General features: G+C 42.2%; 2 protein-coding genes across 4 annotated transcripts; one reads left to right on the top strand and one right to left on the bottom strand.

The window, feature by feature from the left end:
* Positions 1-36,611: 36,611 nt before the first annotated feature.
* LOC134577317 (Friend leukemia integration 1 transcription factor-like) lies at positions 36,612-81,611 on the top strand. Of its 2 annotated transcripts, none has more exons than XM_063436012.1 (9): positions 36,612-36,824; positions 72,074-72,261; positions 72,525-72,691; positions 73,188-73,391; positions 74,958-75,035; positions 76,256-76,339; positions 77,343-77,402; positions 78,187-78,234; positions 80,344-81,611. In XM_063436012.1, exons 1-9 carry the CDS (start codon positions 36,807-36,809, stop codon positions 80,853-80,855), a joined length of 1,359 nt encoding a protein of 452 aa, XP_063292082.1. In that variant the 5' UTR covers positions 36,612-36,806; the 3' UTR covers positions 80,856-81,611. The 2 variants fall into 2 exon arrangements, with proteins under 2 accessions (XP_063292082.1, XP_063292083.1); XM_063436013.1 differs by having other exon boundaries at positions 36,613-36,824; positions 76,256-76,318; positions 80,344-81,229.
* A 6,031-nt stretch (positions 81,612-87,642) lies between these two features.
* Positions 87,643-95,238, bottom strand: RBM42 (RNA binding motif protein 42). Of its 2 annotated transcripts, none has more exons than XM_063436862.1 (10): positions 95,104-95,238; positions 93,061-93,241; positions 91,079-91,166; positions 90,599-90,727; positions 90,081-90,208; positions 89,797-89,919; positions 89,618-89,722; positions 89,399-89,522; positions 88,354-88,548; positions 87,643-87,972 (listed from the first exon to the last, which is right to left on the bottom strand). In XM_063436862.1, exons 1-10 carry the CDS (start codon positions 95,157-95,159, stop codon positions 87,860-87,862), a joined length of 1,242 nt encoding a protein of 413 aa, XP_063292932.1. In that variant the 5' UTR covers positions 95,160-95,238; the 3' UTR covers positions 87,643-87,859. The 2 variants fall into 2 exon arrangements, with proteins under 2 accessions (XP_063292932.1, XP_063292933.1); XM_063436863.1 differs by having other exon boundaries at positions 89,399-89,519.
* Positions 95,239-127,049: the final 31,811 nt, after the last annotated feature.

Raw genomic sequence — 127,049 nt, 5'->3', positions numbered from 1 at the left:
CCCCCAGTATCCCCACGTTAGTAAATACACAGTGCGTGCTGGTTCTGTGTTATAGGAGGATGATGGTCTGAGTGTGCGCTCCCTCTCAGCGATACAGATGATGGTCTGAGTGTGCGCTCCCTCTCAGCGATACAGATGATGGTCTGAGTGTGCACTCCCACTCAGCGATACAGATTATGGTCTGAGTGTGCGCTCCCACTCAGCGATACAGATGATGGTCTGAGTGTGCGCTCCCACTCAGTGATACAGATGATGGTCTGAGTGTGCACTCCCTCTCAGCGATACAGATGATGGTCTGAGTGTGCACTCCCTCTCAGCGATACAGATGATGGTCTGAGTGTGCACTCCCACTCAGCGACACAGATGATGGTCTGAGTGTGCGCTCCCTCTCAGTGATACAGATGATGGTCTGAGTGTGCACTCATTCTCAGCGACACAGATGATGGTCTGAGTGTGCACTCCCTCTCAGTGATACAGATGATGGTCTGAGTGTGCACTCCCTCTCAGCGATACAGATGATGGTCTGAGTGTGCACTCCCACTCAGTGATACAGATGATGGTCTGAGTGTGCACTCCCTCTCAGTGATACAGATGATGGTCTGAGTGTGCACTCCCTCTCAGCGATACAGATGATGGTCTGAGTGTGCACTCCCACTCAGCGATACAGATGATGGTCTGAGTGTGCACTCCCACTCAGTGATACAGATGATGGTCTGAGTGTGCACTCCCTCTCAGTGATACAGATTATGGTCTGAGTGTGCACTCCCTCTCAGTGATAAAGATGATGGTTTGAGTGTGCACTCCCACTCAGCGATACAGATGATGGTCTGAGTGTGCACTCCCACTCAGCGATACAGATGATGGTCTGAGTGTGCACTCCCACTCAGCGATACAGATTATGGTCTGAGTGTGCACTCCCACTCAGCGATACAGATGATGGTCTGAGTGTGCACTCCCACTCAGTGATACAGATGATGGTCTGAGTGTGCACTCCCTCTCAGTGATACAGATTATGGTCTGAGTGTGCACTCCCTCTCAGTGATAAAGATGATGGTTTGAGTGTGCACTCCCACTCAGCGATACAGATGATGGTCTGAGTGTGCACTCCCTCTCAGTGATACAGATGATGGTCTGAGTGTGCGCTTCCACTCGGCGATACAGATGATGGTCTGAGTGTGCACTCCCTCTCAGTGATACAGATGATGGTCTGAGTGTGCGCTTCCACTCAGCGATACAGATGATGGTCTAAGTGTGCACTCCCTCTCAGCGATACAGATGATGGTCTGAGTGTGCACTCCCTCTCAGTGATACAGATGATGGAGAGTTTGTTCATGGTTTGCAATCAGCACAACATCGTTATCATGTAGCATCATGAGGACCTAATTAGGGGAGATAAGAAAATGCTGATCAAGTCTTGGTACAAGTCTATAATCTACTAAGAGTAGACCACCTGCGAGGACAAGGGGGCTACTGGGCTACCAGGACTGTTAGTCTGCAACAGATTTATTCAATGAATAACTACTGTACACTCCGTGGTACTTTTTAAACTAGTTTTATATCAATAATTATACGGCCTATACAATGTATTTTCCATATCAAATGAAAATAATGTAAAATAATCGGCAGGTTGAAAAAATAATTGATCCTCTTTAATTTACATTGAAAATATTACTGTGGAAAAGCATCATTTTGAATGTCACCGTGCAGTGAGGGGACATTCTAATTCTGCGTTTACAGATTCGCATTATGGGGGATTAAGGTTACATAATGTTTAGGGATCGGAGACTTAATTTTAGGGATGTTTAGAGTTAAAGAGGAATAATGGATAGTGAGTTCATAACTTCAAGGTGATATGGACTCTAACTCTCATTACGCTCAGTCAGGTTGAGCCCCCCTATACGTTCATCCTATAGGATTGATTAAGGCAGTATACATAGCGCTGTGATCACCTCTCGCATTATAAACTCGCTATATTAACGCTGCCCCCTTTTCACATGGTGGCAATATAACAGGGAATTGTGATGGATTGGAAACCAACTACAAACCTTCGGCTAAATTAGATTGTAAGCTCATTTGGGAAGGTTCCTCTGCACCATCTATTCCGATTTGCTAGAATTAAATATTTGATGGAATTTAATGTTTGTCTCCTTCTTGATCCAAGGAGAAATCTGACTGCCATTCTGGGGCCCACAGGGATTTTATCCCCTTGTTTTTTGCAAAATTGGAAGTGCTTCAACCCTTCATTTGGATCAACAGCAAATCAGGTGTGGGAAAGGCTGAACTTGATGGCCACGTCTCTTTTCAGCTATGTAACTATGTAACTATGTAATTATGTTTTGTTTAGCTATTATTGTACAGCGCTACTGAATATAATGGCGCTAATCAAATCATTGTAATTGTAGTATAGCTAAGTTTAGCTACTTTTGACCTCAACTTTGCACATTTTTTTTTTTATCTGCGTTGTATTAAAGGGCCCGCACGTCCATCGGTTTCAGCAGTCTGTAGAATTCAGGAAAATAAGAGTTTTCTTGTCAACCCTCTGGTGGATTAGACACTGGGTTTGTGTCTCCTTCCTCTCTCAAGACAGAATCTCTAATCTGATCCTCAGCTTGGATTGGGGAAGGCAATGTGGAGCCAATCTCACTTTGCTATGAAGAAGTTTGATTAGTTTGGTAAGAAGACAATATCCCCCAGTCGTGTCTGTAATTCTAAGTGGTGGCGTCCATTAGTGCAGAATGTGGTTTATTGCGAAACATTGTGGCATTAAATGTATTTAAGTATTTCCTAATGTAACACTTCAGTTCCCCTCCTTCCTGATTCAGGTTCTGTCTTCGTGTTCCCCCTCCCCTCGTCCTATATCATTAGATATTAGTTTCTACCCTGTTCCCCCCACGGCCCCCTGCTCCAAGCTGGTTAGATTTGCGGATTGCTTCCTATCACTCTCATTGAATTATGCCGACAGTCTCGCATGACTTTCTTCAATTCTCAGCCGTTCTCCTGATAATAAGTTCTCTGGAACTGAACACGTTGGGATTTTTATGAAGAGCTGATATGGAATAAATTGCAGTAATGCGCAATCACCAAGGAAACCAGTGGAATGTTCATGTCAGAACTTTGCTACGAGTTGTGTTAATTACTAAATTACTAATTAATCAACATCCAATATTCAATGAAGTGATCTATAGAGTGTCCCCAGCATTCCACTCTGTCCCATTGTCTCTCCTTTAGACTGACCCAGTGTCTCTCCTTTAGACTGACCCAGTGTCTCTCCTTTAGACTGACCCAGTGTCTCTCCTTTAGACTGACCCAGTGTCTCTCCTTTAGACTGACCCAATGTCTCTCCTTTAGACTGGCCCAGTGTCTCTATTTTAGACTAACCCAATGTCTCTCCTTTAGACTGGCCCAGTGTCTCTATTTTAGACTGACCCAATGTCTCTCCTTTAGACTGGCCCAGTGTCTCTATTTTAGACTGACCCAGTGTCTCTCCTTTAGACGGACCCAATGTCTCTCCTTTAGACTGACCCAGTGTCTCTCCTTTAGACTGACCCAGTGTCTCTCCTTTAGACTGACCCAGTGTCTCTCCTTTAGACTGACCCAGTGTCTCTCCTTTAGACTGGCCCAGTGTCTCTATTTTAGACTAACCCAATGTCTCTCCTTTAGACTGGCCCAGTGTCTCTATTTTAGACTGACCCAATGTCTCTCCTTTAGACTGGCCCAGTGTCTCTATTTTAGACTGACCCAGTGTCTCTCCTTTAGACGGACCCAATGTCTCTCCTTTAGACTGACCCAGTGTCTCTCCTTTAGACTGACCCAGTGTCTCTCTTTTAGACTGACCCAGTGTCTCTCCTTTAGACTGACCCAGTGTCTCTCCTTTAGACTGACCCAATGTCTCTCCTTTAGACTGACCCAATGTCTCTCCTTTAGACTGGCCCAGTGTCTCTCCTTTAGACTGGCCCAGTGTCTCTCCTTTAGACTGGCCCAGTGTCTCTCCTTTAGACTGGCCCAGTGTCTCTCCTTTAGACTGGCCCAGTGTCTCTATTTTAGACTGACCCAATGTCTCTCCTTTAGACTGGCCCAGTGTCTCTATTTTAGACTGACCCAATGTCTCTCCTTTAGACCGGCCCAGTGTCTCTATTTTAGACTGACCCAATGTCTCTCCTTTAGACCGGCCCAGTGTCTCTCCTTTAGCCTGACACAATGTCTCTCCTTGAGACTGACCCAATGCCTCTCCTTTAGACTGACCCAATGTCTCTCCTTTAGACTGGCCCAGTGTCTCTATTTTAGACTGACCCAATGTCTCTCCTTTAGACTGTCCCAGTGTCTCTATTTTAGACTGACCCAATGTCTCTCCTTTAGACCGGCCCAGTGTCTCTTCTTTAGCCTAACACAATGTCTCTCCTTTAGACCGGCCCAGTGTCTCCTTTAGACTGACCCAATGTCTCTCCTTTAGAGTGGCCCAGGTGTCCAGCCAGCCGAAGCAAACACCATGGTTCATGTCTGTCATTAAATGGACACTATAGTTACTAGAACCACTGCAGCTGATATAGGTGTTCTGGTGTGTATAGCCTGTCCCTGGTAGAGTTTACATTGCTGGCTAGATAAACCTCTACATGCAGTCACACAGACGGCCACTAGAGGTGCTTCCCATCTCAGCGTCTTGCGTGGAGCTGCTAAACTCTCCATATAGAGATTCATTGATTCACTGCATTCCTATGAGGAGATGCTTATTGGTGCAATTTTGTGTTTTGCTGTGCATGATGCACAATAGCCTCCTAATGCTTTCCTTTGGGAAAGCACTGGATTGACTGAGATCAACAAGTTTAATGATCTCCGCATGGAGACGGGACCAGGCAGAGCCAGCACTGCATGATGGGAGAAATGGCGGGTAATGGTGGGGCCTAAACACTTCATTTAACACTAACGTGCCAGGAATATGTTTTCTGTTAAGGAAATATCACCAAAACAAATCGCCTTGGCACGATTTCATCAAGTGCTGGATAAAAAGTGATTTGAGATTTTGTAACAATTTGTCTTTTCAGACTTTATTTTTCCAACAATTTCAGGAAATTGCCATCTCTGTATAGACACCTGCATGGGTCTTTTTCAGGGAGTTACCTCGGAATTGGCTAACTCTTTAATCTAACTAAAGAGGACCGGTCACTTCCCTGGGATTCACACCATTTAATAAAAATAAAAAAAACTATAACTTCTGGTAACTTTTATGAAATGCTTAGTTTTCTTCTACATTTATATTAAAGGTTTAGCAAATAACATCATGATCCAGTTCAGACAAGGCACAGCCAGGGCACAAAATGCAAATGAGGAGAAATACTGCCAGGTGTAAAGGGCGGAGCTTACAACAATGATTGACAGGGAGCTAAGATGGAGGTGGCTCTCTCTATACTGACTGGCAGGTGTAATGGGCGGAGCTTATAACAATGATTGACAGGGAGCTAAGATGGAGGCGGCTCTCTCTATACTGACTGCCAGGTGTAAAGGGCGGAGCTTATAACAATGATTGACAGAGAGCTAAGATGGAGGTGGCTCTCTCTATAATGACTGCCAGGTGTAAAGGGCGGAGCTTATAACAATGATTGACAGGGAGCTAAGATGGAGGCAGCTCTTTCTATACTGACTGCCAGGTGTAAAGGGCGGAGCTTATAACAATGATTGACAGGGAGCTAAGATGGAGGTGGCTCTCTCTATACTGACTGCCAGGTGTAAAGGGAGGAGCTTATAACAATGATTGACAGGGAGCTAAGATGGAGGGGGCTCTCTCTATACTGACTGCCAGGTGTAAAGGGCGGAGCTTATAACAATGATTGACAGGGAGCGAAGATGGAGGTGGCTCTCTCTATACTGTCTGACAGGTGTAAAGGGAGGAGCTTATAACAATGATTGACAGGGAGCTACGATGGAGGTGGCTCTCTCTATACTGACTGCCAGGTGTAAAGGGCGGAGCTTATAACAATGATTGACAGGGAGCTAAGATGGAGGTGGGTCTCTCTATACTGACTGCCAGGTCTAAAGGGCGGAGCTTATAACAATGATTGACAGGGAGCGAAGATGGAGGTGGGTCTCTCTATACTGACTGCCAGGTGTAAAGGGTGGAGCTTATAACAATGATTGACAGGAGCTAAGATGGAGGGGGCTCTCTCTATACTGACTGACAGGTGTAAAGGGCGGAGCTTATAACAATGATTGACAAGGAGCTAAGATGGAGGTGGCTCTCTCTATACTGACTGCCAGGTGTAAAGGGCGGAGCTTATAACAATGATTGACAGGGAGCTAAGATGGAGGTGGCTCTCTCTATACTGACTGCCAGGTGTAAAGGGCGGAGCTTATAACAATGATTGACAGGGAGCGAAGATGGAGGTGGCTCTCTCTATACTGACTGCCAGGTGTAAAGGGAGGAGCTTATAACAATGATTGACAGGGAGCTAAGATGGAGGTGGCTCTCTATACTGACTGCCAGGTGTAAAGGGCGGAGCTTATAACAATGACTGACAGGGAGCTAAGATGGAGGTGGCTCTCTCTATACTGACTGCCAGGTGTAAAGGGCGGAGCTTATAACAATGATTGACAGGGAGCTAAGATGGAGGTGGCTCTCTCGATACTGACTGCCAGGTGTAATGGGCGGAGCTTATAACAATGATTGACAGGGAGCTTGTTTTCGATGTCCTCGCTGGCCTGTTAATCTCTGCACAACAAAAAATAAGAATGGGAAAAGTTTAAATAACAATAAAATCAATAAATAAAATACATATAGACAGCTGATCTGCATGGTCTGTTATAATTCACGCAATGTTTTACTAAAGACACAAAAAACTAATTTAAAATATTTTCTAAGCCAGGCCTGCTATGTTTTCAGTTTGTCTACTTTAACTTCAAATTAAACATTCACTTTGAAGTTGAGAAGATTTATACTTTATCGAATAACGTGCATGTGAAATCGTGTGTAGCGCCTCTTTGTTGTACAGCGCTGCAGACTAAGTTGGCGCTTTCTACATAATAATTAGAACACATTGCTTTGTAGTGTTGGAGTTGCTGGCGGTCACTGGGGGTCCCTTTCACTCTTCCTTGGGTCAGTGAATCTTTCAGCAGCCCCTGCCTCCCCTCACTCCAGGCACACGTACACCCCTCCCCAGCCCTCCTCATCTGACCCCTGGGCAGCAGGAACTTCTGTTAAAGCTTTTGTGTTTAGATAAGTTATTTTTCCGCAATTTAGTGCAGTAAAAGGCTGTTTGATGGAGATCTCCTGCAGGCTTTGGAGTGATGTTTTATTTTGGAACATTTCTCATTGACAAATGATCTGGAAGTGGTATCAAATGATCCTCGTAACATTAAGGAGAGGAGTGTCCTGGGATAATAATACAATGAGCAGATCAGAGAAAGTTACAGAGTTTAATTAGGATCAAACTCTAATCTGGATATTGAATATCCTCATTATCAAGAGCATATTGTGTATCCACATCATAAACGTTTGCCCTGATCTCAAGAGTTTACAATCTATAAGAGAGGTCCAGTCTGAGACACAGAATGTGTTTTGTTTTGTTTTGTTTTCTCTATAGAGCACACATTTTTTTTTAAATTCTGTCATCTAAATTTAAAAATAGGAGTATAATTGTTTTTTAAGACCCGGGTTTTTTGAGCAATTTTTCAAATATTGTGGCCATAGCGGCAAATTAAAAATCGCATTCACCGTTACAGCGGCTCTGCAACAACTGCTTCTATTTAAACGCCTCCATTAGATCTAGTTACAGCAAGGAGTTCAAATGTGGACACCGCTTGTGACCCTGCGTCCTAAGGGTATTGGGGGTACAGAAGAGTACCCCCAAATTATCAAGGAGTCCAATCAGGTTACACACTGTGTTTTGTTCACTAAGCAGTGAATTAAATTGAAAACCAAATTGCGAAATTCAGGTTAAAATATCAGGCTGTAAGAATTAACACTGTTTACCTACATTTTGCAATTCTTTTTTAATGTAATTACAATTTGCTGTTTAGCAAATAAACCCCATGTGTAGGTGGAGCTAAGGATATTAAATCGAGAGTCTCGCAAAGATTTAAACATTCTTGTTTCCTAAAGTAACTATAAAAATATGAATGATGGGGGGCGGAGCCTGACAGCCAAGATGGCCGGACGTACTCTCTGAGAGCTCCTACACCAGCGGGCACAGAAACAATGATTCTGTACAATCAAATACAGCCAGTAGCACACGGAGGCCAGAGAACGAGGCAGAACAACATGAGGAATGGATTAATGCCGGTCAAGCACCGACAAACAATGCAAGCGTTCGAACCGGCCACGCGGCCTAAACAGGTGCGGAACCTAAAGCATGGGGGAGGCGGCCGATCTCCCGGCACGGGTCCTGCTTGCAAACAAGAAGCGGACACTGCCCCGCCACCCCCCCCCCCCCTCTGGACCGTCGGGGGATATCCCGGTCCTCGCTGGGGACGATTAACCGCGCCACTCGGCTTAATCAAGCGACGAAACCAGCGGTCAACCAAGCCTGTCAGGGCCCAAACAAGATGGCGGCCCGAACGAGACCCGCGACACAAAGCACCCTTACAAAGCCATCGGCTCTGCACCAACCTATGGGCACAATATCGCATCAGGGGTCGGTCATTCCAACTAGTAGTGAAGGAGATGTGTAGACAATCACATCGCGCCCCTAGAGCAGCCTCCAGACGGAGACTGTGCCGGAGAGCCGGGTGGCGGGAAGAGAAGGCAAACTCCACAAGCACCATCACTCACCCTCGCACACAAATGAGCGGGACCGCCAGGCAAACCCGACCCACTTACCATTCAGCAGCACCAGCAACCTCCGAACACCGCAGCCTGCAAGCCACGGCAAGCTCAAAGCTGTCTACTGCTCGCAGCCACACCAACCGCCGGAACAGCAAGACCTCAGCCCTCACCCCAGCCTGGCGCAAACCGCATGGTGAGGAACGGAAGGGTCGGTGCCATCACGCTGGATTACCCCCTGAAGCACACCAGCGGCATCGGGTGAGGATTCACAGATACCCGTTGCCCAGCTACCAGCCTGGATACACAACAGGACTTGGGACGCTCTCTTATTGCCATTGCTAACAAGTATACTCAATAAATGTCAGATATATAGCTAAGACTTGATAGTCTACCGATCCTGTTTATATGCGCTATATACTTGTATGTTTAAATCATAAACGTTGTCAGTTCCACACAAATGTCCTGTTATGTCTTTCAAGACAATACTGTTTACACTAGCTTATCTGCCTACAATGTTGAACCTGCTATCCCTATTACTTAAACATGCCATTAGTGCAAGTACTTAAAGCATGCATCCAGTAAACGGTGAACAGAATATGGTACCTGCACGTAATCTTAACTATCAGCCTAATTTGTAAGGAAATATGCATTGCCTAGCAAATACTGTACCTGTTAACCATCTATGGTCTACGCTTGTTGATATAATATAAAATGAGGTTGATAATCCTAGGAGATCTCTGTAATCTGTTATAGTGACCCTAATATGTACAACTCTTGCAAGTCTCCCTTTATTTCTGTACCACCATAATCACATGCCTCAATAAAATAAAGAATTAAAAAAAAAAATATGAATGATATTTTAATTTAAAGGACGACTGTAACAAGTATTCCTAACGCTACTGTGTTCTAGTCCCTATTAAGTTTACCCCCTTTCCCCCCCCTCGCCTCCCCCCATCTGCAATAAACTGAACTCAGAATCATTCAAAAATGTTCCCAGTCAGCCCTGAGATTGGTAAATAAATCTGTCAGACTTGGATGATATGGGGTAAATCATTAATGTTTAAAATCTCATATTTTCTGTGAAATATATTTACTGATTTTCTTAAGGCAAAGAATTGCTCCAGAACGAATTTGCTCATTTCTGTCCTCAGAATATTTCCTAAGTAGGTAAGTCAGGGGTTAGTGCTCCCACTAAGTGTCTCAGAGTCACAACATCAATTATGGTCAACGCAGCCTGTCCTGCTTCTGAAGTCAATGAAATCGATACCATTAAGTTTGATAATAATACAATCCCACACATATGAACGTTCCTTCCTTTCTTATATTTAATTACATTTTATTATTATGATTATTATTATTAATAATAATATCATCAAACTGACATTTCTGGGTCATTTTGTAAATTTCCATGCTGGTTGCACATTTGATGTTTAGTTTATAAACCACCAGTCATAGGTGGGCGCAGTGCAAATAATTAATAAATAATTGTGACCCAAAGATTGTTTCACTCTAAATGGTGAACACGAGGACATTTAGTTCCAAATATCTATCTGTACAAATCATTCCAGGATGAATACAAACCTTTTAAAATTATTTTTATTAAACAATTTTTGAAAAACATAATAATCAATTATTATCTCTGCATATCTTGATTCTCAAACAAAAGAAAATGTTACTTGCGCTTTCTCCTTAATCCCTATGTATATTTAGACAAATGGAGGTCATTTAGTTGCTCCAATGGCCATTGGAGGAATGCCCGCCTGCCAACGTCAAGGCAGACCCCCCTAAGCGGGTCCTAACACTGACCCTTCAGCCTGCTTCCTTGAGCTTCTGGCAAAGATATCTCTAATGAGACAGAAAGGGGTATTTTTTATATACACTTATATCTTGATTCTCGACTCTTCCTGAATAACCTTGCAATGAAACACTTAGTATCTCCCACCGGGTTCCCAAGCCCCGAGGTGCCGAGCCCCGGTATTACAGCCAACTTCAATAAACTCGAAATTATAACCAATCAACAAACAGCTCAGTGGGCAGATCGGTGCAGGCTGGGGAAAGATTGGCAAACTGTTCTATTGTTTGAGAGGAATCGTCAGGAATTCAAAGTAAATTTTACATTTTAACACGTTGGCTTGGAAGATTTTTCAATTCTCTTTGAATTCCCACTATAGTAAATAACCCTGCTGATTTTGTCTGTAGGTTGTTTTTAACTCATTTTGATACCGGAGAAACTGACGGAAGCCAAGCACAGAGAGATGGACACAGGTTTCTTCAGGAAGGAAGAGATTCTTTATTGGATCACCGATCGGGACTCAGAGGGACTAGCGTCACCAAAATACAGCAAAGTCTGAGTACTGAATACATAGAGTACATTCCTTATATAGCACTGTAGCTCCTCCCACAATTAACTACACCCACACATACCCTTAACCTATTTAATAAATAGAGTCTAAACTCATCCATCCGGTCTAACCACGTGGCTCATCTGATACAAAGGAGAGGGACGCGTAATTCCAGTTCTTACATTCCTGCACCTGGTCAGTACAGTGATGACAGTATCTTAGCTACGTGTTATTAACTAACTGATACTACAAACACATATACATACATATGCCTTGTGGCAATCTTAGCCTGCTAAACTTGTATTTTACTGGAATTACATCACATTCCCCCCTTTGATGCCTCTGATATTTCACAATTACTTGAGGCATCACTTAACCTTGGTTTGCATATACCTCAGGTTACCATGAACCAGACCAGACTTATCTTATGATGTGAATCTTCAACATTCATCTTCTTGCATTGGTTCTCCCTGATCTAGAGCCTTATACTTATATATCGCCATTATCTGTGCAGCAGCCTTCCTCTCTGCTATACTTCCTATCAGGCTTTGCACAGACCTAACTACTAAGGGTATAAGACACGGTAGGAGTAGACACAACAGTAAAATCAGTAGGACTCCACCTACCACTGCCTTAAGCCCTCCAAACCACTCATACCAGCTACCAAACCAACTACTTGGATTGTACCCTTTCCATACCTGAGTAGGCACATGCGCTAGTTTAACCATATGGCTAGTAAGCTCAGCTATTGCTTGCCCTTCGTCATCTATTTGAAGACAGCAATTGCTCAGGTTAAACTTCCCACATACACCTCCCTCTACTGCCAAAAGGTAATCCAAGGCTAATCTATTTTGGTACACTGCTGTCCTCATCCTGGTATTATGCTTCGCTAGAAGATTGAGCGCTTGTGATGTTTCATTAGTGATAATCTCAACCACCGCCTGTAACCTTATAATACGGTTGAGCATATAAATAGGGGTTCTATAACCAAAGGTACCATCTTCTGCCCACGTGGCTGGCCCATAATAATCTATGATACGCTGGGGAGGCCATTCATTATCTTCCCAGGTGCCTATCTCTAAGGGTCCCCTTTTCTTCCTATGATTCACATCATACACTTTAACACCTAAAGTCTCACCTGTTTCAATCGGTAACAAGAAGAAGGATGGTTTGAGCATACCCAACACACATGCCCCTTCCCAGTCCTGTGGCAACTCCGAATAGGCTTTCTTACCACAGATCCAGTACAAATTTGCTGGGGCTCTCCAGGTAGATGTGATGGATAAATCAAACCACACATCCTTTAAACTGGCATATCTAGCAAACGGGTTAGATGGTTCTGAGACATTTGAAGCCGACCACCAAGTTGTATTCTTTGTATCATCATCATAAGCTTTTTGCCCTAGACAAGTTAATTCTCCTACAGAAGTATTATACATTATTCCTTTCCTTGCTATGCAAACATAACCTATGATGGAGGTCTTTAATCTCCACTCAGATTTACCTCTAACACTCAAATGATAATCGGCTTGTGTAGATATTAGTTGGTCAACTGCCTCAGAACCGGACATTACCTCCTTTGCTTCCCAAGGCCATTGGTCTCCCATGTTAGTACCTCCACACACATAGCAGTTGGTAACATTAAGACTACCGGCAATACTTTCAGCTAGGTCAATGAACAGGTTTTTAGCGTTATGGGGGATCTTATTATCTATACTCATCTCTTCATAAAAGGAATGGTATACTTGATGAGTCTGGGAGGATACCGTATCAGTCTCTATTCCTATAAACAATAATGTCCCAGGATCTAAACCCGTCCCGTATATCTGAAACCCAAATAAATTTCCATACTTATCTAGGAACTTGTCGGGGTTATTAATAAGTATATGGACTGGGTTGCATTCCATAGACTTACAATAAGGGCTAGTCGGCAACTTAGTCACTATCATGTCTTTGTCTACTGTCTGTCCCCAAGTTGCCCACCCCACACAAGACCAATATGGGCAAAAGTTATAATCTCTATTTGGGCATCTAGGACTTACATATTTATTTTTTGCTACTGGGACAAATATATTTATCGTTAGACCCATACGTCCTCTCCCATCTAAGATCCCCACATACATTCCACGGCTTTCTACCACTCGATATCGCTTTACACGCATCAAATAGCAGAACACCCGAAGAATGTACGGATTCTAACACCGTTTTATTAATTAGGGTCCCCTGAGGATCTCCATTCCTGAGAGTCAACCAAATTGTACGAGGTTGATACTCTGGACTGAAGCACTTAGGTTCTCCTACTCCTAAATGGCACACACTATAGTCTATATTTAGGTATCTACATCTTGATACCTCTCCTTTACATTCGTATTGTGAATGCCAAATTAGGGTTTGGGAAATATGGTTACCTGTTCTCGTAGTCTTAATGCATACCTCACAGCTAGGAGTGTCGGTACCTCTACCTTCCTGAATATAAAAACACATATAAATAAACACAATCAAAAGCACATCTTTCGCCGTCATCCTCAGTCTTCGTCCGTGCGATGGAACCTCAGCTTCCAGGATGTGAGGGCTGCAGGGAATGGAGTTCTGCTCGTCTTCACAGGTGTCCCTTCGAGACTTTCCTGGCTTATACACTATGTGATGGTAAGCGGACAGGCTTTATTATGGCCTTCTCACTCACACCTGTAACAATAAAATTTGTAATCCACAATAATTCCTCGTTACTCCGACTGAGTAGTACGTTTTAACCGGATCTTGCAGGGATTCTCTGGATCTGCTGTAATTTGCCAAGAATCGACTGCTGCTGGTTTAACCCTGGAGTGATGTATCCACGGAGTTACTTCGGCTACTTTTATCGCTGTAGGGGTAGACAAAAGAACAACATAAGGACCTCTCCACTTGGGCCCTAACGGTACATTATTCCACTCTTTAATCCACACTTGGTCTCCTGGATGATAACTATGAACAGGGGGATAAATATTCACAGGTAATCTATCTTGTACCCATTTCTGTACCTCCTCCATAGTCTTACCCAACTCTACAACCTGCTGCCGGGTAATTCCTTCTCCCAACTGACTCAAGTCCCCCCTTAAGTTACCAAGTACGGGAGGTGGTCGCCCATACATGATTTCAAAAGGAGAGAGGCCCATCCTTCTGGTAGGGGTACTGCGGATTCGCAATAAAGCTATGGGTAAGAGAACGTTCCACTTAAGTTGGGTTTCCTGACACATTTTAGCCAACTGGTTCTTTATAGTTCTATTCATTCTCTCTACCTTACCAGAACTCTGGGGTCTATATGCAGTATGAAGCCTCCACTTTATACCAAGCATATGAGTCAGTTGTTGTAGGCACTGGTGAACAAAAGCTGGACCATTGTCCGATCCTATAGAACAGGGTAGTCCATATCGGGGTATTATTTCTCGTAGCAGGAATCTCACAACTTCTCCTGCTTTCTCTGTACGAGTAGGACATGCTTCTACCCAGCCTGAATAGGTGCACACAATTACCAGCAGGTAACGATGTCCACCCGATTTAGGCATCACTGTAAAGTCTATTTGTAGATCGGACATGGGGAGTCCCCCCATAAACTGAACTCCTGGTGGCTTTACTGGTCCTTGTCTTGCATTATTCTTAGCACACGTTACACATCTGCGTACAATGGCCTGAGTCAAGTTGGACAATCTTGGTATGTAGAAATGTTTTCTAAGAGATTCTTCAGTACTGTCTCTCCCAGAATGTGTCCCGTTATGATAGTTTTGGACAATTTCTACCGCTAGCGATGCTGGTATAACTATTCTTCCATCTTCTAGCTGATACCACTTGTTCTCCAGATACTTTCCCGGTTCAGTCTTTAACCACTCCTCTTCTTGAGCTGTATAAACTGGAGTCCATTGGGACAGTGGAGTTGGTATAAGAGCAGCTATATGCCCTACATACTCCTGTCTTCCTGATTCAGCAGCACGCTTAGCTGCACTATCTGCCATCCGATTTCCCTTGGTTACATCACCATCACCTCTCAGATGTGCTCGACAATGAATAATACCGACTTCTTTCGGCTCCCACACTGCTTCCAATAGTTGTAGGATTTCAGCTGCGTACTTGATTTCTTTGCCCTCTGAATTCAGTAGTCCTCTTTCTTTATACAAAGCTCCGTGGGCATGAGTGGTTAAAAACGCATACTTAGAGTCCGTATAGATATTCACTCTTAAACCTTCAGCCAATTGTAACGCTCGTGTCAGTGCTATCAATTCTGCCTTTTGTGCTGATGTTCCTTTCGCCAGTGGCCGAGCTTCTATCACCTTGTCTATGGTTGTTACTGCATATCCTGCATAGCGGATCCCTTCTTTCACATAACTACTGCCGTCTGTATAATATTGAACATCGGGGTTCTGGATGGAAAAATCACGAAGATCTGGTCTACTTGAGAATACTTCATCCATTACTTCCAAACAATCATGTTGACTTTCAGTAGGTTGTGGCAAAAGGGTAGCTGGATTTAAGGTGTTTACAGTCTCTAAATGCACTCTTGGGTTTTCACACAACATTGCTTAATACTTGGTCATACGGCTGTTACTAAACCAATGATTTCCTTTGTAATCCAACAACGTCTGTACTGCATGTGGGACTCGTACATAAAGTTCTTGACCCAGAGTGAGTTTATCGGCTTCAGCTACTAGCAGGGCGGCTGCAGCTACGGCTCTTAGACAAGGTGGAAGTCCGCTGGCCACTGCATCCAATTGTTTAGACATGTAGGCAACAGGTCTTTGCCATGATCCCAAGTACTGTGTCAATACTCCCACAGCCATTTTTGCTCGTGTACATACAGGTAGAATGGTCGTGTGTGATCAGGTAGACCTAATGCTGGGGCACTCATCAAAGCCTTCTTCACATCTTCAAATGCCGTTTGCTGTTCTTGGGTCCATAGGAAGGGGTCGTGCTCTGTACCTTTGATAGCTGCGTACAGAGGTTTTGCCAGTATCGCATAGCTGGGAATCCATATCCTACAGAAGCCTGCTGCCCCCAAGAATTCTCGCACTTGTCTTCTATTCTTGGGTATTGGTATTTGGCAGACAGCCTCTTTTCTCTCTGGCCCCATAATTCTTTGACCTTCAGAGATATGGAACCCCAGATACTTGACAGTTGGCAAACACAACTGAGCCTTCTTTCTAGACACCTTGTATCCTGCCTTCCAGAGAATGTGTAGTAGATCGTGCGTTGCTTGCTGACAGATTTCTTTTGTAACTGCTGCTATCAACAAGTCATCTACATATTGTAACAATACACACTCTCCTGGGATGGACTCGAAATCCAATAGATCTTGACTTAGGGCTGAACCAAATAGGGTAGGTGAATTTTTAAACCCTTGGGGCAGTCTTGTCCAAGTCATTTGGCGTTTTGAGCCCGTTACAGCGTTCTCCCATTGGAAAGCGAAAATACATTGGCTTTCTGCGGCAATTCGGAGGCAAAAGAAGGCATCTTTGAGATCTAAGACTGTGAAGTAAGTAGCCCCGCCCGGAATTAAAGCAAGCAGGTTATATGGATTGGGTACAACTGGATGTATGCTAACAACCGCATCATTGACTGCTCTTAAGTCCTGCACAGGTCGATACTCATCTGTGCCGGGCTTTTGAACAGGCAGCAATGGGGTGTTCCAGGGGGAAGTACAGAATTTTAGGATACCATACCGTATGAACTTATCCAGATAGGATTGGATGTTCTTCTTAGCCTTCTGCGGAATGTGATATTGTCTTAGGCTCACTGGATAAACCCCATGTTTCAGTTCAATTTTTATTGGTGGAATATTGCGGGCCAGTCCTGGTGGGTTGTTCTCTGCCCAAACTCCTGGTATGTTAAACAATGTCTCATCACTCCTAGGGTTTTGGCTAGTCAACACTGTATAAAGTCGCCACTCTTCTTCCTTTGGTACGGATAAAGTCATAATACCTGAAGGTCCATTAAACTTTAAAGATGTTGTTCCATCTGGTAGGAACGTAATCTGCGCTTGTAATTTGGATAGCATATCACGTCCCAGCAATTGGACTGGACATTCAGGCATATAAAGGAATTGGTGTTTTACTACGTGGCCTCCCAATGTACAGAGTCGACTTTTAAGAACCGGTTTTTCAGCACTTCTTCCAGTTGCTCCTATCACAGTAATAGTCCTTCCAGATGGAGGAGCAACTAGATTAGTCACCACTGAATGTTCAGCACCAGTGTCGATCATGAACGCACTCCTTTTCCCCCCTATTGATACATCGACCATAGGCTCCGCTCGACCAAGGGGGATGGAGCCCGGTCGGTATCAATAGTCCTCCATGACAGTGTCAGCCAATCCTACAAAGTCCCTACCTTCTCTATCGCGGGACCTTTGCGCTGCTGGAATATACCTGTCTTCCCTAACACTTCCTCTGTTCCCATTACTCCCTCTATAACCATTACTCCCTCCGGGGCCTCCTCTACCTCTCGCTCTACCTCTAAAGTTTCCGTAGCCTGCCCTGGGTTGGTCTCTCTCGTACTGCTCTCTTTGCGGACATTCGTTCCTCCAATGCCCTTCTTCCTTGCAATACGCACACTGATCCCTACTCAAAGGCTCCCTACTCCATCTATTATTGCCTCTATCTGGGCCCCGTTTATCTACGCCTGCGATCGCTACCGCTTTCTGTTTCCCTATTCATATACACCTTATTAGCTACCTCCATTAGTTGGGTGATTGACATACCTGCAAACCCTTCTAACTTTTGTAGCTTGCGCTTAATATCTCCGTAAGCTTGGCTGACAAAGGCGGAGTTCACCATTCGGGAATTGTCTGCGTCTTCCGGATTAAAGGGGGTGTACAAGCGGTACGCCTCCAATAATCGGTCATAAAAGACACTGGGCGCTTCATCGCTTTTCTGGATCACCTCAACTGTCTTCGACATGTTAATGGCTTTCTTTCCTCCGGCTTTCATGCCAGCAATTATAGCGTCTCTATAGGCTCTGAGTTGAACCATATCAGCACCATTTACGTTCCAATCGGGATCAGTGTTGGGATAGTGTGTCGCGGCCCATGCTGCTGGATTGGCTTGGTTCAAAGCACGGGCTCTATCCTCTAATGCTTTAATGGCTGCTTGATTTATTCTTGTCCTTTCCTCATTGTTAAATAAAGTCATTAATAACTGCTGGCAATTAGCCCATGTCGGATTATGTGTCTGTACTATTGAGGTGAACAGATCAGTCATGGCTTGTGGTTTCTCAGTATACGAGGAATTGTGGGTCTTCCAGTTTAAAAGATCGGTTGTAGTGAAGGGAACATATACGAAGACAGGGTCAGCTTGTGCCATTTGACCTGCGGCATTAATATAGGCTGACCCGGGATTCAGACGAAGAGGCATCTGATAGTGCTTTAATTGTTGGGCACCAGTCAACTGTCGGGTTTGGATGGGGCTACGTAGAGAGGCGTCAGTCATGGGTTCCGGTCGGGGAGAGATAGGGTATGGGGATGTGGGAGGTCGGTTTTGGGAAAAGGTCGTAAATAAAACACTTCGAGCCGAGCTAGATGAAGCTTGACCGGAAGTCTGAAGTGGCGCCAAATCAGGATATTCATTTTTAATGGAGGTTGGTCTATCTGGTTCCGGAAGGGGGGATTTAGTACGAGGGGGGGTGGATCCTGTACTGGAGGAGGAAGCGGAAGTGGATGGGGGTAGTGAGGGAAGGGTTACAGGACTTCCTGTATTTGCGTCACTTCCTCTTACCGGAAAGTAAGGGGGCGGCAAAGGGATCTCGGACTCAGGGGGCGTGTCCAAAATGGGCCTAACACCAGCCCTAGTGGACGAACAAGTCCTAGCTACCATGAGGCGACACTGTTCCTCGTGGCATGTCCGGAGCCATTTTGGCGAGTCATTTACGGCCTGTCTCCAACAATCAATATAAGGAAACTGGCCGTAAAGTTCAGGCCTACCTGATACAGCCACGTGTAAGCGCTGTACCAGAGTTGGATCCAAACTGCCACGTGGCGGCCATGCCGCAACCAAAGTAGGCCACTCCCTAGTGCACAAAGTGACCAAACGTACAGGGGACATCTTAACCCCAAAATCACAAACTTTGAATCCCTTTTTAAAATTCTTAACCATACATCCTAAGGGATCCGGAATCGTTGACTGCGACGCACCCATATTTAACAGTGGAACGTCGTCGACAACGATTACTATACACGCGTACTATTCAACAGTCACACCCGTTTCCTCTGGCAACAGCACCACGTGGTACGGTTACCAAGTGAAACGTACACAATAACAATAAACACTCAGGGAATTCCCGTACACACACAGCTGCTACACCAGTCACTATATAATCAATATTATGCCCTTTGGCGTAACTACACAGTCACCCACGCTATAATTCTCTATATACGAATTACCCGTCTATAACACACCCCAGTAACATCGTCTTTTACAAATAGCGGTTACAGTACGGTTAGCATAGGTCAAAGCACAAGTTAAGGTCACAATACAATTATTAGTGGTTATGGTGTTAAACATGCAATGGACGACAATGATTAGTACTTATTATATAATGTCAGTAAATATACAGGGTTATGGTACCGTGCACTATAATACAGCAACACACTATTAACACTCTCGCTAGACGGCTGAGCTCGCGCTATCTAACAAGATATACACTTTACTAAAACAATCGTTAACACATTTACAATTCCCAACTAAACTATTGGCCAGTACCTTGAATGGACTACCTAAAACTATATACACCCGTTTTGGTTAGCCACACTGCCCAATCACCACATATATAGCGAGCTAGAGAACCGAATTTACACAGGCGCCTCTTAGTCGCACTATCAAAAGTCTAGTGGGTTCCAAATTTACACGCCTTCCCACTTAGCCCAGATAGGATGAGAACTAGCGAACCGAATTTACACAGGCGCCGCTTAGTCTCCCGGTCCCTCCGACCTAGCGAACGTAATATACACCCTAGAACGCTAGTCTAGACAAGACACCGGTGTCCGGCTAGGGCTATCTTACACCAGGACCCCGCCTGACTAACCAAATCAAACGGTCTGACTAAAGAGCGTTCGATCGAGCGGTGCGCCTTCGCTCCTTCCCTCCAACAGAGGGGGCAGATACACAGATTCAAAACCCCTTTGGGCCTACCGCACAATCGGTATACCCCTAGTGGGTCCTGCCGTCTAAAACAGCAGTTGTCTTACCTCCTCGTTCCTGAACCTGAGTTCACACTCATCGACGGGGACACCCCAGCACTTCTCACGTAGAGGCCGATGATCTCCTGGACAACAGACCAGTGGCGCCGAGACGAAGGGAGGTCCACGCAGAAGTTCAGGGGTGCAGCCGTAGAGAACGTGGGCAAAGATAGACCGTCTCACGCCTCTGCCTCTCAGCTACCGTTGAACGATGAGCTTCCCGGCCAATGCACCAAATGATACCGGAGAAACTGACGGAAGCCAAGCACAGAGAGATGGACACAGGTTTCTTCAGGAAGGAAGAGATTCTTTATTGGATCACCGATCGGGACTCAGAGGGACTAGCGTCACCAAAATACAGCAAAGTCTGAGTACTGAATACATAGAGTACATTCCTTATATAGCACTGTAGCTCCTCCCACAATTAACTACACCCACACATACCCTTAACCTATTTAATAAATAGAGTCTAAACTCATCCATCCGGTCTAACCACGTGGCTCATCTGATACAAAGGAGAGGGACGCGTAATTCCAGTTCTTACATTCCTGCACCTGGTCAGTACAGTGATGACAGTATCTTAGCTACGTGTTATTAACTAACTGATACTACAAACACATATACATACATATGCCTTGTGGCAATCTTAGCCTGCTAAACTTGTATTTTACTGGAATTACATCACAATTTTAAATCCTAAGAATTGCGTGCCGTTCACGCTTTCTCAGAGAAAGATGGCAAAAAATGATTACCTTCACTAATTATATTACTTTGAAAAATAGAATTGACAATTGTAACTAGTGAGAGTTTCTTTATCGGCCATTTACATGTCAGTATTCCCAATGTTTAACACAGGGGGTCTCCAATTAATGGCCCCCAAATAAAGTCCCTGTAAATCTCACCAGAAAACAAACATTTCTTTAGAAACATCTGCCCAGCAGCAGCCCTTAAATCCCATCTCCCTCTGCGCCCATGTTTATTTCTGTACATCTGATGTTACGAGAAAACACGCGCAGGATGAGGGTCTTGTTTATTGGGGGTGATGTGTACACACCCTCCACTAATAAAATCTTGTCTTGGGAAGTGGTGTGCTCACTCCCTGCTGGGTGTCACAGCTCCCCAAACACTTGTTTTGGTGCTGCAACAAATTAACGGCTTGTTATTTTTGTCGTATTTAATGATTCTTTCCCTTTTAGCGTCTCTTTAAACTCTTGTTTTTCAAACACTTTAAACTTTTTATTTCTTTAATTTTAAGGTTCTAAAAAAAAAAAAGTTAAATAAATAAAACACTGGTCACTTCAAATCTTTATAATACAAGACCCTAAAAATGTACCTTTTGCTCGATTTGATGATTTAGTTTCTTTGTATTTTGGAATTCTAAAACATACACTGTTTTGTTACCATATTTTCCTGGAGTTGGGGACATTATTTGTGTTGTTATTATAAATATAGCACCAACACATTCCATAGAGATGTACAATATGTTAGCAAAACATACAGTGAATAGTGGTACAGGGACTGGAACTGGTGAAGGCCCTGCTTAGACATGTTTACATTCATTTATTAGATACTCTGTATAAACCTTTATTAATTAATATATATCACTTGTTACTAATTAATGATGAGTTCAGGAACATCTGCAGTCCTGTGCTGCACCTCCGTTATCATCGAGTGTTGAGGAATGCACATTTAAACAATAATATCATTTCTCCTAATAAATGATTTCAAAAACTCAGAAAAGTCTGAAATGATGGGGGTATTTGTAGTGATTTTATAAATATAATGGTAATGACGATAAATGGGTTTTATGTTATAATCAATAATAAATATATCACTATTTAATTAATTATAAGAGAGACATGTTCAGACCATTGTTCTGCCTTAAGTCTGTTTGCTGCAATAGCAATTGTGGGTATTTTTTATTCATCTATAAACAAAATAACCGTGATGGAAAATTTGTCATTTTTCCCTTCTAAGTTCATGCTAAGTGAATAGACTCCAATTTTATTCTCATATTATTCTTATGATTACTAATATTATATTACATATTTATTACATTATATATTATATTATTAATATTAAATTTTTCGTCAATTTCTAATACGTTTTGGGGCACATCATCATGACAGTTAGCAAACCACTGTACAGCGCTGTGGAATATGTTGGAGCTTTCAGGTCCATAATAAAAATTCCCTGCACTGTTTGCTGGTAGATCGAGAAGCAGATCTATCAGAAATTTGGTCAATTTTGGATTAGTCACCTGGGCAGGAGATTCGTTTCTCCCTTATCTTTTTTATCTAGATTTTACTCGTCATATCTCGGCTCCCACCCCGTCCGCCCGTGAAAAGCCACAGATTTAATAACGTAAAGTATTCCAACTGAAACCAATGACGCCCCTCTCTTTCTAAATCTGCTGATGCAAGAAATGCTGGCTTCTGTTTATCAGTATATCTGCTGCCAAAACCAGACACAAACTGATTTCTCTCCAATGAGAAATTCGATTGATTTGGTTTTTGCAATGCTAAGGGGTTTCCAGGGTGTCTGGACCTATAGCTGGACACACACCCTACTACATCAAGCGAAGGTCACCGAGGGGGTGACAAGATATCGATGGCCACCCGGCGTAGAATACCAGCTGGGGCATCTTATCATATAAATGGAGCCACGTGATGGATAGTATAGCGGCAAGGATTGGAGAAAATGTATGGAACGTCGTCATCCATTTAACAATCTCTCAGACAGTGTAGGGAGGACTTGCCCATATTTTGGTAGAGCCAGAAATCCATCCTGGGTTTGGTGTTCTCAGTGAAGGCGTGCGACATCCCTGGGTTATTCGCTCATCAACATTGGTGGATTTACTCATTAAAATGCTAAATACAAAGAAATGATATGAAAATTGCATGTTTTAGGCAAAAATAACCAAAATACAAAAAAAAGCAGAAAGTTTCCTTTCAAAATATTTGTCCATAAAATGTTCCACTCGCTTCTTGATTTCCCACAACTCCCACGGTAGTAAATAGCCCTGATTGGGTTGCGTTGATCATTTGATTCAAACAATATTACACGGTAATAGTTGCATTTGTATCGTTTTTTCCCCTACATTTTGCCAGTCACTTGTCCTCTCACTGGCTAGTAACTGGCTAGTAACTACCCTCCCCCCCCCCCCCCCCCCCGCTATGCTCCAAGGGCCCTGGCACAGGAAGGGTTAATGGCTTCCTGCTGTGCTGGTAGCTGACATTACATGATGTTTAATAAGTATCAGATCAAGTTACCAGCAAAGCAAGGGACAGGTTTCTGTTTACATCAATCACCGTTACTTTATAACAGCAAAGTGAAGGGATTTAAACCTGCTTCCTCCCACCCCCCTGCCCCCCCCAGTCCCATCTCTGTCTGAGGCTATTTTAAGCTCTGTTGTTTGAACTTCCAGACCCCCAGAGAGTCTTGCAATGAGTACAGACCTGACTGGGGCCCACAGATAAGGCCTCTCTGATTTGGAAACTTTTGGCTGAAACAACAAAAAGTGAAGGAGGTGGAAAATCTTCAATAAAACACTGCCCCCCTCCATCACTTGTAAAGACATCTTATACCCCATCACTAATAGTGACCCTTCACCTCTCACCTTGCTGGTCCCCCACCCCTCCTGCCTGGCCTGGTGTCTGTGAGGGGAGAGCGTGAGGTTTGGAGCCTAAACAAAGCAGTGAAGGGGAAAATGAGACGGGGGAGGACAGGGAGAATTGAGGGTCCTGGGGAGGGAGGGGGGCTTGTGGAGATATTAATAGGAAATGGCTATTTTTAGAGGACCATATCTCGCCTCTAATTGCTTAATATTATATTGAATATACTGAGCAGGACGGATATGAAATGATTCCTTTCCTGCAGATTAGAAGCCGTGCTGATATAAATATTTACGCCACTAACAGAGTTACTCTGTGCAATGACACCTTCCGCCATGTTTTAGAGAGAGTGTGTCTAAAACAGACCCCCAGGGCGACGATAAATAAACCGGGGGACAGTGAGCAAGAGGGACAGGGTGCAGAGATTATTGTACAAAAACGTCCCTGCACTCACTGATAGGCAGGAATGGGTTAGAATTGCTGTGAATTTTTTGTTTAAATCTTCCTTGGAGAATATAATGTTACGGCATCCTATGCCTGCTCCATATAAAATTTTAGAAACATCCCATAATTTCTTTCCTAAGAGTAACACAGATTCCTGTTGTTTCACGAAATTAAAGCTGGCGTATTTGGAGAAATTTGTAAAAATCACACAGCTATAAACCAGCCCACCGCAGCTGTCAATCAGGCACTGGGAATGCTGAGTCCAAAAAAACTTTATTATATACTCAGCACATATATCGTACCCACAAGGCATTGCAAACAAATAACGTTCACAGAAAATGTACTGAACCTACTTTCCATCCCGGGGCAATATCTCGCTGTACGCGATTACAATCATCATACAACAAATAAATACGTCATCAAATACAGAACAAATATAGAACAAAACATAAATACAAAAATACGGGAAAACATAATCAAAATGATCAAACTAATAGATAAAATACCATATACTGAACACAATGCATTCCAAAGATATCGCAGAACCAAAAGAGATACAACAAATAAGAGAAGAAGGAGATATCAAAGGGACAAAAAAAGAAAAAAAATACCCAGAACATCTCCCTTGACAAAGGCTTCTTGCCGAAACATTGAGGGTAATTTATTTTTTCGTTTTTTGTCCCTTTGATATCTCATTCTTCTCTTATTTGTTGTATCTCTTTTGGTTCTGCGATATCTTTGGAATGCATTGTGTTCAGTATATGGTATTTTATCTATTAGTTTGATCCCTTTGTTTATGTTTTGCCGTATTTTTGTATTTATGTTTTGTTCTATATTTGTTCCGTATTTGATGACATATTTATTTGTTGTATGATGATTGTAATTGCGTACAGCGAGATTGCCCCGTGATGGGAAGTAAGTTTAGCACATTTTCTGTGGACATTATTTCTATGTAATGCCTTGTGGGTACGATATATGTGCTGAGTATATAATATAATATACAATAAAGATTTTTTTACTTTTCTGTTGGGTGTGCACGTTATTGATTTTCTATTCATTGTATTCGTGGACTCATTTGTGCTATATTCATTGTAGTCGTGAACTCATTCGTGGTATATTCATTGTATTTGTGGACTCATTTGTTGTATATTTTTTGTATTTGTGGACTCATTCATTGTATATTCATTGTATTCGTGGACTCATTCGTGGTATATTCATTGTATTCGTGGACTCATTCGTGGTATATTCATTGTATTTGTGGACTCATTTGTTGTATATTTTTGTATTTGTGGACTCATTCATTGTATATTCATTGTATTCATGGACTCATTCATTGTATATTCATTGTATTCGTGGACTCATTCATGGTATATTCATTGTATTCGTGGACTCATTCGTTGTATATTTTTTGCATTTGTTGACTCATTTGCTGTATATTCATTGTATTTGTGGACTCATTCGCTGTATATACATTGTATTCGTGGACTTATTCATGGTATAGTCATTGTATTCGTGAACTCATTCGTGGTATATTCATTGTATTTGTGGACTCATTTGTTGTATATGTTTTGTATTTGTGGACTCATTCATTGTATATTCATTGTATTCGTGGACTCATTCGTGGTATATTCATTGTATTCGTGGACTCATTCGTGGTATATTCATTGTATTTGTGGACTCATTTGTTGTATATTTTTGTATTTGTGGACTCATTCATTGTATATTCATTGTATTCGTGGACTCATTCATTGTATATTCATTGTATTCGTGGACTCATTCATGGTATATTCATTGTATTCGTGGACTCATTCGTTGTATATTTTTTGCATTTGGGGACTCATTCGCTGTATATTCATTGTATTCGTGGACTCATTCACTGTATATACATTGTATTCGTGGACTTATTCATGGTATAGTCATTGTATTCGTGGACTCCTTCGTGGTATGGTCATTGTATTTGTGAACTCTGTTGGGAAGAGTCATTGAGTAAGCACCCATTCTCTCTATTCAGTTCTGCTTTTAGTGTTTTGTTGTGTTTACTAGTTTTTCACCAGTGTCCCCTCCTGTCTAATTATTTCTCGCCACTGGGAATGTTCAGTTCAGGCTGATTGATGGCAGTTTTGTCCAAGTTGTTTGCACACTTACCCCATTACTTACCCACTAAACCTTTTGCTAGAAATGGAATTAATGGGATCAGTGCAGATTCTGTAGAATAGAGCGAGAAGCTCCTGATTGGTGAAGTCTCTTCCTGGTCTGGGAGGGGTGGTCTGATGAGTAGGGGTCAGTAACATTAAAAATAATAATTCCTGCTTTTATTTTTTTTCTTTATTTGTTGCATTGTTTAGTAGAATGCCTTAAAATTAGAGGGATGTCTCCATTTGAACAGAAACCAGATATTTGCTATATATGTGAAAGTAAACGTGGATCTCTCATCGCACAGAATGTTTGTGTATAAATAAAGGATTGGAAATAAATTGTATCCTTAACAACGAGCCCACGTTAGGGCAGCCATGACATCGCAGCCCCCAGGTAAATTACACCAACTCTGTGTATTCGGGGTCAGCAGTGTGGAGGTAAAGATGGAAATCAGAATTATATGTTGATGTCACATGTCCCCACTAAAGAACAAGGCACCATATGTATGTAGGTTAATGAGGCCTGTGACAAAATTTCTAACCACTAGGTGGCAGTGAAACTGTACATCGTTCTAATCCTCATTTTTGCTGCCTCAGGTCCGGATTATCACTATTAGACCATGATTATTATTTTATTATTTGTATAGCGCCATCAGATTCCGTAGCGCTGTACAATGGGTGCATTGATACTTTATTATTCTTTATTCTATATAAATATAGATTGTTTCTGCTCCTCCTTTTTTCTTCTATTGGTCATTTCTCTGATCTCTTAATTAAATCAGCATTTAGTGTCCGTCCACTAACCGTCAATCATCTTTTTCCCATCAATTATGTCTTTTTGTTTGTTGCCACAGACGAGACTCCGAATCACGACTCAAACGAACATGTTCAGCCATCGCGCCAGTTATTTGCTCGGCTATACGTCTACATGGCGCTCTGGAGATACGGAATTCAGCGGAACAGCTGATCAGCTGAAATTTGGCCGAGTCGCAAGTCTAGTATAGGTTCGGCGTGAGTTTGTGGTGTCCATTCAGCTTGTTGCACACTTTGCAAACTTTAAACGATTAATTAACTGTGTTTTATCCGATTAAATAACTGTGTTTTATCCGATTAAATAACTGTGTTTTATCAGATTAAATAACTGTGTTTTATCAGATTAAATAACTGTGTTTTATCAGATTAAATAACTGTGTTTTATCAGCTCCGTTTAGGTGTTACTTAGGTAAGTGTCCGTTAATTTGTCATTAACTTGTCTTTGGAATGATTGTATTGAGTATTAAACGTAAGGTATCTGGCCCTTTATCAATCCACAAATAACAGCAAAAATATAGGTTTTCATATAACCAGGATATACAAAACTGGAGAGAAAAAAACTCCCACCAAATTTGTGGTGGTTGTGGGGTAATACAGGACCTAAAATATTAGGCACTATATGCCAATTACCTTTACTTAGTAATTTCCATTAGGGTAATAGGACTGGAACCAGGTGTGCCTCCTTGCAGACCTGTTTTCAAGCCCTCTCTATTATTTCATATAACCAGCTCAACCTCTTATAAGATTAGAGATTGATCTTACCGTAAAATGAACACAGATTTTCTCTAAAACTCATTGGGAAATGTGGCTCAGAAAAATCTGCAGTGTCGAGGTTTGAAATCATTGTTCTATTCTCCAATCATATTTGGTGCTGTCTGAGTCAGAAGTGGGACTCTTCCAGTGGATCTAGGACAGTTGGGAGGTATTAGAAATGGAATTACAGTGTCACTTTGTTATTCGTTTTGTGTTAATAATTATATGGACTTCTGTAATAAACCCACTTTGCTAACCCTGTGTTCACCCTACACACAGAGCTAGGAATGATCAAGATATAACAATGTGGATGACAGGACGTGTAATTCTAATATTCGCTAACCATTGATCAGCCAATCACTGTGCTCGTAGAATATGTCTAGAAAAGAATGGCCGTCGTTTATTTATTTACAGTATTCTTTATTTTACAGTCGGTAATATAAGAATCAGTCAAGGTAGAAGTTCCATGTTGAGATTTCATTTTATTTTTTTAATATATAAATATTTTTATTAAAGATTTACAAGTGAATAAATGGCAGAAGCATTACACATTACCGATACGTGCAGGATGAAACGAAGAAACTCGAAATAAATTCCATCTTTAAAAACACGAGAATCAGATCTGGGCGGACAGTGGTTACATTAGTCATTAGTCGGTTATACATTTAACCCCTTGAGATTTCCTGGTGGCGTGGCTGGGTCAGGATATTATTTAGGGGGAGAGTGTCTGAGGGGGCCACATGTTGTTGGTATCATATAACATCACTGGTACTTCAGGGACAGACTAAAGTCAATTTCAAATTTAAGGTCAAAATAGCCGAAATAGAGAAATTCTCAGCGATGGTTTCAGTGCGACTATTCTGGCCTTAAATTTTAAATTCACTTTGGTAAATAACCCAGTAAGAGTAAGATGTTAAATGTCAGGAGAATAGCATCGAACTGTCAGTGAATGTAAAACGTGACGCCAGGAGTAGTGAGGATGTGGGTGGATTTTAAGCCTTTGTGGTTAAATAGCATTTTCTTCTATGTCTTCTTCATATAAACAAAGAATCAGAATCCTCAGCCCATCAGAAAGTCTGTACCAGGGCTGTCTTACTGCGGCTCCCAGAGACTGACGGAGAGAACTAAAAAAAATGATTTGATTGCAATAGCGGGGCAAAGCACTATGGGAGTTGAAGTCCATGCCATTTCTGGGATCTAGTACGCCATAATCTGACTTGGACTTGGAGATTATTTTCGTTACGAACTGTAATTCGTACAAATTTGGGCCAATCAGGTGATTTTCTGATTTCCTGATTTCTGAGCCGCTATATGTACTAATCATAGACCTAACGACGATTTGTAATTCTGAATTCCGCATGTGGCGCATAAAAAATAAAACTGATGGCTAGCGAAAAGAAAATAAATGGTGATTATTTTTTTATGCTATTCTTTATTTCGCTCTCTTAGTTACTTTTACTTGATGTGTAAACCAAATGGTGCGAAAATGCTCCTTTGCGTGTCCTGTAAAATATATACTTAATATTTATTGTACCGTACACTGATTGCCCATTTTCACACCATTTTGGTCCGTCTGCTTTGTTTTCCTAAATGTTTTTCAACGGACGAAATGCTGACGAACAGAACCGCCACATTCACAAAATTCAGCCATCCGGAATTCTTTTTAGTTTTGGACGAAGTGGTTTGTTCGCAGTGAATTTATCCATCACGCACACATCTATTAATGACAGCTTTTTACCCCAACTGCCCTCCTGTACAAACCCAAAGACGGAAGACGTTGAATATCATGCAATAAAATACGAAAGCATTGCATTTCCTGCCTTTCAAATGAATAGTATTTCAAAAAAGAAAGAAATTCTTACAAAGAAACAGATACGGCAAATTTGTACAAAGAAATCTCTGAATCCTAATAGCTATGGCTAATAATATTGATTGTTAATAAATGGGTCTCATTCTGTGTCCATGCTGCCCTTTGTGACATCTTGCTGTGCTAAGTGACATCTTGACACTTCTTTTAACTGAGAATAATAATTGTTTGAAAAGAGGAAATGGCCGTAACGTGTGGGGGCCTGTGATGGCTGAAGACCTGCTCTGACCGCTGAGAGCAGGGTTTTGGGGCAGGCGATGGGCAGAGAGCAGACAGGATGTGAAGTGTCACTGATGGTGTAATGACAGCAAGGAGGAAGTGTGAATGCCACAGCGCAGATCCAGAGATTACGCGCTGACGTTTTATTTTAAGATAAAGAACCCATAAACTTTGTTTATAAGGCGCCGGATCGCTAAACTGTGACCTGTGGCTGATAGCAAACAGCTTCTAAAACAGAGGTCAATAATTTCCCTAAATTCATGGATCCACCAATGCTCTACTTAGTGAATAAATATGGGACAGTGTTTGGGGAGGGGCCCGAGGGCCACGATTTGTATTCATGGTATTATATCATAAATATCACTGTTTTGCTGCTGCGGACATCTTGTAAACAAACTTGGGGTTCAGGCCACACGGAGCCAGTGGGATTTCCTCTAATTAGGGTTGAGGGCAGGGCCGGACTGGGAACTAAAAGCAGCCGTGGAAAAAAATATTTACCAGCCCCATGATGCGTCGCACCAGCATAGTGTGCAGATACAGAGTTAGAAAAGAGAACTTAAACTTAAAAAATATTACTCCAACGTGAAAAAACGCACTCATAGGCTTCAAAATAAACCAAAGAGTGGATTTGTTGTAGGCAGACGTGCCTTTGTATGTAATCAATGTTTCAGTCCAACTACCATGACATATTAAGGAAAGCTTGGTAATGGGACTTAAATGGTGAATGTCTGCGGTTGCACAACTGTAAAAAAAATGACGTTATTGTGTTTATTTTGAAGTCCTGTGGGTGCGCTCTTCACTTTAAATATGTTATTGTGCTGGAGTGTGCACCTAGCAACAAGACTGGGCCAATATCTGCTCATTACATATGGTACATATTAATGACATTTCTCTGTGTATTAGGCATGTATAAATGTACATTAATATATGTGTGCATATTAGAAGCATAATTATATATATAACTAATACACACATTAATATACATGTCATATATATATATATATATATATATATATACAGCCCCTATGTGTGTCTCTTTCTTCCTCCAGCCCTTCTGTGTGCCTCTTTGTCTCCCCCAGTCCCTCTGTATGCTTCTTTCTCCCCCTCACTGCTCCTCTGTGTCCATGTCTCCCCTCTCCTCCCCAGTCTCTCTCTTCTCCCTCTGTCTGTTTTTCCCCTCCCCTTGTGTCTCTATCTTCCCCTGCTTCTTTCTCCCACCTTCCCCTGTGTCTCTCTCTCCCCCTCTGCCTCTTTCTCACCCTCCCTCTGTGTGTCTCTCTCCTTTCTCCCCATCCCCCTGTGTGTCTCTCCCTCTGTATCTCTCTCTTCCGCTCTGTCTTTTTCTCCCCCCTCCCCCTGTGTGTCTCTCTCTCCCCCACATCTCTCTTCCACTCTGTCTTTTTCTCCCACCTTTCCCCATGTTTCTCTCTCCCCCACATCTCTCTTCCACTCTGTCTTTTTCTCCCACCTTTCCCCATGTTTCTCTCTCCCCCACATGTCTCTTCTCCTCTGTCTCTTCCCCCTCCTGTGTCTCACTTTTCCCCCTCTGTCTCTTTCATTCCCCTCCCCCTGTGTCTCTCTATTCTCCAACTGTCTCTTTCTTCCCTCTTCCCCTGTGTCTCTCTATTCCCTTTCTCTCTCTTTCTCCCCCCTCCCATTTACCAAAAGAAGTCAGAGGGGGCTGGCTGATTTCCACGCCACATCATACTGTGCTGGGAATTGTGGGAACCGCAAGGGAGCATGATAGAGAGACATGCTCACCCCTTCAGTCCCCCTATGCTGACAGCTCACTGCTGTCAGCATTAGTGAGTGTGCCGCCGAACCGGCTAGGCGGCCACCCGGCTACCCAGCCTGACGGCACCAGGGTGGAATCAGGTAAGACAGATTGGTAGGCGGAATGGTTCAAGTCAGTACGAATGCTTACCTGTTCAAATTGATTTTGGTAGGTTGGAGCTCGTTGGTGGCTTACAACCTGGGGGTGTAGGGGTATCCGGGTATACCCCTAAAATGTTATAAGTTGGTAATGGAGGCCTGTTGTGGACGTGTTATGTGTTATACAACAAGATAAGGATGCACACTAATATACTAAGAATTTATTAATAAATCCTTTATTAAATACACCAAAAAAGATACATAAACAAAGATACAATAAATAGAGCGACCAAAAAAAGGCACATGTACAAATATAATTACCACCAGTAAACAAGCCTAATGGGACAGAACATGAGTCACCAATCCCCCCAATGTTTCAGTAAACCTCCTGCTGCCTTTATGAGGGGTGCCTGTATCCTCCCCTTTCTTTGCCGGCCTATATACCCCACATTCAGCTGATGGCCATCAACATCAGGTCTTGGCGAAACTGGGAGTGACATCATCACTTCGGTGTCGAGACCCCTATTATAATAGCAAAATAGTACAGAGCCAGATATAGACTCCTAAAATTGCCCTATTAACCCATAACATAAATTCCCAATAGCCACCTCCATCCAACACACAATTGTCCTTCTTCCTATATCAGCGAACCCAACCTAATTTTCCGGATGTGTTATGTGTCATTATTGTATTTAGAATTCCTTATTGTTTAATGTTGGGGTCATTGTCAGTGTGTGTATCGTGTTGTTAAGGGATTGGTGGGATTAAGTGGGATGTTTTCCAATAACGCTGTGAAATTTATTTTCCAAGTCCCATTTTGTCCCTGTGTCTTTCTGGGTCTTGATAATCTGCGCATGTCAAGGCCTGGGGCTCATGTTGATTACCCCTTGCCCTGTTCACAACCGTACTGAGAATATTCTGGATCCGTTAACCCCTGGCTCATTACACCCTAGAACTATGTCCACATTTATCAGAGATGTTAAACTTCATTCCTTCGTTTGTTTTCAGGATTCTACATAAAAAAAGAAACAATGTAAGTGATGGATTCAGGACTCTGGCTGCTGATTGGCTGAATTTCACAGCAGTTTGTTTTTGTTGTTGTTATAGTCATGGAGCAATACATACCGACCAATCAGCATCAATAAAGGTTTAAAAGGTTATTCAATGGACATCCACATATTGCCCACCTTCCAACTTTCACATGGTTATTATTATTATTATAAAGTGCTGTATATTATCAAGTATGGGTCTACTCCAAACATGCCTTATATCAATTTCTTCTGGGTTTTTAATTGGTTTTATGTTTTTTATTCTTTGTTTTATTCTTTTTTTAATAAAAACTGTAAGAATTCTATACAAATTAACTTAAAGGAACACTATAGTCACCTAAATTACTTTAGCTAAATAAAGCAGTTTTAGTGTATAGATCATTCCCCCGCAATTTCACTGCTCAATTCACTGTCATTTAGGAGTTAAATCACTTTGTTTCTGTTTATGCAGCCCTAGCCACACCTCCCCTGGCTATGATTGGCAGAGCCTACATGAAAAAAAAAAACTGGTTTCACTTTCAAACAGATGTAATTTACCTTAAATAATTGTATCTCAATCTCTAAATTGAACTTTAATCACATACAGGAGGCTCTTGCAGGTTCTAGCAAGCTATTAACATAGCAGGGGATAAGAAAATCTTAATTAAACAGAACTTGCAATAAGGAAAGCCTAAATAGGGCTCTCTTTACAGGAAGTGTTTATGGAAGGCTGTGCAAGTCACATGCAGGGAGGTGTGACTAGGGTTCATAAACAAAGGGATTTAACTCCTAACTGGCAGAGGATTGAGCAGTGAGGCTGCAGGGGCACGTTCTATACACCAAAACTGCTTCATTAAGAAAGTTGTTCAGGTGACTATAATGTCTCTTTAAGATAAACCCAATTTGATCAGCCTGAGCTGACATGGTGTCTGAAGCCAGTCAGAGTTATTATGACTGTCAGTGACTGGATAAGGCACAGCTTGGCATAGAACAATGGCAGCCACCAGCCATACCTCATCATTATAAGGAGATACATGCTTTAGCTTGACTTGTTTGTAGCCATTTGTGTGAGAAGCCCCCTGTCCTAGGAATGCATCTTCTTCCAGGGATAGAGTTTAATGGTCCCCATGTTGTTATAAGGCCCCAGGATGACAGTATAGAGTGGGCCTGTTGTTACAGAGGTGGGGGTATGTGGAGGGTAACTCTTCCCACTCTCAGCCAGGCAGCTGTTTGGGGTCACACTGTGCACTCTAATAACTGCAGTGAGAGTTACCATAATCCCATGGACCGATTCTCATTTGCCATTTCGATAAAAGTGAAATTGATTGAAGATTTCCCTCCATGGACTTGTGTTCTTTCTAGTTATTATAAATATCAGCATTCAGCCACAGGGGGCGCCACTGATCCCCTGCAGACAGGTCTTTACATAGCATGTCTCACATTAGACTGCTTCATTGTTTGCCGAGAGAGGAAGATACTGAGATAGACAGAAAGTGGAAGAGAGAGAGAGGAAGAGAGAAAGAGGCAGAGACAGAAAGAGACGGAGAGAGAGTCATTGATAGAGGGAGCGAGAGGGGCTGAGAGAGGGGGAGACAGAGACAGAGACAGAGAGAGAGTGAGAGAAGGACACGGAGAGAGAGGGGGAGATATACAGGGAGACAGAGAGTGAGAGAGACAGTGAGAGATACAGGGAGACAGAGAGTGAGAGAGACAGTGAGAGATACAGGGAGACAGAGAGAGAGACAGAGAGAGTGAGAGATACAGGGAGACAGAGAGAGAGAGGGAGAGATATACAGGGAGACAGAGAGTGAGAGAGACAGTGAGAGATACAGGGAGACAGAGAGAGAGAGGGAGAGATATACAGGGAGACAGAGAGTGAGAGAGACAGTGAGAGATACAGGGAGACAGAGAGAGAGAGGGAGAGATATACAGGGAGACAGAGAGTGAGAGAGGCTGGGAGAGAGAGAGGGAGACAGAGAGTGGGAGAGAGAGGGAGACAGAGAGAGACAGAGAGAGAGAGAGACAGAGGGAGAGAGAGAGAGGGAGAGAGAGTGAGAGAAGGACACGGAGAGAGAGGGGGAGATATACAGGGAGACAGAGAGTGAGAGAGACAGGGAGAGATACAGGGAGACAGAGAGAGAGGGAGAGATATACAGGGAGACAGAGAGTGAGAGAGGCTGGGAGAGAGAGAGGGAGACAGAGAGTGGGAGAGAGAGGGAGACAGAGAGAGACAGAGAGAGAGAGAGAGAGACAGAGGGAGAGAGAGAGGGAGAGAGAGGGAGAGAGAGGGGGAGAAGGAGAGAGAGAGGGAGAGAGTTTCTGATTGACATTCCTACAAAATGTATCAAGTATTTTTTATTACATATTAATTGATTTAATATTGTTGTGCAAACTTTTTACATTAGATTTGTAAACTATGGTATGCATAAAAATATATCAATATATCAAAGTAGTACAAAATCGAAATATTTTGCATAATATTAAATAATTTGAAATGTTTATCGAACACTCTCCCACACTCCTTACCTTTCCATTATCCCTTTTACCCCCTGGATCAGACTGATTCAATTAGTGAATTGTTTCAATGTAACTAAAGCCAGACTGTGCCCTTAGGGGACCCAGACTAGGTGGGTCGGTGGGTCGGTGGGCAGGTGGGTGAGTTCATGGTTGCAGGGATAAAGCCATAGCTAACACTTTCTCAGATTTTGGGGTACCAGCCTCCTCCCCCAGTGTGGGTTGCAGCTGTTGCTGAGAGCTGGATGTTGCAAGCCTGCGGTTAGTTAGCTCACTGAGGCTGCAGATGGTGATAAGACACAGGGTGATATTTAAAGGAGCGATGTATCTCCCTGGGTGTCACTGTAACCATGGCTCTAACTGTGGGTGAAACCGAAAAATATCAGAAATCTCCCAAAATGTGTTTTTTTTTTTATTCCCCAAAACCTGCATTCTCTTCCACCACACATCCTGTAATGTAATATAATGTCTGTCTGTACTGATCTGGGAAGGGTTAATGTATGACATGTCTGTACTGATCTGGGAAAGGTTTATGGATGGCATATCTGTACTGATCTGGGAAGGGTTAATGGCATGTCTGTATGTACTGATCTGGGAAGGGTTAATGTATGACATGTCTGTACTGATCTGGGGAGGGTTAATGGATGCAGAGTTTTACAGAATCCCACCTGCTTGGCAGAGTGCCAGGGGGAAAGCCCTGTGCCAAAGATAGCCCATTACCCTGGGAGTAGAAATGATACAGACCTTATGGCAAACTCCATCTCTCCATACACCAGCACCTCTCCCATCTCACAGCACCTGCCTTCTGGACAGCTCCCAGCCTGCACCTGCCTTCTGGGATCATCTGGAGCAGGAAGTCACCCCAAAACTGTCTTGTCCCCCTCTGAGCCAGCCAGGCAGGCGAGCCTGTTCTCTTACCCCAGCAGTTTGTTCATAATAAAGTCTAGTTCCCCAGTATCTAGTACCTCCCCCTCCCCTACCTTTCCCCTCTTACCCCCCTGGCAGCCAGGAGCCCTCTCTCCATCACTGAGAAAGGGGGACCTTCTGTCTCTATAGTCAGTTTTCATTTATTCATCAATCAGCAGAAGGAAAGCAGTGTGTGACCTCACTTCCACAAACACACACACACACTCACTGACAATCACACACACACACACACACACACACATACCACAGCCTCTCATCCTGTCTCTGAGTGTGCTCTGTGCAGCACCTTGACTCAACATGGAATCCTAAGGAGCACACTGTCAGCCAGGAGCCATGGACTGCACCATCAAGGTAGGTCCTGGGGCTGGTGGCCCTGGGTGATCAGGATCCCTCCTCCCCCTCCTTTCTCACACTCAGGCTTTGGGGCGGTAATCCGAGGCCCCCACTCTTTCCTTCTGGTACCAAATTTCCTCTTCCTTCCCCTTGGTGGTTCTTGTCTGAGTTTAAATAACACCCCAAACCGCCAAGACAGGAGCAGAGAGAGGGGACCTTGTGAGCTCAGCCTGGACACAGGGCCCTCACAGCAGGAATGGGGGGCCACATCCCAAACACCAGCTCCCCAGGGCTGGGGGGACCCCAAGGACCACCTGTTCACAAGGGAGGAACAGGTGGGAGATGCACACCAATGGCCAAGCCAGCAGCAGCAGGTGGGTGAGAGAGTCTGGGTAGGGGGACCCTCACATTCAAAATCAGGGTCTTGTAGGAAATGCATTGACACCCCCCCCCCCACCCCACCCCCACCTGCACCCCAAAATATAGCCAAGCCAGCAGCAGCAGGTGGGTGAGAGAGTATGGGTAGGGGGACCTCACATCCAAAATCAGGGTCTTGTAGGAAATGCACAGACCCCCCTTCCCCCCCCCCCCCCAGCACCCCAAAATATAGCCCAGCCAATGGCCAAGCCCACAGCAGGTGGGTGAAAGAGAGCCTGGGTGGGGGGACTCTCACGTCCTAAATCAGGGTCTTATAGGAAATGCATTGACACCCTCTCTGAACCCCAAAATATAGCCTAGCCCTGTGAGAAGACAAGTGCATAGAACTTCTATCATTTGTTAAAAACTAAAAAGGGAGCCTGGAATGAATAGACTCCTGGCCCATCAGGTAATATCTACCCAGACATAATATCAGATCATTTTTATTCGATTTTTAAAGTTTTATCCAAATGTCTAACTCCTCCCCTTTGCCCACCACACATTTATATTTTAATTTTTCACTGTAAACATTAAGAAATGAAAACAATAATTCATAATATAAATCTGTCTAGAATGGTCTCTCCCTTATATTTTAGGGTAATTTCTCCCTTTTACAAACTCTTTATCTCTTTAACTAATTAAAAGTATAATCGAGAAAATCACAAAACATGCACTAAAAATTCTCCACTGCTAATAATATTACTAATAACTCACTGACAGCGTGCTAATAATTCACTAATTGACTGATAATGCACTAATAATGTTTAATAAACATCCATTGGCAATTATTAGTAAAAACCTAGCAAACTAATAAGGTCATTAAAGTGGTTATTAATTCAATGGATTTATTTATTCGCTGCCTGTTGCACTATTTGCAGTTTTGAATTAATCACTGTTATCTCACTTCAATCATTTTTGTTACAGTTTGTTTTAATTAATAAAACGATATATGTCAAATAAAGAATTAATTTGTTAAAATGTTTCTTTTTAAACCCGTTTATACCAAATTGATACTTAGTTTCCTATGTAGTCAGGTGTGAGCTTAAACTATAACATGTAAAATAGAATAATATAATAATATAACTATTTTGAATGAGAGAGCCACACCAATACTAAAACTTAATATTTATCATTTTAGCAAGATAATTAGAATTTTTATGGTCAATCTAGTGTGTCAGTTTAAACCCAAATATAGACTATTATCAATGCATTAGCATTATAATCTGATATTAACTATATAGAGATATTAAACCTGAGTGTGCTTAAATATTAAATGAAACTGAATACAGAATTATTATTTTATACATTTATTTACAACTGGTTAAAAACATAAAATAAAAGATTGTAGCTACTATTTAAATGGAACTCCGTGTGCTTGTCGCTCATCATTTTAAGGTTTATAAAACCTATATATATATATTTATTTAGATTTATAATTAAGTTCACACTTAAATATGAAAAATATACTCGAGTCAGAACGATTAAATAAACATCATAAATTAATAACACAATTCAATATTCTCAATGTTCAGACTAAATGCATTTTTTGGGACATTTTTTAGCCGATAATGTGAACTGAAAACATGTCAATAATGGGCTTACAAACAGTTTCTTACAAATTGCTCAATAAGTTGCACATTGTGTGTAATTGTTTTTTACGCAACTTGTTCTTTTACAGAAATCATGTTGTAACCATAAAATGTAACGTAATATTTACCAAATCAACAACAGTATCAATAAATAAAATAAATAAATAGTATCAATAACAGTATCAATAAATAAAATAAATAAATAGTATCAATAAATAAATAAATCAATAAATAGTATAAATAACAGTATCAATAAATAAATCAATAAATATAATGTTACAGCTATTTAACCCTCTACACCCCCGTGGGCTTTAACTAACACACGGTGACTTAGAAGAAAATGTATCATAGTTATTGTATTTTATTCATTCAATTCATGTATTAACCAGACATTTTGCACGTTTGAAATTAGCAAAAACAAAAAACCAAAAAAACAGAAAAATCAAACAAAATCTGCACTAAAAAATGGGGTTTTTAAATTAGGATCTGACTGAGCACCCCGAATTCCCATTAAAAATAGAAAATATCATATATTGTTGTTGTTTTTTATTCGTATTATTAGATTTTTTTTTAATTTTATGAACATCTTCCTGAAGAAATGTTTAAACTTAATTTATGGATTTTTGTTTTCGTCACATAAATCGTTCGCGTGTGATATCAATCTCCCCGAACTCTGAGTAATAAAATATAATCTAATATAATATATAAACAATAAAACATTCCACAATGCGTGATCAGACCATAGTTGTATCGAATAATAAAGAATTGCTATTAATTAACAGGTTAGGATCGCCTACTTTCCAGCAATAATCTTATTGTGTATTACCCAACATACCATTACTTTTTAATTAGATGGGCTTTCTATTATTTAATTTATTTATTAAACAGGTTCTTATCTGATTCATAAAAAAACAGGAAACGAAACATTGTAAAGTCCCCCCCCCCCCCCCCTCCCCTCATATTACCCCACCCACACCATGGGGGTATATTTTAGGCATAAGGAGCTGAGCAGGAAAAGTTCACCATCTCAGACATTACCAGATTGACTACTTTGGTCTAAAATAGAAATATTTACAGATCCATTAATGTTAAATAAATGATTATTTTACAAGTAAGAAAATAATCTATTTTTATATATAATATTGGCTCTCTTACTGTGGACGCTTTAGAATGAGTGAGTTAATACTATAACATGTATCTATGAGTATCACTATGTGGATTTACAAACATTGTTGGCAATATACACAATGCTATGTGTGTGTGTGTGTTTAATGTGGAAAGAATACGTTAGATAGTTTATATAAAATGTACAATGTGATTGAAATATTTAAGTAAATGATATAGAGTGTCCAAATTAAATAAATAAATTAAACAAATTCAATCTGATTAAACAAACATTTATTGGCAGAACAAAGCGTGTTTAACAAATTAAAGTAAAATGAATGCATGGGTTAAACTGTCACTTTCTTTTCCTGTACCGAATATTTCTATAAACACCTCCTTGCAGCTGTGTGCTAATATGTTAACATTTTATTTCACTGACAGAACCCAAATTAATTATTGCATTCTGCTTATTACATGGGCAGTATTTAAGGCCCAGTTTAACCCCCTCACCCATCCTATTTAAAACATTGTTTGAATGCAGCCAGGAATTGCTTTAAGGCATTGCCATTCGATCATGGATGATGGGACTTGGAGTCGGCAATACCTGAGAAGCTGCCAGCTGAGCACATTATGACTCCAGGGTAACACACAGACACATACTAGAATCGAATTCTGGGGCAACGTTCGAATGGTGGCATTCCATTGTTTCCATGGTAACAGCCCCACTTTAAGAAACTTAGATTGTGGATAAAATGAAACGCTCATATATAACACAGTGGGGTTTTAAACTACCTGCGGTAGGATTACAGCTTGAATTAACCATTTATCTCATGGTTAATAACTGGGACCGTTTGCAGGAAAGGGAGGAACACGGTGCAGGAGCCACGGCAAGGGTTAATCTAGTTTATGAATGGTATCCTGGGCCCTGAGTCCTGCACCAGTGTTAACCCCCTCACTGCCAATGTGTTTCCCTGTCTCTGTATCCCGTCAGCAGAGTGCAGCATCATGTTAACCCCTTCACTGACAACTTGTCTTTATTGAATAGAATAGACAAACATTTATTAGACATATTGTATCATTGCATCGCTAGTGAATAATCATTAGATAAAAAAGTCAAATAATGGAAATACTTTACATTCAGTTTCTGATAAATAAAAAATATCCAGTATTCTGCCAGAACTGTCACATCATGTCTATCTGTGGGAATAGTGTGCTCTTTAACATAGGACAGGATACCAAGCTGCTACATTGTATCAGTAATGTTTGACCTACAAACCATCCTGCAGAGCTGGAGCTGGGGTGATATGGAGGAGCAGGTCCAAACAGTAAGTGGGATTTAAACACAGGTCCCTGTTATTCCAGGTTTCAGACACTAAGTTCCCTCCTAAATCTAGACTCAGTGGATGGTCCCATTCCTATCAGATAAGGGGAGGATAATAATAGCAAGCAGGGAGCTGACTGGGTCCCTCCCCCACCCATGGTCACTGGGACAGGAGTAATAAGACATATAGTTATTCCCTTACACCAGGGGTAGGCAATCTGTGTCACTCCAGATGTGGACTACATCTCCCATAATCCTCTTACATCCATAATTCTGCACAGTATATGGGGAGATGCAGTCCGCAACATCTGGAGTAACAAAGGCTGCCTACCCCTACCCTACACAATCTGGTAATCTGATATAACCCATTTTATTTTGTACCAAATTAAACCGTCTTGTCAACTCAAGCCCCCAGACTTCACCTGCAGAATCACCCAGTCCATCAACCATCATCATGTCCTATTCTGGAACCATCAATAACTGAAGAACAGAGTGATGATGCTGGGCTCAGCGCACACTATAGGCCTACTTGTCTCTATGTAGAACAAGTGCATGGTTTGAGCCAGGCAGCTGTACTTACTGTATGGTGAATCAAGGATCACAGAATGAATACCTGTGTGGTCAGTATTAGTATGGATAGAGGAAAGGGAGGGAGCACAAGAAAGATCGGGGAGAGAATTCACTATAAGGACAGGGGACAGTACTTCCTTATATTGGCCAAAACAGGTTTAGTCATTTCTACTTTAAGATAAAGATCATGAGAACCCACTGTATCTCCTCAAACACTGGTTACCATTGGTGTAAAAATGTGCTGTTTTCAGTCTACATATGGAAGGTTTTATTTATTTTTCAGTTGATATTTTTCTTTCTTTTGAAATGTTCTGTGATATTGGAGTATGATTAATATAATTTCTGTTCTCTTTGATTGAGTGATCAATATAAAATATAACAAACTACAAACCAACTCATACATCCCGCAAGATAATATCACCAAAAATAAAGATTTGTTTTATGTCTTCAACGTAAGCTTAATTCTATCACCGCAAGCTGGCTGCTCGGTTCATTTCTTTATCAATATTCATGTTGAGTGAAGAAAAAATGGCTGAAAAATTAGACTAAAATAGTTCATCTATGACTGGAGCCAAATCTGCTACTTTGGCCTGGGGTACTCCATTCATTTCATTATAATGTAAAGGTTAGTGAGTAAGGTGGTTATGGTACTGCGCCAGGATTTATTGGATCCATTCCATTTAATGGCAGATCCTTCTATAAGCAATGCTAGCGATAACTGATAGCTTTATTTACCAAACACCCATTTTCAGTGAATTCCCATTTGGAAATATTCCATGATTTGATTGTGTTTTACTTTCTATGTTCTGTTTTGATACATTGATCTGTATCGTGTCTTGTGATCGCCACTTGCTCCTCATTGAACATCCATTAAAAAAAAAGATTGTTTTAAAGAAAGAATTGTGAAATTTAAGCCAAAACCCGATTGTGGAAAAATTCTGCACCGTCGCTTTAATCACACAGAGCTATTCAGTAAGGTGAATTTGGAATTTAAGGTGAAACTAGCTGAACAGGAAGAGTTCTCTATGCAGCTCTGCATTCAGTTCGGCTACTCTGGCCTTAAAGTTGGGCGTCACTATGAATTCTCTCTTTAGTAAATAGCCCGGTCAGTTTAGGTTATTTTAGTATAATTATTGCCGCCTTGGTTTCACGTTACGACAATTCAGAGTTTAGTAAATAAACCCCTTTGTTTATATGGTGATTTAACTGTACATTGAAGAAGGAGTCGCATTAGTTTTTCGATTTCTTTTCTAAAATTGTTTTATAAAAGATTTTTGTTTATCCACTAAAATCCATATTGCAGGGGATTGTAAAGCAAATCTCCACATTGAGGCTCCAGCTGTGATAGAGCAGATTTAGAGATTTTTAGTCTAAACGTTGCCACTTGGATTAAACTTTATTCCAATTCCCAGTTTGATAAGTCAGCCTCCCCGAGGCGATATTAATTCCATGTGTAGTCTGCTAGAAAAGCAGGGCCCCCAAGCCTTGCTGATTTATCTGCATGTCAGTAACCTGCCACAGTCTTGTTTTATGGCTTACAAAGAGCGCGGATGGCTCACGGTTTAAACTTGCAGCACTAGGCCTACGCAACCGCAGAGTATTATTGGCAGCGGTTAGCTGCTCTAACGGCTGCTTTCGCAGAGCGCAGGGAGTCCAGAGATCACTCAGTGCAGCTGATGTTCCACTTTCAGTGTGACAACCCTTTAACGCTTTGAGTGCCAAAACACAGGCAGCAACTTCACGCTCAGCCATTATTTACTAAACGTTGAATTTTAAAACCAAGGATGAATTAGCAAGGCTGTGGCAATAGCGGATTCAAAAAATGTATTTCAAATCAGCAATTTTTACCTAAATATAAAAATTCAGTTTTCTATTCAGTAAAATTTAGTGTTTCGTAAATACACCCCTTTCAGTTACAAGTAGAACTTGTCTGACCCCAAATTTAACATATGCCCATTTATAAATCCCATGTAAGGACACCGTGTAAACAAATACTTTGATCTGTGGCTGGGGAAGGATTGTGGGAATTATAGTGACAGTACACACATAGCTGGAGATATTAACATCACTTGCTGGTTGTAAAGGGCCCATCATGCTTTCCTCTACAATGTATCAGGTTTGGGTTAGATTGTCCATGACAGGTGTTGCCCTGCAGTATGCAGAATTCATATCCTGCGGGAGACAACCCAAGGATACCTGCTTAATTACTGGAGTGATTTCCCCATAGAGTACATGAATGCTATTTACAGTGGGGTAGCATGTTTCATGTGTGATATTTCCCCAGTAAATCATTGTGGATCAAGAGAACCTATAGAGACATGGATTCACATCCCATGATAGTGATCATTAGACCACATTTACCATATTATTACTGATTTAGGGAAGCCAATAATACACCCATACGCCCAATGCTGTATTTCAAGCTATACAGTCCTGAACAATGCGTCCCTAGATGGGTGTTACCGCATACAGCGAAAGGGCAAATCACATTAACCATCAGAACAGTTACAGGAAATCTGTCACCAAACTGAGAACAATAACTAATTCTACAACTGCTGTGTCTGCATTTTATAAATTATAGACGCTTCTAAAAAAAATGCTCCTTTTCCTTAATGGGGAGAATGCCAGCGGGGGTTAAATTAACGTCTTAACCTGTTTTAAGTGACAGAGAACCAATATATTAACAATTTACCTTTTGTTTTTTATTGTAAACAAATGATTATATTTGATGTTCCAACATTTGCTGCAAAATATAATTTGTTGTGAAATCTGAAGTGAGCTCTCAATAAACCAGGAAGTGATTTAGGTCTTTTATGGGTACAGCAATGATTTCTGTACTTTACTTGTAAGATTCTTGCTTATGAAAGGTACCAGCTTGATACCTCACCCCAACATCTGGGGGTATAGAATCAGGACGTGTGTTGGTGGGCTTTCCAGTGGTGTTGCCAGTGATCCAACTTGCACAACCAGCGATGCCCATAATGGGCAGGTCTGCCTGGAAAGTGGGCGAACCCTTGCATTGAAGCGGCATATCAGAGTGCGTCAAGATGCTTCCCAGTCAGCCCCCAACAGACCCACCAAGCCCTCTCTGCAATGGCCCGTAGGTCAGAGCTAGTGCGTCTAATGATGCGCTTGCAAAGTGCTGCTTGGAGACAATTCCATAAATTGGGAAAGTGGGACAAAACCCCAAAACAGGGACTGTACAGACAAACATGGGTCAGTTGGTAGTCCTGTGTAAAATGTGCCACATGCAGAGAGTAAACGGTTTAACAATTACAATTAAAGGATCACTATAGTGTCAGGAAAACAAAGCGGTTTTCCTGACACTATAGTGCCCTGAGGGTGCCCCCACCCTCAGGGTCCCCCTCCCGTGGCGCTGAAGGGGCTAAAACCCCTTCAGCAGCTTACCTTATTCCAGCGCCGGGCTCCCTCGGCGCTGGTGACCTCTCCTCCCCCGCCGACGTCAGTGGAGCCGAATGCGCATGCCGGGCTCGCATTCAAAGTGTCCATAGGAAAGCATTTCTCAATGCTTTCCTATGGACGCTCTGCGTGATGGAGGCATAATATGCCTCTAGCGAAGCAGATGCGTCTCTAGTGGCTCTCCGGAAGACAGCCACTAGAGGCTGGCTTAACCCCAAATGTAAACATAGCAGTGTTAAAACCTGAGGGACCTGGCACCCAGACCACTTCATTGAGCTGAAGTGGTCTGGGTGACTATAGTGTCCCTATTAACAACTGATCTGTCTTTACAGATAATGTTAAAAAGAAAGACCTCCTTCTGCTCTAACATTGTCTGTCACTCTCAGCCAATGAATTCCATCCATCAAGATATCGCTAATATAAACGTAGACCGAAACGGTTTGAATCAGTGGGATGATAACTAGAAAGTCCAGGCACCATAACCACTACCGTAGAGAAGTAGCAAAGCTCTCCTTCAATGTATGGAACTCTGGTCAGCACAGAGATTGCTATTATTATTAATGTATCACCAACATATTCCATAGCGCTGTACAATAGTAATTGAGTGAATCAGTGCCACTCACGGGATGATGTCCCAGACGTGTCCCAATGGGGGGGTAACTCGCCCCAGTAACCCTGCTCGCAGTGCTGTACAGGAAGTTGTACTCTAAATATGATTATCTGCTCTTATCTCAGAAACCAGAAGGTCAGAAAATGTCCGGCACAGCATCCTGAGTCTCCAGGAACTGCCGTCACACACCCTGTATTAGCTGACATGGAGCAGGCCCTGTTACTGGGGACAGACAGCGAGCTGAGTGAAAATACTCAGTTATCACACCATATTTATTAATACAAAGTAACAGAGAAATATTGTAATGACAAACATTCAGGAGACACCACCACTACCACCACCACTGTATTCAGTATAAAGCATCTCTCGAGATACTGCGATAACACTCCGATATGGTACATGTAATGAATGGACATAGCAAAATAAATCATTACAGGTTATCCCAAACCTACATAACATTCTGTGAGGGGATCAGCATAACAGATACAGAGATATTATTATTATTAGTATGTATTAAGTACCAACAAATGCCACAGCGCTGTGTAATAAATGAACAAAACTACTGCTCCCACTGGAAGGCTATTCCAGGTATCTACTACCCTTTCTATATCACTGTTACTGCTCCCACTGGGAGGCTATTCCAGGTATCTACTACCCTTTCTATATCACTGTTACTGCTCCCACTAGAAGGCTATTCCAGGTATCTACTACCCTTTCTATATCTCTGTTGCTGCTTCCACTGGAAGGCTATTCCAGTTATCTACTACCCTTTCTATATCTCTGTTACTGCTCCCACTGGAAGGCTATTCCAGGTATCTACTACCCTTTCTATATCACTGTTACTGCTCCCACTGGAAGGCTATTCCAGGTATCTACTACCCTTTCTATATCACTGTTACTGCTCTCACTGGAAGGCTATTCCAGGTATCTACTACACTTTCTATATCACTGTTACTGCTCTCACTGGAAGGCTATTCCAGGTATCTACTACCCTTTCTATATCACTGTTACTGCTCTCACTGGAAGGCTATTCCAGGTATCTACTACCCTTTCTATATCACTGTTACTGCTCCCACTGAAAGGCTATTCCAGGTATCCACTACCATTTCTATATCACTGTTACTGCTCCCACTGGAAGGCTATTCCAGGTATCTACTACCCTTTCTATATCACTGTTACTGCTCGCACTGGAAGGCTATTCCAGGTATCTACTACCCTTTCTGTATAATTAGTGCTTCCTCACATTAACCCTTAATTTTTCCAGTTAGTTATTCTCGCCTCTCTGCTTTATTTAACACCGTATTGTAATTGATGGTGTTTGGCATTGTCATTGCCCTCCTTCTTACCTCTGACGGGGGCAGTTGATGTTTTTCCTGGTACATTTTGTTAGTAACACTCAGTATCGTTTATTGTTACTTCATCTGATCTGTCCAGAGATGTCATGTTGGAGTTATGTGGGCCCCGATACTGAGCCTTGGACTATGAACAAGGACGCCCCAGTCACACGGGTTCTGCCTCTTGGGCAAATATTCTGAACAAACAGTTTAAGGATTCTTTAAAGGGAGTATACAGCAAGTTTGTTAATTTTAATTAATTGCTGGGTCCTCGCTGCAGGTTGGATGCTTTTGGTTTACTCTGCTTACTTAAAGGAACACTCAAAGTCCGCTGTAGTGGTGATGGTTCCAAGAGTGCCCTGACGCCATCTCTTTGTTGTTTGTAAAACTATTTAAGAACAGTTTGATAACTTACCTGGCTCCTGCTCCTGGGATCCTGCAGGAGAATGTGGCTAGTTAGTTACGGCCGTGTAGGGCTAAACTCATTGTAAAATGGGTTCACAAATTACACTGGAACAGCGTCAGGGAAATGCTAGCACCATAACCACTACAACAGACTGATTATGGTTTTCATACCAAACCCTCGGGATCGAACCCAGCCCTACTTTGTTCTGATGGTAAAAGAATTCTATAATCACGGATTCTATTTCGAGGGATTGAATACCTCGAGTGGCCTAATACTACATGGGAGCATTGTGTTATCCACATACAACAGGGGTGCCCAAAAGGTAGATTCCCAGATGTTTTAAAACTACAGCTTTTATGAAGCTTTCTCATTCTAAAGGCAGGCTAAAGGCATGCAAAGCATCATGGGAGTTGTAGTTTTACAACATCCGAGGATCTACCTTTTGGACAAGCCCTGATATACAGAGTTTATCTGATAGCGGCTGATACTATAACCACATCATTGGTGTCAATAAATTGGTAAGCAGCCTTGGTTTTGGCGTTGTTTAGTCTCCTTACTGCAGTCTGTGAGGTCATCAACATTGATGGCTATCATCCAATCACAGAGAAGCACTGAACGCACATAATATCCCACGTCAGCAGTTTTACAAAGATCGAGACTATTTGTGTCGGAATTCCCGGGTGGCCGTCTGACTTTTGACATTGCTCAGACAAAGCTGGTCTTCGTTGGACTATGATTTGCTATATTTATTGCTGAGAGACGCTGCGACATAACTAGTTTATAGTTTGGATGGAAAAAAGAAATCTACTAAAACTCAAAGTTAGTGCGACCAGACCAGGAATGTAATAAAACGCAGATTGACGCAGATTGGTAAATTAATATCAGTCAAACTACAGAAAGATGACTATTCACTAAACCCAGAATTGTGGGGGGGGGGGGGGGGGGACAGCATTGGAGAATTTCGTATTAGGTAGGCATTAGGATTAAGGGGGGATATAGGTTTGGGGTTACAAGCCATGAAAGTTTATGGCAAACCTTAAGCACCCCAAAAAACTAAGGACCCCCTAATCCTGACCTTATACTTACCAGGCCTAGTATGTTCCCTAACCCTACAATAACCCCAACATTGCTATCAGTGCCACTGTATGCTGTTCCTATGGAGCGTCCATTTCTGGCAATGTCTGCTCTGTAGAGAGGGGGAAAGGTCTGACGCAGAATGCAGAACTGCCCCCAGGTGCTGAACGCCACGATACAGCGCTGACACATCCAGTGAAGTGATACCACAACTATCACATACGGTCACTCTGGGCGAATCGCTCCCTGCACAGAAGAGGAATTGGAGTGGAAAAGTTCCCATTTTTTTTCTGCCTGCTCTACTTTTCGTGAACTAAAACTGATATAGACATGGCGGTTGTGAAAGAGGAAGTGATCTGTTTCTATTTTCATGCCGGAGAGCGTATTCGTCCCAGTAAACACAATTTCAGTTTTTATGGTTTAGTCAAACGGTAAATAGAGAGACGTATAAAATCTGATTTCAGCTCCAAGCTAAACAGGGCAGCGCATGCTGCCAATTTGAATAATTCATACTAAAACCTAGTAACGTTCCCTGTGGTTCTTCCCATTCCTAAAGGCTCAGTTTATTAAAAAAAGAAAAGAAGAAAAAAAAAAAAAAGATTCTGAATGGGAGAGGAATCCTGAGAAATATAAACTAATTTGCATAAAATGCCCTGTCTGTGCCTTTCCAGAAAGCAGTTAAGCTGTTGATTTGAAATGGTATTTATGGTAAACCCAGGACAGGTTTACTTTAAGTAATTCTATCACCAACAGAGAAATTAGTCATATTTTGAAATGTCTGAAATGGAAACGTACAGGGAGGAAAGGGAAAATGGACAGAGGTCAACAAACCGGGTCAGCAGTAATTTTATGAATGTGCCATGTGGTCTGTAGTTCCCGTCAGTGAAGATGTTCCCGTCGGTGACAGGTCAGCAAACAGGGTCATCCACTAAACTGAGAAATCAAAGTGAATTCAAAGGCAACTTCAAGGTTAAGGCCAAAATAGCCGCACTGTAAACATTCTCCAGGTCAGCTGTCTCCAGCTCGACTACACTGGCCTTAAATTCCCTTTAAATTCTCACTTTATTGAATACCTCTTCCTTCAATCTCCACCTTCTCCTCAGCTTTAGTGTTTGACGAGTCAGGAATCAACGTATAAACACAAAGGGTGTTTTCACTAAGCTAGGAATTCTGAAGAATAATTGTGCCACTCATCTAGTTATCCATCACTGCTAGTTTATCTTAAGGTATACAATTCCGTTGGCTAGCTATGCATTGTGGGAGTTGTAGTCCTGGAATAGATCTAAATTTGCCCATCAATGAATTTAAAGGAACATTATATTGTTATAAATGCAATGTGTATTCCTAATACTATAGTGTCCCTCGCCCCCAAGCCCCCCACTCCGGTGAATAAATAGTTTAAAACCCTTTTTATACCCTCAGCGCTGGATCGCTCTCCTCCACGCACGTCAGTGCGACCTGGGAACCTAATGCGTACGGGGTGTCACGCATGCATTAAGCCTTCCTCATAGGAAAGTATTGAATCAATCATTTCCTATGGAGATTGTGATGGGACTAGACATCATTATGCAAAACGTGAGGAGTCAAGTGTGGATTAATGGGGTTAAAGGGAAACTATAGTGCCAGGAAAACAAAGTTGTTTTCCTGTCACTATTGTTATTATTGTTATTATTATTATTGCCATTTATTTAGCGCCAACAGATTCCGTAGCGCTTTACAATATTATGAGAGGGGGGATTTAACTATAAATAGGACAATTACAGAAAAACTTACAGGAACGATAGGTTGAAGAGGACCTTGCTCAAACGAGCTTACAATCTATAGGAGGTGGGGTGTAAAAAACAATAGGACAGTAAATAGCAATCAAATAAGGTGGGAGTGAAGCAGAGCTGGTATTACAGATACCCGTTCGCCTTTTTTCTCCCAAACTGCTAGAGCCTGAGTGATTATAGCTCGCAGTTCGGGTGTTGGTTCGAACGTTTCTCCAGACGAATTTCAGCCTCCAAGTATATTCTCCCAGCAAAGTAGACAGGTACCCAAACATCAGCCTAAACTAGATGAAGGGTATAACAGGAATGCTAACCGCCTGGTTTATATGCAGTTAACAATGTACAGGGTTTACGTTGATATATTCCAGGGGCCTTCCCCACTGGACCTGAGAGGGGACAGTGACAAAATACATTCTGGAAGTACATTGGCTCTCAGGTCCAGGACACTCCTACTGACAATAATATAATCCGTCCCCAGTAATGGGGAGATAATTGAGTCAAGTACTATACTAAACTCTATTATCTCCCAACATACAAAACATATATTTCCATAAAACTTAGAAAGTACCCCAAACTCAATGGGAACCCCACAAAAGTAATTTTCCCATGATAGCACCGATCTGGAGGACCAACATATTCAAAAATCACCCAGATCGGTTCAGGGGTTCAAAATTTACATGGAGGTATTAATTTGACTGACCGCACACGATGCTCCTGCCCAGAAATAGTTCGATGAAATTGGGCTGTGCCGTCGGTCTATTTCGCAAAGTACAAAAAAACAAATAAATGCACGAATGGTTCCCCTGGCTCATAGGTAGCGTCTGTTCCCCTAGTTCGTGGGAACAAATCTACCGAATAGCGCTCTCCTGGCTGGTTGGTGAAAGGAAGCAGGCGTTCGTGTAGTTTGACTGGCGTTCGGTAAGTCGAGTGTCCAATTTTGGTTCCAGACCCTCGACGACCAAGTACCGCTGCCTCCTTTCGTGTGAACAATATGCCACACAGAGAGAGCACTAAATTGGCGGTTTGCTTTGAAATGAATGAGACAGGTATGTGAGGTAGAGGTTACTCTGGGAGAGTCTGATGGCGGTAGGCAGGCTATTTCATAGGAAGGGAGCCACCCGCGAGAAGTCCTGCAAGCGTGAGTTGGCCATACGAGTGCGAGCAGCGGACAGGTCACGGGCAGAGCGGAGAGACTGAGAAGTGGCATACCTATGGATCTGTGAAGAGATATAAGAGGGGCTAGAATTGTTCAGTGCTTTATATGTATGGGTTAGCACTTTGTATTGACTCCTATAGGATACAGGAAGCCAATGTAAGGACTGGCAGAGGGGTGAGGTGTGAGAGGACCAACTAGAGAGGAAAATTAGTCTGGCGGCAGCATTCATTACAGACTGTAGCGGGGTAATACGGCTTTTGGGAAGACCAATTAGGAGAGGGTTACAATAATCCATGCGGTATATTACTAGAACATGGACAAGCTCCTTAGCAGCATCTTGCGTAAGAATGGGGCGTATGTGGGCTATGTTTTTAAGATGGAATCTACAGGATTTTGCAACAAACTGGATGTGAGGCTCAAAGGTGAGGCCAGAGTCAAGTATGACGCCAAGACAGTGTGCGTGCAATGATGGACTGATGTGGATACCACTAACTAACTAACTAGGGAGAGTGAAGGAGGAGGATCAGTATTAGGAGGAGGCAAGACAAGGAGCTCAGTTTTAGAGAAATTGAAATTAAGAAAGCAGGAGGACATCCAGTCAGAGATGGAAGAAAGACAAGCAGTGACACGTTGCAGGACGGCAGGGGAGAGGTCCGGGGAGGAGAGATATATCTGGGTGTCATCAGCGTATAGGTGGTAGTGGAATCCAAATGAGGTAATACGTTTGCTAAGAGAGGCAGTATAAAGAGAAAATAGAAGGGGACAAAGGACAGAGCCTTGGGGGACTCCAACTGAGACAGGTCATAGGGATGAAAAGGAGAGAAAAGGAGACACTGAATGAGCGTTGGGAGAGATAAGAGTTAAACCACGAGAGGACAGAGTCACAGAGACCAAGTGATTAAAGAGTTTGAAGAAATAGAGCATGATCAATGGTGTCAAAGCCAGCAGAGAGGTCAAGAAGAATTAGTATGGAGTAGTGGCCTTTGGATTTAGCTGTGATTAGGTCATTAGTAACTTTGATGTTACTCGCAGCCCCGGGTGCAGAAGGGGTTAAAAACCCTTCCTCTCACTTACCTGATTCCACCCCCGATGTCCCTCTGCGCTGGTTCAGGCTCTGCCTCAGCTCCTCACCAGCCGATGTCAGCGCCGGGGAGACCTAATGCGCATGCGTCGCAATGGCCGCTCTCGCACTAGTATTTCCCCATAGGAAAGCATTATACAATGCTTTCCTGTGGGGTTTTTGGGTAACATAGGATGTCCTCATGCATAGCGACCAAAAGGCGGCTAGTGACCGGAAAGTCCCCCTAGTGGCAGTCTGGTAGACAGCCACTAGAGTAGGAGTTAACCCAGAAAGGTATTTATTGCAGTATATTGATAACTGCAATAATTGCCTTTGTAGGGTTAAAGGGCCTGGGACCCAAACCCCTTTAATGAGATGAAATGGTCTGGGTGCCTATAGTGTCCTTTTAATTTGAGTGAATTGAGGAAGCTCTTCCAGTGGCTGCCTGGCACTCAGCCACTAGAGGCAGTCTTAACCCTGCAATATATAATATGTTTCACACTGCAGGGTTAATGGTAAGCGACACTGCACACAGATCCCTTCAATGATATGAACTGGTGTTAGTATCCCTTTAACCCCTTAAGGACACATGACGTGTGTGACATGTCATGATTCCCTTTTATTCCAGAAGTTTGGTCCTTAAGGGGTTAAGTAACCGAACTGATCTGTGTTTACATGCATGTTCTGTGGTTCCAATCATACAATCAGTTAAAGTGGGACAGACTGGCAGATTTGTTTGACTCTGTTCCCATGCTGGGGTTTGGGTGGAGAACAACGTGCGGTTAGTAAGATTTGCCGTTTGGAAGAAGCTTATCTCAGCTAAAGAGAGGGTGTGAGCTTAAAACTGTGAATTCTATCTTGCACTCACTTACATGTAGGGAAAAAAAAACAACACATTTTTTTTACGAGTCAAATCAATGAATAAACGAACTGCAGATTTGCCAGAGAAAAAAATCAAACGTTTCAATTCTGGATTTTTTGTTTGTCAGCTTAACTCAGTGTGAACTGCCAGGAATTCAGAGTGAATTAGCCGTGAACGTGAAATTAGGCCAAAGTGGAACTGTGAAACTGTGATCAGGAACCAAATTTTAAAAAATTAGCAATTTTTAAAATTTGTCTATTTTAACCTAAAATGTAAAGTTTTATTTGAATTCCTAACACTTCTTACTCCCCCACTATGTGCACTGTCAGTGTTAAAGCACAAACATGATGATCAACCCCTTATCCCCTTAATGACACAACTTCTGGAATAAAAGGGAATCATGACGGAATATATCCGTCATCTGTCCTTAAGGGGTTAAGGACCAAACTTCTGGAATAAAAGGGAATCATGACATGTCACACACATCATGTGTCCTTAAGGGGTTTTAAAGTGGTAATGAGATATATATGTTTACTCATTCCAGCTGTTTTATGGCCAAATATAAATATATCTCCTGCACAAGTTTAAAGTGAAAACACAGGAGACTTACTTTGCTCTACTCCCTGATATTGTGGCGCAGGCACGGAGGGAGGGAGGGGGTTTGTAATTACTCCCTGTTTAGTCAAACTGACTTCATTCTGCTGGTTTTATTTATTGAATATCCTGATGGGTTTTGCATAACGCAGGGCCTAGCACTGCGGAGTAATAGGGTGCTGTCCCCTGGGTATTCGCAGGTCACAGAGATAGGTTCGTTATTAAAGAGGAAGTGATGGTAGCTGGTGATTGAGGTCTAGGGTGACAGGGTAGCAGGATGTAGAAGCTGAGGTGGTGTACAGATTATTAGTAACTAACGATCACAGCTGGTAGTTTCCTGTTTATTGTACGTCTTACGCTCTATCAACACAAACAATCTGCATTTTCATGCTATTCTGGGCCTTTATACATGTTTGTTTAACTAAATCTATCACACCGAAATATGCACGATTAGAAACAAGCCACTTCTAGCTGGCCGTGAGTCCTGGGAGTTATAGTTTACAACTGAGCTGTTTATTCCAGAAAATGAAAAAAAAAAACAACAACAACAACTGTCCCATGAAAAGACCAGTCGGCTGCGAAGTTGTGTAAAATCTTATTAGGCATGCATGTATTGTAGTTATGGGACTTGGCTGCACATTTAGCTTGCTGCGAGGAATTCTGCACTTTAGAGAGAGTGCATCGTGATAGACGCAGGGGGAGAGGCGGAAGGAGCAGAGGCCCGAGACAAAACAATATCTGCCCCATACATGGAAACTTTGAAAGACTGTATTTTCAGAACACACCCAGAATGCACTGATATGCAAATTAGCACTTTTTGTAAAAAAAAAACACACAGCATTTTAAATCTTTACATTTATTTAGCATATTTCGTTACTAACAGCCTACTGTTTAAAACATAGCTATTTTTATTTTTACCATTTAAAAAAAAATGGCATAGAAAAAATGTATATTATTATAATTCGAATCTTGACATCCAGTCTCTGACACTCGGAGTAGAATCATACAGATTGCTGCTGAACTTGTACCTTTATAAATCTTTGTAGAAGGAAGGACTCGAGAGCAGGTAAACACAAGGAATTGCGTTCCCAAATCCACAAACTGCAAATCCGCTCAAAAATAACCTTGATAGCAATACTCTGTCTGTCTCTCTCTGTCTTTCAGTCTATCCGTCTGTCTCTCTCTCTGTCTATCTCTCTATCTACCTGTGTATATATCAATGAAATATCAGGATTTCCAAGGGCATTTTAATCTTTAGGATAAATAACTGACTTTTTCTTGCCATATACAGCCAGCTTGGTCTAAATTTGTAGATTTTAGTGCGGTGTAAGTGACAGAGACCTACACCTATAAGTGGAGAGCTCAAACACATATACAGCTTACCAAACGTTATTTAGTTCAATGGTGCAGTATGAAGTACATGTCAAGGAAAATACAAAAAGATACAATATAGTGCAGATGGTATTTAAAGTGGCAATGCAATAATTATAATAATATTGTAACGAACTATACACTCACATTTCAAGGAGCCTGTATACAGAAACACTGGCCCCGTATTGAGGCTTGTGTGCTTATTATGGTAGCATCACCCTTCTACTTCAACTTGGATTAGTTCTCAAAGACATAAAAAGAGGGCGGACCAATGTGTAGATTGTGACAATAAAATCACTGGTTTGTGATAGTAAATATGGTGCTCACCTGGTCCTGAGCCTGTGGGTCCCGGCAGGGCTGCCATTAGAAATTTTGGGGCCCCTGACAAAGCGCAAGGTCTGGGCCCCCCCTCCCCGTCTCCTCCCTCCTGGGCCCGCCCACGCCCTACCTAGTCCGCTGACAATGATGCGGGACTGAATGTGGTGTGTATAGTGGAAGTGAATTAGAATGTGTGTAATGGATGTAGTGTTTGTGTGTATTAGATACTGTTGTGCAGTGAATGCAGAGTGTGTGTTTGTGTAGCGGATGCAGTGTGTATAGTGTTTGAGTAGTGGATGTAGTGTGTGTACAGTGATGCAGTGTGTGTTTGTGTAGTGGATGTAGTGTTTGTATGTACTAGATGAAATGTGTTTAGTGGATGCAGTGTCTGTAGTGGATGTAGTGTGTGTATTAGGCACAGTGTCTGTGTATAGTGAATGCAGAGTGTTTCAATTTGTGGTGGATGTAGTGTGTGTACTGTGAATACAGGATGTTTGTGTAGTGGATGCTGTGTGTGCAGTTAATGCAGAGTGTGTGTCAGTATAGTGAATCCAGAGTGTGTGTTAGTGTGTAATGAATGCAGAGTGTGTGTTAGTGTGTAATGAATGCAGAATGTGTGTTAGTGTGTAGTGAATGCAGAGTGTGTCAGTGTAATGAATGCAGTGTGTGTGTTAGTGCAGTGAATGCAGAGTGTGTGTAAATGTGTAGTGAATGCAGAGTGTGTGTTAATGTGTAGTGAATGCAGAGAGTGTGTTAGTGTGTAGCGGATGCAGAGTGTGTGTTAGTGTAGTGAATGCAGAAGTGTTAATGTGTAGTGAATGCAGAGAGTGTATGAGTAGTGGATGTAGTGTGTGTACAGTGATGTAGTGTGTGTTTGTGTAGTGGATGTAGTGTTTGTATGTACTGTTATGGTACTTTTTGAAAGTAAACCAAAATGTTCAAATGTCTATCTGTTCCTGTCCAAATCAATAAAATTAAATTGCGTATATACGCTGAAGTAATTAAGTCTGACACACGAGGTTCAGGTTAAAATAACTTCGAGAAAGTTTATTGGCAAGTGAGGAAAAAGCGGGCGCGCAGGCCCTTTTAAGAGGCATTTTGCGTCATCATTGATTATTAGAATATCAGCAAATAAACATCATCAATTGGATTAATTGTTAAGTGACGGGGTTAGTGTCTTACCTATTGGTTCGTAAAATAAAGAGGTTAGTCCCGTGCCCACCCATCAGAGGTGGGATTATTCTGGACACGGGTGGGGGACAAGGGGGTCCTAAGCGTCATTTTACACGGTCAATGATATCAGGCTTTATGTCCAGGTGCAAGGTCTCTTATGAATAGAACATTTCATTACTACTGTGTTCTGTGGCCTTCAAACTGTACTATCTTACAAGCTCTAAGGAGTAGCCAGCAAGTCTTAAGGAGTAGCCAGCACCTCCTGGTACTTGTCCTTGAAGGAAACACGGTCTTTGTCTACTGTATTAATTGGGTTGAGAAGTTCAGTCACGTAATGTAGTTTTAAAATGAACAAGTTAAGTCATGAGGACAAAATGGAGGATTGAAGAAGTCAGGTTAGGAGGACAAAATGGAGGACGAAGTCACAGTATAAAGTTAAAATGGAGTTAGTACAATAATTCAATACAAGTACAATAAAGATTTTTAATAATTCCACATCAGTCCCCCCTATGAAATGTTAGATTCTAAGAGATAAACTTTATTATGTTAGTATCAGAAGACGTGTTAACCCAAAGGCACAGAAACCCCGTGGCCGCTAGCTAGGTGTTAATGCAAAGTGCAAGGCTGTCCCTAGATCTGACCCTAATAGGCTAACCATCCGTCAGTATGGCTCTCGAACGCTTCACTCCCAAGGGTATCCCATGGCAGCTAACCCACCACTTCTCCGCATGGGGCCTTTACCATTCACTGACAGATGCTGTCCCTGAACTAGTCCCTTCCTAGAATTCCTGCACTTTATCAACAAAGGGGATAATTTGCAGCGGCAGACAGGGTGAGTTGATGTCTTGGAATTCTTGGTCATCAACTTCGAGATGGGTCAAAGTGGGTGTTGCTTGGTCAACAGTCTTCATGAGGGATTTTCTCAGACATGGGAGGACACAACAAAAGAGAAGAGCAAAGATAAAAAGAAAAATTAGTATAGCCATACCAATCTGCATTAAAGCCTTTTGCCATCCTGTCATCCAACCAAACCATCTTTCCCAGGGATCCTTTATCCCAGAATTCCTTTTTAACTCTTCAGACAGGTCATTTAACTTTTCTATAGCTAGTGTGACTTTACCATTAGGGCCTGTGTTTTCTGGGATGTAGGTACAACATGTCATAGTGTCGGGCAAAATCTTACAAACCCCTCCTTTTTCGGCTAAGATCATATCTAGGGCCATTCTATTCTGGAAAGTCATTTGGGATGTGGCCTGCAACTGTTCGGCCAACCCCTGGAGGGCGTCTCTGGTGTAATTGACAAAACGCTGTTGATTATAATAAATGTAATTTATCCAATTTAGATTCTTGTTTGCGGTAACTATGGTAAAAATTGATTCAAATCCTGCAGCAACTTCATCCCTAGCTTTAAACTCATTGGGCACCCCCCTGGGCACTCCAATGGCATCAATGTATACATGAGGATCAAAACTTCCTTTCACTGGGGCGTCACGTTTAACCTTAGTGTGGCTGAACTCATGGGTGTTGAGGTGTGTGTCAGAAATAATATGTATAGGCATAATGGCCTTAGTCAACGTACACTCTCCCCACCATTCCGTGTCCATTCTGGATCTTAGCTGTAAATCCCCACACAACCAATAAATGTCCCCTAGTGACCTAGTGTGATGTTGCAGCAAACGTACAGGGACAGTTCTGTATGTAGCACAATAGCCTTTGGAAAAGTTACCTACAAATTTACCAATACCATCGTACATGGCATAGCAAGTGTAATTACCTTTATATACGGTAATACCATCAGGGGGTTTGACATCTTTGGCTAGAAGAGGATACTCCTTTGTCCATGCAATACATATGGACCTGTTAAAATTATAGTGATAGGCAAAAAGGCTTAAAACACATTCTTCTATATCTACGGGTAGGATTAAAGGTACGGTACCCAGGTGAGGCCGGGCACCTCCACACACATAACATGCGGTTCTATTATGCTTATTAGCATTATATTTCATCCATTCTAACCATAAATTTACATCATTAAAACCTGTTTCAGCGGCCATGGTATCTTCAAAAGTGGGGTTAGCAATGGCCATCATGTCTTGAAAGGTCTGGATATGAGGTTTTAATGGGTTAGGGACCATATGGGTGGCCCCTTGCCACTCAGAAGAGTTGCACATATCTTTTAGGTAGAAATGCCCTAACTTTTTATAGGAACTCTTTTTCCAATACATTCCCATCACATATTGGTCTGCATCTGTTGGGCTTGGATGCTCAATATTAAGAATTAATTTCATTGGTGTACTCCCTCCAGGCTTTCTTAAAGTCATTCTCTGGAGAAGCGATCTACCATGATCATCTACTTTAGCTACGGCACTTTTTGGTTTGTAACCCCAGGCAGTCCCGGCATTCCATCCCGCCGCCCCCCAATGGTCACAATTGTGCCCCCATTGTTTGTCAACTACACAAACATATGGGTCTTTCGAATGAGGGATATCTCTATAGATGCTCTGGATTTGTGGTGTGGGAAATGGGCATTCTACAATATCACAGTAGTCAAAGGTATAAGTAGCCACCTGGGTGCATGATGAATTATACCAGAAGGTGTACCCACTAATGTCTTTGGTAATGGCTACTTGTTGGGCCTTCATAAGGCTAATTAAGGAGAAGATGTACCAGAGATACATGTTTGTGCGATATTCGCTTCCTCTGGGGCAGGAGATTTCTTGCAGTGGGAAGCGTGGATCCAATTTGGCCTACCGGCCAATTTGACGGAGGTTGCGGTAATCAGGAGAACTTGGAATGGACCGTCAAATCTCGGTTCTAGGGTATTTTTCCGCACAAACTTCTTAACCAGGACCCAATCTCCGGGGAGTAGGTTATGGGAACCTGTATCCAATTCGGGATCTGGAATTGAAGAGAAAACTTGGGCATGTATTTTGTTTAGGACATTTGCAAGTTCAGTTACATAGTCTACTAAAACATCTGATTGGAGTTGCAACTGCTGCGGATAATAACAACCTAGTCTGGGTGCTGTCCCAAATAGAACCTCATATGGGGACAGTGAATGCTTCCCTCTAGGTGTGTGCCTAACACTGAATAGAGCTATTGGTAGGCTTTCTGGCCAGGGCATCTTTGTTTCTTGTGACATTTTTAACATTCTGGTTTTTAGAGTGCCATTCATGCGCTCCACTTTACCACTACTTTGTGGGTGGTAAGGGGTATGGAAGGCTAGAGTCACCCCTAGAGCAGTCCAAATTTCTTTAGTCACAGTTGCTGTAAAGGCTGGGCCTTGATCACTCTCAATAACTTCTGGGAGTCCGAATCTACATACAATATCTGTAAGTAGGCGCTTTGCGGTTGTTTTTGCAGTGATATTGGCCACTGGGTATGCCTCTGGCCATCCTGAGAACATGTCCACTATGACTAGTGCATATTCATGGGGCCCACTCTTGGGCATTTGGATGTGGTCAATTTGAATTCGTTGGAAGGGGTACATGGGCTTTGCCAGGTGTTTCGCAGGCACCTTAATTGGTCTTCCTGGATTGCATTTTGCACAAATGACACAGGCCTTGCAGAAGCTATTGATCAATGTTGTGATTCCGGGTGCTTCATAATACTTCTGTATGAGGGCGGCCATCAATTCTTTTGACAGGTGTGCAGGCCCATGTGCCCATTGGACAACTGCTGGATACAAATTTCTGGGAAGACAAAATTTGAAGTTGTTGTAATATATTCCGTCCTTTTGGACAGCTCCTTTCTTTTTCCATTTCTGGATTTCCTCAGGAGTGACTGCAGCTTGCTGTTCTTGTAAAATTCGCAAATCAGTAGGAAGAGTTTGCAGGGCAAAAATAGGGACTTCTTCTTCTTCTTCTTCTTCTTGTCCGGACACTTCTTCATCCACTTCCTGCAGATCCCTGGCCGCTAACTTAGCAGCTTGATCAGCCAAATGGTTGCCCTTTGCTTCATCTGTATCCAATTTCCCATGGGCCTTAACTTTCAAAACGGCCACTTCTTTGGGGAGTAGGAGGGCATCCATTAGCTCCTTGATTGCAGTGCTGTGTTTGACTGGTGTACCGGCGGTGGTAAGAAATCCTCTAGTCTTCCAAATTAGGCCGAAGTCATGTGCCACACCCAGGGCATATCTTGAATCTGTATAGATGTTGGCACGTTTTCCTTCGGATATTTTGCATGCTGAAGTCAGAGCCTGTAATTCAGCTTCTTGCGCAGACATTGCTGGCGGTAAGGATGATGATTTAATGACTTCATCTGTTGTGGTTACGGCATATCCTGTGTGATATGTTCCACCTTCATCGGCATATCTCGATCCGTCCACAAACAGGGTAAAATCCGGATCTGGTAATGGGTTCTCATGCACAGTTGGTAAGTGCACTGTTTCCATTTTCATCTGTTCAAAACAGTCATGAGGTGTTTCTGGGTCATAATCATTCTTTATGACCAGATCTTGAAATTCCTTTTCCAGGAAATGGCGTGGCCATGCTTCTAGGAGGTCAGTTGTTGGGTATTTGACAATACCACTTTCCTGTAGCTGTTCTTCATTCATGGTGGCCCATAGTTTTGCCATGGGCCCAAGATCATTCCATGACCTTGTCTTCAGCTTGGTAACAGGAATATGTGGGATAGCAGTATCCCAATGACGGTAAAGGTAGTTAAGTTGTTGAGGTAGCTGGATCAAGACCATACTATTGCCGTCAGAGTCACAATAGAAGTCTTGTGCAGTAAGCTTTACATCGGTCCGGTGGTAAAGCTCATCTTCATAGCAAGGTTCAGGAGTAATGTTCGGTTTGTACCACATGGTACAGAAGGCGTGATCTGGGCCCTCACAGAGAGGTTTTTCGCCTTCATAAAATGTCAAATGTGGATGCATGACTTTCTTGATACATCCACAGAGCAGGTGAATGTAGGTTTCATCCGTGATAAATCCATAATAGATACCCCCCTCAGGGAGTGGAAGAAGAGTGGACGGATTAAGCACTTGACATCTTTGTATGGAAATGTTGTCAGGCAAAAGAAGATGACACTGTAAGCGCAGATGTCTGGCTGGAGACACGTGCTTGAGCTGGACTTGGTTGATGATGGCAGAAATGTCATGAGGGGCCAAAACAACCAGAGGGTGGCCAAGGACCAGGTCTGAGGTTCTTTCTATGAGTTCTCTTGCAGCAAAAACAGCCCTGAGACAGGAAGGAGTCCCTCTGGCCACAATGTCCAGTTGACATGAGAAATATCCAATAGGCCTCTGGCGGCCTCTTGAGTCATTAGTTTGGGTGAGGACTCCTGTAGCATGGCCTTGTCTTTCAGAGACGAATAATTTGAAAGGTTTGGAGTAGTCAGGTAGGCCCAAGGCAGGAGCTGAAGCAATGGCACGTTTTAAAGCATCGAAATTGTCCAGGGCGTCATTGGTCAGACAAAACGGGTCAGACTTAAGAGCGTCATAGAGAGGTTGCATAAGCAGAGAGGCTTCTGGGATCCATGCTCTGCAGTAGGAAATGAGGCCTAGGAAGGCATGAAGAGACTTTGAAGTCCTTGGAGGTGGAATGTCCAGAACAGCTCTTACCCGGTCCCGAGTAAGATGTCTGGTACCTTGAGATAGGCAATGTCCAAGGAAGATCACTGAAGATTGACAGAATTGTAGCTTGATGAGTGAAGCTTTGCATCCCTGTTCTGCCAAATAGGAAAGAAGACTGATTGAACACCTTTCAGTAGTGGGAATATCATCTCCACACAGCAGTAGATCATCCACATACTGAAGCAGGACAACTTCTGGGTGCTCAGCTTGCCATGGGTCAAGGATGGTGCCCATGGCCTTTGCAAATTGACTTGGGGAATTTTGTGCCCCTTGGGGCATGACAGTCCAGGTATACTGCTGCATCTCATGAGTGAAAGCAAACAGGTATTGACAGGATGGGTCCAGTGGGACACTGAAAAAGGCATTAGCCAGGTCAATAACTGTGAAGAATTTTGCAGATGGTGGGACTCCAGAGAGCAGAGTGTGAGGATTTGGTACAAGAGGGGTGTCCAGGACGGTAGCTTCATTAACGGCACGGAGATCCTGGACCATCCTGTATTTTTCCGGCTCACCCTTTGGAGTTTTCTTTTTCACAGGAAATAACGGGGTGTTGCATTCAGATTTACATTTGACAAGGGCACCCTTCTCCAAGAGTGCCTTGATGTGGACAGAAATTGCAGCAGACTGTGCTGGTTTTAATGGATATTGTGGTTTCCTTGGTAACTTAGCTCCTGAAATAAGCTTTACCACCACAGGGGGAACATTTAGGTGACCTATGTCCTCTGGGCCTGAGGACCATAACTTAGCGGGCACCTGTGTTTTTAATTCCTCTGGGAAATTGGACCTTAATTCTGCTGCCTCCTCACGGGGCTTTTCTAAATGCAGCATCAGAGGCAAAGAGCATAGGGCTGAAGTGTCTGATACAGACAGAGGTGTAAACATTTCTACCTGCCCATCCGGGGTAAAGGTGATGGATGCTTGCAGACGTGAGAGAACATCAGCACCTAACAGGTTAATGGGGCATGTGGAGGATACTACAAAGCGAGCAAGCAGGCTAGAGCCAACTCGTAGTGGAGTTGTTAAAGGGCTACGTCTTGGCTGGCCATCCACTCCAACACAAGAGACATCAATACTGGACAGGAAGGATGGGTCTGGCAGGTCTTGTTCTCGTAGAACACTACGGGCTGCACCTGTGTCAACTAGAAATGTAGTAGGATGGTCTTCAATGGGCAAAGTCACTGTGGCAAGTGGCCCTCCCTTATCCCCTATAGACGCTGCCATTATAGGGGTTACAGACACAGGCTTGCCAGTTTCCTAATCATCCGGTTCTTCAATAATTGGAATCTTTTTCTCGGTCTTGGGGCCTGGGGCAGGCTTAGAGAACTTTCTGGGTGCCCCGGGTTCCTTTTTAGGTTCCGGACAATCACTTCTGTAGTGTCCCTGAGCCCCACAATTAAAACAAGTTACATCCTCTAACCTGGCACCCTTGGTGCCAGAGGTGATGGGGGTAGCGCGGGCCACCATGAGTGGAGCTGGATTGGGTCTTCTTGGGGTCTGAACAGATTCCAGACCTCTAGCAACTAAAAGCAGGGTATCCAGGGGAACAACCTTGTATTCAGGACGTGCAGCAATGATTCCTTTGCGTATAGAGTCTTTAACACCTTGGACAAACGCACCTGACAGCATTTGTGAATGAATCTTATCTGTAAGATCAAACCCCAAATCTGTGAACATTTGATACAGTCTTGCATGAAACCTTTCCACTGATTCTCCTTTATCTTGAATAACATCAGTAAGGCCAGCAGCCTGATCCGCAAGTTTGTCCTTAGCCCATTCTCTTAATTGGGTGCAAAAAGTTACTCCAGAGGGGTAATCAACATCACTGCTGAGCAGATCTGTACTGAGGTGTCGGGCCATGCTTGGCCAATACGCATCCCCTGCTTTTATAGCACAAATGCTCAGTAGATCACGCCATGCTGCGGAATAAGTTTTTTGAATTTGAACTATCCCTCGGTAGAAGGGCATAGGCTGTTTTTCTGGGTCAGGGAGTGATTTCATTAGAGCACTAGCTTGAGTGGGGTTAAAAGCAACATATTTAGGAGGGGCCTGTTCTCCCCGACCCTTGTGGCCAAAGGGGTCATCGATAGAACGATGAGTTGGGGCTCCCGCGGCAAGTTCCGATGAGACGTGGGACACCCTGTCCATCTCGTCATCATCGAATTCTATGATATTGGCTCTTTTGCGTGGTGCAGGGCCTGAATGAGGTGAAAGGATCGGTGGTTGGGAACGAGCCCCAGATGCAGGGGTGGCTAGCGAGTCATAACCTGGGGATAGGTAGTCACCGGGAATTACCGGCATCAGGGCCGAACTGGGGGCCGCCATATTGGTGGCCGGAGAAGGTATTACATTAGGGTTAAGGGAAGAAGTGGCGGCCATGTTGGAAGAGGGCACATCCGGGGCAGACTGTGCCGGACTGGGCATGACCGGAACCTGGGGCGTGGCTTGGGGAGTGGGGAGTGGATATCCGGGATAGGGCAGGGCCATGGGATATGGGAAGGGGTAGGGCCAGGCTGGGGAGGGGAAGGAGGTGGGGTATTGAGCTGGGGTGGAGATGGGAGGGAACGGAGAGGGATTGGTAGGGGTGGGTGTAGAGGGAGGAGCCGGGGCAAGGGCGGAGGAGGTGGTTAGTTGGGTGGAAGAAGAGAGGAGGGGGTCATGAACAGAGAGAGAGTGTAGGGCAGGAATGGCAGATGAAATGTTAGGGGAAGGTATAGCAGGTAGCGTAGGGATGGATGAGGATGATGGGAATGTTAAAGATGGGGCAGGGGAAAAGAAAGATCCATCAGAATTCAAGACCGGGCAGACAGGGGAGGTGATGGGGTGGGTATTGGGAGTGGGGAACATAGTCAGCTGGCTATCACTAGTTGCTGACTGAACCTTGGGGATAGACATTCCCTGGGCGCCGGTTTTGGGCGCTGGCTGAGGATAGACCCCAGTAACACAATTATTATGATACACAAACAATTTCACACCTTTGTGATTTATCTCTTCCTCAACCCAACCTTCTAGCTGAATAGCCTTCGCTACTCTATACCATGCTTCAGCAGTCTTTAATAAACCATTATCTGTAAGTTTGCCTTTCTTTTCTGTCAGTAACCTACGCCAACTTTCTGGTTGCAATCTTCCACATGTCGGTACAGCAATTCTACATACTTTTGCAATCTTTTCAACACCTTTAACCATTTCCTCACCCTCTCTGTCTTCGACTAAATCACATGCTAACCAGCCCTTACTGGGCTTGCTTAAATCCTGTCCCATAATCCCTTTACCCCTATACCAGCGTCCTAGATATAGGGAGAGAGAAGGAAAACTGAACAAGAACGTCTACAATGCTCGACTGCCACCCGAGAATCGTGGGATTTTCTCAGGTGCGTCTTCCCAAAACGTAGACTAGTCACTGAATCCGCCTACCCGGGGTGGTAGACACGGATTGGAGCGAGGTGAGAAGTGTGTGACCAATCACTTCTCTTTCAAGAGAAATGGGAGTGGATAGTATAATAATATAGGAAGTTTAGAAAAGATGAAAGGCAAGGAAAAATCCTTAGAGACAGACACAGGAGTTCATGAGACTCCTAATAAAACAGACAAGACAACAATACAATTGAAATACAGTGCATGCATTACAGTTCAAATAAAATCAACAATAATCCCTTTCCTTCTACATGTGCTTACTCCAAAGTCACCTTTCTCAACCTCGTAGTGTCCCCGCTCGGAGAACGACTTTCATAAGTCTCACTACCAGTGGCCAAGGATAACAGCTAACACCGGTCCGAAATCCTTTCCAGCCTCCCTCTCCTCTGCAGTCCACAAGAATGTGGCCACGTCTATCCTCACTCCCGTAGTGCCCCTATAAATCCCACTTTATAAGTCTCACTACTACGTGATGCGAAAAACAAGCAATACCTGCCTGAATTCCCCCAGGAAACAAAGTCCCCTGCCACAAGGCTAAGTCTCCTACCACAATTAAATAATCGGTGGGCCCTCAGCTCAACTAGAGCCGAAGGGTCCGGGTCAGGACGTCCCCAACTCAACTAGAGCTGGATGGTCCGGGTCAGGACGTCCCCAACTCAACCAGAGCTGGATAGTCCGAACGCGCACAGTGAAGCTAGCTAGGCTATCAAAGTGACACAAAACGGGATCACAGGGAAACTGTGATTCTACACAGATCCCACAGTTCCACAAAACTTCTTTTTCCTTACAGCCACAGCCACGAGGCTCCTAAAAGAAGTAAACAGGCAAAGAAGACCCCCCAGGAACACATCCACGGGTCAACCCCTCTTTTTCCTTACAACCACAGCACCGTGGTTCCTAAAAGAGGTAAAACAGGCAACAGAAGACCCCCCAGGAACACATCCACGGGTCAACCCCCCTTTATCCCAAAAGGGGTAAAATACAAACAGACAGACACACTGAAGACCCAGGCAAGTCCCCTCAGGTCCACCCCCCTTTATCCCAAAAAGGGGAAAACAAGCAAGACAGAACCCCAGGCAAATCCCCTGCAGGTCCACCCCCCCTTTATCTCAAAATGGGGAAACAGGCATACAATTCAAACACACCCAGGCAACAGATAGACTAAAATGCAGGTAAACAAATGAGTAACGAGACACCGGGCAAGATATTACCTGTCTTTGATGTCCTCCCGGAAAGCAGTCACAGACACGTGGACGGGTCAATCAAAGGGGCCGGAACATACCGGTGGCTCTGCAGAAGTCTCTACCGTGTACTTGGAGGTGATCAGTCTCCCTTCCTTCCCCCTGGATTCCTCCGTCCACCCTTGTCTTCCTTAGGACGGCTCGCCGGCCGGACATAGCCCGATGCCCCACGTTGGGCGCCAAGTTGTTATGGTACTTTTTGAAAGTAAACCAAAATGTTCAAATGTCTATCTGTTCCTGTCCAAATCAATAAAATTAAATTGCGTATATACGCTGAAGTAATTAAGTCTGACACACGAGGTTCAGGTTAAAATAACTTCGAGAAAGTTTATTGGCAAGTGAGGAAAAAGCGGGCGCGCAGGCCCTTTTAAGAGGCATTTTGCGTCATCATTGATTATTAGAATATCAGCAAATAAACATCATCAATTGGATTAATTGTTAAGTGACGGGGTTAGTGTCTTACCTATTGGTTCGTAAAATAAAGAGGTTAGTCCCGTGCCCACCCATCAGAGGTGGGATTATTCTGGACACGGGTGGGGGACAAGGGGGTCCTAAGCGTCATTTTACACGGTCAATGATATCAGGCTTTATGTCCAGGTGCAAGGTCTCTTATGAATAGAACATTTCATTACTACTGTGTTCTGTGGCCTTCAAACTGTACTATCTTACAAGCTCTAAGGAGTAGCCAGCAAGTCTTAAGGAGTAGCCAGCACCTCCTGGTACTTGTCCTTGAAGGAAACACGGTCTTTGTCTACTGTATTAATTGGGTTGAGAAGTTCAGTCACGTAATGTAGTTTTAAAATGAACAAGTTAAGTCATGAGGACAAAATGGAGGATTGAAGAAGTCAGGTTAGGAGGACAAAATGGAGGACGAAGTCACAGTATAAAGTTAAAATGGAGTTAGTACAATAATTCAATACAAGTACAATAAAGATTTTTAATAATTCCACATCAGTACTAGATGGAATGTGTTTAGTGGATGCAGTGTCTGTAGTGGATGTAGTGTGTGTATTAGACACAGTGTCTGTGTATAGTGAATGCAGAGTGTTAATGTGTAGTGAATGCAGAGAGTGTTTGAGTAGTGGATGTAGTGTGTGTACAGTGATGTAGTGTGTGTTTGTGTAGTGGATGTAGTGTTTGTATGTACTAGATGAAATGTGTTTAGTGGATGCAGTGTCTGTAGTGGATGTAGTGTGTGTATTAGACGCAGTGTCTGTGTATAGTGAATGCAGAGTGTTTCAATTTGTGGTGGATGTAGTGTGTGTACTGTGAATACAGGATGTTTGTGTAATGGATGCTGTGTGTACAGTTGATGCAGAGTGTATGTTAGTGTAGCGAATGCAGAGTATGTGCATAGTTTAGTGAATGCAGAGTGTGTGCATAGTTTAGTGAATGCAGAGTGTGTGTTAGTGTGTAATAAATGCAGAGTGTGTGTTAGTGTGTAATAAATGCAGAGTGTGTGTTAGGGTGTAGTGAATGCAGAGTGTGTCAGTGTAATGAATGTAGTGTCTGTGTAAATTTGTAGTGAATGCACAGTGTGTGTTAATGTGTAGTGAATGCAGAGAGTGTGTTAATATGTAGTGAATGCAGAGAGTGTGTTAGTGTAGTGAATGCAGAAAGTGTGTTAGTGTAGTGAATGCAGAGAGTGTTAGTGTAGTGAATGCAGAGAGTGTTTCAGTATAGTGGATGCAGTGAGTGTGTTAGTGTGTAGTGTATGCAGAGTGCATGTTGTATTAGTGAATGCAGTGTGTGTATTGTATTAGTGTATTAGTGTATGCACTGTGTGTGTTAGTGTATGCAGTGTGTGTGTTAGTGTATGCAGTGTGTGTTGTGTTAGTGTATGCAGTGTGTGTTGTGTCAGTGTATGCAGAGTGTGTGTGTTGTGTCAGTGTATGCAGAGTGTGTGTTGTGTTAGTGTATGCAGTGTGTGTTGTGTTGGTGTATGCAGAGTGTGTTGTGTCGGTGTATGCAGTGTGTGTTGTGTCAGTGTATGCAGAGTATGTGTTGTGTCAGTGTATGCAGTGTGTGTGTTGTGTTAGTGTATGCAGTGTGTGTGTTGTGTCAGTGTATGTAGTGTGTGTGTCGTGTCAGTGTATGTAGTGTGTGTGTTGTGTCAGTGTATGCAGTGTGTGTGTGTTGTGTCAGTGTGTGTGTAGTGTGTGTGTGTGTGTGTGTGTGTGTGTGTGTTGTGTCAGTGTATGCAGTGTGTGTGTTGTGTCAGTGTATGCAGTGTGTGTGTGTTGTGTCAGTGTGTGTGTTGTGTCAGTGTATGCAGTGTGTGTGTGTGTGTGTTGTGTCAGTGTATGCAGTGTGCGTGTTGTGTCAGTGTATGTAGTGTGTGTGTGTTGTGTCAGTGTATGTAGTGTGTGTGTGTGTGTGTGTGTTGTGTCAGTGTATGCAGTGTGTGTGTTGTGTCAGTGTATGTAGTGTGTGTGTGTGTGTTGTGTCAGTGTATGCAGTGTGTGTTTTGTGTCAGTGTATGTAGTGTGTGTGTGTGTGTGTTGTGTTGTGTCAGTGTATGCAGTGTGTGTGTTGTGTCAGTGTATGCAGTGTGTGTGTTGTGTCAGTGTATGTAGTGTGTGTGTGTGTTGTGTCAGTGTATGCAGTGTGTGTGTTGTGTCAGTGTATGCAGTGTGTGTGTTGTGTCAGTGTATGTAGTGTGTGTGTGTGTAAATGTGCAATCTGGGGTGAGGGGGAGGGGGGGGCATTTTAACATAATTACAAAAAATAAAAAAAAATAATTAAATAGTTTCTCCCCCCTCCCTGCTTACCTGTGTCTAGGGAGGGGGGAGATTCCATCCCTGGTGGTCCGGTGGCATGGTGGGGCCCCCGGTTCCCTGTTACCGCAGAGGGGGCCCAGGCAGCACACAGCCTCTTCTCTTCTCTCCTCCAATAACTCTCGCGAGACCCGCGGAGCATTGCCATGGCAACCGGGTCTCGCGAGAGTTATTAGCAGAGAGGAGAGGCTTTGTGCTGCCTGGGCCCCCTCTGCGGTAACAGGGAGCTGGGGGCCCGCGGCTGCACACATAGATATCTATGTGTGCAGGGAGGGAAAGTGGGGCCCAGGACTGCCAGAGCAGTCCGGGCCCCCCAGGGCCGCCGGGCCCGTGACAACCGTCATGGTTGTCACCCCCTGATGGCGGCCCTGGGTCCCGGCTCTAGGTATATAGATTTGGTGCCAATTTAAATGGGGTTGGCACTACCCCTTTGAAGATTCTTTGGAGGCTCCAAAAAGGACTTAGGTGGGATCTTGAGTAAAATAACAAATGTATTGGTATATAATAAATTTAAAAAACAAATGTTTAAAAAGTCCTCAATAAAAGTCCTTTAAAAATGGCCAAAACGCGTTTCACTCTCACATAGAGCTTCTTCAGTCAGCTGTCAAAAGAGGTAACCTTACCTTGGTCTAAATGTTAAAATTCACTTTGAATTCCCAGCAATTCTCATTTTTGTGTTTAACCCTTCTAGACCTTAGTACATGTACTGTAACAGAAGAGACTGGAGAGAGATCTCCCCTTCACACGTTTCACCAGTGATTTCTCGATGGTTGATTTACGGAGTGAAATAGGGATTTGATTTTGTGACCCACAGAGGTCATTATTAATAAAATACTGAAAAAGTTTCATGAGTGATGACATGTTCAGAATGAGTGTAATTATTTAAAGTAAGCTGGGCCGTGATAATTAATTACTGTAATAATGCTAAGATTTGATGCAGGGACCAGTAGTGATATAATTAGGACATGTACTATCTGCATGTTGTCTCGCATGTTGTCTCCTTGCTGTGTGTAGGATACGGAGTACAGAGCGACTCTGGGATAATGTGATACTTGGGCTGGTACACAAATACTCTGTCAGTAAGGGATGAGATTGGATAATGGAAAAAAACTCAATATTTGTTTTCAATTGAAGGAAGGAGGGAGATGGACAGCGTGGCCAAACGGCAGGGTGGATGGAAAAAAGATGGATGGAGCAATGATCTTCAGGGTCTAATAAAGCATGTAGATCAGGATCTATGACCAGTCTTAGAAAATAGAGAGAGAAAACCCTGAAGGCTTGTGTAAAGACATGCATTGTCATATAAAATAGTGGGTGATGATAGGAAGAGGCTATGGAGCTATCTGGAAGATGATTTGTAGAGGTGATGGAGCTATCTGGGTGGTGATCAAGAGCTGATGGAGCTATCTGGGTGATGGTGCTAAAAATGTAATGGAACTATCTGGGAGATGATAGGAAGGTAATGGAGTTATTTATCTGATTGTGAGAAGAGGTGATAGCAATATTTGAGTGATGGTGGGAAGATGTGACGGAGATATCTAGGTGACGATTAAAAGAGGTGCTGTAGCTCTCTGGGAGATGGTGATAAAGAGATGATGGAGCTATTTGGGTGATGGTGAATAGATGTAATGGAGATATCTGGGTGATGTTGTTAAGAGGTGAAGGAGGTATCTGGGAGATGATAACAGGTGATGGAGTTATTTGGGAGATGATAAGAAGAGGTGATGGAGCTATTTGGGTGATGGTGGGAAGATGCGATGGAGATATCTAGGTGATGCTGGGAAGAGGTAATGGAGCTATCTGGGTGATGGTGGGAAGAGGTGATGAGATTACTTAGATAATGGAAAATAAAGGTGATGAAGCTATCCTGTGACATTGGAAGGAGATAACGGAGATATTTGGATGTAACGGAGTTGATGGATCTCTCTGGTTGGTTATTTGAAGAGATAATGATGATGATATTTTGGAGTTTATGGCTACAATTAACATATTTATTTTGCTGATTATATAAAAAAGCCTGAATCAGAATATGGCTCACGCGTGTGTGATCCCACAAAGAAATCGTAGCTGTGATCTGTCGTTGATTGTTGACCTTTACATCTTTTCTTGCAGGAGGCTCTTTCTGTCGTCAGTGAAGATCACACTCTGTTCCCTCCTCACCTACTGAAAACAGAAATGCCAGATGATTACCCACCAAGCATTAAGGAACGAGAAGCATTGGCAGAGCACCCTTGGGCATCAACTGGTGAGCATCAGCATCAGAACATCAAGCAAGAAGCAGAGGAGATACCTGGGAGCAGGTGAGACATCCGTTTGGTGGATTCCCTCTGTGTGATGTCTGTAACAATCCTTACTATGTATAGAATGCTAAGAAAACCATTGAATGACTGTCACACAATCTAATTAATTAAGGCTATGGGTATTTATATTTTTGCATGTGAGAATTTTACTAATTCCAGTAGTGTTGTTAGAAAGCCAGTTGGCAGAGGTCTGCGTCAGAAGAGGACATTAGACCTGCAACGTCACATGTCAGTTTGACAAAATTTCCCTTTTGTGTCCCCAGGATAACCAGTGGAAGCGCAGCTGGTGTAGGGGTGGAAAAACCTGAAGCAAGCACCGAAGAATCCCATACAAACTACCAGCCCAGTTACCCAGACACGACCAGCAATGGGCCCCCCTCACCCACTCAGATCAATGGGAGTGAAGAGAAGAGGGTGATAGTGCCAGCAGGTCAGACTCTCTCAGTTTGACTAAAGTAAAGGGTAGATCCAAAACTGTGGAGATAAAAGGACCAGCATGGCCTGGGTGTATTCTGTTGGTAATAAATAACCAATGCTGAATGAAAAAAATGAATATAATAGAACTGTATCACTCCAGGCGGTACTATAGGGAGGAGGAACGACTAATTTAAAATAAATTTTACGGTTAAAATATACAATTCCTTTGTAAACTGTCCATAATTCTTGCTTAGTAACGAAATCTCGTTTTGGTTATTCATTAAATAATAAATTGATGTAATTTTTTGGGGCGTTTGCTGAAAACCCATCATGTTTTATTTAAATATGTCTGATCTCAATAGTTTCACCAATGGAGTGAAATCTTTCCAATTTATCATATTCCAGTCTCGTACGTCCGCTCTCCAATAAACCCATGGAATATGTTGCTAGGAGCTGGAATAAAACACATGAAGGGGAAGCAGTTTAAACAATTGTTTTCTATGTCACAGATCCCATGGCATGGACACAGGAGGACGTAGCACAGTGGCTGGACTGGGCGGTAAAGGAATACGGACTCTGTGATGTGAATACTTCCATGATGCAAGGGGTAGATGGGAAGGAACTTTGCCGGATGGCGCGGGAAGATTTCCTGAGATTAGCGTCTCCTTACAGCACGGATATGTTGCTGTCACACTTGGGGTTCCTAAGGCAAAGTACGTAAAATCACAGCATATTATAAATGCATATTGCTGCCTCTCGGGGATAGGTCAAATCTTGGGTACAATGTCTGGAATTATTCCACCAGACTGGCTAAGAAACAGAGAGTTGTAACTACAACAACTTGAGTGTCAGCCATCGTTTGTCTCATAAATTGTGTTTGTAATATGCATACAAATAAAATCTATATAGTATTCATCTGACAAGTGTACTACATTCCTAAAGTGAGCTATAAACTGTCCACGGCAGAATTTATCAGCACTGTTATTTAGGAAATAGAGACAATAGACGTATTCCCAACATGGCGCCTGTATGTGCTCTCTGAACAAGTTGATACAATAATTATTTTTTAATTTGTGTTACCTGACATTTATTAATATTATGTGTATTAAAGATAAAATGTCTCTGTGATACACATTTCCTGTGGAAACTGACCCGAACGGTTTCACAACCAGAATCCTGTTGGGATCCGTTTGCCGTGGTGATTGCAAAATGGCGAGCATCAAATGAGCGCATTGACAATGTAGCGGAACGTTACTATGAGTTGCTACTTTGTTGCTCTGGGAAATGTAAAGCACTGACCTTTAATTCAATCCAGTCTGTTTTTAAGCTTTCATTACTTTTTGCTTATAATGTCTAATATGTGACCCTACACCACCCGAAACCTGTTTTTTGATGAAAACCATTTAAAATAGGGGTAGAATATATCTTGAATCCAGTGCTGAGCCAAGTTCTCCCTTATTCCACACATTCTCTGTTGTCAATCTGCATAACTGGTTTCCTCCTCGAGGTCAAATCAAATGCTTCACAGAAAAACATTAACCTTTGTGGACAAGCATGGTAACCGCCACGACCTGCCAACCAGCGGTTTCTGATAATGCAGTGAATGCGACACAAGATGAACTGATTGACAGGTTATCTGCCTCTAAAGCCCACTCTTACACCAAGAAGCTCATCATGTCTCTCGCCAGTGTGTGTTGCGTGCTGACTCTCTTTTGCTCAGAACTCACATGAGTCCAGCTAACTAAGGCCTCCATTTGATATTGTTGGATACGTTATTAAATAGATTTTTTTTTATGTATAAACTTTTAATATGATTATTTCAACATTAAAATATAAAAAAGAATCATATAAAAAAATATTAATATCTCAAAAAATAGCAAAACATTGCACCATTAAAATATTCTTCATAATTCTAAATCAATTTAAAAGTTTATCCGAAAATATTAAATTAAGGCCTAAGTCATCCATTGTACAGCGCTACAGAACTTGCTTGTGCTATCTAAGTAATAATAATATAATAATAATAATCTGTGCTGGCGGGTGCAACTAGACTCCAGCACAAATTCTTAGATTTCTCTGTACAAGCAGCGCTTCAAATAGAAACGCGGCACGTACAGATTGCTTGCACCATAACCACTTCTTAGCAGGACATTTGAACGTTGGAGTAACCCTTTAACATCATTCCATACCCGGGCCATTTCCGGATTGTAGAATTAAGCTCCGTTATATGTTTCCCCACATTACAGGATTATCTTTATATGTATTATCATTCTTTGCAGACAGTACGACATTCACATACTCCGTGACGCCAGCTGTCCACACGCATCCAGTCACACCTCGCGCCCAGGTGAAAACCGGTGAGTAGATCCCAGGGGCTTTGTGGTATCCCATTGGGTGCTGTAGATATATAGTGAGAAGATTTGTTGGAGACAGGTTTTAACTCTCAATGTCGAAAATAAACAATTGTTTTTTGTTTTTTTTATAATTGCTAAATTGATTTGGGCATAATTAACGTTTAATGTTATTCATTAACGTGTGAATTTGTCAGGAATTCAAAGTAAATTTTAGCTAATTAATCGATTTCTAAAAATGATTTAAATCCGCTGTGTTTTAAGATCTTTGGTTAAAATGTTAAAATCACTTTGAATTTAGTTTGAATGGAATCCTACTAACCAGAAAGTAGGGAATTGCAAAGATAGCGGATTTTAAAGGGACCCTATGGGCACCCAGACCATTTCAGCTCATTGTCCTGGGTCCATTAACCCTTCAGAGGTAATTATTGCAGCTTTTGATAAACTCAATAATTACCTTTATGGGTTAACTCCGCCTCTAGTGGTTGTCGACCAGAGAGCAACATGGGTCCTCAAACTCCGGCCCCCCAGATGTTGCTGAACTACAACTCCCATGATTCTCTGGCTATCTATGTAATTCAAAGAATCATGGGAGTTGTAGTTCAGCAACATCTGGGGGCCGGAGTTTGAGGACCCCTGAACTAGAGGATGTACCCTGTACTGGATGATTAAGCTATGCATGAGGTCATCCAGCGTCACCCAAAACCCCATAGGAAAGCCCCATTTAGTGGATAAACCCCATAGGTAAGCATTATACAATTCTGGGAACTATAATTCCCCATTTAGTGGATAAACCCCATAGGAAAGCCCCATTTAGTGGATAAACCCCCATAGGAAAGCCCCATTTAGTGGATAAACCCCATAGGAAAGCATTATACAATTCTGGGAGCTATAATTCCCCATTTAGTGGATAAACCCCATAGGAAAGCCCCATTTAGTGGATAAACCCCATAGGTAAGCCCCATTTAGTGGATAAACCCCATAGGAAAGCATTATACAATTCTGGGAGCTATAATTCCCCATTTAGTGGATAAACCCCATAGGAAAGCATTATACAATTCTGGGAGCTATAATTCCCCATTTAGTGGATAAACCCCATAGGAAAGCATTATACAATTCTGGGAGCTATAATTCCCCATTTAGTGGATAAACCCCAGCACGTGTTTGTGTTGTATAGTACATAACGAGTGTTGGCTGACCGGTCTGTCTCCATATTATATCCACAGAACCGATATACGAGGATGGACGGCGAACGAACTGGAACACAACAGGAAACGCAATACACAGAGGTACAGGCTCCTCCCTAAAGGGTAAAATGGGGCTCGTCACCGGTCTTTAATTAGTGTTCTTCCAGGGAAGTCAGAAAGGGCATCGCACAACCTGACTGGATGAATAACATTGAATGGTGTAATAATTATAATACCTGGCTGTGTGACGCGTTATAGAATGGTGTAATAGTTTATAATACCTGGCTGTGTGACGGGGTTATTGAATGGTGTAATAATTTATAATACCTGGCTGTGTGACGGGGTTATTGAATGGTGTAATACTTAATATCAGGCTGTGGGATGGGGTTATAGAATGGTGTAATCATTTATAATACCTGGCTTTGGGATGAGGTTATAGAATGGTGTAATCATTTATATTACGTGACTGTATGATTAACTTCTAATACCTGGCTGTGTGACGCGTTATAGAATGGTATAATAATGAATATTACCTGGCTGTGGGATGAGGTTATTGAATGGTGTAATAATTTATAATACCTGGCTGTGTGACATGGTTATTGAATGGTGTAATAGTTTATAATACCTGGCTGTGTGACGGGGTTATTGAATGGTGTAATAGTTTATAATACCTGGCTGTGTGACGTGGTTATTGAATGGTGTAATAGTTTATAATACCTGGCTGTGTAACGGGGTTATTGAATGGTGTAATAATTTATAATACCTGGCTGTGTGACGTGGTTATTGAATGGTGTAATAGTTTATAATACCTGGCTGTGTGACGTGGTTATTGAATGGTGTAATAATTTATAATACCTGGCTGTGTGACGTGGTTATTGAATGGTTTAATAATTTATAATACCTGGCTGTGTGACGTGGTTATTGAATGGTTTAATAATTTATAATACCTGGCTGTGGGAAGAGGTTATAGAATGGTAGAATAATTTATAATACCTAGCTGTGAGATGAGGTTATTGAATGCTGTAATAATTTATTTCCAATGGGGACAAAATGTACAATAACCAGTGTGCCAGTGACCAGGAGAATAAAATGATTGGTGTGATTATACGATGTCCTGTCATTGCAGTGTCGCCCCCGCAGACCCATGGGACCATCAGCACAGGAAATACTCTGCGCAGCACCCCAGGTGAGTTCACTTCTTTCATTCTACTCATTTATATAGCGCCTGCATAAACCACAGCACAGTACAATAGGCGAACTCCTCGTACTATCAGCGCAGTCAATACTCTGCGCAGCACCCCAGGTGAGTTCACTTCTTTCATTCTACTCATTTATATAGCGCCTGCATAAACCACAGCGCAGTACAATAGGCGAACTCCTCGTACTATCAGCGCAGTCAATACTCTGCGCAGCACCCCAGGTGAGTTCACTTCTTTCATTCTACTCATTTATATAGCGCCTGCATAAACCACAGCGCAGTACAATAGGCGAACTCCTCGTACTATCAGCGCAGTCAATACTCTGCACAGCACCCCAGGTGAATACACTCCAGGTGTTTTGAACTTCATCTCCCCTGACGCATTGCCAGCATTATGGCTGTAAGAGCGTCACAGGGACCCGTAATAGGTGTCAGCATTCCTGGATTTAATGGGACCTTCTCGGTTTGGGGCTGCTGCCCCAGCACCCTGGGTTTGTATTCTGTCCCCACGCATTCTCATTTGATGCAGAGTGTGTTCCGGGGCACTGAGCATTGCGCAGAGTGCTTTAGATATACAGTGCCTATAGTCAGCTGTGAATAGAGCCGAGCACAGTGACAGCCAGTCAGTCTGGTGTCAATACACGCCCCGCTGCCGTGCCCTCTTATCAGGCCATCGTCAAATCTGCCATACGGAAAGCAATGATAAAATGTAACTTTAAATAAAATGTTACCATCAACTCTCTCCGCTCTCTCCCCTCTCCCCTCTCCCCAGACCCGTACCAGGTTCTAGGCCCAACCAGCAGCCGTCTATCAAACCCTGGTAAGTACCGACTCATGACATCACATTATATTATATATGTTATATTATCGCTGTATATATTCTGTCTATTGTCAGAACTACAAAGTTAGTTTTGGGGTGGGGGTTATTTATTCAATAAAAATAAAATGTAGTAAAAAATTTTATTTGGAAAACAATCTTTTGGTGGGCTATTTTAACCTAGATTTGCAAAATCATTTTTCAGTTCTCCAGAATGTGGACCTGTAGAATTCTCCCCAATTCCCAGTTTAGTGAATTATTGTCTCCGGTTTGTAGGCTGGGGGGTCTTGCTTTTGTAACCGTGCTCTTATCCCGCAGCCTTTCAATATGTGCAAGGCCTGTAATCCAGTGACTGCAACAAACCTCACACATTGTGTCTCAACGCCCTGGTTTACACAAGAACTTGTAAATAAACAAAACCTGATGTAATCCCCACCATTATTAATGAGGGTGATTAGCTCCCAGAGTCAGTTTTCATCCCTCCCAGTACCTGTTTGCAGATCACAGCAGGTTGTAAGAAGCAAGACGTGTCTTAATTAAACAAATTGTGTTGGGAAAATGCTGAATTATGTTAATCAGTGAATTGCCAGAAACAAAATATAGAATTAGGAAAACATAACGACAAACAGCCAAGTTTATCATAAAAAACAGAACTGAAGAATTCTTTCCCAAATCTGTTATTTTCCCCCAAATTCACCATTTACAGGGTTATTCACCAAAGTGAGAATTGAAAGAGAATTTCAAGTGAAAATTTAAACATAGTTGACTTAGAGAACGTTTCTAGTTGAGCTGTTTTGACCTTAAATCTGAAATTCACGTGAATAACCCAGTGAGGAATAAAATGCTAAAATATTATCTAAAAAAAGAATACGAGGAATTAGTCACAAAGTGAAATATAGTGAATTGAAAACTAAATTGCAAAATGTAGCCAACAGTAGCAGTTGTGGATAAAATGATCTGCGTAGGCTATAGTCACAGATTGGGTATTTTAGCCAAGATTTTACCATTAGCTGTTAGTAAATAAACTCCGTATCGAGATGTTTGTGTTATTGAAGAATACCTATGTCATGACAACAACACAATGTACAGTGTAACACGTCCATACAGAGAGAAAGTAATATAAGAAAACACAGAGTCTACATTCCTAGTTAATTATTATTATGATACAAATTATTAGCAATTATTTCACATATCACTTGCATCACTCGAGGCAATGACGTTAATGGTCGACCTCAGGGGGCAGGATTTGGCGCAACTGCTGTGCTATTCCAGCCCAGGTCTCAGCATTTGATTTTAGTTTTATACATAACCTTCAGACCTAGTTATGGGCTTCATTTTTCCCATAATCCCCTATTTGTTTCCCATATCCAAACCACATCCCTCTAGATTAAAGGGACACTGTAGTCACCAAAACAAGTTTATCTCAATGAAGCAGTTTTAGTGTATAGTTCATTCCCCTGCAGTCTCACTGCTCAATCCTCTGCCATTTATGAGTTAAATCACTTTGTTTCTGTTTATGCAGCCCTAGCCACACCTCCCCTGGCTATGATTGACAGAGCCTGCATGAAAAAAAACTGGTTTCACTTTCAAACAGATGCAATTTACTTTAAAAGTTTTTATCTCCTGCTCTGTAAATTGAACTTTAATTACATACAGGACACTCCTATAGGTCTAATAAGTTATTAAAAGAGAAGGAGATGAGAAATTCTAGATTAAACAGAATTTGCAATATAGGAAGTATAAACATTAGATGACTATTTACAGGAAGTGTTTAGGAAAGCTGTGCAAGTCACATGCAGGGAGGTGTGCCTAGGACTGCATAAAGATAGTGATTTAACTTATAAATGGCAGAGAATAGAGCAGTGAGACTGTAGGTGCATGATCTACACGCCGAAACTGCTTCACTAAGCTAACAATATTTTGATGACTATAGTGTCCCTTTAATGCCCACACAACTTGTTTTTAAATATATTTATAAAATGAATCAATGACTGCAGTCCTGGTGACTAGTGATGTTTAGAGCATAAAGGTCCCCATGTTTTTTGTTCATGCTTGTAGACGGGTGATTGCTGGTTGACCTGCGTGGCTCATCTTATCTCTCTGGTCCTGCAGGTAGTGGTCAGATCCAGCTGTGGCAGTTCCTCCTTGAGCTCCTGTCTGACAGTAACAACTCTGGCTGCATTGCCTGGGAAGGTTTAAACGGCGAGTTCAAAATGACCGATCCCGACGAGGTGGCGAGACGCTGGGGGGAACGCAAGAGCAAACCCAACATGAACTATGACAAGTTGAGCAGAGCCCTGCGCTACTACTACGACAAAAATATAATGAGCAAAGTGCACGGGAAGAGATACGCTTACCGATTCGACTTTAACGGCATCAGTCTCGTGCAGCAGTCTCATTCGGCGGACCCCGCAGTGTGCAAATACCCCGAAGGAAATTATTTCTCACCCCAAGCCAAAGCAGCTGTGCCTCTGCACCCCCATCACCCCCAGCCATCCAACCTTTCCACAGTTATACCCATACAGTACTTAAGTTCACCAGGAGGTGGGGCACTGTACCCGGGACAGGGGGTAACAAGACAACATGTAGGGCAAATGGGGGCTCACATGGGGTCTTACTATTAAAAAAGTAAGGAAGTCAGACTGTTGGTTTGAGGGGATTGAGATGCATTGATGCATTGAGCCATAAGGGTTTAGATAGGGTACTAACCAAGGACCTTCACTTCCACTCTATTTCCAGTAGGGGGCTGCAGTGAGTATGCATTTATTGCCCAATCTTATTAGTCTTTCATTAGAATTTGCGAATCTGCAAGATTTGAAATGCCGCATTATTCTGACTTTGTTTCGAAAGCGATACTTGGAATTTCTAATGGAAAATGTAGAAATAACGGCTCTTAATGCTTTGTACAGGACACTGGCGTTCCAGCCATTTTTTTTATTTGTTTTAATTCTATTTTGAATAAGTATACTTATTAAATGGACTGCGTCTTTGTATTCTGAGAGTGCAGTGTCTGGAAACTCCTCCCTCTGCGGCAGGTTGCGATTCTCTGATGTCTAGCGGGCTATATTATGGATAGTAGATGATCCGCCATGACAGAACTAGTAACTACATAAACCACATCAGAGTGTAACATGATTTTAAAGAGGGTACCATTAACCCCATCCTAGCAGAGCTGCACAAAATGCATAGATTATATTTTAATTACAATTAATTTCTTCAACATACTCCGCTTATCCTGAGCGGCAAATACAAAACCAAATAAAATGACGGCTCTGCTGGTGTCTGCCGCTATGTAACCCTTGGTTCCATCCCACAATTCGCAATATGCGGCCGTGTTGTGGGAGGTCACATATTTCATTGTCAGCCACAGTGGCGAAAATGGCAGCCATATTATCAGTAGTGGGTGCATGCTGCCTGCCTACCCAGACATACCAACTGTTATGGCAGCCACATTATCAGTAGAGGTGCCTACCCAGACATACCAACTGTTATGGCAGCCATATTATCAGTAGAGGTGCCTACCCACTCATACCAACTGTTATGGCAGCCATATTATCAGTAGAGGTGCCTACCCACTCATACCAACTGTTATGGCAGCCATATTATCAGTAGAGGTGCCTACCCACTCATACCAACTGTTATGGCAGCCATATTATCAGTAGAGGTGCCTACCCACTCATACCAACTGTTATGGCAGCCATATTATCAGTAGAGGTGCCTACCCACTCATACCAACTGTTATGGCAGCCATATTATCAGTAGAGGTGCCTACCCACTCATACCAACTGTTATGGCAGCCATATTATCAGTAGAGGTGCCTACCCAGACATACCAACTGTTATGGCAGCCATATTATCAGTAGAGGTGCCTACCCACTCATACCAACTGTTATGGCAGCCATATTATCAGTAGAGGTGCCTACCCACTCATACCAACTGTAATGGCAGCCATATTATCAGTAGAGGTGCCTACCCAGACATACCAACTGTTATGGCAGCCATGTTATCAGTAGAGGTGCCTACCCACTCATACCAACTGTAATGGCAGCCATATTATCAGTAGAGGTGCCTACCCAGACATACCAACTGTTATGGCAGCCATGTTATCAGTAGAGGTGCCTACCCACTCATACCAACTGTAATGGCAGCCATATTATCAGTAGAGGTGCCTACCCACTCATACCAACTGTAATGGCAGCCATATTATCAGTAGAGGTGCCTACCCACTCATACCAACTGTAATGGCAGCCATATTATCAGTAGAGGTGCCTACCCACTCATACCAACTGTAATGGCAGCCATATTATCAGTAGAGGTGCCTACCCAGACATACCAACTGTTATGGCAGCCATGTTATCAGTAGAGGTGCCTACCCAGACATACCAACTGTTATGGCAGCCATATTATCAGTAGTGGTGCCTACCCACTCATACCAACTGTAATGGCAGCCATATTATCAGTAGTGGTGCCTACCCAGTCATACCAACTGCTATGGCAGCCACATTATCAGTAGTGGGTGCATGGTGCCTACCCAGTCATACCAACTGTTATGGCAGCCATATTAGTGGAAGCAGAGGTGCATGGTGGATGCAGACCTACCCATATCCTCCATTGTGGCAGACATCTTAAAGGGGAAAGTGATCTTCAGGTAGGTGTGTCTGTCAAAGCAATGCCCTAGCAGATGTACTGAATCACATAAGCCTCTCATGTGACACAGGATTTGTCCTCAGTTCTCCAGCTCTGTCAGCCAGTGTTGGCTGGACGATGGGACAGAGCAGAACAATGGCATGATTAGACATGCTCGCGCGGCCCATTTGATGAGTTCCAGGTCATTTAAGCCAGTACCAGATTAACAAGCATTGAGGAAATGGGCACGTGCGCCTTTATATGTCCTTGATGCTACTTGTGCCATGGACAAACCACCTCTCCTAAAATCAGAGCTGCCCGGTCTGCTCTCGGTACCATAAGCACTTCAGGAGCTACTTAATTTCCTTTTAATTATTTCTCAGTTTGTTAAAACAGATTTAAAGTGGAGTTCACAGATACGCCTGTTAGGCCTGTCAATCAGAGGGAGAGAAATTACACTTACTGGGATTTATGGCAGTGTGCCCGTCTCTGTGATGATTGACGCTCTGCGTGGCACCAGCACTAATCAGTACAGAAAGAGAGATCACTGTTTGGGCTTGCAAGAACTTGGTCCCCTATTGCTTTGAAAATGAGGGCCGAGAAGGGCTCGTAGGAGGAGTGCAGTACAAAATGAGTAAATAAAGCAGAGATACTAGGACCATAACCACTTAAATAAACTGCAGCGGTCAGAGTGCAGAGAGACTCACTTTAGTCTATGCATTTTCTTGTTGAGTTTACAAACGTAACAAAGTAAATGTAAACCCGTCTGAGGGCGACCTTGTCCACTTTGAGAGACATTACTAAATTTGTTTAAAATTTATCAACACTGATCATCACCCCATCTCCCAATTCAGCCCCAAAAAACATGTTACCGGTTTATTCATAAGACTGGGGAGAATTTAAAAAGTAACTGCAAAATTCAGACAAAAAGTGCTAATCTGGTAAAACGTTTTATTATGTGAATTGGGTGAATTTGGCTTACATTTTTAAATTCCCTTTGACAGAACTTGGTTGTTAAGGGGTTACTGTCAAGACAATAGGTTTATTAACGTACTTGTCTTGGGGTCAGATGACACGGATGGCTGTGTTATGACAGGCGTGCGCTTAGAAACGCAACACCGTTTATTGTAAGCCAGCGATAACACAAAGAACAAAGTTTAGCATATTATTTTGCTCGGATGGGTTAAATGACCGTGTTAAAGGTGGCAATGTATGAAGCCTCCCCCATATCCTGTGGCCAGTTACTCTGACAATCACACAAATGCACATCCTGCTTGCGCACAGGCGTACACAGCCGACATCCTGTTTATCAGGAAACAGAACAATGAGGAAAAACATGTCCCAGAATCCTCTCTGCTCCTGCGTTAACTCCGATACATGAAATGAATGTTCTTTGTGTGGATACGATTGGATTGCTAGCTCAGTGATGCACGTGGGATCTCGATGGCAGCAGATGTTACATTGTGATACAGGATGCAGTGTGATTGTGCTACAGCACATCTGCGAAGAACCCGTTATAGGCACCACTAAAGTGTCAAGATAACCCATTAATGGACGCTTTTATTCCAGGTTAAGAATTCATGTTCTTTAACGGTGTCAATGGTACCGATTTAAAATAAAAAAAAAGAAAAGAAAATTCTCCAAGTGCATTATAATCACAATTATCCTGTTTTAATTTGCTACAAATCAGAGTTCTCTGAATAGACCTGTGTGGTGTGAACTGTGTATTTAAAATGTGAGACGGGAGAGATCTTCTAACTGCTGGGGAAACTTTTAAGCGTTTAGCAATTTTTATCTAAAAAGTTAAATTACTTTCATTTCCTGCCAATTCACACGTTCGGAAATAATGTCAGAATAAAGAGAAACAATTGTGAGATTTGGAACTTACTGTAAATGGATGCTATCTCAGGGGTGAACTGGGGCACTCCAAACACCATAACCACTATAGTGTGTTTTAGAAAGGTTTGATTTCTTACCTGGAGTCTGCAGAGCGCTGCTCGCCACCTCCATAACAGCTCCTTCAGTTAGCACTCCTGCAGTGCTGGGCTTAGCCCAGCGGAGAGAGCTTGGAACCGTCACTAAGCAGTAGTGGAGGCGAGGAGCAGCACCCAGCAGGTAGCAAGTCAAACCGTTCTCAATACAAAGTCTGTCTCCTTACAATGGGAGGTGCCAGGACACTACTGGCACCATAACAACCACAGCGCACTGTCGTGGTAAGGGTGCTTGCAGTGTTCCTTTGAGAGTATTTAGTCTCTGAAGCGCTTTCTTTATGGCAGAATTTTTTAAATCCCCTATTAGTCCAGGTTGTAGGATAAATATATAGAAATCCACTCCGTATAACACCCAACAAAAAAAAGAGGGATGGAAAGAAACGAGACAGTAAGATTTGGCAAGAATGCAAACTGTAGAAAAATGTAATATTCAATAAAAATACACAGCACACAAAGCAGGGAGAGACAGCCGCCTAATGCATTCCACTCGTAGTGCGACACTTAGTTAGAGGGTATCTATCCTTTAGCACAGACCATACGCACGTAGTGCGGCACTTAGTTAGAGGGTATCTATCCTTTAGCACAGACCATACGCACGTAGCGTGGCACTTAGTTAGAGGGTATCTATCCTTTAGCACAGACCATACGCACGTAGCGCGGCCCTTGTGTGTTCATTTACTAGTTAACTAGCACAAGAAAACAAAATAACGCACAGGAAACATGACAATTTTACATGACAGGGTCCCTTTAACCCCTTAAGGACACATGACATGTGTGACATGTCATGATTCCCTTTTATTCCAGAAGTTTGGTCCTTAAGGGGTTCAACTCAGGATTCAGAAGCAGCTGACAAGGGGCTGTATTAAGGGGATACATGGCTTCTACCAGGCTTAATGTGATTTGTCAAATGTAGAACTTTGCATGTGAGAGGAAAAGTTAAATTAAATACAAACCGTACTTCACAAATGGATATTTGATGACATAGCAGCAATATTTTTGTAAGGTTAGCTGGTTTTAACATTTATCAGAAATATAAATCATTATGAAATGCGGTGAGCAACGTTTTATAACACAAAATACAGAGCGACATACTGGGGGTTATGTACAAAGAGTGTTCCTGTGTATGACAAAATCAGTGATGGCACTATAGACTACACCACCTGCCGCAAAATGTAAAAATAATAATCTAATTCTAAGCATTATAATAACCCCCCTTTATGAACATTTTAGTGAACTCCAGTTCTCTGTCGCCTTGTTTTTATCATTACCTTCGAGAACAGACACAAGCTGAAAATACAGCTCAGTCTGCTCTCATTTATAATAGTTCACCAACGGAGGATACACACTCACACTCAGGAATCCAGCTTATCAGGGCCAGCGTTGACAAAACCCAGTTTAGTAGATAAAATAAATGAGGTCCAGGCCCTCAGCATTGCTGCAGGAAGGCAGGTTTATTGGCACAAAATGTTTCCCTTTTTGTTTCAATACATCTGCCTTCCTGCAGCAATCCTGAGGGCCTGGACCTCATTTATAAAACACATTTAAAAATCTTTAAACAGACACAAAGGGATTAAACCAATATTATTATATAATAAACTCCAACCTTGGTCCAATTGACTAGATTTCATTTATAAAATCATTAAAAATGTAAATATAAAAAATGATTTAGAATTTGAAATTTATTGTAGATTTCTATTGAACGATGTCTGTTATTCTCTGAATAAGGACGTTTCTGCCAGGTTTTTATATTTAGTAAGAATAAACAAGTTGTATATATTGTTAGTCTTTTTCTTCTTGACATAAAGTTATTATACACTTAGAAACATTTTCTGAATCAAAGCATTAAATCAATTGTAAGCCTTCCAGTTTATCATTTGTCATTAAATAGCGGTGTGAGTTGCTGGCAAACTGCGGATATTGGATTGGATCGACAATGTAACTATTTGTTCAGAACAGTCACAGAACATACTTATCTGCTGGGGTGATAAACGACTGCACCACTGTTCTGTGCAGGGTGGTCAGCTCACTGCAACGAGGTAACGAGGTCCGGTAGTAATGCGATAATACAGGTATTAAAAGCAAACCAATTTCATGTAGGATATGGCCTACTATTGAGTAAGCAAAGCAGGTCACAAGCAACTTCACTTTCATTATCAAAAGCCACACAGCTCATGGGCTACTGCGCCCTCTCCTGGGAAGTTACAGTCCTGCGCCCTCTCCTGGGAAGTTACAGTCCTGCGCCCTCTCCTGGGAAGTTACAGTCCTGCGCCCTCTCCTGGGAAGTTACAGCCCTGCGCCCTCTATTGGGAAGTTACAGCCCTGCGCCCTCTATTGGGAAGTTACAGTCCTGCGCCCTCTCCTGGGAAGTTACAGTCCTGCGCCCTCTCCTGGGAAGTTACAGTCCTGCGCCCTCTCCTGGGAAGTTACAGTCCTGCGCCCTCTCCTGGGAAGTTACAGTCCTGCGCCCTCTCCTGGGAAGTTACAGTCCTGCGCCCTCTCCTGGGAAGTTACAGTCCTGCGCCCTCTCCTGGGAAGTTACAGTCCTGCGCCCTCTCCTGGGAAGTTACAGTCCTGCGCCCTCTATTGGGAAGTTACAGTCCTGCGCCCTCTATTGGGAAGTTACAGTCCTGCGCCCTCTCCTGGGAAGTTACAGCCCTGCGCCCTCTCCTGGGAAGTTACAGCCCTGCGCCCTCTCCTGGGAAGTTACAGTCCTGCGCCCTCTATTGGGAAGTTACAGTCCTGCGCCCTCTATTGGGAAGTTCTTGAATAGAGACAAAGAAGTAGACAAGGACATATTTTGATATCACAATGAATTTATTTACACTATACATCACACAGCACCATAAAAAGTTCTGTTATCCATATTAAAGTTGTCTGACATTGTGAACCACAGCGCTGCACCTATAATAATTGTACAATATTCCCTATATGTACACAAAGATACGAGCCAGTCATTGGTTGCACGGTGGGCCCCAGGGCATCGTCTATTACAGCAAGTCTTTAAGGGTAACTTTATCTCAGGCCGAGTTTCTTCTTCTCTCTCTGCTTCTTGCGCACAATATCTATATTGCGGTCTTTCCACATGCTTTTCCTGAGCTTGATGGGCCGCGAGCCAACATACTTTCCTGTACAAGGAAGAACATGCAAGGTAAATGCAAGAATGATACAAGGATGCTGAAACAGACACGGTTTATTCACAAAATACCAAACGCTACTGAATTAAAAACTGAATGGCAAAATCTAAGCTAAAATAGCCAGACTGTGAACATAGTCAATTTGGATAATTGTATCCTGGCAGCTGGATAATCAGAATTTTTTATCTTCTCTGCAAATCAAAAGCACTGTATAAGTTAGTCATTGCAAGCACTGCTTTCTGTACCCTACAGATACTGAACTGCAACCGGCAGAGTTCTGAGAATGGTTATGACTAGCAATGAATTCTGGAAGCCAAGTGCACCAGCAGGCGTGGAAGAAGGCACAATCTGCTTTACACACCCCCCCCTTACCATTCATCTCCCGCATGGCTCGCACATAGTCATTAGGGTCCTTGAAGCTCACAAAGCCATATCCTTTGGTCTTCCCTGTGCGTTTGTCACGAATCACTTTGGCCTTCAGGAACGAGGGATATCGGCTGAATGCCCGAGCCAAAATATCATCGTTTACTTCATTACCCAAATCGCCACAGAATATCCGAAAGTCATCTGCAGAATTTCAGGAATTAGTCAGCAGGCATACAAGAAACCCTGGCTGGAAACAATCTAACCCTTTCGGTTTGGGAGACTGCAGCTACAATGTTTAAATTAACTGGGAAACGAGAAACACATTTAAAACCAGATCAGGAAAAACAGCAGACCCTAGACAAGGGACATAACAGAGTCAAGGCTGGAATTGAGGCAATACATGCATCCATTATTTAAAAAATATACATAGGAAGCAACAAATAAATGCATACAGTTTCCTTATAAAGTCAGGATTGTACAATTTGATTAAATAAGAGTAATAATGGTTTATCAGAATGTAATATTTAAATGAACACTATAGTCTGAGGAATACAAACATGTAGTGCTGGAGTAGCCGTTTAGGTCCTGACACCCCTCAGGATACAGTAATTGGATTTTAACCTTTTCCCACCGTCACGCTGGTCTTGCTGCAGCTGGCCCAGTCTCAATCTTGTTGATTTCAATCACTCCAATGCTTTCCCATAGCAAGCATTGGGAGACTAATGCACATGTGCAGCAAAATGCTGCACCAATCAGCATCTCTTTGGAGATACATTAAATTGATGCATCTCTATGGGGAGTGTTCAGAAAATCAGATGTCGGGAAAAATACATAAAACAAAGCCGTCCATACTCTGTCATGTTTTTACTGAGAAATAGAGCAAAAACTAAAAGAAAGGCGGAGTAGGAAAGAGGAAGAGAATAGTAAGAGATTGAGAAAAGGAACGTACAGCGTGACAGTGCTGCTTCAAGCTGTTGTGGTTCTGGTGACTATAGTGTTCCTTAAATCAATATTTATAGACCACAGAAACCCTAGCCCTGCTGTCGCTGACCTGTATCCCATTCTAGCAGACTCTGATCCTCCCAGCTAGTCCCAGCCGCTGTACGAATACACCGCTTTAATTTCTCTGGCTTTGCTTTCTTTTTATCCTCCTGAACTGGTTCTACCACCACCTGCTGGGGAGGAGAAATACAAGAGTCAGTAGATCTGGGTAGTTACAGTCACAGGTGACAGGATTTGAGTTAGCCCATAGCCCTTTCCACTCACTAACCTCAGGCTGTACAGGTTCAAGTTCAGGCATGCTGGGGCCAATCACAGTTTCATCAAAACTTATCTCCTTTTCATCAGGCAAGGTTGGCACCTCCACTATTTCCTCCTAAAACACAAACAGATCTTAGTTCCTGGTGGAGAGCCTCACAGCATGCATTTCAGAGCTATTGAGTGACTGACCTCAGGCTTTCTCACAGGGGGTGCAGTGTATACAGTAGGTGCGGCTTGTATGACAGTCGGATTGATTTTAGGTGAGGTTTGCACAGTTCGAGGTGGGGGTGGCATGGGGCCCACTGCAGCTGGCTGTAAGTAAAGAAAATATGAAGAAAAGGGAAGGGGAAAAAAAAGAAATAAATATATGAAAAGATAGTCAACATCAGTGAAAAGGAATGTAGTTTGATCAGATTAGTGAAGATTCTAATATCACACAATCTGCAAGTAATAAAGACAATGCAGAAACTCACAGGAGGGCCGCTTCGCATGGTTAATGGTGGTGGCGGCGGCATATGATGACTCATCAGTGGTGGGGGAGGACCATGCATTGGATTCATTAGAGGCTGAGGTGGAGGCATTCCCAGATGCCGTGGGCCCACTACAAATATAAAAGGCATTTTCTTTTAATTCCATGGAAAAATAAAAATTCAAAAACAAATAGACCAAAAGCGGCAAAATATCCTTATAAAGTAAACTCTTAGGAAAAGAACAAGGTACATCTGGGTATGAGGGCACGTTTTTAGATAAAACAAATAAACTCGGGTTAAAATGCATTATAGCTGTTTTATATTAAATTGAAGAAGGAATAGTTTAAACTGGTATATTTTGACTCTACCACATCTTTAAATCGAAGAGGGGTCTCCTGCTAGGTTTAAAAAAACAAAAAACAAACAAAAAGAAAACACATTTTGTTCATACACCATGTAATTACAACAAATCCTGCAATGCTGAAAGAGCATGGCTGTCTTTCTTTGTCTCAGTCACTGACCTGCTCGCTGCTGGAGGACGTGGGGTATAAAGGAAGGCCGGGGCATCGCAGGTAGGTGATCAGGTGGCCGCTGTAAAGCATGGGGTATAAAACTAGGTCTCATCATAGGTGGCCTTGGTGGAGGAATAGCTGTATTAGCAAAACAACAGACAAACACTATAAGGAAACAGAACTATACAGAATAAGACAAAACTATTTCCCAAAACTCAGTATTTGTGCAAATTGAAAGAGAAATTCATATTTAACTGGGCTTCCTCCTGCAGATAGTAGGGCTTCAATACAACAGGACAAGTTTGCTGAACATGAGACATATCTGCTTTCTTCAAATGTAACACAATGACCAATCCTCCCTGCTTTCTCACAGCACAGACACTGGACATTATGTAATTTGCCATTAATAAAGGCCACTAGAGGATTTCTTTGTTATGAAATGAATGCAATGAGCGGTGTGCATGGGATTTGAGAATTGGACCAATCTACCTGGACCAACAAACTGTACAGGGGGGACCATCATAGGAGCTACCACACTTGCTGCAGCCGCTGCCCTGGCTTCCAAGCTCTGCTGTATCTGTGGATGAGTATAACAAGAGGGATGTACATTACCATAGGACAGAATGCATAATGCCACAATTACATTAAAAAAAAGAAAAAGAATATGCAACTACATTAACAAATCGAATCCCCTCTAATGTTCAACAATTTGTGCTAAACAAAAATAAATGTTAATATGATGGGAAGAACAGTTTATTTTCGGAGTCACATTAAGAATGCCTCAAAATATCCCATGGTACACTTCTAGTTTAAAGGGACACTCTAGTCACAAAAACTACTACAGCTTAATGTAGCGGTTCTGGTGAATACAGTCTGTCCCTGCATGCTTAGCTTTGCAAACGCTGCTCTTTCAGAGAAAACAGTGTTTACATTACTACCTAGTAACACATCTAGTGGCAAGTCACTCAGACAGCCACTAGAGGGACTTCCTGGGTTCGGTCCTGCAATATTTACAGTACCTAAGTTACATAGCTGAAAAGAGACTTGCGTCCATCAAGTTCAGCCTTCCTTACATTTGTTTTTTGCTGGTGATCCAAAATAAAGCAAAAAACAAAAACAAAACAATTTAAAGCACTTCCAATTTTGCAACAAACTAGGAAAAAAAATCCTTCTTGACCCCAGAATAGCAGCCAGATTTATCCTTGGATCAAGCAGCTATTAACCTACATTGAAAAATTATATCCTTCAATATTTGTTGTTGCAAGTATGCATCTAGTTGCTGTTTGAACAACTGTATGGACTCTGATAAAACCACTTCTTCAGGCAGAGAATTCCACATCCCTATTGTTCTTACAGTAAAAAAAACCTTTCCTTTGCCTTAGACGAAATCTTCTTTCTTCCAGTTTAAACGCATGACCTCGTGTCTTATGTAAAGTCCCCTCTTATGTAAATATCCCCTCTCAAGCGACGTCTTTCTAAACTAAATAGGTTTAAATGTGTTAACCTTTCTTCATAGCTGATATGTTCCATTCCTTTTATTAATTTTGAAGCCTGCCTCTGCACTTTTTCTACTGCCATAATATCCTTCTTTAGAACAGGTGCCCAAAATTGCCCAGCATATTCAATATGTGGTCTTACCAGTGATTTATAAAGAGGCAAAATTATATTCTCATCCCGAAAATGAATGCCCTTTTCAATGCATGACAATACCTTACTGGCCTTAGCCACTGCTGACTGACATTGCACATTGTTTGTGGTGTATAACAATTCCCAAATCCGTTTCGTGTGTTGTTATCCCTAATAAGCTTCCATTAAGGGTATACGTTGCTTGTGCATTCTTTACGCCGAAGTGCATAACTTTGCATTTTTCAACATTAAATTTCATCTGCTATTTGAGTGCCCAGTCCCCCAGTCTATCTAAATCCCTCTGCAGCAGAGTAATATGTTGCTCACATTGTATTACTTTACAGAGTTGTGTGTCATCTGCAAACACTGAAACATGACTTTCAATGTTTTTTTTCAAGATAATTTATAAACATGTTAAATAGAGGGGGTCCCAGAACAGAACCCTGAGGGACACCACTTGCCACCTCTGTCCAGAAAATGCTCCTCTATAAGAAGATGCTGACTGGCACAGCAAGTCATTTGGCAATGCATGCACAATAGCATTGGATTGGCAGAGATCAGTGATAATCTCAGCCAGGGAGGCATGTAGGCCGTGGGATGAAAGGCAAGTAAAACATACCTTTTTGCTTCACCTAAACTGCTAATAGGTCACTATAGCACCAGGAAGATATGCGTGTCTAATTGGTGGTACCCAGTCTATGTACTGTAGGAATTATGTGATGGATAGTGAAATACAGAGTTAGGTATAAAAGCCCATGTCATGCAATGTATGGTTTGAGTGTGACTGTTCACTACCAGCCGTAATTTGGGAAAACATATTGCCTTCGTGTACTTAATCCACTCACCTGGTGATAGGTGTTTGTTGCAATAATAGGTCGAATTACAGGAACTGCCGGCATTGGCGGGATAACAGGAACAGCTGGCACAGCTGGGACTACGGGCACTGCTGGGACCGCAGGGGCAGCCAAAGGAACAGGATCAACTGCAGGCAGCGCAACAGGAGCACCAAGGACCTCCTGCTCAAACCTGAAGGCAGCAACAACAGACACAAGGAAAATAACTGAGCAGAGTGAGGATAGTGTGACAGTGTGTATGCCGTGTGTGCAATAAGCGCAATGAGGATAGTGTGAGTGTGAACACAGGTAAAAATAGTGTGTGTAATCAGCACAGTGAGTTAGTGTACAGTGAGGACCGTGTGTATATAGTGTGTTCGTGTACCGTGAGGACCGTGTGTATATAGTGTGTTAGTGTACAGTGAGGACCGTGTGTATATAGTGTGTTAGTGTACAGTGAGGACCGTGTGTATATAGTGTGTTAGTGTACAGTGAGCTTAGTGTGTACATTGTGTTAGTGTACAGCGAGGATCCTCCCTCTGTTCCCTCCCACCGAGTGCCCCCTCCCTCTGAGTGCCACCTCACACTTTCCCTCCCTCACACTGAGTGCCCCCTCCCTCACACTAAGTACACCTTCACACTCTCCCTCCCTCTCACATTGAGTGTCCCCTTACTCCCTCCCTCACACTGAATGCCCCCTCACTCCCTCCCTCCCTCACACTGAGTGCCCCCTCACTCTCCCATCCTCACACTGAGTGCCCCCTCACTCTCCCATCCTCACACTGAGTGCCCCCTCACTCTCCCATCCTCACACTGAGTGCCCCCTCACTCTCCCATCCTCACACTGAGTGCCCCCTCACTCTCCCATCCTCACACTGAGTGCCCCCTCACTCTCCCATCCTCACACTGAGTGCCCCCTCACTCTCCCATCCTCACACTGAGTGCCCCCTCACTCTCCCATCCTCACACTGAGTGCCCCCTCACTCTCCCATCCTCACACTGAGTGCCCCCTCACTCTCCCATCCTCACACTGAGTGCCCCCTCACTCTCCCATCCTCACACTGAGTGCCCCCTCACTCTCCCATCCTCACACTGAGTGCCCCCTCACTCTCCCATCCTCACACTGAGTGCCCCCTCACTCTCCCATCCTCACACTGAGTGCCCCCTCACTCTCCCATCCTCACACTGAGTGCCCCCTCACTCTCCCATCCTCACACTGAGTGCCCCCTCACTCTCCCATCCTCACACTGAGTGCCCCCTCACTCTCCCATCCTCACACTGAGTGCCCCCTCACTCTCCCATCCTCACACTGAGTGCCCCCTCACTCTCCCATCCTCACACTGAGTGCCCCCTCACTCTCCCATCCTCACACTGAGTGCCCCCTCACTCTCCCATCCTCACACTGAGTGCCCCCTCACTCTCCCATCCTCACACTGAGTGCCCCCTCACTCTCCCATCCTCACACTGAGTGCCCCCTCACTCTCCCATCCTCACACTGAGTGCCCCCTCACTCTCCCATCCTCACACTGAGTGTCCCCTCTCCCCCACTGAGTGCCCCCTCACTCTCCCCCTCCCTCACACTGAGTGTCCACTCTCCCCCACTGAGTGCCCCCTCACTCTCCCCCTCCCTCACACTGAGTGTCCACTCTCCCCCACTGAGTGCCCCCTCACACTCCCCCTCCCACACACTGAGTGTCCACTCTCCCCCACTGAGTGCCCCCTCACACTCCCCCTCCCACACACTGAGTGTCCACTCTCCCCCACTGAGTGCCCCCTCACACTCCCCCTCCCACACACTGAGTGTCCACTCTCCCCCACTGAGTGCCCCCTCACTCTCTCCCTCCCTCACACTGAGTGCCCCCTCACTCTCTCCCTCCCTCCCTCACACTGAGTGCCCCCTCACTCTCTCCCTCCCTCCCACTGAGTGCCCCCTCACTCTCTCCCTCCCTCCCTCCCACTGAGTGCCCCCTCACTCTCTCCCTCCCTCACACTGAGTGCCCCCTCACTCTCTCCCTCCCTCACACTGAGTGCCCCCTCACTCTCTCCCTCACTCACAGCGCCATCTCTGCCTCCATCTCCTTCAGTCTCTCCTCTCCGCTTTTCCCCGCCATGTTGTTGCTGTCGCCGATCCGCTCTCTCCGCTTCTCCTGCAGCTCTCCCAGAACCGACTGGCGCAGTGAGAGTGACGTAAGTTCCACTTCCGGTCTGCGCGCTCACATCGAGACTTGGAACGCAGCGCCACCGGCGCCATCTTGGTTTCTGTCAGAGTTTGGGAAAAGCCTCAGTGGGGCATGATGGGAATTAGTGATAATGTACTGTTACCTAGCAACACCCTGCCAGTTAGCAATATACCAGGTTACCTCATCAATTGGGACAATAAAACACAATAAAACACAACACATAGTCTGGTCTAAACTTGGAAATAACTGAAATCCTGAACATTCACACTTAACTGAATAACCCTAGTGAATAATCCTAGTGAATAACACTAGTGAATAATCCTAGTGAATAACTCTAGTGAATAAACCTAGTGAATAATCCTAGTGAATAACCCTAGTGAATAATCCTAGTGAAAAACTCTAGTGAATAAGCCTAGTGAATAATCCTAGTGAATAACCCTAGTGAATAATTCTAGTGAATAATCCTAGTGAATAACTCTAGTGAATAATCCTAGTGAATAACCCTAGTGAATAATCCTAGTGAATAACTCTAGTGAATAACCTTATTGAATAACTCTAGTGAATAAACCTAGTGAATAATCCTAGTGAATAACCCTAGTGAATAATCCTAGTGAAAAACTCTAGTGAATAAGCCTAGTGAATAATCCTAGTGAATAACCCTAGTGAATAATTCTAGTGAATAATCCTAGTGAATAACTCTAGTGAATAATCCTAGTGAATAACCCTAGTGAATAATCCTAGTGAATAACTCTAGTGAATAACCTTATTGAATAACTCTAGTGAATAAACCTAGTGAATAATCCTAGTGAATAACCCTAGTGAATAATTCTAGTGAATAATCCTAGTGAATAACTCTAGTGAATAACCTTATTGAATAACTCTAGTGAATAAACCTAGTGAATAATCCTAGTGAATAACCCTAGTGAATAATCCTAGTGAAAAACTCTAGTGAATAAGCCTAGTGAATAATCCTAGCGAATAACCCTAGTGAATAATTCTAGTGAATAATCCTAGTGAATAATCCTAGTGAATAACCCTAATGATGAACTCTAGTAAATAACTCTAGTGAATAACCCTAGTAAATAATCCTAATGAATAACTCTAGTGAATAACCCTAATGATGAACTCTAGTAAATGACTCTAGTGAATAACCCTAGTAAATAATCCTAATGAATAACTAGTGAACAACCCAAGTGATTTACTCTAGTGAAAAACCTTAGTGAATAACTTTAACGAACAACCCTAGTGAATAACCCTAGTGAATAATCCTAGTGAAAAACTCTAGTGAATAATCCTAGTGAATAACCCTAGTGAATAATTCTAGTGAATAATCCTAGTGAATAACTCTAGTGAATAACCTTATTGAATAACTCTAGTGAATAAACCTAGTGAATAATCCTAGTGAAAAACTCTAGTGAATAATCCTAGTGAATAATCCTAGTGAATAACCCTAGTGAATAATTCTAGTGAATAATCCTAGTGAATAACTCTAGTGAATAACCCTAGTGAATAATCCTAGTGAATAAACCTAGTGAATAATCCTAGTGAATAACCCTAGTGAATAATCCTAGTGAAAAACTCTAGTGAATAACCTTATTGAATAACTCTAGTGAATAAACCTAGTGAATAATCCTAGTGAATAACCCTAGTGAATAATCCTAGTGAAAAACTCTAGTGAATAAGCCTAGTGAATAATCCTAGTGAATAACCCTAGTGAATAATTCTAGTGAATAATCCTAGTGAATAACTCTAGTGAATAATCCTAGTGAATAACCCTAGTGAATAATCCTAGTGAATAACTCTAGTGAATAACCTTATTGAATAACTCTAGTGAATAAACCTAGTGAATAATCCTAGTGAATAACCCTAGTGAATAATTCTAGTGAATAATCCTAGTGAATAACTCTAGTGAATAACCTTATTGAATAACTCTAGTGAATAAACCTAGTGAATAATCCTAGTGAATAACCCTAGTGAATAATCCTAGTGAAAAACTCTAGTGAATAAGCCTAGTGAATAATCCTAGCGAATAACCCTAGTGAATAATTCTAGTGAATAATCCTAGTGAATAATCCTAGTGAATAACCCTAATGATGAACTCTAGTAAATAACTCTAGTGAATAACCCTAGTAAATAATCCTAATGAATAACTCTAGTGAATAACCCTAATGATGAACTCTAGTAAATGACTCTAGTGAATAACCCTAGTAAATAATCCTAATGAATAACTAGTGAACAACCCAAGTGATTTACTCTAGTGAAAAACCTTAGTGAATAACTTTAACGAACAACCCTAGTGAATAACCCTAGTGAATAATCCTAGTGAAAAACTCTAGTGAATAATCCTAGTGAATAACCCTAGTGAATAATTCTAGTGAATAATCCTAGTGAATAACTCTAGTGAATAACCTTATTGAATAACTCTAGTGAATAAACCTAGTGAATAATCCTAGTGAAAAACTCTAGTGAATAATCCTAGTGAATAATCCTAGTGAATAACCCTAGTGAATAATTCTAGTGAATAATCCTAGTGAATAACTCTAGTGAATAACCCTAGTGAATAATCCTAGTGAATAAACCTAGTGAATAATCCTAGTGAATAACCCTAGTGAATAATCCTAGTGAAAAACTCTAGTGAATAATCCTAGTGAATAATCCTAGTTAATAATCCTAGTGAATAACTCTAGTGAATAATCCTAGTGAATAACCCTAGTGAATAATCCTAGTGAATAACCCTAATGATGAACTCTAGTAAATAACTCTAGTGAATAACCCTAGTGAATAATCCTAGTGAATAACTCTAGTGAATAGCCTTATTGAATAACTCTAGTGAATAAACCTAGTGAATAACCCTAGTGAATAATCCTAGTGAATAATCCTAGTTAATAATCCTAGTGAATAACTCTAGTGAATAATCCTAGTGAATAACCCTAGTGAATAATCCTAGTGAATAACCCTAATGATGAACTCTAGTAAATAACTCTAGTGAATAACCCTAGTGAATAATTCTAGTGAATAACTCTAGTGAATAACCTTATTGAATAACTCTAGTGAATAAACCTAGTGAATAATCCTAGTGAATAACCCTAGTGAATAATCCTAGTGAATAACCCTAATGATGAACTCTAGTAAATAACTCTAGTGAATAACCCTAGTGAATAATCCTAGTGAATAATCCTAGTGAATAACTCTAGTGAATAACCTTATTGAATAACTCTAGTGAATAAACCTAGTGAATAATCCTAGTGAATAATCCTAGTGAAAAACTCTAGTGAATAATCCTAGTGAATAACCCTAGTGAATAACCCTAGTGAATAATTCTAGTGAATAATCCTAGTGAATAACTCTAGTGAATAACCCTAGTGAATAATCCTAGTGAATAAACCTAGTGAATAATCCTAGTGAATAACTCTAGTGAATAATCCTAGTGAATAACCCTAGTGAATAATCCTAGTGAATAACTCTAGTGAATAATCCTAGTGAATAATCCTAGTTAATAATCCTAGTGAATAACTCTAGTGAATAATCCTAGTGAATAACTCTAGTGAATAATCCTAGTGAATAACTCTAGTGAATAATCCTAGTGAATCCTAGTGAATAACCCTAGTGAATAATCCTAGTGAATAATCCTAGTGAATAATCCTAGTGAATAACTCTAGTGAATAATCCTAGTGAATAACTCTAGTGAATAACTCTAGTGAATAACCCTAGTGAATAATCCTAGTGAATAACTCTAGTGAATAATCCTAGTGAATAATTCTGGTGAATAACTCTAGTGAATAACCCTAGTAAATAATCCTAGTGAATAACTCTAGTGAATAACTCTAGTGAATAATCCTAGTGAATAACTCTAGTGAATAATCCTAGTGAATAACCCTAGTGAATAATCCTAGTGAATAACTCTAGTGAATAATCCTAGTGAATAATCCTAGTTAATAATCCTAGTGAATAACTCTAGTGAATAATCCTAGTGAATAATCCTAGTGAATAACTCTAGTGAATAATCCTAGTGAATAACTCTAGTGAATAATCCTAGTGAATCCTAGTGAATAACCCTAGTGAATAATCCTAGTGAATAATCCTAGTGAATAATCCTAGTGAATAACTCTAGTGAATAATCCTAGTGAATAACTCTAGTGAATAACCCTAGTGAATAATCCTAGTGAATAATCCTAGTGAATAACTCTAGTGAATAATCCTAGTGAATAATTCTGGTGAATAACTCTAGTGAATAACCCTAGTAAATAATCCTAGTGAATAACTCTAGTGAATAACTCTAGTGAATAATCCTAGTGAATAACTCTAGTGAATAACCCTAGTGAATAACTCTAGTGAATAATCCTAGTGAATAATTCTAGTGAACAACTCTAGTGAATAACCCTAGTAAATAATCCTAGTGAATAACCCTAATGATGAACTCTAGTAAATAACTCTAGTGAATAACCCTAGTAAATAATCCTAATGAATAACTCTAGTGAATAACCCTAATGATGAACTCTAGTAAATGACTCTAGTGAATAACCCTAGTAAATAATCCTAATGAATAACTAGTGAACAACCCAAGTGATTTACTCTAGTGAAAAACCTTAGTGAATAACTTTAACGAACAACCCTGGTGAATAACCCTAGTGAATAACCCTGGTGAATAACTCTAGTAAAAAAAGTAAAATAATTATAATGTTAAAATAAAAGGTGTAAAATCAATAATAGTTTGGGCTTGGATTAAATGTAGGAGAGGAAGTGTTGCAGAGCTTGTAATCCCTTTAGATGGTTATTATTTGAATATAAAGCAGTGACATCAATGGTAACCCAGATATAGGTGTCCTTCCAGTTAATATCCTGTATGAGCGATAAAACATGACCTGTATCTCGCATATAGGATGGTAGGTTGGGAACATAACGTTGGAGATAGAAACCGACCCATTTAGAAAGCGGGGCAGTAAGGGATCCAGTAGAAGAAATAATTGGATGACCGGCAGGGGTTGTGAGGGGGGTGGGGGGGGGGGGGGGAGGGGGTTGAATATTTTTATGTATTTTGGGCAAATAATAAAATATGGAGACATCCCCAGCTGAAGACAGGAGGTATTATTTTTCTTTTTTTTTATCAATAGTTTCTTTATTGAATGCCTCTATTCTATCAGCCTATAAGAACGTAAGAAGCACAGACAGAGCCCGACTAATACCTACTTCTTCCACGAACCCCATGAAAGGTTGTCACTCAGTCCTATCCCCTATAGAGGAGTCCAACAAACATCTAGAGATACTGCGGCTATTGGAAAAAGTTCATCCCCATGCAAAGATGACTCACTACAAACTATCAGTACGAGAGATATATCCCAAAACAAGGGGCCTTTTTTCTCAACTGTGCCAGGGCCGGATTAACCCCTTAAGGACACATGACATGTGTGACATGTCATGATTCCCTTTTATTCCAGAAGTTTGGTCCTTAAGGGGTTAAGAGCCCATTGGGCCTGGTGCTGATAATTATGATGGGGCCTAATTACAGAATCTTAGCGACCAAAACACTAAAACAGTCATACCTCTCAAGCATGAAACCAAAATATGGGTCAATCCAACTATAGGAAAATAAAAAATAACATAGTGCAACTCTGTTTGGAATATATATTAGTGTTATGTGCCAAATGGATCACTCACACTTTAACTGTTAAAACAGGGCGTATCAAGATTCCTTGTGGCTCTCTGGTGTTTCTTTGGTTCCCAATTTATTCAATCTCATATGTATAGAGAGAGAAAAAGAAGCATTCAAAATTGAAAAATAGAAAGGCTTGTGCAAATAAAATATGTAGGCTCCTTAATCTTATCCATGGAATCGATCGGAAAAATATCAAAGCAACCTTTTTGGTGCTGGACACCGAAAAGGCCTTTGATAGGGTGGATTGGAAGTTTATGGATCTTGTCATACAAAAACTTGGTTTGGTGGGTTTATTTAGAGATAGTATCAAAATACTGTACTCCAGCCCATCTGCAAGAGTAATTGGCCCAGGGATGATATCGGAATACTTTAATATCACAAATGGATCCTGACAAGGCTGCCCTTTAGCACCAATGCTCTATATTATGACACCAGAGCCTTTAGCAGCCTTAATTAGACACTCAACAGAGGAACAGAGAATTAAAATAGACCCAGTTGAACATAAACTTACCTTGTTTGCAGATGACGCCCTACTGACCCTGACGAATCCCTATGGATCTATCCTAGCTGTAATTGAAATACTAGCCAAGTATAACAAATAGTCTAATTCTAAGCTTAATATTGATAAGACACAATTTATGTCCTTTAGCTTACAATCATTATATTATTATTATTATTGCCATTTATATAGCGCCAACAGATTCTGTAGCGCTTTACAATATTATGAGCGGGAGGATGTAACTATAAATAGGACAATTACAAGAAAACTTACATGAACAAACGAGCTTATATAAATTCAAATGGGAAAAAGTAGCTATCAACTAGTTGGGGGTGAAGAGTACTTATAATATCTTAGAAATTGTGGAGTATAATTACTCACTACTTCTACAAGAATTGAAAAGACAATTTAAGATATGGAGTAAAGTTGAATTATCTTGGTTGGGGAGAATAGAGACAGCAAGATCATATATGGTACCAAAATTAACATACCTATATAGAACTATACCACTTAGAGTAAATACGGAAATGTTATAGGACTTCCAAACCTCCATTTCTGGATTTATCGGCCAATAAAAAACCCAGGATTCCAATAAAAACTTTAAAGAAAACAAGCAAAAATGGAGGATTGTCCTTTGCTGACGTCCATGACTCACATGAAGCCTGTATGGCGGCACATTTTTTAGCATGGGATGGCTCAAACAACTCAAATAATGTGTGGAAGGAAATGGAGATTCAGGATTTTAAGATAGTCAACCATTATGATTGTTTCTGGTTAGATACTAGAAAAAGCTTGGATAAGATCACTTCAAACCCAAAAATATGTTGATAACAGATATTAATATAAGGAAAAAATGGAACCAATTAGATGCTACAGCAATGTCTTTCTCACTTGAACCTTTGGAGGTTAATATGTCCAGCATTAACTTGGAGAAGTGGAGGAGCCATGGGATCGATAGGTTATTAGACATGGTAATATATCACCATTTCAACAGTTACAAACAATATATTCTTTACCTTCAAAATTTCCATATCTTAGAATAAAAAGTGACCTGTCTACCAAACAGGTAATTGAATAACACATAACTACTCCATTTTTAGATACTCACAAGCCCTTGAAGAGGGTATTATAATCTATAGAATGTATGCGATGTTTGGAAATTATCACTAAAGAAACCCCACTGATTAAATGGAAATCTGATATAAACAAGACCTCAAGAAATCAAGAATGGAAACAAAAGTATAAAGTTAGTGAAGAAAAATATACACTGTATACATTTGATATAATTACATTTCAAAATATATAGGTGGTATTTGGTTCCAACATCATGCACTCCGATCCATGTTGGAGATGTGGTAACAGCAGAGCATCCAAGTACCACATTTGGTGGGAATGTAGAGAACTAGACAACCTCAAATTAAATTTTATTATACTGTTGGAGAAGTTATTTCCCCGACCGGTGAATTTGACCCCACAGCTCCTCCATCTTCATATCGACCTACCAGAGTGGAACAAGCCACTTCTTAATCTTTTGATTCAATTACTGATGGCCTTTAAAATTAGCATAGCAAGGATTTGGAAACAGCGAGGGAAACCAGAGTTGTACGGGATAAAGAATCAAATCAACTATCCATTTAGAATGGAGAAGGGTTACTATCTATTATCTAACCAGTTAGACTCCTACTCAAAGATTTGGTCACTTTGGGAATCTTCCCCCTATGTCAGTTAAGATAATGAAAACTCAAATCTGCTCACCCTGTGTCAGTATGACTGTAATAGATCATTTTTAATCAATATTGAAAAAGATAAGATAGCTGTAACTTTGTACCAATTGTTTTACAATCGAATATATGTATCTTTCATTTCAAACTGTTAATAATGTGAAACGTTTAAAAAAAAAAATTCAAATAAAGAATTATAAATATTTTATTAAAAATAGCATTTATAAGAGAACAATTGTGTTTGAAAGCAGTGCACCATTATTTTTTTTATTGCAGACTTGGATCAGGAGACAATGCATATTAGATTAGCTAGACAGGGGGAATGGTAGTCAAAAGATCTTTAGTTTAAAATAATAAAACAGTTAACAATGAACTAGTTCTGCACAATCCTAACTGTTAACAAGTTAACAATTCCCCTGCAGGAAAGCTTCATTGTGTTTTGTATTCTTTCTGTCAAAGAGGCACATTCATGGATTTATTTTTTCCTTTCAGCAACGCAGCCTCCGTCCCACCATTTTCTCTGATTCTTTCCTCCTCTGTGACAGTATGACTTGGTCCCATTTCAATCGTTTGTTCCTCCTCAAGGTCATTAGTAGACGATTGCGATCTGTGTGATCGTAAACACTTCCTGCAAGACAACAAACCATGTGTAATCTGCAGTGTTTATGAATGTATCAAAGAGCTCCATAGCAATAAAACTCACAGTAATGTACAGTGTGTATGAGTGTATCACAGAGCTCCACAGCAATCTGCAGTATGTATGAGTGTCGCAGAGCTCCACAGCAATAAAACTCATGGTAATGTGCAGTGTGTATCAGTGTATCACAGAGCTCCACAGCAATAATACTCATTGTAATGTGCAGTGTGTATGAATGTATCACAGAGCTCACCAGCAATAAAACTCACAGTAATGTGCAGTGTGTAAAAAGTTACAGAGCTCCACAGCAATAAAACTCACAGTAATGTGCAGAGGCCCAACCTACTAGAGGTAGTTACAAACGTGTATACAACGTTTTTCGAATAAAACCCAACCTACAACAAGTTGGTTACATATAGTTAAAGGAACACTATAGTCACCTAAATTACTTTAGCTAAATAAAGCAGTTTTAGTGTATAGATCATTCCCCTGCAATTTCACTGCTCAATTCACTGTCATTTAGGAGTTAAATCACTTTGTTTCTGTTTATGCAGACCTAGCCACACCTCCCCTGGCTATGATTGACAGAGCCTGCATGAAAAAAAAAAACTGGTTTCACTTTCAAACAGATGTAATTTACCTTAAATCATTGTATCTCAATCTCTAAATTGAACTTTAATCACATACAGGAGGCTCTTGCAGGGTCTAGCAAGCTATTAACATAGCAGGGGATAAGAAAATCTTAATTAAACAGAACTTGCAATAAAGAAAGCCTAAATAGGGCTCTCTTTACAGGAAGTGTTTATGGAAGGCTGTGCAAGTCACATGCAGGGAGGTGTGACTAGGGTTCATAAACAAAGGGATTTAACTCCTAAATGGCAGAGGATTGAGCAGTGAGGCTGCAGGGGCATGTTCTATACACCAAAACTGTTTCATTAATTATTATTATTATTATTATTATTATTATTATTATTATTATTATTGCCATTTATATAGCGCCAACAGATTCCGTAGCGCTTTACAATATTTTGAGAGGGGGGATGTAACAATAAATAGGACAATTACAAGAAATCTTACAGGAACAATAGGTTGAAGAGGACCCTGCTCAAATGAGCTTACAGACTATAGGAGGTGGGGTATTAGAAACATTAGGATAGGAAGTATCAAGTAGGAGTGAAGCAGAGCTGGAGGAGAGAGCAAAGCACTATCCCATAGGAGAGAGCAAGAGACAGGTATGTAAGGGAGAGATTACTCTGGGAGGCCATACGCTTTCCTGAAGAGATGGGTTTTAAGGCCCTTCTTAAATGAATGAAGACTAGGGGAGAGTCTGATGGCAGTAGGCAAGTTATTCCATAGGAGAGGAGCCGCCCGTGAGAAGTCCTGCAAGCGTGAGTTGGCCGTACGGGTGCGAGCAGCGGTCAGGAGGTGGTCGCGGGCAGAGCGGAGGGTACGAGGAGGGGCATACCTCTGGATCAGTGAAGAGATATAAGAGGGGCTGGAATTGTTCAGTGCTTTAAATATATGGGTTAGCACTTTGAATTGACTCCTATAGGATACAGGGAGCCAATGTAAGGACTGGCAGAGGGGCGAGGTGTGAGAGGACCGACTGGAGAGGAAAATCAGTCTAGCTGCAGCATTCATTACAGACTGTAGCAGGGAAATACGGCTTTTGGGGAGACCAATCAGGAGAGGGTTACAATAATCCATGCGGGAAATTACTAGAGCATGGACAAGCTCCTTGGTAGCATCTTGCGTAAGAAAGGGGCGGATGTGGGCTATGTTTTTGAGTTGGAACCTACAGGACTTGGCAACAAACTGGATGTGAGACTAAAAGGTGAGACCAGAGTCAAGTATGATGCCAAGACAGCGCGCTTGTAGGGATGGACTTATGTGGATATCACTGACTTGAAGGGAGAGTGAGAGAGGAGGATCAGTATTAGGAGGAGGAAAGACAAGGAGTTCAGTTTTAGAGAGGTTAAGTTTGAGAAAGCGTGACGACATCCAGTCAGAGATGGAAGAGAGGCAAGCAGTGACACGTTGCAGGACGGCCGGGGAGAGGTCCGGTGAGGAGAGATATATCTGAGTGTCATCAGCGTACAGGTGGTAGTTGAATCCAAAAGAGGCAATAAGTTTTCCAAGAGAGGCAGTATAAAGAGAAAATAGAAGGGGACCAAGGACAGAGCCTTGGGGAACTCCAACCGAGACAGGGCAAGGGGAGGAGGTATCCTTGGAAAAGGAGACACTAAATGAGCGTTGGGAGAGATAGGAGGAAAACCAAGAGAGGACAGAGTCACAGAGACCGAGTGATTGAAGAGTTTGAAGGAGGAGAGAATGATCAACTGTATCAAAGGCAGCAGAGAGGTCAAGGAGAATTAATATGGAGTAGTGATATGGAGTAGTTCATTAAGCTAAAGTTGTTCAGGTGACTATAGTGTCCCTTTAAACCCAACCTTCAAGGAGGTTGTTTCAAGACAAATTTATAAATGGAGTGAACAAAATAGTTTTATGTAAATTAATAACCTAAATAAAAAGGGGGCAATCATAAGTGTTCAAATTTAGTAGTACCGTAGAATCCACTCGGCTAAATGTTCATTAGGCGATTTCCACTGAGATGTTTTAAAATAGTACCCAAATATTCTCCTGTTAGTATGGATCCTGACCACACGGGGTCAATAGAGGAAGTAGAAATCACACAGACAACACAAGGAGTCATTATAGGAGTGATCTACTACACAGGCACTCCAAATACTGTGGACTACATTTCCCACAATGCTGAGAAAGCATCAGGGGAGATGTAGTCAACACCATCTGAATGGCCGTAGATTGCCTGCCCCTGCTCTGGGGTACATAATTGCTACTATGATATAGTACCTAAATATCCACCGATAGATGTAATATAAATACTGACCACTAGGGGTCACTGGAGTAAATCTATAGTTGGTATCCACACCACTATGTATATTTGCAACAGTGTAGTCCCAGCAATTTGTGGATAAACCACTAGATGTCAATATTCCCCACCTACATTAAATACCTATAAACTTGGAGGGTAAGTTATTCTGAAACCAAATGGATATTAAAGTGATTGAGGTTCATCAACAATTTAGTGGCCGTCGGGAGCCACTGACTGGGAAAACACAAGGGTTATTCTCTAAAGAGGCCACGTAGAAGAGGGGGGCAGTTGCCCTAACGGACTAATAGACCCTCTAGACCAGAGCTAGGATTCTTAGCTGGGGCCATGTGAGTTCCTTTCTCAATATAAAAAATCGTTTTCGAAGGTTTTTCACTATGATATACATTTTGTATTTAAAGGTTCCCACATCTGACAGTTAGAGACACCGACGTCCGTTCAGGGTTTTTATTGATTTTCTCTGATTGACACATTTCTGCACATTAAGATTTAAATAACTGCTCCGCCGTGTTTTATGTATTAGTGTGCAAGAACTTGTACGACCAGAACAAAGCATAGTTTTACTTTTGAAAAAACAAAATAAAAATATATCTGCGAGAGCAAAAAATGGGGCGCAAGAGAATACTGAGAACGGGCAGAAGCTGAAATAGCCTGCCCTTCGGTGGGTCCCCGCTCAGTTCTCAATCTGGTTTTAGCTCATCTTGTGCCATTACGGAGAGAACATATCTGAAGCATATCAGACTAGTCCAACCCTTACGGGCAGTACAGACCCGAAATGCCAGCAAGTTCACTCTGCAGGAAAGATACAGCAACCCCAGACGATTTCGGATCTGGTCTGCCCATATGGGTGGGACCAGTATGATATGCTTCAGAGATGTTCTCTCTGTATTTCGGATCTGGTCTGCCCATATGGGTGGGACCAGTATGATATGCTTCAGAGATGTTCTCTCTGTATTTCGGATCTGGTCTGCCCATATGGGTGGGACCAGTATGATATGCTTCAGAGATGTTCTCTCTGTAATGGCACACAGGGCCACCATCAGGGGGTGACAAACATGATGGTTGTCACAGGCCCCGTGGTCCTGGGGGGCCCGGACTGCTCTGGCAGTCCCGGGCCCCACTTTCCCTCTCTGCACACATAGATAGCGAATATCGCTATCTATGTGTGTAGCTGCGGGCCCCTGTCTCCCTGTTACCGCAGAGGGGGCCCAGCACACTGCCTCTAGTCTTCTCTTCTCCTCCCTTCTAATAACTCTCGCGAGACCCGCAGACTTCTGATAACCCATGGCAACAAATGCGAGAGTTATTGGAAGAGAGGAGAAGAGAAGAGTAGAGGCAGTGGGCTGGGCCCCCTCTGCAAGTACAGGGAGCTGGGGGCCCGCCCATGCCACCGGACCACCAGGGAATGGAATCTCCCCCCTCCATGGACACAGGTAAGAAGCAGGGAGGGGGGAGACACATTTAATTAATTTAATATAAAATTACTGTGAAAATGCCCCTTTCTCCCCCCTCCCCCTCCCAGATTGCACATTTACACACACACACACACTGCATACACTAACACAACACACACTCTGCATACACTAATACAACTCACACTGCATACACTAATACAACACACACACTGCATCCACTACACTGACACACACTCTGCATTCGCTACACATTAACACACTCTCTGCATTCGCTACACATTAACACACTCTGTATTCAATACACTAACACACACTCTGCATCCGCTACACACTAACACACTCTCTGCATTCACTACACATTAACACACTCTGCATTCACTACACATTAACACACTCTGCATTCACTACACTAACACACACGCTACATTCATTACACTGACACACTCTGTATTCACTACACACTAACACACACTCTGCATTCATTACACACTAACACACACTCTGCATTCACTAAACTATGCACACACACCCTGCATTCACTATACTGACACACTCTGCATTCACTACACTAACATTCACTCTGCATTAACTGTACACACAGCATTCACTACACAAACATCCTGTATTCACAGTACACACACTACATCCACCACAAATTGAAACACTCTGCATTCACTATACACAGACACTGCGTCCAATACACACACTACATCCACTAAGCACATTTCATCTAGTACATACAAACACTACATCCACTACACAAACACACACTACATCACTGTACACACACTACATCCACTACTCAAACATTCACACTCCATACTCCATCCATACTCTGCATTCACTATACACACTGCATCCGCTACACAAACACACACTCTGCATTCACTGCACAAACAGTATCTAATACACACACACACACACACACACTACATCCATTAGACATCTTCTAATTCACTTCCACTATACACACCACATTCAGTCCCGCATCATTGTCAGCAGACTAGGTAGGGTGTGGGAGGGCCCGGGGGGAGGGAGCCCAGACCTTGTGCTTTGTCAGGGGCCCCAAAATTTCTGATGGCGGCCCTGATGGCACAAGATGAGCTAAAACCAGCTTGAGAACTGAACGGGGACCCACTGAAGGGCAGGCTATTTCAGCTGCTGCGTTCTCAGTATTCTCTTGCGCCCTGTTCTTCGCTCTCAAGAAAATATCTGCAGTTATTAACATAATGAAATGAGATAGGGCAGCAGCATACATAAGGCGTATAGCTGGCTTTGTGACTCGGAATGTCCCTTTAAAATTAAATGGCTGTCAGTATTTCTGTTCTGCTCACTGGGAGTAAGGAATAGTTATACTTACTGCCAGTGATGTATTCCGACAGCAAGGACCACAAGAGTAACAGTACACAACGACACGGCCATACCGAAATGTTTATGATGACTGCTGTCACTGGGTGGAGGGGTCACTGTATTAACTGGTAAATGGAAACAATGGGAAAACATTAATTCCACAAAAACAAGCATCCTGCCATGGACAAGGTTATTCTATAAGGTGACATCCTGCCACGGACAAGGTTATTCTACAAGGTGACATTCTGCCACGGACAAGGTTATTCTATAAGGTGACATCCTGCCACGGACAAGGTTATTCTATAAGGTGACATTCTGCCACGGACAAGGTTATTCTATAAGGTGACATCCTGCCACGGACAAGGTTATTCTATAAGGTGACATCCTGCCACGGACAAGGTTATTCTATAAGGTGACCTCCTGCCATGGGCAAGGTTATTCTATAAGGTGACCTCCTGCCATGGGCAAGGTTATTCTATAAGGTGACCTCCTGCCATGGACAAGGTTATTCTATAGGGTGACATCCTGCCACGGACAAGGTTATTCTATAAGGTGACTTCCTGCTACGGACAAGGTTATTCTATAAGGTGACATCCTGCCAGGGATAAGGTTATTCTATAAGGTGACCTCCTGCCATGGGCAAGGTTATTCTATAAGGTGACCTCCTGCCATGGACAAGGTTATTCTATAGGGTGACATCCTGCCACGGACAAGGTTATTCTATAAGGTGACTTCCTGCTACGGACAAGGTTATTCTATAAGGTGACATCCTGCCAGGGATAAGGTTATTCTATAAGGTGACATCCTGCCATGGACAAGATTATTCTACAAGGTGACCTCCTGCCATGGACAAGGTTATTCTATAAGGTGACATCCTGCCATGGACAAGATTATTCTACAAGGTGACCTCCTGCCATGGACAAGGTTATTCTATAAGGTGACCTCCTGCCATGGACAAGGTTTTTCTATAAGGTGACACCCTGCCACGGACAAGGTTATTCTATAAGGTGACACCCTGCCACGGACAAGGTTAATCTATAAGGTGACATCCTGCCACAGACAAGGTTATTCTATAAGGTAACATCCTGCCACGGACAAGGTTATTCTATAAGGTGACTTCCTGCCACGGACAAGGTTATTCTATAAGGTGACTTCCTGCCACGGACAAGGTTATTCTATAAGGTGACATCCTACCACGGACAAGGTTATTCTATAAGGTGACACCCTGCCACGGACAAGGTTATTCTATAAGGTGACACAGTGCCACGGACAAGGTTATTCTATAAGGTGACATCCTGCCACGGACAAGGTTATTCTATAAGGTGACTTCCTGCCACGGACAAGGTTATTCTATAAGGTGACTTCCTGCCACGGACAAGGTTATTCTATAAGGTGACTTCCTGCCACGGACAAGGTTATTCTATAAGGTGACATCCTACCACGGACAAGGTTATTCTATAAGGTGACACCCTGCCACGGACAAGGTTATTCTATAAGGTGACACAGTGCCATGGACAAGGTTATTCTATAAGGTGACATCCTGCCACGGACAAGGTTATTCTATAAGGTGACACCCTGCCACGGACAAGGTTATTCTATAAGGTGACATCCTACCACGGACAAGGTTATTCTATAAGGTAACATCCTGCCACGGACAAGGTTATTCTATAAGGTGACTTCCTGCCACGGACAAGGTTATTCTATAAGGTGACATCCTACCACGGACAAGGTTATTCTATAAGGTGACATCCTGCCACGGACAAGGTTATTCTATAAGGTGACATCCTGCCATGGACAAGGTTATTCTATAAGGTGACTTCCTGCCACGGACAAGGTTATTCTATAAGGTGACTTCCTGCCACGGACAAGGTTATTCTATAAGGTGACATCCTACCACGGACAAGGTTATTCTATAAGGTGACATCCTGCCACGGACAAGGTTATTCTATAAGGTGACACAGTGCCACGGACAAGGTTATTCTATAAGGTGACTTCCTGCCACGGACAAGGTTATTCTATAAGGTGACTTCCTGCCACGGACAAGGTTATTCTATAAGGTGACTTCCTGCCACGGACAAGGTTATTCTATAAGGTGACATCCTACCACGGACAAGGTTATTCTATAAGGTGACACCCTGCCACGGACAAGGTTATTCTATAAGGTGACACAGTGCCATGGACAAGGTTATTCTATAAGGTGACATCCTGCCACGGACAAGGTTATTCTATAAGGTGACATCCTACCACGGACAAGGTTATTCTATAAGGTAACATCCTGCCACGGACAAGGTTATTCTATAAGGTGACATCCTGCCACGGACAAGGTTATTCTATAAGGTGACATCCTGCCACGGACAAGGTTATTCTATAAGGTGACATCCTGCCATGGACAAGGTTATTCTATAAGGTGACTTCCTGCCACGGACAAGGTTATTCTATAAGGTGACTTCCTGCCACGGACAAGGTTATTCTATAAGGTGACATCCTACCACGGACAAGGTTATTCTATAAGGTGACATCCTGCCACGGACAAGGTTATTCTATAAGGTAACATCCTGCCACGGACAAGGTTATTCTATAAGGTGACTTCCTGCCACGGACAAGGTTATTCTATAAGGTGACTTCCTGCCACGGACAAGGTTATTCTATAAGGTGACATCCTGCTACGGACAAGGTTATTCTATAAGGTGACACCCTGCCACGGACAAGGTTATTCTATAAGGTGACTTCCTGCCACGGACAAGGTTATTCTATAAGGTGACTTCCTGCCACGGACAAGGTTATTCTATAAGGTGACTTCCTGCCACGGACAAGGTTATTCTATAAGGTGACTTCCTGCCACGGACAAGGTTATTCTATAAGGTGACATCCTGCCACGGACAAGGTTATTCTATAAGGTGACATCCTGCCATGGACAAGGTTATTCTATAAGGTGACTTCCTGCCACGGACAAGGTTATTCTATAAGGTGACTTCCTGCCACGGACAAGGTTATTCTATAAGGTGACATCCTGCTACGGACAAGGTTATTCTATAAGGTGACTTCCTGCCACGGACAAGGTTATTCTATAAGGTGACATCCTGCTACGGACAAGGTTATTCTATAAGGTGACTTCCTGCCACGGACAAGGTTATTCTATAAGGTGACATCCTACCACGGACAAGGTTATTCTATAAGGTGACATCCTGCCACGGACAAGGTTATTCTATAAGGTAACATCCTGCCACGGACAAGGTTATTCTATAAGGTGACTTCCTGCCACGGACAAGGTTATTCTATAAGGTGACTTCCTGCCACGGACAAGGTTATTCTATAAGGTGACATCCTACCACGGACAAGGTTATTCTATAAGGTGACACCCTGCCACGGACAAGGTTATTCTATAAGGTGACACAGTGCCACGGACAAGGTTATTCTATAAGGTGACACCCTGCCACGGACAAGGTTATTCTATAAGGTGACACAGTGCCACGGACAAGGTTATTCTATAAGGTGACTTCCTGCTACAGCCAGTCTGACATCACGGATTAATGATGTAACACATGACATTATACTCAGTGATGTCAATATTACTGCCAGTCTGACATCACTGATTAATGATGTAACACATGACAACATACTCAGTGATGTCAATATTACAGCCAGTCTGACATCACGGATTAATGATGTAACACATGACAACATACTCAGTGATGTCAATATTACAGCCAGTCTGACATCACAGATTAATGATGTAACACATGACAACATACTCAGTGATGTCAATATTACAGCCAGTCTGACATCACAGATTAATGCTGTGACACATGACATTATACTCAGTGATGACAATATTACAGCCAGTCTGACATCACACATTAAAGATGTGACACATGACAACATAATCAGTGATGTCAATATTACAGCCAGTCTGACATCACGGATTAATGATGTAACACATGACATTATACTCAGTGATGTCAATATTACTGCCAGTCTGACATCACTGATTAATGATGTAACACATGACAACATACTCAGTGATGTCAATATTACAGCCAGTCTGACATCACGGATTAATGATGTAACACATGACAACATACTCAGTGATGTCAATATTACAGCCAGTCTGACATCACAGATTAATGATGTAACACATGACAACATACTCAGTGATGTCAATATTACAGCCAGTCTGACATCACAGATTAATGCTGTGACACATGACAACATAGTCAGTGATTTCAATATTACAGCCAGTCTGACATCACGGATTAATGATGTAACACATGACAATATACTCAGTGATGTCAATATTACAGCCAGTCTGACATCACGGATTAATGATGTAACACATGACAATATACTCAGTGATGTCAATATTACAGCCAGTCTGGCATCACAGATTAATGATGTGACACATGACATTATACTCAGTGATGACAATATTACAGCCAGTCTGACATCACAGATTAATGATGTAACACATGACATTATACTCAGTGATGTCAATATTACAGCCAGTCTGACATCACAGATTAATGATGTAACACATGACATTATACTCAGTGATGTCAATATTACAGCCAGTCTGGCATCACAGATTAATGATGTGACACATGACATTATACTCAGTGATGACAATATTACAGCCAGTCTGACATCACAGATTAATGATGTAACACATGACATTATACTCAGTGATGTCAATATTACAGCCAGTCTGACATCACAGATTAATGATGTAACACATGACATTATACTCAGTGATGTCAATATTACAGCCAGTCTGACATCACAGATTAATGATGTAACACATGACATTATACTCAGTGATGACAATATTACAGCCAGTCTGACATCACAGATTAAAGATGTGACACATGACAACATAATCAGTGATGTCAATATTACAGCCAGTCTGACATCACGGATTAATGATGTAACACATGACATTATACTCAGTGATGTCAATATTACTGCCAGTCTGACATCACTGATTAATGATGTAACACATGACAACATACTCAGTGATGTCAATATTACAGCCAGTCTGACATCACTGATTAATGATGTAACACATGACAACATACTCAGTGATGTCAATATTACAGCCAGTCTGACATCACAGATTAATGATGTAACAACTGACAACATACTCAGTGATGTCAATATTACAGCCAGTCTGACATCACAGATTAATGCTGTGACACATGACAACATAGTCAGTGATTTCAATATTACAGCCAGTCTGACATCACGGATTAATGATGTAACACATGACAATATACTCAGTGATGTCAATATTACAGCCAGTCTGACATCACGGATTAATGATGTAACACATGACAATATACTCAGTGATGTCAATATTACAGCCAGTCTGGCATCACAGATTAATGATGTGACACATGACATTATACTCAGTGATGACAATATTACAGCCAGTCTGACATCACAGATTAATGATGTAACACATGACATTATACTCAGTGATGTCAATATTACAGCCAGTCTGACATCACAGATTAATGATGTAACACATGACAACATACTCAGTGAAGTCAATATTACAGTCAGTCTGACATCACAGATTAATGATGTGACACATGACAACATACTCAGTGATGTCAATATTACAGCCAGTCTGACATCACAGATTAATGATGTAACACATGACATTATACTCAGTGATGTCAATATTACAGTCAGTCTGACATCACAGATTAATGATGTAACACATGACAACATACTCAGTGATGTCAATATTACAGTCAGTCTGACATCACAGATTAATGATGTGACACATGACAACATACTCAGTGATGTCAATATAACAGCCAGTCTGACATCACAGATTAATGCTGTGACACATGACAACATAGTCAGTGATTTCAATATTACAGCCAGTCTGACATCACGGATTAATGATGTAACACATGACAATATACTCAGTGATGTCAATATTACAGCCAGTCTGACATCACGGATTAATGATGTAACACATGACAATATACTCAGTGATGTCAATATTACAGCCAGTCTGGCATCACAGATTAATGATGTGACACATGACATTATACTCAGTGATGACAATATTACAGCCAGTCTGACATCACGGATTAATGATGTGACACATGACATTATACTCAGTGATGTCAATATTACAGTCAGTCTGACATCACGGATTAATGATGTAACACATGACAACATACTCAGTGATGTCAATATTACAGTCAGTCTGACATCACAGATTAATGATGTAACACATGACATTATACTCAGTGATACTAATATATAACTAGACTCCGGTTCCAGTTGGGACCTTGAAGTCTACAGAGAGAAAAGTCACCAGGTTGTACTAATACACAGGGAGTAACCCTAATTAATACAGTAAACACAAAAAAAGAAAAAGCAGTACAACCCTTTTAAATCTGCTAAAAGGTGAAGGTCAATACTTTATTGATATCAAAGCTTTAAAAAATACTTAGACTCCACCGGTCTGCCGCTGTTTGTGAGGGAGAAACACCTACTGGACTCACATGTACCCTGCACATGGGACAAGTGCGACTCACTGGACCACCGAGCCTGACAAGGGGAGATCTACCACACAAAGATGAGTACCTGGGACCAGCAGATCTGTGACAGAGGGGAAGGAGCACTACATGCCAGCACAGAGACTCTCATAACCCCCTAGACTCAACAGGGGGCAACAACTTCTCGTGTACCATTTGCCCCTGTCGCTGGTACACACAATGCTGTTGTGATTAGAGTAGCATGTCTTGATTAAGCTCCATCTCTTAAAGACTCAAAGCGACATAGATATGCACTGATGTAAAAGCTTATGATTAACCGTACGTTTGACTATGCTGACACTCTCAGACCCCTTAGTTTAAAAATGTACCCTTTAAAATGAGGAGCAATGCATGTCCTGTGTTTTAAGCCTACAAACCATGACGAGAACCAGTACAATAGACGCCATTACTCAGTTGGTATTTAGCCTGTTTTATAAATCTGTTGCAAATGCCTATAATTAACCATACGTGAGACTACGCTTGTGATAGCATAACCTTTAGTTTAAAATCGTATCTCTGATCTTGACATGACTGTTCCGGCTCTAGCCTGATATAAATATAAAAATGTGCTGTCAAATCGCATGCCATGTTAAATCTACTGTCCTCAATCGGCTTGCCAATGCTGTTGTGGCATCGCAAGACAAAATGTTAACTGTCTCACCATGCACAAGAAAAATAAAGAATTTAAAAAAAAAAAAATACTTAGACTCCAACCTATCAATATTGGAGCAGGTAGGTCAAGCTATCAAAGGCAAAGTTGCCGGTAGCCTCACAGGCAGCAAAAAAACGGAGAGTTAAAGAGTCAATATGGACCCAGTGTATGTGTGTAGCGAGCTACACCCTCCATATATGTCCACTATACTGACCAAATAACCTGATAAATAACTCCGTTTAACTAGCAAATGTTACAAAAGGGAAATCCCTGCTGCCTGCAGTCTCTATACAGGTAGTCCAAAATACGGACCGAAAAGAGTAAATATAAACCTAGTTCATATAGTAAAGACGAGCGGTAAACTCCATCCCTATGTAGAATTCGGGATTATTCTAGCTCCTAGTGACCGAATAATCTAAATTTTATTAAAGACAGGAGGCGAATATTTGCTTATCTTTCTTTACTGAAACTCCCAGCAGCAAAGAAACAGTTAACAGCAGTGTAAAAAAGTTTAACCAATCAGAGTGCATCACAGCAATATAAACTGTCATCAGGCTCCTCCCAATTCCTCTTTCTTGATGTAGCCGATCAGCTGTAGAGTCAACCATGTAAAAGTAGTCATTGAAACGATGAACAGGTAACGGTGAAGGTATCTTTAAGGATGAAGGTAGTGATCAACCCGCCGGTAGAGTCAAGGCAGAAGGCAAACGATCTTCACACTAGGAGGAAGGAGAAATATCGTGAAAGTATGGTCTCTTTGGCAAAAGAAAACCAAATAAATGCAGTGAACTGACTTCCAATTTAGTGCAAGCTCTAACTATGGTAATAACAGAGTGGTATAACAGTAAATGACCATCTAGAATTTAATGAACTAAATATAATATAAAAAACGGGTTATAATAATAACGACCTAATGAGTCTAGGTTAGCGAAAGAGAGGATGTAAGTCATAGTTAGAAATTGGAGGTAGTACAGGATACTTACCTAGAAGGGTGGGAAGAGAAAACTAGGGTGGGAAAATATTCGCCTCCTGTCTTTAATAAAATTTAGATTATTCGGTCACTAGGAGCTAGAATAATCCCGAATTTTATGGCAAGACAGGAGGCTTCATATTTGCTATTTTAACGCACAGATAGTAAGGACAGAGAAACGTGAGGAGAGTGTCTAAAATAAAAGGTACGGAAGGTGGGTTCTCTAGACCAATCAGCGGAGGATAGAATTTCCGCTAAGGAACCTCCAGCTAAGAGTGCTGAAGAGGCGGCTGCGCCTCTAACCGAGTGAGCCCCGAAAGATGCATCAATGCCAGCCAGGGCTAGGAGCCATTTGATCCAGCGTGCAATGGTAGGGCACGAAACTGGTTTGTGAGGCCGTACATAGGATACCAGGAGGGGCCCGGTAGGTGCTCTGAGAAGGGTAGTGCGAGCGATATAGTGTCTTATGCACCGGGCTACGCATAGGAGTGGTCTCTCCGAGAAGTAAGGGTAGCTCACGGTAGATGAGTTGGTCTTAGTGCGTCTAGTGATGTGAAAGTGTACCCCCTCTGGTGTGAAATCGAGGGCGTGAAAGTCGAAAGCCCTGATGTCGGAAACTCTTCGGAAGGAGACCAAGCAGAGGAGGAGAGCTAATTTGGCTGATAATTGGCGGAGGGAAAGCGCTTCGTTGTCCGGCCAAGCTTCCAAGAACGTGAGCATGACGGCAACGTCCCAGAATTGATTATATTTGGGATTCGGGGGTCTAGCGATGCGGATGCCCCGCAAAAGTCTGCAGACAGACGGGTGTTTGCCCACTGAAGAGCCTTCTATAGGAACGTGCGCTGCAGAAATAGCAGACCGAAACACGTTAATGGTCCGGTAGGATTTACCCTGGTCGAATAAAGACGACAGGAAGTTAATAATATTGATTATAGGTGTTGAAAAGGGATCAAGGTTCCTTTCCAAGCACCAGCAACTCCATAGGCGCCATGCAGAGATGTAAGAGCGTCTGGTTCCTGGGGCCCATGAGTCCCAAAGGAGTCCCTGAGCAGTTGTCGAAAGGCCTGAGACATTCCACGATCCCCTGAAATGGTCCAAGCCACTAGTTGGAGATGGTCTTGGATCGCCAATGGGTGAAAGTTGCCTATCGAGTCTCTGAGGAGGTCGTGGGTGCAGGGTAGTAGCAGGGGAAAGTCCACTGACATTTCCAGTAGGTAAGGGTACCATGGTTGGGCCCGCCATAGCGGGGTCACTAGAGTTATCTTGACACCTTGAGTTCTGAGAAGTTGTAGCGTGCGTGGAATCATGGAGAATGGAGGGAACGCATATGCCCCTGACATCGGCCACTTCTGTAGGAAGGCATCGACTGCAAGGCACGCTGGGTCCGGTAACCAGCTGTAAAAAGCGTCCGTCTGCCTGTTGAGGCGAGATGCAAAGAGGTCCAGGTTGAATGGTCCCCGGCAAATCTGGAGATGCTGAAATATTTGTGGATTCAGTTGCCAATCGCTGGAGTCCCTCCAGTGGCGGGAGAACCAGTCTGCGACGAGGTTGTCTGTTCCCGGCAGATATTCCGCTCGCAGGGAGATATTCCTGTCTAGGCAGAACTGATATAATTCCTTGGTCAGGTCTGAGAGCATCTTTGATTTGGAACCTCCTAGATGATTCACGTAGCGGACTGCGGACACGTTGTCCATTTTCAGCACAACTGAACAGTTGTAGGCATCTTTGGCGAAGCTGCGGATTGCAAATGAGCCTGCAATCAGTTCGAGGCAGTTGATGTGAAGTGCGCGTTCTGAGTGGGACCAGAGTCCTCCTGTAGAGGTTTCCGAGCAGGTTGCGCCCCATCCGAGCAAACTTGCATCTGATTCCAGGATGAAGTCTGGTTGGGATCCGAAAATGGCTCTTCCATTCCAGGCATCCATATGTTGTAGCCACCAATGGAGCTCGAGCCGGGCCTCGTCCGTGAGTGTGATCTGTTGGTCGTAAGATGTCGACTGGTGTAGGTATTGGGTCTTTAATCGTTGCAGTGCCCGGTAGTGCAGTGGGGCAGGGAATATAGCCTGTATTGAGGCGGAGAGCAAGCCGATGGTGCAAGCTAGATCCCGTAGGCGAAGGTGTGGTGATATCAGTAACTTCCGAATGTCTCTTTTTATGGATTTTATTCTGGGTGCCGGAAGTTGAAGGACTGCTTGAACGGAGTCTATCTGGAATCCCAGGAATTGTATCGTCTGGGACGGTGTTAGAGATGATTTCTGGTGATTGATCACGAAGCCAAGATTCTGCAATAGGGCGGAGGTCATGTTTGTATGATGGAGGAGGGTTTCCTGGTCCTGTGCCATGAGAAGGATATCGTCCAGATAGATTATGGAGCGGATTCCTTGGGACCGCAGTAAGGCCATCACTGGTTTCATTAGTTTGGTAAAGCACCAGGGTGCGGAAGATAGGCCGAAGGGGAGGCAGGTGAACTGCCATAGTGTCTGTTCCCAACGAAACTGAAGGAGGCAGCGGTGTGCTGGTGTTACCGGCACCGTGAGGTATGCATCCTTTAGGTCGAAGCGAGAGAACCAATCTCCCTCGGAGAGTAGGTCTCTCAATAAATGGATCCCTTCCATTTTGAAGTGACGGTATACGATGAAATTGTTCAGATCTTTCAGGTTGATGACTGGTCGTAGACCCCCTGATTTTTTCTTTACCAGAAACATGTTGCTTACCTTTGGTGCATAGATCGTTGAGTTCGCTCCGTAGAGTCGACTCGTCTAGCAAAGACATTTTTATTGGGGTAGGAAGGGAATTTTGAATTGGTTCGACTGAAAAATCCAGGTGGAACCCGGACACCGTTTGAAGGATCCAAGGGTCCTGAGTTAGTTGAGACCACTGTTGGGGAAAAAAGGGTTAACCGGCCTGCAATAGGAATAAGAGAATAAGGAAGGTCCATTACCTGTAGCAGAGCGACCGCGTAGGGAAGCGGATCCACGTCCTCGGATTGTTCCGCGAGAGGGAAAAAATTGTCTGTGTTGGAATCGGGTATTGCCCGAATTCCAGGTGTCTGAAGGTCGAGGCCTGTAGCCTGTGAAGGCGGCTCTGCCAGTCGCTCGGCCTCTATAGCGACCAGCTCTTCCAGAAAAACGCTGAGAGCGAAATACCTTGCGAATAGAGGATTGTGCCTTTGTCAGTGTTGTAAAAACAGAGACGTGTTTACTTAGTTCTTTTATGAACTTGTCTCCAAATAACATGCCTTGAGCTTCTGGACCAAGTTCTTTGGTGCCTAGTTCGGCAAGTTTAGCATCAATTTTATAAAGGACGGCTTTCCGCCGCTCTGTTGATATTGCCACATTGGCATTGCCTAAAAGGCATAAGGCCCTTTGTGCCCACTCTCGCACCATATGTGCGTCAAATGTGCCACCTGATAAAGCCTCGTCTGCAATAATGAAGATTTGTGTGAGCGGGCCCGCCACATCCATCAACTTGTCTTGAGCAGTTTTAAGACCCTGTTCTAGACCCTTACGGGGGTCTTTCCCTGACTTGGTTAGAAAGGTCACAAGGAAGGGGTCGAATTCTGGTGTATTGGCCACCTTGTCTGGAATGGTGGGGCGTGGGCATTCAGCCCTTAATTTGGCTCTCACCTCTTTTTCTAAAGGCCGACGGAGCCACATTCTACAGTATTTGGCAATGTGGTCTGGGGGTGTCCATTCGGCCGATCTAGGGTGCTTAATGCACCTGGGGTCAAATAGAGGGCGTCCAGAGGTGTCAAATAAGGTATCTATGGGGTCAGACTCCGATTGGAGTTCCTCTAGAGGTATGAGGGGTTCATTAGTTGCAGAATCGGATGGATAAAGGTCTCGGAATGTCTTATGAGGCGGAGCCTCAGTATCAGAGTGTTCTGCGTAGTATTCGTCTAATACTTGGAGGTTAAAATCAGAGGTAGAACCCTCAAATGCGTCAAATTTATCATGTTTGTGTTTTGAATAGGGCACTTTAGGGTGTTTAGCGGGCGCTTTGCCTTTACCGGCGGTGGCGCTATCGCCCTTCCAAGGGCGTTTGCGAGGGGCTCCTTCATGTTCCGAAGTGTGAGAATCTTCGGAATCTGAGAGTTGGGTAATGGCCGCCGTAGGGGCTGGTATTGTCTGCTCGCTGAAAGCCGCTAAAGCTTTAGGAATGGATTCAGTGATGGCATTGAATAGCCAAGCCTTAAGTTCGGCAGAAACTGCTGGTTCTGGCACATCAGACATAATGTCAATAACAGTGGGGTCACCACAAAGAGAATAATATAATATACAATATATATATATAGTTTAAATTTTTTTTTTTTTTTTTTTATTTTTTTTTTTTTTTATTTTTTTTTATTATTTTTAATTTTTGGTATGCAGACAAACTAATAACAATGAGGCGGTGGACTTATACAGAAAAGTAATTTTTGTAACAGTGGGGTTCATCCACAATACATCAATGGGGTTCACCCAGAGAGGAAGGACAATGAAATGTCCAAAATCAAATAACAGGTATGTGCCTGTGTCATCAAATAGGGATTACCCTGTATAGAGGCAGAAAAAAAGGGGGTCACCCTTGAAGAAAGGCTAGAGGGGGTCACCCTCTGAATAAAGGCTTGAGGGGGTCGCCCTCAGTATCAAGCAAGGATTTTTTTTTTTTTTTTTTAAGTTGGAAAAAAAAAAACCTGTCAAGAAAAGGGGAAATTTTGAGTATGTATCCTTAATGATTTAAAATAAAAAGGTCTGGGGCTTTAAGGGATAAAAAGTACTTACCGAACAGCTGGGTCGTTGTTCTGCAGAGGGAGCTGAAATGCGAGTGAACCGCCGCGCATAAAATTTCCGCAAGATGGCGCTGAGAGGAAGCCCGGGAAAAGGTAAATAGAAATGGCCGCGGAAAGAAAAGGGCGGGAAACGTCTCTATGGAGACGCAAGGCAACACACAAAGTGTGTGAGGGAAAAAACTGAGCGGAGCGGACCGGCAAAATGCCGGGCGCTGCGGGTAAAGTGTGTCAGTTAAACAGAGAGTATAAGAATACAAGTATGGTAGAAAAAATAAGAGAGGCAATTGTGTTTATAGGTTGACTGGGGAGTCAGCCCATGTCACCTAAGCAGTGTGTAAAAGCACAGAAAGGCTGAGAAAATACTAGAATAAGTAAATGAATAAATATATATAATATTAAAGCAATATACTCATATAAATATATATAAAAATTTAGCATAAATAGGAGTATAATTAGAATAGACTCACCTGGGAGGCTAAGCAGCAAAGAAAGAGGAATTGGGAGGAGCCTGATGACAGTTTATATTGCTGTGATGCACTCTGATTGGTTAAACTTTTTTACACTGCTGTTAACTGTTTCTTTGCTGCTGGGAGTTTCAGTAAAGAAAGATAAGCAAATATGAAGCCTCCTGTCTTGCCATAAAATTCAGTCTTAATAGGTCTAATAGCAACTCTCATCAAGGCTCCATACTGACACAACAAAACGTTGTCTAGACTAAATATCCTATTACCTCGGCAATAGCCAAAATGCTAATGCCTACCAACACTCTCAAATTAATTAAAGACTAAAGTCCAAGCTCTACCACCCAAACCCCAGTGTGAATCAAAGAAATCAAATTAAAATAGCCCGACGCGCGTTTCAGCGTCTCTAGACGCCGTCGTCAGGGGCAAATGAAACATGCTAACGCTACTTCCAATCTTTAAATAGCCGGTATGCAATTAGACATACCGAGCAGCTGACTCCCATCTAGTATTCTCGCCAATCGGTGATCTGGACTGAGAGGCTCGCCCACACCAATCACGGATACCCCACGTGGTGGCTACGTCAATTGCCAGATCACGTGGGCGGGAGGAAAGGGAAGGGGGTGGTAACCTCCGCTCAGAACTCCTCCTTGCTCCGATAGAAAAATACTTGAATCAATACATGTGACAGAATGGGTGAATCCACAGCCTACAGTACTGATAACAATTAGTAAGTCACTGGGATGTCCCTACGAGTTGCACATAAGCAGACTCTGACAGGGGGGTGAATGAATCAAGGCACTGTAACATGGACCAAGTGTAAAAACAGTCCTCAATTGGTTAGAAAAGGGGACTTGATCATAAGTATACACAAAGTGTACACAAGTAGATATATTTAGCCCAGTATGTATCTATGGTTCACTAAAAGAGTGATACACTCAATTTAAATCCCTATATTATAGTGGGGATAAATAGTGAAACGAATGGAAACATCCATATATAAATGGTCCAGTGTATAACAGTGAATCATATAACATGAGAGGAATAGTCAATGGAAAAGTGCATATAGCATAGTGATCCCTAAGTAGTGAATACTGATAAAAACGAGTGATGAATTAAAGCTTCAAAAAATAATTAAATCATACTTGATCACAAATAGCATTAAAAACCATAAAGTTACTACAAATAGGTCATAATTAGATGAAAGGGGTATAAGAGAATCCCTCATTGAGACCGTTAGGAGATAATGTTTGTAGTTTAAAAATCCAGTATGCCTCCCTATTACAGCCAGTCTGACATCACGGATTAATGATGTAACACATGACAATATACTCAGTGATGTCAATATTACAGCCAGTCTGACATCATGGATTAATGATGTAACAAATGACAACATACTCAGTGATGTCAATATTACAGCCAGTCTGACATCACAGATTAATGATGTAACACATGACAGCATACTCAGTGATGCCAATATTACAGCCAGTCTGACATCACGGATTAATGATGTAACACATGACATTATACTCAGCGATGTCAATATTACAGCCAGTCTGACATCACAGATTAATGATGTAACACATGACAACATACTCAGTGATGTCAATATAACAGCCAGTCTGACATCACAGATTAATGATGTAACACATGACAACATACTCAGTGATGTCAATATTACAGCCAGTCTGACATCACAGATTAATGATGTGACACATGACATTATACTCAGTGATGTCAATATTACAGCCAGTCTGACATCACAGATTAATGATGTAACACATGACAGCATAGTAAGTGATGTCAATATTACAGCCAGTCTGACATCACAGATTAATGATGTAACACATGACAGCATAGTCAGTGATGTCAATATTACAGCCAGTCTGACATCACGGATTAATGATGTAACACATGACAACATACTCAGTGATGTCAATATTACAGTCAGTCTGACATCACAGATTAATGATGTAACACATGACATTATACTCAGTGATGTCAATATTACAGCCAGTCTGACATCACAGATTAATGATGTGACACATGACAACATACTCAGTGATGTCAATATTACAGCCAGTCTGACATCACAGATTAATGATGTAACACATGACAGCATAGTCAGTGATGTCAATATTACAGCCAGTCTGACATCACAGATTAATGATGTGACACATGACAACATACTCAGTGATGTCAATATTACAGCCAGTCTGACATCACAGATTAATGATGTAACACATGACAGCATAGTCAGTGATGTCAATATTACAGCCAGTCTGACATCACGGATTAATGATGTAACACATGACAACATACTCAGTGATGTCAATATTACAGCCAGTCTGACATCACAGATTAATGATGTAACACATGACATTATACTCAGTGATGTCAATATTATAGCCAGTCTGACATCACAGATTAATGATGTAACACATGACATTATACTCAGTGATGTCAATATTACAGCCAGTCTGACATCACAGATTAATGATGTAACACATGACAACATACTCAGTGATGTCAATATTACAGCCAGTCTGACATCACAGATTAATGATGTAACACATGACATTATACTCAGTGATGACAATATTACAGCCAGTCTGACATCACAGATTAATGATGTAACACATGATAACATACTCAGTGATGTCACTATTACAGCCAGTCTGACATCACAGATTAATGATGTAACACATGACATTATACTCAGTGATGACAATATTACAGCCAGTCTGACATCACAGATTAATGATGTTAAACATGACAACATACTCAGTGATGTCAATATTACAGCCAGTCTGAAATCACAGATTAATGATGTAACACATGACAATATACTCAGTGATGACAATATTACAGCCAGTCTGACATCACAGATTAATGATGTAACACATGACAACATACTCAGTGATGTCAATATTACAGCCAGTCTGACATCACAGATTAATGATGTAACACATGACAACATACTCAGTGGTGTCAATATTACAGCCAGTCTGACATCACAGATTAATGATGTAACACATGACATTATACTCAGTGATGTCAATATTACAGCCAGTCTGACATCACGGATTAATGATGTAACACATGACAACATACTCAGTGATGTCAATATTACAGCCAGTCTGACATCACGGATTAATGATGTAACACATGACAATATACTCAGTGATGTCAATATTACAGCCAGTCTGACATCACAGATTAATGATGTAACACATGACAATATACTCAGTGATGACAATATTACAGCCAGTCTGACATCACGGATTAATGATGTAACACATGACAACATACTCAGTGATGTCAATATTACAGCCAGTCTGACATCACAGATTAATGATGTAACACATGACATTATACTCAGTGATGTCAATATTACAGCCAGTCTGACATCACGGATTAATGATGTAACACATGACAACATACTCAGTGATGTCAATATTACAGCCAGCCTGACATCACAGATTAATGATGTAACACATGACATTATACTCAGTGATGTCAATATTACAGCCAGTCTGACATCACAGATTAATGATGTAACACATGACAACATACTCAGTGGTGTCAATATTACAGACAGTCTGACATCACAGATTAATGATGTAACACATGACAACATACTCAGTGATGTCAATATTACAGCCAGTCTGACATCACAGATTAATGATGTAACACATGACAACATACTCAGTGATGACAATATTACAGCCAGTCTGACATCATGGATTAATGATGTAACACATGACAACATACTCAGTGATGTCAATATTACAGCCAGTCTGACATCACAGATTATTGATGTAACACATGACAATATACTCAGTGATGACAATATTACAGCCAGTCTGACATCATAGATTAATGATGTAACACATGACAACATACTCAGTGATGACAATATTACAGCCAGTCTGACATCACGGATTAATGATGTAACACATGACAACATACTCAGTGATGTCAATATTACAGCCAGTCTGACATCACAGATTAATGATGTAACACATGACATTATACTCAGTGATGTCAATATTACAGCCAGTCTGACATCACAGATTAATGATGTAACACATGACATTATACTCAGTGATGTCAATATTACAGCCAGTCTGACATCACGGATTAATGATGTAACACATGACAACATACTCAGTGATGTCAATATTACAGCCAGTCTGACATCACGGATTAATGATGTAACACATGACA

Source organism: Pelobates fuscus, chromosome 11, assembly GCF_036172605.1.
Source record: "Pelobates fuscus isolate aPelFus1 chromosome 11, aPelFus1.pri, whole genome shotgun sequence".
NCBI classification, from domain to species: Eukaryota; Metazoa; Chordata; class Amphibia; order Anura; family Pelobatidae; genus Pelobates; species Pelobates fuscus.
This window is presented reverse-complemented; position numbering and strand designations above follow the sequence as displayed.

What these genes read in the sequence shown, in the direction of transcription:
- LOC134577317 (XM_063436012.1), top strand. An exon ending in CTTGGGGTTCCTAAGGCAAA is followed by an intron (nt 73,392 to 74,957) that starts GTACGTAAAATC and finishes CATTCTTTGCAG; the next exon opens with ACAGTACGACATTCACATAC. An exon ending in TACAGGCTCCTCCCTAAAGG is followed by an intron (nt 76,340 to 77,342) that starts GTAAAATGGGGC and finishes CTGTCATTGCAG; the next exon opens with TGTCGCCCCCGCAGACCCAT.
- RBM42 (XM_063436862.1), bottom strand. Translation starts at nt 95,159, where the DNA reads ATGGCGGGGAAAAGCGGAGAGGAGAGACTGAAGGAGATGGAGGCAGAG. An exon ending in CGTCCTCCAGCAGCGAGCAG is followed by an intron (nt 90,209 to 90,598) that starts GTCAGTGACTGA and finishes TTATATTTGTAG; the next exon opens with TGGGCCCACGGCATCTGGGA. An exon ending in TCTGCTAGAATGGGATACAG is followed by an intron (nt 88,549 to 89,398) that starts GTCAGCGACAGC and finishes GAAATTCTGCAG; the next exon opens with ATGACTTTCGGATATTCTGT.